The following is a 144,179-nucleotide window of genomic DNA, read 5'->3' on the forward strand; positions in this document are numbered from 1 at the left end:
GGAATTGACTGGACCCTTTTATCTACATTCACAGAATCATAAAATTCCATTTTCCCCAATAAACTTTGATTCATCATTTCTCCCACTTTTGGTTGCTACTCCACATTTCCATTACAAGTCCTGTATATGTCCAAAATACACTTCCCATATGTCCTACAGGGTGTTCCCTTGCCCCTTTAAGCAGTAATACTCTCAGTTTATAGTTATCCTGAGAGATGCTCCCTAGTCAACCCTCTTTGGTGATTTTCTCACCTGGACCATGGACTGATTGCTGTGCTGTGAAAACCCTAGAAGAAGCCAGGTTAGGGCTCCATTTCCCTGTGAGGATATTTTGGTTCCCCTCATTTCTGTGCATTGACAGAGATTGATCTTTAGCCACACCAGTGGCCCCTCTTCCCTTTCTTTGCCATGCTACAAGACTCCTGATCATTTGGTGCAATCTGTGAAACTTGCTCCTTTGAAATTAACCCTTATTCTGTAAGAACAGAAAACAAGGTGAATTTATTTGAAGTGGGGTTCATCCACTCACAGTTGAGCCTCTGTGCTCCTTTGTGTCTGTGGAGATGAGTGCTTTGCCACACAACCTTGCAGATTCTTTTTGTGTAATTTGAGAGGCATCCACTTTTGCATCCAGAGAAACTTTTGCTGAACTCAAACTGAATGTCTACTTAGATGCTGCTTTCTACACCCCAGCTACTGCCTGCTTGGAGTGAATCTATGGAACTGTAAATTGACATCAATTCTTAATTGTTAATAAAAGTATTTTAGGAAAAAAATAAATTAAACCAAGAGTAAAAAAATTACTGCAATTCTGCAATTACTGACAAAATTACTGCTACTCATCCATTCTAGAACATGGAGGTGAAACCCCTGAGCTACTAATATTGAGTACAAACTAATATTTAGACCAGTCTCAGTATGTATGTCCAGGCATGCAGTCAGCTCACAGACCTACATTACACTAATCAGAACTATGTGAGAGTCTGGAGGATAATTCAGCTAACTGTGGGTAAGATTCAGACTTCTCATGTCACATTAATAAGGTCCAGGATGACCAAAACATCTGTAGAAAACACAAAACCAGAGAGAAGGTTCTCCTCCCTTCCTGAAACCCCACCAAGATGTTGCAGTCGTTTTCCCCATGGACAGCATGTGAAAAATGAACTTCAGCTGGTGTTGAAGCTGTATGGCTTGTTTTCTACTAGAGAACACTTTGTCACCTGAGAAATCAGCAGCAGAAATACTGATTAATACATACAGAATCAAATAAATTAAAGCAGAAGAATGGGAGGTCTGACAAAGCTCATAATACATTCCAGCAATTATAGAATGGTAGTGAGTGATGTATACAGCTTCTCTAGCCCTTCATAAGGAAACATTTTAATATAGAATTAATGAAATAATCACTTTTCTATTATGTCCCTCTTGCCTTTTACTCTCCCTGAGATGAACTGAGTGGAATCTCTTAGGCTGTCCATCAACTATTCTCATTCCTCACTTCTAGTCAAGAGTTTTCCAAGTTAACACTTTCCCTTTTCTGTCAACATATGTTGAGACAGCCATCTCAACAGGACTCCATCCTTACAGAAAAGGCCAAGGCCACAGCAAATGTATATAGGCATGTCCAATTTTAAAATGTCTGGATTTTTCTTTGTGGTTTTCTAAATAGGAACTGGAATTTCAATGGGAACACCTGCACCTCTTTTTACATTTATAAATTAACTTGTTTACTACAGCACCTCTAAAAAGATGCTGAAGCCTAAATTTAAGTGTGCCCTCATGAAAACCCTTGGAGCAAAGGTGGGATTCTTCAGGACTGCCTATGTGACCTTAAAATGAGATTTGTTATCAATGAAAAAACAGCTCTAGAGCTTGCATGTGAGTTTCACATCAGCCACCATTCCTTGGACAACTTCAAAGGTAAATTCTGCATTAGGACAGCTCTTTCTTCTAGTGATGCAGTAGTGGAGACAGGCAGGATAACACTGAGTTTGCAGGGTAATTTGTAGTTTTATTGATACAGAAGATAAAAGTTTTACAGAACATCAGGCAAACCCATCCTCTTATATGCCCAATACTTGAGGATGAACAGTTACAGACAAGAAAATTATCCAGTTACCTGTAGTGCAGCTAATGATTAAATTACATTAAAACTGTTAACAATATTATATTGTAAAATATAAGTTCATATACAGTATATAAATACAAAGGCTTTCTGCTCCTTGTCAGGAACATAAGCTAATCACACATTTTGCAGTTCAATTTAGCTTATGCTAAAGTACATTTCCATCTTAAATATATACCTTAATGTAAACCCTACCTATGAAATCTCTCAGTTTCATTCCCCACCTCTTAACTTGCAAATAATATTACAGCACTTTAAAAGCTGAATGAACACTCTTGTTCAGAAGAGGCTTCTGTCAGAATTTCCTCTCTCTTAAATCTTTGGCAATGCTTTACAGGACACTCTCATTAGTCAGACTTAGTTTTTTAACACATGACATTTTAATCTTATCCAAAGCAGGACACTCTGATTCCTGACTCCTTCTGTCTGAAAGAGCAGGCCATGCAAATGTATGAGTGTTAAAATTATAAAAATCCTACACTGTAGGAGAAAATTGACATTGTGCAAAATACATTAATAAACATTTTAAAGATTCAAAAGATACAACATTGTTAGACTTGGCTACACTGGCCAACTGCATATAAACACTACTTCATACCTGGTCAGTCGGTGGCCATTCACTGCTCTGGAAACCTCTGCCTTGACAGGTTGCACTGCAGTCAGAGCAGGAAGATGTGCATGGCTTTGTATTAGGGCCAGCCTTTCCAAGGTCTGATGGCTAAGATTAGAACCCTCAAACCTATCAAGCTTCTGAACAAGTTATCTGACTTTCACAAGGACGTGTTACATTCACTGGGTACCAGGGCCACCTCTGTAGGCTGTAGGTATCCAGCTCAGCAAATATTCATTGATAGAACTGTGGCAGTATTCACTTGCACCTGACAAAATCACCACCAAACTCTGAACTGGACCAGTCCTTCCGCACCCTGGTTAGAAGCACCTTCTCAGAGCTGCTCACCAGGACACAGCTGAAGCAGAACAGATATGAATGGACTTCAAAGCCCTTTATTCTCCCAATACACAAGTAGAAAGATGAAAAACCAAGAGGAAAAGTTACTTGCTTTTAAATCCTTTAAGTCCTACTAAAGATGTTTCTTGCAGAAGTATTTCATGTCAAGTAAAATATGCTGCACAGAAATAAATTCTATAGGTGTGTAGCATATGGGTTAGGTAAGTAACAGATTCACTATGAAACAGATGGAAACACTGAGATTTAATGTCTTTTAAAACAGCTAAAAGACTAAAAAACCTTCAAGATTAAAAGCTGAAGTTACCTTTTTCTTTTCTGCTAACTACCCTTGTTTGCTCCACTGTGGCACTTCCATAAGAAAGGTTGATCTGTGGTATCACACAGGCAGACTCATCCCTTCCAAGTGCCTGCCAAGTATTTAAAACTTTGTCCATGCTAAAATCAAAATTAGAGCATTGCTCAGAACTATTGCTTGAAAAATACGTGCAGTTTAAACTACATGCTGTAACAAACCCCTATCAGAAATGCCCTCATCCACATGGAGATAAAAGTGCACATTACAGTCACCAGATGGTAGATGACAGTGGAAATATTCTTAAGAGAAAATATAAATATAGATATATTTAGCAGTATATTACTCTAGCACTGTAATGCCAAATGGTAGATTACCAAATGGCAAATTTCTGAGGAATATACTGAAGGCAGGCAAAATATTACATTTATTTCTATCTTAATTTGTATGACTACAGTGGAAAGGTTTTGGCATAACATATTTCTTGGGGGAATGTTATGATTAAAAATATTCCATAGAAAAATTTGTTTCTTTGTAACAGGAATGAGTATGATAAATAGTTGTTATTGCACAAACTATAGGGTTTTTAGAAAACAAGACCAAAAATAGTGCTTCAACATTTGGAGTGAAAGTCATCTATGAAGTGTGAGACAGAAAGTCAAATAGAAACCTGAAAATCAGGATTGTACATAGGGACTGAGCATGCAGGCTTGCTAAACAAAACTAATTTCTACCCAGATACCAACTTATGAACTATTTTTTTCTTCCAAAAAAGTCAAAAGAAGCAAAAATACGTGAAGACGATATTAGGTTCTACTTAAGGCAGAACATAAGAATGCAAAAATAATTATTATATGTTCCAATAGAAATATAGATATGTAGTCTACAGACTTCAAGCCAGAGGCAATAAAAAATACAGCATTTCATACTTTTGTATAGTTGAAATCAAGGTTAAAGAAATTGTGTAAAAAATGGGTCAGGGAAACAGTTACCAAAATGTACAAAAATAAACTGCTTATCATGTGTGATGTTGAATGTTTTTTCATGAAAGTAATATTGTTTTAATAAACAAAAAAAAATCTTGCAACTTTTTAGTCAAAGTCCAGAAGAGATATATAATTACTTTCTAAAAAAATAATGTATTTTCACATGTATATCCTACGTCTTACAAACTGTACCTCTTTACACAGTACCAGTAGTTGAAAGCAGGTCCTGAGTCAAGAATTTCTTGTTAAGGAACGAAATAGTTCACAGTGCCTGGTTAATTACTTTAACCCAACCACCAAGTCTGTAGAATTTATATCTGCAGGAAAGCTCCCTGTTGCATTAGCAAGAACTGTGGACTCAGGATAAATGATTTCTTCAACCGTCACATATGTCCCTGTTAAAAATCCAACAAATCCAACAACAGCTATAAAAACATCTTTAAATATTGTCCATAAACTTAGGTTTTCCTTGTAGAAAGTGAGGATTTCAACCAGAGGTGGCAGAATCAGTCCCAGAGTGCTGCTGCTGACGGCTCCGACGAAAGAAATCACCAGGTCTAGGCGAGGGATCAGAACTGCTACAGCACCTAAAGCATAACAGGAGAAATGGGGGATTCAGACTCAATGTTCTCATGAGAAACAAAACTGCAACAAACACATAACCGAGTGGTTAGGGCTTTTTAGAAAGCTCCATCATTCAGTATTTTTCCAGCTCCATGTGGTGTGCACTATACAGATAAATGCACACACTTGTCAGTAACCCACATCTTTGTGCTCATCTGAGAGACCCAGCTTCAATTCTGAGTTTTTGCATGAGCTGGCAGAGCATCAAGTTTAAGTATTCTTGTACTTACAGGGTAAAGAGATTTGGCCTGCAAATCATGAAGAAATGAAAAATATGAAATTGCAAGGAAATGTTTTATTTTTTGGTTGTCAGTAGATTTTTAGTATGAAAGAATAAAAGCCGAGGAAGAGTACAAGGGGCTGTTGCATACTGCTCAGGACACAGGGCAAAAATATATTATTGTCTATTAATTTGTATAATAATCTGAAAATCACATACAATTATTCAAAATGAGCAAACCTGTTGATGAACAAACCTGTGTGGCTTGGCAGTCAAACAGTCATTTAAGTGACTTTTACCTACACACTTGAACAATCTTGGTTGGTACAACTGCATTCAGTCTGTAAAATGTCGCTGTAATAGTTGCCTAGTTAACGAAATGAGAACTTGGCCCTGCCAAGAAGAGTCTGAACACAAGGCCCAGTAAGCCTTTTAAGCTTGGCCAGTGTCACCTCCTGAAACTACAACAGTTACAGAAACAGAATCCATCATGTTGGATCAGAAACACTTCTGGTTTTAACTGCTTTGGCTGGCAAGGACCCCTAGTATTAACTCAGATACACCAGTTGTGTCATGTTTTCAGTCCTGGATTAAAAACAGCTTTCAAAAACCTCCACATGACCCCTGTATGTGGTAGAAATATTTTTTTTCCCTTCCATGAATATACTGCCTTTTAAGTATCAGACAGTGTAAACATCCACAGCATCAGCCTGTTTGCACCCTTCCACCACATCTCAAGACAAAGAAGCAATCATAAATAAAGGGGAAGGGGAAAAGAGGTGTAAATACTACCAGCACACAAAAAATACCATGTAATATGTTTTGGTTTTTACCTAACTCCCTTCTTCACTCTGAAGCCAAAATAAAAGCATGTTTGGTTTTAGTTCAATTTCACTGACCATATGTTGTGCAGTGTTTATGGTAATGAACAAATGGAACAAGCAGGAAGGAGATCTCCGCAAAATATGTGAGGATGAAAACCAAAAGGTGTGTATTAGCTTTATAATGCATAACCATGAAGTTGTGCTTTCTATTTGCAGAGTGTCTTTGCTGTGGGCTGAATGGCAGCAGCTGCATCAAATTCTGGACACTGTGATTATGAAAGGCAGCATACTCAAATGATGTTCCTGTTGGTGTCCTCCATTGAGAATAACTTTGGGAAATCTGCACTGGAAAATAAACTCAAAATTCACTTACCAAACACAACAATTGTCCACTGCTACCTGGCAACTGTTTGCTACACATCTTAATGAAACTTCTAACTATGGAGTTCTCACATAAGAAAGAGTTAAGACTAAAAGGTATAAACCTGCAGAGGGAGAGTGGATTCACTAGCACATCCTATTTGAAAAGAACATATCATGCACAGATCTGCTAGAAAAACAAAAAATCAATTTGCTCCTGCTTGAGACAACTGTAGTTTATTAACACTTTGGGATTCTACAGAGATATGAGAGGCACTGTTTAGTGCCTCTCAAAGAAAAACTGGGCAGAGACAGAAGTGGAAACCTTATAAACATCCTGGCACTCAAAAATAGATAAGACAGGCTTTTTTTTCTCCCACTGTTGGGATGGACCTACTCAATGCCAAACAGTTTCTTCCGTTACATGATGTGACATTTGGAGACTGGAAATGTCACCTGTTTATGCATTATCCAGGACAAAGCTGAATGAAGTGCAAAAGGAATTATGCCAAAGTTAATAAAAGTCACTAAATACCCACCACTGTAACTTTTGCAGCCATAAATGTTCAAGCCACAAGAGTAGGCACCATTAATGTACAAACAATACAAGAGGAGCACTCAGACCAGATTGCTAAGTGTGATACTTACACAGCCATACAGAGTCCAAAAGTAATTGAAAAGTGCAGCTGAAGTGTATTGCAGTGTCTGGTAAAACTCCCAGCTAATGACTATGTTGAATGTGTTGTTCTAAAGTAAAAGAGAGGGCTGCACACTTATTATCTTGCCAATTCAATAGGTGTAGTGGGTGTATTCATTAAATACAGATTTTCAACTTCTGTAATAGACCTCTTTCAGTTCCACATGTGTCCAGAGTTTAGAAGGCACTCATTAATTTATAGTTCATAGTTTTGATTCCAACACTTATTAAAATAATGAGACTGTGTTTCTTATTTTTTAATTGGAAAAAAATCCAACTCTAGTTTGTAATTGCTGCAAGTTACAGAAAAACAAAATGCAGTGTGTTGATTTGAATCTCATCAAACGTTTGTCTGACTCATACAAATTTGTATGAATCTGGATATTGCTGTGGGAGGAGGTTTGGAAAAGTGTTTCAAGGTTTTAATTAGTGTCTTATTTATTCCCTAACAAGCCAAGAGAAATACAATGCATGTTTATTACCTAGCAAAGAATGTATTCAAGAGTTAACAAAGGGCTCCTTTTTCCAGAAGCAAATAAGGGGCATTCCTACAGGCAGGAAGCCTGATTTTCCCAGCCATTTGTAGGTGTCAAAAATACAATGTAAAGAAGAAATTCTGATCCTTTATCAGCAGTCATGAAACCTTCTGGTTTGGAAGCTCAGCTGAAGAAGTAAGTTCTGTATTAGTAATAAGACACATTTTTTGGTCAACAGTTAAATTGTCTTTAGGCTTGAATAGAAGAGTGTGGGCCATATGAACAAAGCATTCTGCAGAGATAACAAGAGGTATAACCATATTGCTTCTACCTTAAACTCTGCAGTCTAATCTCAAAAACTGCAACTCATGGTTTCTCCAGTCTCTCTCAGCGATGTAGTTCCACATTTGGGTCAGCTGAGACTTTTTGAGGGGAGGAATGCTGTAGTACAATGTTTAGGTTTTCTTAAAGGACATAACACCCCAGTGGGAAGATACTCCTAATTTTATTCTCTTTATTTTGTAGTGCTGCTTCTTTTACAACTTTTTTTCTTTGTTACAGAATCAGCAAATTACTCGCTAGACTTGCTTGTTGGGAGGCAATTCCAGTGAGATTGCTGGGGAGAAACAAAGTTTTGCCATTTCCACTGAAAAATGCATTATACCTGCTGATGAAGTCAAGTATGTGATTACCATATCCCAATACTTCCTCCAGTAATCAAATATTGAGCTACCTTATTTCTATCAGAAACTAATGCATATGCCATGCTAAATCCTTGAGCAGGATGGGCACAGCTCTAATTAGGATCTATGGACCTAAGTAAAGATATTGACTATAACTGTGGACCTATCCATAGATAGCTCAAAAGCAAAGCATATTATGATTTCATCAGGACACTTTAATCACAGAGCTCATCTAAAAAGCCTTTATCTCCATATTTCTAGTAGGACTTAATTAATTTACAAGCATCTTTAGGAAGCCAGAAACCAATTTTGAAATTTAAAATGTGAATAATAATAATTTCTGCTGTATTTTCCTTTTGCTCAATAATAACGCTATTTAATATTTCTTCACAAAAATCATTAAAAGAAATAACTTTTTCTGATAATACCAGATTTTAGATTTTATCTAGGTATTCAGACATAATTCTGACAAAGAAAACCATGTCAGTGGTATTCAAATATTGCATCTGACAAAAAGAAGTAGTACATACACTACCAGATCAGTAGTATGGCCCAAAAAAATTGTCCTAACAGCAGGTTTTATAAATAGGCATAGTCAAAAAGATTGGGTGCTTCTTAAGTACATTCATTCTTAAGAACATACATTCTTAAGTACATTCAAAAAATGTTGGGTATTACTAGGGAGTGGTTAACTTCACACAACTGAAAAGCAAATTGTCCAAGCTACACACAAGCAGTTCTCTTCAAAGGGAAGTGACAGTGCTGAGGAGGCCCCTGTCCTGCAGGAAGCCAGTATACACCAAACTTTCTATCTGTACCACTTTTCCAGGACCAGAGAGCAGACTACGACATTGATGTGTTAGAGATGGGTGTCTGACATCCATATGACCTTCCAAAAGCACAAAATAAAATTGTATTCTTAGGATACAGATGTCTATGATATGGTAAGGAAAGGGTCCCTTCCAGGAGTTAAAACTGCCAAGAATTCTGCTTGTAGGTAAAACAGCAATTCAAAACATCAGCCTGAATGCTCTTTCCTAATCTAATATCCCAGGCTGCTCTCTCTGTCCATCTTTCTTTAGTGCAGCAATGCTCAGCCACTCAATCTGGCATCCTTCCCTTCCCCCTACTGCAGTGTTTCCTGGATCCCCTTCCTTAATGCAGCACCTGCATATTTTCTTCCAACTCCCTCCTCCTTTTCTGCAACACTTCCCTCCACATTGCCCAAGGTTTTTTTCCTTTATCTCTTGTGAGAATGGAAAAACATTTCTCTGATATGGACTGCCCCAGAAGGCTCAGCCAGTTTGGCTGCAAGGAGCATACACGTGCAGGCTGGACAACCAGCAAGTCAAGATAACATCATCTTCTCAAGTCCTACATCACAATTAAAACTATTCACCTTTTAAAAATAAATGTCAAAGTCTAACAAAATCTAATGTTTCCATGAGAAGTTGCTCATGTAAATTAATAAAAAAGAATGCCTTCCATGAGAGAATGCCTTCCACACTGGACACCAAACTGTTTTGATACATATGTACTAAGGAATACAAGATCAAGTAGAAACCGTTATCCATCTGCAGATAAACCAATGCAAATAATAAAGAACACTTGTGAATAATTTACATGTTGATACCTGCAGTTTAAAGAAAGGATTTTAGTTAAAGATTCTGGTATAATTTTACCTTATTTTTTGCTAAAAATGATAATTAACATAGGGTTAGGTGGTGTTTGTCTCAGCTGTTGAGACATTAAGATTATAAGATACATATACAAGATAATTTTTAAAGATCTACTTAGATTGTCTTCATGAAAAGTAATTTTCTTAATCTAGTTTTCTAAAAAGCATACTTTTAACTTTGCTCAATCTCAAAACCAAAACTAAATGGGAAAAGGAACAAAGCAGAATACAGGTTGCAGTTATACTATGAGGTGACAAATTGTACTTGCACATTGGAGAGAAAGAGGGACAGCTTGCACACAGGACAACCACACACATCATCTAGTTTGGCTTTGTTCCCTTTGGAATGAAAAACTCCTTCATCATTACCTTCCTGCAACACATAGTATGAGAGACGGAAACATAAAGTACTTCACTTGCCCTCACACTACACCACCACATTTCTGATTGCTTTGTCCTGTGCTAGTAGGAAAGACCAGACTCAGACAGGAGAAGATGGTTTCAATGTCCTAATCCTTCACAAGGAGAGGTGACAAAGGACACTGCCCTGACACACAGCAGGGAATGGACAGATCCATCCCTTCCCCAGAGCCCCCCTCTTTTCTCAAATATGTAAATAAATTCAGTTTTTACAGCACTTTGCATCCAAGATTTCAAAACTGTTATCAAAAGGGTTTTTATTATTTTTATTCCTTAAGTAGAAAGACACATGAAGAATGACACAGACCAAAGTGCAATTTAACAGCAGCATTGAGTCCAGTCTTCTTACCAGGCTACTTAAAATACCTACAGCCAGGGCAAAGGACTGGCACATACCACTGCTATGAGACACCTGTTTCAAGGCAGCATTCTCCCCTTGCTCCACTAATAAAATCACTCCCCTCAAGCTGTTATATACAACCCCAAAACTCAGTGCAGTTAGCTCAGATTTCAGCTTCCACAACCTGCACCCATTTTAAGCAAAATCAAGTGTCACAACAATCCAGTGCAGGAGGAGGCTGTGTGAGCAGGTGTGGCTTCACAGGGGCAGGGATAAAGCAGCAGTGACACAGCTACGATGCAATTGTTCCCCCTACTTTCCTCCTTGGGACCATCCAGACTGACTTCTCTCTCTGAGCCAAATGTCCAAGTAGTAGTTAACGGTAGCTTGGCCTCCTCATCCTGTTCTGCCTGTCCCCATCAGATCTTCAGAATTAATGTATTTTTACTAAGCAACCCCTTTGGATGGTGACACACCAAGAAAACCAGGCTGTGAGAGGCCAAGGAACGTCCTCACGCTGCAGTTAGTCCAGAGCTGCAGTACCAAGTGATCTTCACAAAACCAGCAAGCAGACGTGCTGGGCACAGCACACACCAGATTAGGTGTAAATGCATTTGACCATTTAGTTAACTACCATCCATGTGGTCAGAAATGGCACCTGTTTCAGGCTGTCACATCTGAAGCATTTTATTTATTAATTTGTCTCTGCAATAAATTTATTTGAGCTTTGCTGCTGATACTTTGTCATAAAAAAATCTTAGACATTCTCCAGTGAAATAATGCAGCCAGCTGTTAACATGCATTTCTGGATTCAAGGAATGAATGCAAAGCATACAGCAAAACTCAGTAATACTGAGCTCCAAATGGATGATCCTAGACCTTCAAAGTACTGACACTTCCCACTGGCAGTCTCCTTCTCATTCTACAGGCTCACCAGAAACGAATCCACAATTGAACTTTCGTCCTCTTTGTCTCACTCTCTCAACATAATTTGTGGCTCTGAGACAGCTGAAAGGTTTCCAACCACACAAGCAAAAATTAATGTTTGCTTGTCCAAGGACAAGACTGTTTTTGCTACAGAGAGCAGAGGTGAAGAAAAGAGCCAGGAGGAGTGGTTAAGCTTGAAGAGCCAGCCATACTGCTTCCAATGATGCTAAAGAATGGTATTTTCCAATATTCACCATCACCACTCCATAGTCCCCAACCTTTCTTCTTGGATGCACTGTATATATCAAGCTATCCCACATTAAAGGAAGCAGGGATACATGGCTGCTACTTTCTTGTTTCATAACAAAAGAAAAAATAAATTCAAATAATTTTGTATTAAAATTTTTATATTAAAAAGTTTGTCTTGCCATTACCCTTGAAAATAAAATTTTCATTATATCCCTTTTGATTACTACATAAAGCAAGAAATAATGTAGTGAAGATGAAATTGAACATACTTAGCTTTAATCTCAAGCTAATATACTTTGCTCCATAAACACATAAATATGAAGGAGAAACATCACCAAAGACACCTTTAGGAATAGTAAAAATTACTTCTCTTTATCCTTCAGGCTTCTTCTCCTGTTTCATAATAAAATTTTACATTTCTTTAATAAAGATAATTGAAGAAACAGATGATTAAGATGACAAGAAGCATCTGTTATTTTGGAATTCTTTTGTAGTAATAGAATCCATCAGGGTGCCATAAATTGTAACAATCATGCCAGGTAAATTATCTTCTCTAATCACCATCTAAGGACTAAACAATATATTAAGTAATAGAGTAAGTTAGCCCTCTCTCCTCTCACCAAGTATTAAAAAAAACAACATAACAAGGAGATTATGCTCTAAATAGCCTCTAAGAAACTTCTAAGTCCCTAACCCATGTTTTTGGGGAGCAGGGATTGTTTATATGTGCTACAGCTTCCACCAGCAGGAACACATTAATTTGCAGAATTTCCAAACAAGGAAGTGTACCAGACCAGTTTGCTTAATCAGAGAATTCATCACAGAGCTCTGTACTAAGAAAAACCACAAAGAAGAGATTTAAGCGAGGACATACCATAAAATAGAAATTTAGAAACATCATATGGAGAAGTCTGGATGTTCAGGAAATTCTACTAAACAGACACATTTAAGGGATGCTACAGGCAATAAGAAAAGCTTTTACAACCACACTGATAACAAAAGGCTGGAAGGAGGAAAGTGAGCCTGCTCCTGGATGGAGTGTGGGATTTAGGGACAGCACAGCCAGCAAAGGCTGAGGTATCCAGTGCTGCCTTGGCCTCAGTCAGCCTCCCAGTCCCTAGTGTCAAAGACCTCAATAAGAATTTCCTTTAGGAGATGAAGATTGAATCAGGGATTATTTGAGACAACTCAAATCATAAGAATATACAGAACATGAAGGGTTGCGTTCAAGAGTGTTAGGGAGAACTGGCCAATGTCCTTCTAACACCACTCTGTATTGTCTTTTACAAGTCATGGAATTTGGGGGAAATCCCTGGTGACAAGGGAAATTAAATGTTGTCAAGAAAGGCCAAAAGAATAATAGAGGGAGATACAGGCAAGTCATATTTACTTTGGTCCTTCGAAAAATCATGGAGCAAAGTCATCTTGGAGCATATTTCAAGGCACATGAAGGAGAAAGGTTATCTGGGAACAGAAAATTAATGGATTTATGTAGGAGAAATCACGTCTGACCATCCTGATAGCCTTCTTTGATACAATGTCTAGTTTTATAGATGAGAGGAGAGCAGTAGATGGCATTTACCTCAATTTTAGGAAGGTCTTTGACACTGTCTGCCACATATTCTTGTGTCTGAACCGAGGGAAAATCGATAAGTAAAAAACCTCAATGGACCAAACAATAGTTGTTAATGGGTTGTGCTCTACCTGGAGGCTGGTAAAAATCCTACAGCTAGTGGGGAAAGTAAAAGCTTCCTGTAAGTGATAAAAACACTAAATAATCACTTAAGATGACGTGAATTATTTTCTTTAAACCTAAAAAATGATAATGCACTCACCACACAACTAATATCTAAATATGTCCCTCTATCACAGAGTGCCAGTGTTGAAAGTCAGATGACATCACATTTAAATAAACATTAATTTACATCATTAATTTTTAATCCTGATTCTAAACTGGATTAAATTTGATATTTTAACAGTGATGTTCACAGTAACTTTATGCAAAATGGCCTAAAAGTATATTAATTCCTGCTTATTGATAACTTCAGATTACACATCATGTTATTTAAATAACAGCAGTACTTTACAAGACAAAATGCTTTAATCCATAGAGAAATTTTAGCCATTTTCAATTGGGAAGCCACACTCTGATTTTCACACAATGCTAAAAGTTTTTCATAAAAAGCAAATACATGGATTCTCATGTTGTTTTCAAGTATCTGAATTGGCCTACTTATTTTGGGCTGTGAAAAGCAGAGGTATTGGGTATAATTAGCAGCTATAGCATATGGCATGTACTCTATTATTACGGACATAGTAATAAATAACTTGCAAGCTTGCTGCAACATATCAAAAGTAAATTAAGAAATAATGCCCTTAAAAAGAAAACAATCACTAACAACCAGACTACAGTGGGATAACCAGTGCATTTCCAAAACAATGCTTTGAAACAGCTGGTGTGAGAGGCACGGTCTAGTTAAAGCCTGCTGTGGTGATTGATGATATAGAAACAAGAAGCTGCCAAGAGCCTTGGCTTCCTGGGGAGGATCATGTGGTCGAGGTTCAGCTCCCTGTGTTGACAGTATTGAATTATGGCCTGCAGTCCAAATCCATCAAAAAATGCAGTCATCTGCAGATGCTTTTAGTCTTAACTTGTTGGTATTTCACCTCACAAAATGAAGTTCAAAGAGAGCAGCTTGCTTCATCACATGGGTGAACTCACCTCCGGCTCAGCAGAGGGAAATTCAGGCACAGCTCCTGTCCTCTCCTAGCATCCCATCAGCCAAGCAGGGATCACACCTTGCCACGTGTCTGGGAACACTCACTGCATGCTAGGCACGCCCAAGGGGAAGGACCACCCTCCTAGGCATTCTTTCTTAGTTTTTTGTGTACCCAACAAAAATACGTGATTGCATGTCAGAAGCCTGTACCAACACATATTATCCTTTATCTGTAATTTTCAAAGAGCTCACCATCAGCTTTTCACCTTGATGGGAAATGAGATAAAATGACCTAGTGCTTACAGCAGTTATACAGGAATAAGGGAACTCAGGCTGGACATGCTCCTCGAAGGACTGAGGTTTAAGTCCCAAATACTGGGCTTTCACTGACAAAATTACCATTCAATTTTTTTTTTTTTTTTTCTAAATAAGGAACTGGGCTTCTGTTGTGTGAGCAGAAACTTTTTTTTCTGGCTATCCTCAAATGCTTTGCATTCTGTTTTAGGGGTGGTTTTTTTTTCCCATACCAACTCTATTTTTGGTAATGCTTTTAAGTGGACAGTGAAATGATTATATATAAATATGCTTTATAAAGCAGTATCAACTCCTGCAGAATAAAAGGCAATACTAAATATTGAGCATAAGATATTACTTTGTAATAACATAATTTTTAAACTAGCAGACATTACAGCCACCATATCAACTAATAAAACCAACCAAAAAAAAATCACAGTATGTAATACTACCTCCATACTTTGATACACATACTGGCCTTAATTAAAATTTATTTGAACATTCTTGTGGAAATTATTATGTATATTTGCTGTCTGTAGTCCTCATATTACTAAAAAATGAATTGCAGTAGTAAACCAGTTAAAAACATTACTTGTAAACTAGCAAAGAAAAAAGGTAAATTCCAGTATGTTTGAAATTCATCAAACCCCTAACTTTTTACTGTCCAAAAAATTCCTGTAATGATTTCATTGTTAACTCTGGACCACACTGATATTTATAATGTAATATTCAAATCTAGAGTAAATTTATAAAATAAAGTTCACCTTGAGGGGTAAGTATAGGCAAGATCTTACATTACTTTGCTGTTCCTGAAACACTGATCTGAATGTTGGAGCAATATTTTACTCTCAACCTAAACAGACCTAAACCTAAACCACTTTATTCCTTGCTAAGAGCTTTGTAAATATTGATTTAAGGATGTGATTATAACCATGGAGTTAGAATATTGATCTACCCATTTGCAGTGTAAGAATCAATTTAGAAAACAAGTGAAACACAAAATTGCCACAAGTTTTTTCAATTAGAAGAGATAATACTGCTGTTTATAAATCAGATGAGCAAGAATTTAATTAGTTTCCCTCTGGAAAAAAAAAGTGATGAAAGAAACAAGAAAAGGGAACAATGAAAATACTCACAAGAGAACGGAATCATCAAATGGCATCAGAATGGACTGGGAGGATTTCCAACATAAATAAAAAGACAAAAAACTATAGTAGATCTGCATTTAAGTAAAAGGGGGCTTAAGATAAGGTAGATCAGTATTGACTGTTGGTTTCTGGGCATAAACAAAAACTGATGGCTGGATCATCTTGAATGTAAACATAGGTCACAGGAAGAAACCCTATTTTATCAGTTAGGCACAGCTGAACACCATGGAGAATTTAGAGAACTGTGTGTTAATATGGTCAGACAACACAGCAGGTCAAAATTTTGCTCTCAGTGTCATGAACAAATATCCATACCTCGGTGGTAATGCTCTGTATCTGTTTTAATGCAAGTTTAGTGTTTTACCTCATGGATGGAAATACTCAGTACGTTTACTGGGTAATTATACTTAATTAGCAGAATATTTTTTAATAGTTTAATTTTATAAAATGTGGCTATGTAATTTGCATGCATTATATAATATTTATTACAGTTCATTATAAAAATAATACTTCAGATAACTATATCAAAAACCAAAAGGTAAAGGAAGAAATTCTGTATTTAACAGCACCAAATGTTGACAGATTAGGAACAGGTTTATGAGATCCCTTTCCAAAGACCTTGAAGGATCTATTACAAATGAAATGAAGAACAGCTTTTGTGCTATAGAACATTTTGATTTTATCCATTGCTTTTGTTATCACAAGGCATTTCATACACTGTCAAGAAAAAGGATTCTTTTTGGTGACACAAATCACTCAATAATTACAGTGTAAAAAAGAAAGTCCTTCAACAAGAAGAAAGAGAAAATGACAAGGTTTTATCCATCCCTCCTCTCATGGCATGAGTTTACAAGTATATCCACTCAAGCAGGTCATACAGCCATTTCTAAGCATCCTCCTCTTTGGAGTGAGTTGCAGTATTTCAGTAAGCCAGGGGAAGGAAAAACACATAAAAAACCAAAATAAAGCAATAATGCCAAAACCATAACACTACAAGGATTTAATTAATTTAAATATGCTATAAATTTTTCCTTATTTTTGCTCTAACACTTTAAAGCTGCCTTTATTATGACAAGCAATCTTTGAAGTACTAGCTCTGCAGTCTGGTGCAGTCATTATAATCAATCCACAGAGGACTTAATTCTCATATAGTTCCATTGGTTTCTCAAGACTAAGAGTTTGCTCCTTATTACACATGGTAAGCGTAGGTGAAACAAAACAAAGGTTAAAAATTGCTAATTTTGACCGAATGCAGTTCAGAAAGCACAACAAGCTGCTACCACTCAGAAGCCTCTCTCCCATCCTTTAAAAACAAGGCAGAAATTTGAAAACCTTTGTGAGATCAGCGTATCAAGCCACAAATCATGAGTAACACTCAGGCATCATTAATATTCTAGCTTTTATGCTTATTTGAAGCACTAGCAAAGAAAATGCCTGGAGTGACTAATTCCAGCTATGAAGTAATTTTTAAGAGACAATTGAAAGCAAAGCAATGTTTCACCCTTACTGAAAAGAAAAAGAGGCACTAGGATGCAGGTATACAAACCAGCACAAAAGTTATACTTTGATGGCCCTGAGTATTTGATTTATTTCTGTTTTCAATATGCAGGGAAAACCTCTCAAACATTCTCAAGGAATACTTTTGCTACTTTGCAATTTTCAAAATGCTTACTTGCAACCTGCTTATCATTTGTGGTATCTTGAAAAACTCTGTACATTTGGCTCTCTGCATAGCAATCTATCTATGCTTGAGGAAAAATGCATTTCCTCATCAATAAATTAGGAAAGTATTTCAAAAATAAGTTGCAACCCAACTTTGCAGCAGTGTTCTGCTGGATCTCATTTTAAGAGACTTACAATCAATTTTTGATTTTTTTTCACTCAGTGAACATTAAATATGGTATTTAGCTATTCAAATTTTAAATGCTCTCTCATCCTAACCTAGAAATGCAAAAGGGTAAGATCAGTTTTCTCATTTTTCACATGAGCTCATACCTTTTGTGTGATGCTGACTGCACTTCCCCTGCCTCCCCTGAGAAAGCAGAGGTTGCTCTTCAACAAGTAATGCCGCTACAGAAACATAATCAGACTTCCTGTCACTCTTAAATTTACATAAAATCCTACCTAAATGCCCTCTGTCAGCTGAGTGATCTCCAGAGCGTCACAAACATAGCACACAGAAGTTTGTGTCAGTTCTCCACTGAATTCTCCACATGGACAGAGTCCTTAACAAGGAATTCACTGGACCACAGTTTGTCACTGAGCCAGTATCTTGCTGGTCTGCTTAGAGGCATTAAAAATAATTACCACAAGAAAATCAAAACAAAATGTCTGCAATGTGTAAATGTAAAACGTACCTGGAGATGTTTAGCTGAATTATTTCCTTCCTGCTCAGCAGTCAAATCTTTCTGTGTGCTACATTTGTGGCTAAAACATGAAAGTGTGCACATGATTGCTTTAAACAGGTCCCTGATCAGTTAGCTGAACTAGTTGGACCATTTTCTTCTACCAGCTTATTGGGAGCACAGCATTTCCAAAAAGAAATGAAATCCTACAGGTCATGGCTGAGCCAGGGTTCTCTTTTTGTCTTGTTTCCCAGTTTGAGTTAGGAAGTCATACTCCAAGAGAGAAATGGCTACTGTGTCTAAGTTGCAAAGACTGGTAACAACATCTCTTAGCATTTTGCTCCATATTTTACATATGTTCCTGAAGGGAATTTGACAATAACTTTCATCTTCCTTTTCTCATAGAATTACCTAGCTCCCCAGTCATATTCACTGCCTTGCTCAGTAGAATGTCTGATAGGTCTTAATTATAGCATGTATCTGAAAATGGCTTGGAATTGTATCTAAATGACTTTCAAAAGTATTCTAAGTAAGATTTTAAGTCTCCCCATTAAGTACTCAAATTTCACTGTCAATCAGTCAGAGGAATATCATTGAGCAAATAGTACCTAACTCGTTTAGCTCAACATTTTTGTATCTATTTTTCCTCAAAGCTGCACCACTCCCTAACTAAAATATTTATTGAGTTGGTCCTCTGGAGAGGACAGTGTTCAGCATCTCCCAACTTACTAATTAGCCTGCTTATCTTTACTGGCAACATAAATATCCTGTCTGCAAAGAGCAAAATCGATAAAGGGATTAACTGACTATCCCACTCTTCTTTTAAGCCACAGTCACAGGGAAGACTCTGGGCTGATTGATGCCACTGAAGATACAGATAGAACTTTTTAAGAAAGGGAAAACAATTTGTGCTAAACAATAAAATTAGGCAGTTGTATGAAAATTTGCCTATATATAATGCCTTTCCTTAACCCATACTTGTAAGAAATAAAGGTCAATTCAGCAACACAAGCATGGGACAGAGTAAAGATTACAAGATACAACAGCCTGTGACAGAGTTCTAATGCCTAAAATTCCCAAGATTTTATTGAGTAAATTCCTCAGACTTCATTTTCTGCCATGCAGGGAAATATAAAGAAATAAATACAGACTTCAGAAATATATGTTTTCCTTAATGAGATGGCTCACATAAGTAAGCTTATTTATTCAGTGCTGCAAACCAGAGAAGTCATCTCCTGGGTAATGGACCCATTTGTTCTTTGCTGTAAAGTGGCTCCCACAAAAAGACAGGCACATTCTGTGAAAATCTGTTTTGAGTTACAAAATCACAAAATATGTCAAGTTGGAAAGGATCCATATGGATCACTGAGTCCCAACTTCCTTTTCTTCACAGAAGCCATCTAATCTGGTTTTCAAATGTTAGGGAGACTTCATTTCCCTAGGCCATCAGACACTGTCTGCACAACACTTTCAGAAGTTTGTTTTCTCTTTGCTGACTCACCCCTGCCCTGAAAGTAGTTCACTTTCATTTTTATGTTACTAATTCACTGCTGATTAGAGTTTATCCTGGGCTGTGTAGGCTAGGATCAAGCTAGAAAAGCAAGAGATCAGGAAGAGTAAATGATTTTTAAAGAATTTCTGAAGTGCAAGCTGCAACCCACCACTAAAAGGACAATGGAATACAAATACACTGAGAATCAGTAACAATGCAAACCCAAACCCAACCTACAGGAAGGCTTTGGCCATAATAAATCATTTCAGCTGGTTGCTCCACTAAGAGACCACTAGAAGACCACTATGCAAATTATACTGCAACTATGATAGCTCTATCTTTAGATAAGAATTCTTTTTTGCTTTTATTGGTTTTACCTCTGCTGTTATGGTCACTTTATACTTAAATTCTAGTTCAAACATGTTAGTTTAATTTACATTAAACCCTCCCCATCAGAAAACTGAAGTTTTTTCATCTTTAACTTCCATATCAAAATCAGTTCAGTACAACTTATTCCTGAGCTATGTGCTTTAGCTCTGCTAAACACCACAGAAAAGGTTTTGTGCCAGAATAGCTTTAATCTTTGCTACATTTAAGATGTTGTCTTTAATTGATGACAACATTGACAAAGGGATTGAACACATGCTTAGGAAGTCTACAGATGACACCAAGCTGAGTGGTACAGCTGACACTCCTGAAGGAGGGATGCCACCCAGAGGGACCTGGAAAAGCTCAAGAAATGGGTCCATAGGAACCTCAGGAGGTCTTGTTAAGGATGCTGCAATCTCTGGTACCAACACAGGCTGGGGGGTGAACAGATCAGAGCAGCCCTGCCCAGAAGGACTTGGGGATGTTGGTTGGTGAGAGTCTGGCCATGACCCAGCCATGGGTACTCACAGCCCAGAAAGCCACACGTGTCCTGGGCTGCATCCAAAGCAGTGGGGGCAACAGGGCCAGGGAGGGAATTCTGCCCCTCTGCTTTGCTCTGCTCAGACCCCAGCTGGAGTGCTGCATCAGCTCTGGGGAACCAGCACAAGAAGGATGTAGGCCTATTTGAACAAGTCCAAGAAAAGGCCACAGAGATGATCAGAAGGATGGAACACCTCTCCTACGAGGAAAAACCAAGACACTGGTGAGAGAGTTGGGGTTGTTCAGCCTGGAGAAGTGAAGGCTCTGAGGAGACCTTCTAGCACCTTCAGTACCTAAAAGAGGCTTACAAAAGAGCTGGAGAGAAACTTTTCACAATGGCATGTAGTGAACAAGGACAAGAACAAGGAGTAATGGTTTTAAATGGAATGAGGGTGGGCTTACATTAGATACTAAGAATAAATTCTTTAATGTGAGGGTGGTGAGACTGGCACAGGTTCCACCCCTGGAAGTGTTCAAGGCCAGGCTGGATGGAGCTCTGAGCAACCTGTTCTAGTGGAAAGTATCCCTGTCCATGGCAGGGGATTGGAACTAGATGGTCTTTAAGGTCCTTTCCAACTCAAACCATTCCAGTGTGTGTACACAGATGGAGGCCATCAAGAGCACTGGATCATGTAGTCCTATTGCAGTTTAAATGGCTTCCTGAGATAAACAGAGCTCACTTTTTTATCTCAACAGACACTTTTATTACTGGCAGGCTTGTCACTTCCAATTCAATGAGTGTCAAACAGTTACAAAGCTGCATCAGGATGAGTAGTTGAAAACAGCACATCAGCTGATTTGGTTGTTGCCATACTAATGCTCTTCTGAAAACTCTGAATTAGCTACACTAAAAGAAATGGAGATGGAAAGAGGTGAAACAAAAGGAAAAGTAATGATTCTCAAGGAAAGAAAATGTCAGAGTCATGATAAATATTATAAAGTAAGATATTGTGATGATAAATACTTGGACATCTATAATATAGCTGTGGAAAGAGTTCACTGTGATAAATGCAAAAAAAACCCTTTCAAATTTATTTCAAACAGGTCTATTTCCTTACATAAAATTTCTCATGTCTTCAGTAAAAAAAACCTCATTTTTGACTTCAGACAATTTTTTTGTAAATAGATATCAACAGAGAAACATGGAAATACTGTGAGTAGGACATTATTTTATTTTTAATTCTACCATATAAGAAAATTGATGCAGAATTGTGTTATTTTGCACAGGTTCCTTTATATCTAAAAGTCTCTGCTATGCAAAATTTATAATCAAACAAGAAGCAGCATATAAGAGGCAGTAGTTGCACATCAGGAGAAAAATGGCTGCCTACTTCAACATGAACTGTTTTTATAGTACAAGTCTAACAAAATATAGTGTCAGAAATAAAAAGACAGCCTACTCTACATTACTGTTCAACTGCCTGTAAAATTGTACACTAAAAATGAAGCCTTTCAGAAATTATATTGAAAAGGATCCAAAATTATTTCACTTCTCCATTCAAGAATATAAAATTCAATTTAAAGAAAGGCTTTTTCTGTATAATAATACAGTTTAAAATTGTATAAAATAGAAACTTCTGAAATCTAGTGGTGTTGCTGGAAACCCATACTTTTAGAATACAATACCCATACAATAAGTACAGAGGAGCAGCCTGCAATGCTTGACAAGCTGCAACCAACTTTGTAGCACTGCTTAGTTGTGGCTCGACTATGCAATGTGTGATGTAGCAGCTGCAGAATGCTCACAGCCAAACACTCTCCAAACAAACACACTTCTTACACCCTAAGTGTTGACACAGTAACTCTTTGTAAAACTATTGGAATAGAACTTGGAAGTTCTGGTCATCTTTCAAGCTTTTACTGTGTTAAAGACAGAAAAAAAGGTAAAGCTCAATAAGCTTGTTTAATTTTCTTCCAAAATCCAATTAAATATTTAGTTATCAGCTTGAGAATTACTTTAGGGATGAGACTGATCCTGCTTTTTCTGTTCCTTCATAGATCACACTAAATTTCAACTCAAGTAACTATCTAGTCTGTACCTTAAAAGAAGTCTGCCTAAGCACAACTGCCAATACCCTTAAAGCTCTCACACAAATCCAACTGAGAAATCTTTTTGCATATTAAGAGACACAATTTGTTTGTTTTCTCAACAGGTTCATATTCAAAAGTAATAAAAGCTTTGTAGCTGTTTTTATTTAAAACTTTGACCTATTTCAAATAAACAAATAAAAATAATTCAAACAAACTTAGAGGCCATGGCCCTTCATAATCATGTATATTCATTATGCTCTCTTGATGTTCTGTAATTAACCAAATACTTTATGGTACTAGATAATAAATAGTCTAAACTTTACTTAGTTTCATTTTACCACATTATCATGCAGATTACACTAATTATGGTTGACCTTACTCAGTTTTGCTAACAAAAAACCCCAAAGTCTGGGACAAAATCAAAAGCATTATAGTCTGACCTTAGAATACAGCAGTTTGCACTGACAATTGTTTTAAGGAATCATTTAAATAAAAAAAATTGAAATACAAGGAACTTTCAAAGAAATTGGATTAAAGCTACTTCACAGTTGGCCCAGGTGTATACTCAACTGCAGAAAGACTGAAATCAGTGCAACACAATTTTATCCAACTGATTTGCTGTGGCCAAATTTTTCCAACACAGGTCTTCAAAAATAGTCAGTATTAAATCTCCCCAGTATTGTATCTGTGTGTTATGGCATCTAAATAATCTGACTTCTTTCCTCACAGCCTGACCACCTGGAGTTGTATAGAACAAACTAATGAGATAAACCTCGCTGACATGCTGCACCAAGGGATCAGGCTGTGCAAATCTGAACATCCCTATGTTTTCATACAGTCAAAGCTAAATACTCCTTAGGCACCTCATCAAGCCCTAAATTGATTCCTATGGATAAAGTGAAATTAAAGATGACTTACATGTATCAATACAAGGATAATTCACGACAAGTGTCTGAACGACAGCATTTAACATAAGTGTCAGACACAGAGCAGCATGACTTGAAGAACAAAAATAAATCCTTCAAGATCTGCAATATCCAAGGATAGCAAGAAAAAAGCACTAGGAAAAAAACCTGTCTCATACACATCTAAACTTTCTCAACTGTATGTTTAATATTTGAAATTTTTATACTTGGCCTACTAACGGAGATCAAATTCAAAGGTACATTTTCCCCATTCTAGAGAGTTGAATGAAGGAACTGGAACACTTCATTCAGCAGTAATGAAGTCAAAACTTGAAATGCTGAAGTAGAGATAGTGAACATTTAAACAACGGAGTTAATTAACATGCAGATCAGACAGGTGATGAGAACATTATGAAAAGTGATTAGTCTGCACTGGGAGAAAAGAAAATGTAGAAATACAGTTAGATTTTCTGGAGGATGATGTTTCAAAAATTCAATGACTAAAATCCAGACAGAATTGGGCAGGAAATGAAAAATAAAGCTTGATAAGCCTATTTATTTTGGCTCATAAGCATTTGCTTAAAATGAAAGAATATTGCTTCCTACTCCAATAGACTTTTGTAATTTTCACTGGGGTTAAGGTATTAGTCCCATTCCATGAAAGGTATTTCAATAAATGTGCAATACTTTTATAGGAAGACAAACCCCCGTTCCTATGTTAGCTGTACCAGGGACAGATGAAAGGACTCCAAACTGCAGAAGTTCAAAATAAAGCAAGGAATGCATTCTGTATCCTTATTGTATAGATGAATGCTAAAGGGCCTGGTCTTGAAATCATAATATGGACAAACTCATGCCATTCACTGCCTTAGTGGTCTATCTGTGAGAGTGGGGTTTGAGACTGAACATTAGGTTCAATCCTTAATGTAAGTGCTTTTCACAAATCTTTGACAACCAGAAGAGTATGTAGGCAATGTATATATTTGTATTTCATTTACTCTTTTGATAACAGGAAGGACCAAGACTGTACAGACAATCTTGATTTCATGATTTCATAATGTCAAAGCTTCATAGCAAAACTACAGAATACAAAATAACACAATTTGAGACCAGACTTGAATACGAAACTGCATGCTGCATTTTGAATGTGCTTGACTGTTTTCAACTAATAGCAAATTTTCCAGGTCAAAATCCATGCAATTTTTCAGCATTCACACTAGCATATTGACAAAAATGTATTTAATCAAATAGGAAAAAAAAAGCTGGAAGAAACACTAAGAAAAATCATGATTCCTAAGCTTTATTTGAGAGTGATTTGGTAAATGCTCATTTTCTAGCTGCAGGATTTGATTAAAATGTAAAACACTGAAGTGTAGCATATTTTTAATTTTCCTTCCCCTTTTCTTCAATTAAAAAAAACCTAAAATCCCATGCCCCATTTCCAACTTGAGTAAGCATCTATACTGACAGCTCCCATCATCACACTACTCACACTAGCTTTAAATAACTTCCTTATCAACCTTAGAAAGTTTAGTCTTTCATAGGTATTTGCACTAAGTTCTGCCTTCCATAGGTAGCTCGAAAAGCCAGTGCTAAGGGCAATCACGGATTTCCTTCTCATCTGAGTATAAGAATGAAGTTTCCACCACATTTTCCAATTTAAATCAATGCAGTGATAATTAATCAAATGATACACACCTGTTCCCTCAGGATGCCACAGTTCTGGGGTTTTCTCTCAAGAGGAATGTGATGGATACAAAGCATACTAAATCTATTTCTGTTTATTATTTTTTTACAAAAGCAACTTGAGAAATATCTCTGCTTTTAGAAGCTTTATAGTTAGTAAGGACAGGGGTAGATACGTATCACCTGTTTCTCTCTCATACTTTTATTTGCTCATTTCATCTACCAAGACACAGAACTTCACAGAATCAGATTTTTAGCTCCTCTGGAATAGGATAATGTAGGAAAATTATTGTTTTGATTATATTTTATTTCTTTTTGTGCAGGAAAGATCTGTTCATGATAATTTCAATGTCCAAGTTATTTTTTATCAGCTAAAGTAGATATGCTTAGAAATCATGATTGATTGTGAGTAAGAAATGCCTGGGAAGATTTTTAGTTTCATTTATTGGTTTAAGAAGCCTGAATTAAAATATGCAGCAATGATGCTATAGATGTCAGTACATAATATGTTTCTTGCAGCATAGTAATTCCTATCTTGAGTGGAATTAAAGATCTCACACTAATCTCTAAAAAATGTCTTTTCTAACTTGTGTATGGTGTAAGTGATGCCAATGAAGACTTTCACGACATTAAAAAAAAAAAAAAATCACAGTATGAAATACTACAAAACCATTTGGAGAACAAGGGTTTGAAATGAACAGTTTTACAGAATTGCTGAAAATCTCTCCCCAGAGAACTTCTATTGATAATTCATTCTGCTCCTAAAACCCACAATACAGCTCTGCTTCAGCACACTGTGGGACACCTCACTTCTGTGGTTTCTTCTCCTCTTTGTATTCCTACAAATTGAGCAATCAGATGTAAATCATCACCATACTTAGATTTTTGCATCAAGTTTTGTTCTCCTAACTACTAAACAATGTACTGTAAATTATTTTGGGTTAAAGAAATTTGTTGCTGCTATTTTCTGAGAGCAGGCTAATTTGCAAACCCAACAGCATTTTACAAATCTTTCATCTATTATAAAAGTGATGTTTACCTAACTCATGTTTTCAAGGTGCTCTACAATCATGAGGCATGTGAAGCACCAGCATCAATTTTCCACACTGGAACTGCCTTTGAAAAATTGCAATTGCAATTTCATCACAGTATTGCAAAAGTGGAGAGAACTCAGTAACCTGGGACTGAGGCACTCCAACCCTCACCATTTTAAGAAGACCAACTATCCTCCTGTTGTTTGTCGTGGCCATCTGACAAAACCCAGTAACTGTCAAAAGAATTAAAATCCAGACACTTTACCAGAAAAGCAAAAATAGCAGTATTGACTCCTCATGCAATGAAAAGCAGACCACATTAAGATCCAGTTACATCACTAGAAAATGAAAGGAGTTTTCATTTGCCTGAGAGTACATTCCTGCACCAAGTTTAAGTGGGCTGAATGTGGAAGGCTGATTCACTCACAAGAAGCACCTCTACATACCATTTGCGTCATTATCAGATATTTCATGAAATATGCTTATGTAAACAAAACAACCTTGAGAATGTTTTAGGTGTATTTTTAAAATGAAATGTTTGTGTATTTTTCTATCTGCAGTCATTGTATTTCACTTTGGTACTTATTATCTTGTTTCTCCAACTTTCTGCTGTAACCACTGCTTTGCCTGCGTGAGAGGTCACATCCCTCAAAGCAGACTTGAAATTGCATTTGTCCTCTCCAAAGGATGCTGATGGCAGAGATGCTCCTAATTTTAGCATAACAGGGAAGTATCTAATGTTGAACTGAATGAGTCTGGTCTTGTGATTTAAGCTAGATAGGGTAGATCTGTGTGACTCAGAAAAAATTAAGCTAAAATGCTATGGAGTTCTAACATATACCGAAACAGCAAATTTTAAAAGTTTTTACGTATGCAATTTTGAGTCTTTTCTGAGAGATAACAAGCAACTCATCAGGAAGCTGTAACATTTTCTGGTAGCAAAATATTCCTAGTTCACTCTTGCAACAGCATCTCTACTGCCTACATAAATAGCAACTAATGGATTCAGCTCCAGAACTCATTTTTGCCTATGGAGGTCTCAAGGCAACAGGAACCAGCAGTCAAAGGAAAAATATGCTATAGAAAGGGGAAAGCATTACCCTCTTTAAGAGGCTGGGAGAAAGAGACAGAGCAGCCTAGAGCAGACCAGTGCTATGGAGCTCCAGATCTAATGGCACAGGAACACACAAACTGTGTGTACCCACTCTTCACTAGCAGGAACCACTCCGAAACTACAAGCACTTGTAAAGCACAATACACATGAGTCCAACACCTGCAAGCACTCTGTGAGAGCTAAATCCTTTTATTATCTCTGCTGTTCAGTGCATGTATTGATTTTGAAAACATTTCCAAATGACTGCAAAGCTGAGGGATCAACTCTATCTTGTTAGCTATGGGTGGATGCTTCAAATTTGCTGAATAACCTCACATTAGTAATGTTCCTCACTGACAGGTATCAGGAACTAAACTGTGAAAACAATATTCAAACATCTACTGGATGTCAGAAATGTCAATCACTACGCAATCACCACTCTTCTTCAGTTACATTTGTTGTGTGGCTCAGCACTTCAGAAAATGAGATAAATGTCTAGATCTAGGCTATATTAATTGCAGGCTTTCATTCCTTAAAATGCTGTCATCTTACAGACCTGGGCAATAAATACGGAGAATTTATAATTTAGTCACATTCTACCATATATAGCTTACTATTTGACTGGCCATAAATATAAAAACCTTTTATGTTTATATGAGTAATTTTAAGGAACTGGCTATCTTTTGTCCTACACCTCTTTCACTAATAAAGATATCTTAAGGGCTTCTATGTTGCTCTATCTATCAAATGTTCCACTGAGTTGTGACTCATAATCTTATACAGGAAATACTGGGATTTTAAAATGTACTGCTTTTTCAACTAAATCTCATATTTACTCTTCTGAACATATCTTCTTCTTTATTTCAAATATCTCCAAGAGTTAGGCTGAATTTTCAAAGTATTGCATTAGCTTTAAGAACAAGGAGAACTGAGATCTAAAGAAAGTTTGCTAGAAATGTTTAAATGCATTTTAAAATTGTGTTTTTAGACTCAAAGGATGTACACCTGCATAGCTCACGAACATACTGGTTGGTGCATGTTTGACTAAGAGCCACAAAGATGACTCAAGCATTAAGTATTATTTCTGAGAGAGCTGTGAGAGCAGGGACTGTTCAGCCTGGAGAAGTCCTAGGAAGACCTTGTCATTGTGTACACTTACCTCATAGGAGTAAGCAAAGAATACAGAGTCAGAATCTTCACAGTGCTGCCCAGTCAAAGGACAAGAGGCAGCAGGCACAAACTGAAATACAAGAATTTCTTCCTGAACATGAGAAACAACATCACTGTGACAGTGGTCAACACCAGAGCTAGTCACCCAGAGGGGCTGTGTCGTCTCCATCCTTGGAGGTACTCAAAAACCACCTGAGCAGGACAACAGGGCTCACAAGCTCCTCTGGGGTGCCTTCCTTCCTACCTCCTCTGTCCTATGACTCTAGATTTGCTTTCATGTCTTCATGAAAAGACTGTTTTGTTGTTTATTTGAATAATGGAACTGTTTATATACAGGTGCTATTTATCTAATTTTTTCAGGGTTTGTTGTTGTTGTTGTTGTTGTTATTGGAAGTAATGCCTGGAAAGGTGACTAAAGGAACACACGTACTGTATACACAAATAGATATATGAACAATTCAAAAGTTAAGTGTTTTTCAAAAGTAAAAGGAACCCATATCAGCTTCAAATAAAAACATAAATATGTTTTTATGTGTTTTTATTTGAAGCTGATAAACTGCATAAATAAATAAAATTTGACCACATAAAGGACACAGAGTTGCATGGACAGATTAGAAGAACATGGCTAATTTAAATGGCAATACTCAGCATAAAGTAAGTCACAATAAATGTTGACTTCATAAAGTCTAAACTAAGTACTTTCATGAACTTGGTAATAAACGCATTTACCTTTTTCAGTATGACACTATAGCTAATGAAGGTTTAAGGGACTGCATATTTTCACTAATCTGATTTTTGTATACTTATAAAATAAACAGAGTGAAACAATTTAATCCATTAATGTAATAGATTTTACAGCACACATGAAGAACTAGAAGACTTTCCAAGATTGTATGATTGTAAATTATGTGCAATTCCCAAAGACAGGCACTGTGAATACCTGTGCCTTTAACAGCATTTTTGACAACACAGAAGTCTGTATTTTATACTGTCCTAGATACCCTGTGTCTAATTATCTGAGATTCTTTGTAAATGACCAAAGAGTTCTTTTTCTCTAGAGCCTGAACCTTCAAAGGTCATTAACTGCATTGTGAGAACCCCACACAAAACCAAAGTATTTGAAATGAGTCACATATGTGCTAAATGGCACCAATTCTCCAGAACTCCAAAGTACCTAATGATTAGGACATCTCTTGAGAGCACTTGGACAAGCAAGTAGGTGGCAAGAATATAAGAGGGTAACAAAGGAACATCTAATTATCCTAGTATGTATATGCATCACAAGCTCAGTGGCCATTCTCTACAGAGAAGATAAAGCACACAGTATAAGTACCATGTTTTACAGCTCCACAAGACAAAAACATACACACTAGCATTGCTATTTCAGACAGAAAAGATGCTGTTGATGTAGATCAAGGAAAACAGAAATAACTCTTTGTCCACAGTGAAAAAAAAAAAGAAAATTAGATTTAATGTTGATGAAGCCTCAAATTTAACATCTGGTTTCTAACAGAATGTAATAGTCAGTTCTTCTATGAATACATCATATCCCAAGAGCATATGGTAATATGAGGACATGGGAGAACATTTTACAAGTTGGGAACTGACAGAATGAAAGTTTCTTATCCAAGCAAAGGGAAGATTCTGTTGCTACAAAAAGTTGGTACAGAATTCTGTTGTAAATGGAGTATGTAGTCTTTAAAATATCTGATATACTTCAAGTAAATTTTTCCAACAGTTTTGCATGCAATTTGTCAGCATCCATAGCAATGCTGACAACTTTAAAACGCAACTTAATTAAACATGTAAGCCATTAAATATTATTTTGCTGCAATCAGAAAAAGTCCACAGGCTTTGTGCACTCCTAGAGAGCAGGGTCTCTGGATTTGTCTGGACCTGTATTAGCCTGAGCTGAAGCCTGAGCTGATTTTAGCTTCTTTTAACTGTGAGAACAACTCTTTAGCCATCAAACAGTCAAACTGACTTTTGCCTAGCTTAGTTCTGAGATTAAGGTACTTCTTAATGATCTATTAAGTTCATGTACCCACTGAGCAACCTTCTATTTTATACAGCAAATTCACATTGCATATAGTTTTTCTCATAGTTAACTTGGGCTATGAGTGTTAGTGTCATTGTAACTGGACCACTAACAACTGCATTGTACTTGAATTATACTCATATTATATCAGACTTTTATTAATAAACCTTGCATCTGTGTAACATTTTCTGTCTTAGCCCATAGCAAAATTCTATGTAAAAAAACCCCCAAACAACAAACTTAGGAAAAAGTTTTAATTGAGATTTTAGCCAAACATATGTATTCTCATATGCTCTGTTCTTGTATCACAATAAAGATGATGATCATAGAACTTTAGTCTTAATACACTGTTTATACTTAATACACTGTTTCTTTAACAAGGTTACAATACTGCCCATTTCAGAAGAAGCCATCAGATAATTTGATACTCATCCACAGCATTTTGTCATTTGTACTAATCCACTTCCACACCCTTTCTTGTAGCTGTTAAACATTTTTCTTCCTCACACACCATCTCATATACACTATGTCTCTTCTCCCTTCATAACCATGAATGTCTTTCACTTCTCTAAAACAAGGATTCATCTTTTCCCATTCATTTTCAGGAAACTTCAGATCCCAGATTTGTTCAAACATCTTATTCTTCAGGATCTATAAAAATCACACATTTGAAGGCTCAGTCCCAAACACTTCACTCAGTTCACGGGCTTGGGATTGGGTCAATGGCTAGGAAGATTATTCTTTTTTTTTTTTTTTTTAACTAAACATCTAATTAAAATTTTCAGTCATTTAAGGGGGTTTTTTTACTACATACTGATTGATAAGCACCAGCATTCACAGAACAAAAAAAAATCCCTACAATTACATTATAGTTTTCAGCTTTCTCACATGAAGGTCACTGGAACAAAATGGAAATGGATAAATAATTGCAATTTGATCCATAAGACATAATTACTACCTGATTATATAGCAGGGTAATTAAACTAGACTTAATTGAGATGCTGCAGCATGTCTGCCACTCCCAGCAATGTGCAGTGTTAGCCTGGTCTTGACTAGGGTCTCTGTCTTCTTTCTGTGCTGTGAAAGCACTGTTTTTAAGAGGACTCTGCATTTTATAATGAAATATATTTTTTACAAAAAAAATTATCACCCTATCATTTAAAAATATATTCTCCCATGTCCTAGACTGGAGGAGTACCCCACCACACACAGACAAACTTCAGGAGAGAGCAAATCCCCCACTAAGAAAGATGGAGATGCAAACAATACTATGGAGGACCATAATGGTTGGGAGTCATTACCTAGTAGTACATGGAGTGTCTTTAGTACAACACTACAACAGTGCTTGACATTTCAAAATCCAGGTTGAAACCCACCATACATACCCCATTAAAATCCTGGAATGGATGGGACTTGGTGGCTCTGACAGCAGAAAGCCTCTGCTTTAAATGCTTTGGAAAGGAAGTCCAATAACATTCCCAACATGAACAACTGAAATATCAGTTCAAATGCCTGTTAAAGGGAAAAGTTTTGCTTGGTTTTGAATTCTCTGCTGCCTCTTAGAAAGATGAGAAGCTATTGCCTGTATCTGTAAAACAAGTTATTGGAAAAGATCACAGAAGGTAACCCACCATTTACACTGCTGTAAAATATTTGTTTCCTACTTATGGAAATCTCAGATCCTGACCACTACACTTCTAAATGAGATATACAGCTGAAAATTAAAGGTCCAAATTCATTTTTTCCCAAAAGCATAAGTACAGCATTGAAAAAGATTGTGCAATTTGTCTCTTAATTTCCAAATAAACATAGGAGACAATGCAATTAAAATTTGGAATGTAGAAGCACACACAAAAATCAATTTTTGTTCAGAAAAACAAAAGATTTGAACCTGTAAAGAAAGAAACTAAATCCATCTGAGATAATCAGTGCATGCATTGACCAGCTTAGCACATAAACTACTAAGAGCTATATCAAACTGCTCTAGTCTCTTCATCTGTGTGAATGTTGTTGATTGGAACTTCCTTGGGATCAGAAAGAAACATTTCCAGCACCCATCAGCACTCTCTCATTCCTGGAGGCAACGGGTCTCCAGGAAAAAATGACGGTATCATCTTTCTCCTGCCATTCAGCTGTTTGGCCCTACTTTGTGTAACCTTTCCCTGCAAAACATGCCTTTCCTGCATGGGGTCCAGGACCTCCCATATCCCCACTGGACTGTTTTAAGCTTTGCCATCATCCCTCCTCCCTGAGTTAGAGGTCAGGCAGACACATCACCTACTCTGCAGCTCTCTGCAGTGGTGCTGCAGCCAACACCAGCACCCAGCACTGGAGAGCAAATAACATCTCACTCCTTTGCATCATAGTTTGCACCATTACAGTTCCACACTGATTAAAAAAGCTGTGATGAAAACCAAATTGCAACCTTCTGAAAAGGCTATGGAATTATGAAATTAGGGGAACTAGAATTATATACTCAATTACCCAATACCATTATTTTAAAAAGCAGCTGTTTAAGAAACTCAATTCTAAATCATGAGCTGTAGTAAATTACTTCATTGTACATACTAGATCAATTTAAGGTCAAACTAAATTACATTTTAAATAACTCCCGGGTCTTTGAACAAGTCTCAAGATTCTAGTGCAACTTTGGGGTTCAAAAAGTAACTAACTAGATAATGAAATTATCAACTTCAAAAATTTAATGTTCATCTATAAATAAAAGCTTAAACGCTGTAATCAATTCCTTTGCTCCAAATTTAAACAGTACATCATGCTCAAAAGTACTCCAATTCAGGAGTAAATCAGCACCAAAGAACTTCTATCATAATGGAGAAAAGCAAAAAATAGCTAAATTTTGTTTGGTAAACCTACTGGTATTAAGGTTGGAAGAACTGTTCAGATATAAAAGCTGAAAATTATGTCTGGTTTTATAAATTCTTATGCTCTCAAAATGTATTATTATTACCAATAATTCGGTTAATATTTCTGCAAGTGAAATCCTTATAGATATTAAAAGTCTTTCTCCTTCAAAATTACTTTTTCCTATGCTTTATTTTAACAGTATTTATGAAAACATTGATTTTTTCAAAAACATTGATTTTTTTTATATTAGGAAACTGAAATTTTACCTTAGGAAATTTCATTTCTGTGAAACTCCAATTTTCCATGGTTCTATGCACAAGAAAGAAATTAAATATTTAATACTGCTGCACAGTGTAGAGATTCCAAACAAATGAACTTTGTGATGAGAAAATGGCAAAAGAAACTGGGAAATTAGTAATAAAAAGGGACCTTGAAAGGACATACAAGCACAATCTCTCTCAGGCCCTCTCAACACATACAAGTAGCCAATTGAAATTTTAAACAGCCCAGACAGCTCTGAAGATCACAGCATGAGCTCCAAACAGAGGACAACAGAAGTATAAAAGTTTTTTTTTAAAAAAAGAGCAGGTGTTTTCATGCAGAAGAACAGCAATAGATAATTCTTATCTCTTCATTTCCTGTAGTCCAGTGAATTGCATCAAAACCCAGGTAATACTTTCCTAATGTTCAGTACCCCATGCAGGATTTATGCTTTCACAAACAAAGAAGAGTGAAGTGATTCTTGAAGGAATTACTGACACCGTGTGCATTATCCAACTCTCCAAAATATGCATATCCCTCTTTGGTAATACTGCCAACCACTGGCTTCTAAAAAGTCTCTTCAAGGTCCTCTAATTTCATAGTTACCGGAAGTGCATCAGTGAGAAACACAGTATCATGACTTTCCTGATTCAGCCAAGGAATTGACACCAGCAAGGGATATATTTTATGGACTCTCCCCATAAGCATAAGTATCAGCACCCTGTTACCAGCAGATTTTTTAAAGTCAATTTTAGAATTTGACTTTATATACCACCTTTGCAGAAGCTCTGTCACCAGCCACTGGCTTGCAGCAGAGCTGCTCTCTGGATTGTGAAGACTAAAGAAGCAGAACTTAAATTTCTCAGCCGATTTCCGCCAAAATATTTCCTGCATCATCTACATGCCCAATAGCTAGGAATTTCTCAATGAACTGACTAAGCTATAACCACCTCAGTTAGTAAAATACAATATTAACTTATTTGTGCCAGTATTTTACTATTTACAATTTTTTCTTTAACTTATACTATCCAGTTCAGTACCCACTGCCCAATATCCATTCATGCCATGCCATTTTCAAGTACAAGAAATTTGTAGGAGAGAGGTATGCTAAACTGCCTTTGGCTGAAAAAAAGAAAAGCTATGGGTCACTCCTTCAGATGACAGTGATGAAACTGAAACTACATGGGATTTTGTTCATGACTTCAAGTATGTTTGATGTCTTTACTCCCTATTATCTAACTTCAGTTTTTTTCTCTTTTATACATACATAATATTAGTACATGCACCATCCAAATTCTCCAGTGTCAGATACAAATATTGTTAGAGGCATCTAGCAAGTGGTTTTCTTGAAATTTATTGATATAAATACAACAGATATTTTAAACATGTCATAGGAAAGTGGTCTGCAGGTAGGAGAAATACATTTACTGGAAGAGAAAGGCAGAAAATGCCTTGGTGCTTTGGTGCCTGAAAAGCTGCTGTGCCAACTCATCACCACCCAGGGAAAAAGGCTAACTAGGATTTTAGCTATTATGCATATTTTTTGATCCCAGCTATTATTTTGGTCATTTCTAGTCTTACTCCACACATTATAGCCTATAGTATAAGGAATGCTGACCTACTCTCTACTGCTGTGAGAGACTCAATGAACCTGACTTTATAACACAATGGTCAGGGTCTGCCTCATAAATTTTCTCTGTAATGTTTTATGGTCTGCATAAGAAAACCACAGGCATATATCTAAATATACAGAATAGTCCATTTTGTTGCATAATGTATTTTGCAATGTTTTTTCTGTGATATTATCAGAGAAAATTATTTTGATTCTCAACTTGTGGGATAACTTCATAGCTGTACACAAACCAGCAGGCAGCTTTATGGAAATGCTAAGCCTTTCCAAAACACAGAACAGCAAATATTAATGACATACAACATCAAAACTCCTTCTCCAGTCTTCTCACAAGCTTCAGAGAAGGTTCAGCATGTCTAGTGTTTGCAAACACAGCACACAGAAAACCAGCTTTAGATGAACCATTCTGAAAGTAACCATACCAGTTTTCCTAGGATCTTCATTTGCAAAGTGTAGCTCTTTCAAGTGACAGAGCTGAATAAATCAGTTACAAAAAAAGTTAAGACATAACTTCTCTTTGTTCCCTTTTATCTAAGAAAGAACCTTCAATAACAAGTAGAAATGAAACCTTGACTGCCTAAGGACTTGTTATTATGTGCCATGTGCTGGCAAGTGAGAGGGGCAATATTCAGCACTGAGAATTGATTTTAAACTTGCTCCATGAACTTGCTCTACATTCGTGGCTTTTGGATTTAAGTTGGAAAATCAAGAACCCCAGGCCCAAGTTCCTTTTGAGAAAACTTCTCATGGTTTTTATTATACACAGTCCTTTGTTGCAAACTAGTTGAAGACTGATTATCTCTGGTGAATTTAAAATGTTACCCTGCACTTTGGTAACCGAATCAGTAATACTGTATTCTTGCCTTATATTTTGCTATCAAGCACTTTTTTTGTATTTAATCATAGCCATTATTTCTATTGTGCTTATCCCCTGTAATTTTATGTTATACAGAATGACAGTTATTTGAGCTAAAACAATTGCTCACAATAATATGTGTGTTTATTTTTATTGGGATTATTGTCATTCCAGCTCCCTCATGGCAAGAGCAGAGCCATGCATATGCACCATTTAGTAACTAAGCTGTTCTTTTCCTTGGGGTTCAACCAACTACTGATGAAAAAACAAAACACAACAACTATGCACAGAATGAAAAAGTAAATGAAAATGATAAGTTATCTTCTTACTCCTCTGATAATTGCCAGTGAAAATTGTAAGAGTAACACAGGTAAATAGCTACTGTATTATTTATTTTTGCATTGAACTATCAGATGTAATTTTTTTTCTTTTGGCAAGGAATGGCTTTTAAAGACATATATATTTACCAGCATGTGTTAATAAGAAACTGACTCCTCCAGAGCTGTATGTGGGCTGAAGTCAAAGAACACTTCTTTTACTGCACGTACTCTCTCCCACCCCAGTACGTCCTTGTCAAAACAGAGTCCAGAACTACACTGACACTTAAACCATAGAAAGCCAAGATTTACATGGCAACAAAACGATGCTCTTTGTCTTGCTTTCTGACAATTTCCCTGTCCTTTTGGTTGCCAGTGAATACTGAGTTCATGGCTTCAGAAATCTCTGGACAATGACTCCAAGATACCTTCCCAAATTTTCATGTGTACTTCTAAGCCCAGCACTACTGTAAGCACGATTTCCACTACTTTCCCCTTGATGGATAAGAGAAGAGAGACATAGCATCTTCCAGTAACTAAAAGGGGCTTACCAGAAAGTTGGACAGGCACTTTGCTCAAGTGTCTGGAGTGACAAGTGGTAATGGTTTTTAACTAAAACAAGGTAGATTTAGATTAGACATTAGGAAGAAATTCTTCAAGAGTGTAGTGAAGTACTAAAGAAGTTGTCCAGAGTAGCTGTGAATGCCCCATCTCTGGAAGTGCTCAAGGTCAGGCAGGACATGGCTTTGAGAAACCTGCTCTAGTGTAAGGTACCCCTGCTCATTGCAGGGAGGTTGGAACTGAATTATCCTTAAGGTCCCTTCCAAACTAAACAAATGTGAAAGAGATTGAATGCTAACATTCTTTTATACCAGGTATAAAAAATTTACCTTAAACATGAAGTATTGGAAAATGCCTCCTAACATCAGTCTTTCTAGTTTATGAAAGAGTACACCAACTGCAAGTTTATTATGGCCTCCTTGTACTAACAGGTGGAATAAAATATGTGTACAAAAGGATCCTTAAAACTAGCAGACAAAAGAATGGCACTTAAAAGCTCCAGCTTGAAAAATGCAACACAGAAAAAAGCAAATTTTAAACACACAGATAAAAGAGCAATGATAGTAACTTACTGGATTCATCTTTACAATCAAGGTGGATATGCCCAACACTTCAGGTACTCTTCTCTGCTTTGAAGTAGACACCACCAGAGCTACATGGGACAGTAGTTCCTTTCAGCAATTAAAAAAAGATATAAAGTTGTTTCTAAAACAGTGACTCATGGAAATGTACGTGGGATAACCCAAAACATAAAGGATTCTGGTTACTTTTCTCCTACTGAATAAATGTTAACACTGCCAAATAATTCATAGTTTCTCCTAATTCCACAGCAAACTCTCATATCCTTGAAAGGCAGGTTAATTTAGTACTACTCTACAGTTTATTTGGCACAAAGATGAATAAGAATTATATCTTAGATATCCAGCTCAACAGAGCCACAAAAATGAATAATTTTAGTTTTCATTCATGATACTTTAACCTTTCCTTAACCCCAGCTAGCTGCCTTGCAATTTCTTTCTAGCTCATTATTTTGACTTGAATTTGTTTAAAATTAGCTAACTGAACAGACAGGACTTTAATTAATGCAGTGAAGTCCAAAATTACTACCTCTTTTTTCTAAAAGTAATAAATCTAGAATCTGTGCTTCTGTAATCAAAAGCTATTCATGTCTCTGAGCTGCATCCTAATTCTACTGGACACTTCCACAAAGTAAGTAACTTCTATATGGCCACCTTGAAATAGGATAAAAATGCTAAATCACACTCCACATACACTTAGAATGTACATTTAACTCAACAGTAAATTATTCTAGCCTAGCCTATATGCTTAAGTATCAGGTCGTAAAATTAAACTCCTGCCATATTCTCAGGGGTGCAGCAAGCATTTGCAATAACTTTGCCTTCCGGCAAGAAATATAGTGTGTAGCTATGAAATAGGGATAATTAAAGTAAACATAAACCACATAATTGCATAAACCACATAAAAGCTTCCTTCACCACTTAGATTTTAGATCTGGAATACATCGTGTCAAATTGATTACTTGTCACATAATAGTAATGGCTCATTTGATGCATTTATACTAATAATCCTCTGGCTTCTTGTCTGGTATTACAGATGAATTATGTCCAACAAGTAAAACATAAAATACAGGGAAAGGCATAGAAATAAAAATGTAAAAACAAATGCAGCAAAGTTACAAAATATAAAGTTTATGGTTACTAAATAAGTAGTGGATAAAAACAGAACACAAGAGTGAGAAGCTTTACAAAAAGAGCAGAAATGGGAGGTTGAAATCTGAAAAGTCACAGAAGATGCAACCAACAAGATCATGGTGAGGTACCAGTGAGGGGAATAAAAAAGCAGTAAGAACAAAAATATGGCATCTGATCTTATTCCAGCAAAGACAAAGCCACTTGTGGGGGAAATGTTGATGGAATAATTGTATATACATAATTCCTTTGGAAATCTGACTTTGAACAAAGGAGTCTTCAGTAAGAAGGTTCACACCAGTTTAGTAGGACAGGAAAATGATTCAAGGTATCTTTTACTGAAGGAATAACTATAGCTAAGATAACCTTACCACAATACTACATGTTCAATAAGAACATCATTCAACCTCAAAGAACAAGACACAGAAATTTTGACATCAAAACAACATTATTGTGACAACAGAAGAGTTTTATCAGTGAGCATTACTGCAAGTCAAAACACGGTATGTTCCATTTATTGCTGAAGGAAAAAATACACAATATAGTTAAACAGAGAAGAGGGGGGGTTGTGCTGATCTGTGAAGCCAATCTGCTCTTTTCTGACTGGATGCTAGAGCCAGCATGATGAAGAATATGGAATTATGTGCTGTGGTGGGATAAAGAAAACCAAAGACAAGAGAGAAGATATTCTACATTTGTAAGCGTAAGATGTTAATTTGACTCACATATCATAAAAGTATATTGTAGAAGTATTCCTCCTTCTCTCCCCATCCCCTAAACTCTAGAAAACAGCTTTTCTGTTTGTGCCTGACATTGCAAGTCAGCTCTAGGAAAACTTGCAGGTTTAAAAAAAAACCTAGACAGAATAACGTTTGCAGGATACAACATGAAGGAACAAACTACTGAATCTTTGAACATGATGCTGAAAACAAAAGGAATAAAAAGTGAATGGGATGGCATTTGTGCTACAGGTTCCTTAGACTTTCTGCAGCAGTAAATATTGCTCATAATCACAACATCTACACTGAGGGACCTTATCAAGTGAAAACATACAGATTAATATTCAACACACTCAACTCAGAATAAACACCTAAGCAAAGCACGAAATGCTATTACTTTTGGTATGTCCATGAACTCAAAATACTTTTCAATTCTGTGTTGGAAGGAAGACATATGCCAATGTCCTGGAAAAAAATGGGGAGATTTTTAAAATGCCAAGCACTGTTATCTATTTCCTCTTAACTGTGCACGTAGAAACTGATGTTTTTCCATCTGCTGAATCCTTTACTTTCCCCTTAGGAAACTCTGGATCTTAAAGGAAATTTCAAGTCTATGAGGCAGTGAATAGATGTAAAATGCATAAGGGGTACATACAAAAATAGCTGCTCTACTCACTAAGCATGACAGAAAATCACTGGCTCGTGTATGACATTTAAGAAGAAACCTGATAAATGACCTTCTCTTCTAAGTCAGTTCATGCATAGAAATATAATGGGCTAAAATAATAGAGAAACACAAATTCATGAATTATTGAAATATTACAAATAAAGTTCACTTTCTATGAGCTAGAGAATACATATATATATATTATGTTGTTGTTATTTGGACAAAGAATTTTCACATCACTACTTCAGTATATTTGTAAGCACACAGACAGAAAATAGAGAGTGGAACTAAAAAATAAAAGCCGGCTTGATTAGTTTTAAAATTATTGTTAGAAAGGGAAAATGGGATTTAACTGCAGGCAACTGAGCATGATATACTCAGCACCACTTCTCACTCTCCTGAGAAGAATTCATCATATCAAATGCTGGATATATTTTATATTTCTCACCTATATTCCTTCAAACATGCCAAAGAAGGGAATAAGCACTTCTGTGGTCCAGTTCAACTTGTCCAGAAGCAAATATGTGAACCAGATTGGACAATTTGCACCCTTCCAAGCACCTTCTCCTCTCTCTTGCTTCCAAGGAGTCTAGCCTGGATAACCACTGCAGCTGTAGAGGTGCAGACAACAGAGTTCTCCATGCTAAATTAGACAAGTCTTTACACATGGAGCACTTTGAAATTTATGCCAGGCATGACCTCAAATCTCCAGAGCAGCGACTTACACATTGGTTTACACTGTAAATAGTATTAGCAATCTTCTACTTGCACTTCACCATAAGTGAATACAATTTACAAAGGAGTCTTCAAAAAGGAATAATAAATTGTTTTGAAAAATATTAATAATTAAAAAGTTAATGCAAATAATTTAAAAATTAAAATAATTACTGTTCCAGAATATGATCAACTGTTTCAGAATACCTGAATGAACTGCTAAACTATTTGTTCTTCATTTGTTTTGTAAATTATGGAACAAATGTCGCAGAACAAAAATCAAGCAAATTTCATTACAAGCCCTAAATGACTTTTTCATTTTCTTATTACAAATCTTTCAAAATTTTGAAGTCCATTTTTCACCTCAATCACAAATCATAGAATCACAGAGTCACATGAGTAAGGTTGGAAAGGGCCACAGTGGGTCATCTGGTCCAACCTCCCTGCTCAAGCAGGGCCATCCCAGAGCACATGGCACAGGATTGTGTCCAGACAGTTCTTGAATATATCAATTGCCCAATATTCAAGCTCATACTTTTCTTTCTTTCCCATAATTTATTTTTTAAAAGAACTGTACTCCAAAATCTGAAGTTCAAAACCAAAATTCATTTAGAAACCTAACTAACACCCGAACAGAAGAAATCCAACATACACCAAAGTAATTAAAAAACCCTCCAAACTGATAAAGCAGGACTTGTTTTAGCTTTTCAGGAATTTACTTTACAACCTAAACTTTCTATATACAGCTTTTAAAATATAAAATTTTGCAATGATGAATACTAGCATTAGACCATTCTGCTAGCCCTTACAGCTTTATTTGGAAAATGTATTCACACACTAATGTCTCTAGAACAATGAGCAGTAAGAAACACTTCTGTGGTTTATTCAAATAAACCATAACATTTAAGCATTAATCATAAACCACAGATATCTGGTATCCATATATTAAAGTTGGGTTAAAAAATTTTTTTAATGTTTGCACTGTTAAAAAGAATGTATGTTACTATATGTCCATAAATTGATGCCTACACCAATGGAAACTCATAAGACAATTGATAACAGCACATAAATAGAAAGGACTCATAATCAGGATATATTAACCCTGAAATTAAGAGCTTAATTCTTCTTGCAAAGGTTGAAAAAAATCTGATTTCACATATGTATTTCTCATGCCCAAGCATATGGCAAAAAACCACCCAATGATCATCTCTCAACTTAAAACCACAATACAGGATCTTCTACTTGGAAGCAAGAATTATGCTCACAGCTCCCCACATCCAAAAAAGCCCCAGATAAAACCCCAATGCACAGTGGGGAAAAATTAACTGAATTAATCAAAAATTTTATTTTATTCCTTTGACAATTCATAAACAATTATTTTATGTTGATGGAGCTGTTAGCAGTGCAAACAAATATTTTATATCCCATCTGGAATTTTCCTAAATCACTAATTTAACTATTCCACTTTTCTGTCATTAATATTACTCTCTGAAATTAACAAACTCTTATTAAAAAAAAAAATCTGTGTCTAATAACTGATACATAAGCCTCTTCTCTATAAATGATTATTAGTTTATCCTAAGAGTATGCATTATTAGACCTTAAAACTCCTTCATGTTACCTTTCCTGCAGCTACTCTAAGCAAGTATTTTTTTTGGCACAATGTCAATAAACAGTGTAAGACATCTGGTAAACATAATTTTATCTTGTGTCTAATTGTTCAGCATGAAGAACTGTTCTTTTCTAAAACCAGGTACAGTTCAAACAGGGAAATATTTAGAAAACGTAACTGATAAGCTCAACTGAGTAATGCATTTATTCTCCTCTTGGTAAAATTATACACTAAACTCAGACTTAATGGCAAGCAGCTCAGTAACAGCTCCGTTCATGCTCAGCTGGATCAGCCCTTCAATTAAATTTCTTTCATTTCAAGGTAATAATCAAAACAGCTGACAATTCAAGTGATATCTCCACATCCACATGCAAATGCAGTATTTCTTAATTTACCTTTTAACAAGAAAACCGTGGCTGAAGGAACACAGCCCTAAATTAAGCTATTAAAAGAATAATATTCTAAACTTCTTGTGTGGATGAAAGATACTATTAATGCTCAGCTCCAGTTTTCTCCATTATACTTGCTGATATTCTTCAGCAGCTTTTAGCAATTCACAAAAAAAAAAATTCTTTCCCTACTATCTTTAATAAATCAAACACAACTTATTCTTTAAAAATGAAAGTAATGCCAGAATTGTTCCCTTCTATTTTATTCCCTTACTTCATGGATTTGCTGCCACCTTTTCAGATGAAATATTTTCTCAATACTACTTTTTTCCTTCCCATACTTCTTCTAACACATCCAGCAAGCAGATTTAATTTCAGTGCCCTTCAGTCAGAAGACATGAGGAGGCCTTTCCTAGACAATGAGATATTTAAATTTTCATTCTAAAGGAAACTTATAGTCTTGCCCCATCCTAAATTTTTTACCACAATTTCTACTGTGAGGCATCAGAAGTGAATATGTCTGATGCCATTTAGCATCAACACTGACTAAAGCTTAGCAGATCATCTCTCAATCTCCAAGTTCTCAGCATATTTTGAAGCTTTTAATACAGGAGGAATTAATTGCTTAAGCTGAACAAAACCTCTCCAAATTTTCCCCTCCCAGAATCACCATGATCTCAGTACAAGTGAGCAAGAGAGAGTAAAGAACACTCATGATGAAACAGCAGTTTATTTCAAGCAATGGGCATAACAGAACTGATTTTCATTAAAAGGGTTTTTTCTTGCTCTCTGAGACAAGCTGACCTCTGGAAAGATAAAACTTACAGCTTTCTACATAAAAATATTAAATGATCTTTTAAAAATTCATCCAGGATGGGCCAGTTCCTTCAGAAGCAGAGTAAGAAAGCTTCACACTTCAACAGTTAATCCCAATGTGCTGGACATACAATCCTATCATGTAACAGGTCTGGCTAAGAGCTGAACCTTGGGCATGATGCCCAGCCTTCACCCAAGCAGATGCCACAAACACAGATCCTAACTATATTTGTAACATGTGTTTTAAATATGTAAAATCTGGGTAAATACTTTCAACATTATAAAAAATTTCCCCTGACAAACATTTCAGAGCACTGAGGTTATCTGACATTCAAATACCACAAATACCAAGGCAGTACCCACACAAAATTGCACCTGCGTATCTCTTCTAGCATTTTCCAAATCCCATGGGGACTCTTGTCCTATTCCTTCTATTTTCTTGTGTTCCCAATTTCTAACTTAGCCCACCACAGTGATGCCTAGTCCAACTTTCAATCCTATTTCTGCCTAGCTAGCTAGACATCCAGGTCCCACCTGCTTTCAGCATCCACCAAACCCAGGCTCCAGCTCTAGGCTGGACTTTTAGCACAAGCTTAGCTCACCCCTCCACTCAGTGCACCAGGTGCTCCCCTAGTTTGTAAAACAATGGTTTATGTCAGGATTTATGAAGTATGGTGGGATCTTCCAACTTGCTACACCATCTCCAGTGAAATCCAAGCAAAGATGAAGAGACATTTGTCTCTTGCAAACAAAATAGAAAAAAGCTGAAGAAAAACAGGAAAATCTAAAAATGCAGAAGATTCTTGTGATCATTCTCCTGCAATGCTAAGTGTTCAAAAGTGAGCAAGTAAGTAATGAAAAACCCTAAGCAACACAGATGGCTCTTGGGTGTGTGCTACATCCCCAGTCAGTCGCCAAATCCTTACTTAAAACAAACCTTAGCAGACCAGAAAAAAATGACAAAAAAAAAGACTCCTGGTCTGCCTCTTCCAAAAAAAGTTTGTCATACACTCCAACAATAAAAGAATGACATAATTTTTGAGTAATGCAAAAGCCCCAAGAATTAGTAATAAGTGATTTTTCATGTCTTCTCTTAAAAAACTAATGTGCTAGCTACTAGGACCACAGCTGAAGTTCCTCTTCTCAAAGAACTATTTTCAAGCAAGCAGATTCCCTTTAATCAGTGTATGACCTCTGAATGGTCCAGACATTACAACACACTCCGTCACCGATATCAAAACCATTTAATTTCTAAAATTCAATTTAAAAGGTTTTGGATTTTTACTTTCTATTAAAGAAACACTTTCTGTATCATTTTAGGAACTGCGTTGTCTAACTGCAGTTAGACAAAGTGCAGCTAAGTGAAAAGTGATGCTATTTAAATTAATTCTGTTTAAAACCAGTGCTTCAATGAAAAATGAAGATGAATGTAAGCATGGGAGCTTACACAATTGTTGGCGAAAAAGTATTACAGCTACTGCATGCATACAAGTTGTAGAAACCATTTGGGAAAAACCTGAAATGCCATTAGGTTAACACAACACATCACACAACAGCATGGCAAATATCAAACCTTTAAGAGCAAACTTTTAATGTTACTTTTTTGTGCCTTGAAGCAAACAATTTAATATCCTCAAATATCCCAGTAACACCCATAACACTTCAGCAGCTCCATTTCAGAGATTCATATCACAGGTAAGTTGCAATGGCATACGCTAGGTACAATTTTACTATACATATTTTTTTTCAAAGACATAAAGGCAGAGCATTCTAATGCTACATCTTTATGTATATAGCTATATCTTTTGTATATATGTATCTTTACATATATATAACTAATTTCCTTTCTTTTTCTACTTTCTTTTTTTGGACATTGTTTCCCAGTTTTCTCTTTTCCGACTACCCAGAAACTACAAAGGTTAAGGATAAAATTAAGGAAAAAACCTATTATGAAGTCATTTATATTATGAAGTCATTTATAATTTTCCCAAGTCAATCACGGAAATGTGCCTTTAAGCCTGTTCACCAGTGGCTCTTCTCATCAGACACATACATGGAACTATCTTTCACCTATAAATCCTTGAAGCCTTTGAGTGTAAGCCACAGTTTGGATATATAACATTTTTAGCTTTTCAAATCTATTGTGATATCATTACCAGGGCAGGTGGTAATGGGCACATAAAGGGCAACAGAGATTGAGTAGAAGTCAAGAGCCTCATGACAGCAAGGCGTGGTTAGGACTTGAGATCTTACTGGTGACTCTAAGAAGTGCTTTGAACCTTGAAGCTTTTTGATCTAGATGTCTCCCAAGTATTACAAGAGCTACTCATGTATCCTCAATCCTAAAATCTTAACACCTTCATCACCTGAAATGGATGAAATAGGCTATATGATGCTTCAGGGGATATGTAGTTCATCATTCAAGAAAAATTTGGGTTTTCTTTTTATTTTGTTAGTTTCACAAAGCAGATGTATTTTCAGAGCTGCAAGTTATTAGATTGATGGTATTTCTCTTTGCTTACTGTAGTAATTAAATTGCACTGACATTAAACTGTTTTTCTCTAAAAGCTCGACCTTAAGAAGATCTCATGGATGTTAAAGTTTTCTTTTACAACAATTCTTAGATGTCATCCAGCACATTAGCTACTGCATTCATCAAGGGAATGGAGACAATAAACTTAATATCTTCTCTTTCATCAATACTTTCCCCTAAAACACAAGGTTTAGCATTTTTTTTCTTATTTATCAGTTTTGTTTGTTTTTAAGATATTAACAGCTTATTTCAGTACAAATGGTCAAGTCAAGAAGCCAGCTTTGTACTAGAAACAATTTTTTAAATACTGTCTCTGAGAAAAGGTTGCTATGTTATTGAGCACTTTGGCTGGGAGCTGTAAAGGCAAAGCTGAACTTCCCCCACAGTTCATTATCTTCAGGAGTATTGATTCCTGGATGAGACCACACTCACCATTCAATGTCAGCTCTGCTGACTCCCACTAGCACATCCCAAGCAGCTGTGAGAAAGCAGGGACACAGCAGGAGGGAAGATAAGGGGACAAGCAAGAAAAACAATAGGAGTAACAGGCAGTGAAGGTAGAGATGCAAAACCACTTTGGAGCATTATCCTAAAATAAGTGGCACTTCAGGAACTCCGTGACCAGGCATCCATGTTTGCCAATGCTGCTTTACGGATACAGACCCAGCACACCTTTAGGCTTAATCCTCAGATCAACAAAACAGAAACAATTTCCCCACGACAAGCATGTACTGAAAATCCCATAGATAAATGCTGACAAATCTCAGCAATGTGTATCTCACTTAAAAAAAATTATTTGAGAAAGCTTTATTTTCCAGTTGGCAGCTTTAGGGTATTACCAGCAAAATATATTGTTGTCAAATAATTGGTCACACCTACTAAAAAAATGTGGTTAAAATACAAATACAACATTAGTTTCATTTGTTCATAAAAGTCAAAATGTAGTAAAGTATTGAAACAAAATTTCATGTTTGCTAGCCTCCAGAAAAATAAACAACAAAACATATATTTAAATAAGCAGGTCTCAACAAAGTGCAATAGCAAGTTTTTTAATGGATGTTCTGCACATACTTACAGGTTGAGCAGACTAACAGTGCTCTCACCACAAGCTCACTGAGTAACTTCCACTTCTGCCTCACTCTGGAAGTGACAACTGGAATAAGAATCTCTGCAGGGACGTAGAACTGAATCGAGTATGTAACAAAAATCCCAAAGGAGTACAGAATTTTCACAGACTGATACAACCTGTTGAAAACATTTACAGTCATGTAAGTATGTAAGTTGCAAATTCATCATAAAAAATTCACTTGATAATGGCCCTAGGGAGATAGATACACACATACACACACACACACACACACACACACACACACACACACACATATATATGACTTTTTTTTTTCTCCAGAAAACATGAATATATTTTAACTGCCTAAGAAATTGCAGAAGATAAGCCAACTAGAGTAAATCTTCCAATAAAGGGCACACATTCTTACCACTGTTACTTGTGGCTGAGTAAACAAATGACAAAGACCTATCCATGCCTTCAAAAGGTTTAAATTTAGATATATTTTTAATTCGTGCCACATTATTACAAGCATTTGTCATTACTTGCAGCAAACTGACAGAAATTGAGTCTCTTTGTATGATTTTCTTTCTATGGACATTATAAAATCTTGGGTGAGGGTTTGGTTCATTACTTCAGTCCTTAAAAAGATGTTCAACTGATGCAAAGCCAACATCTTTATTGATGACATGGATGAGGGGATTGAGACTTTCATTAGTAAATTTGCAGACTACACTAAGCTGGGAGCATGTGTTGATCTGTTGGAAGGTAGGAGAGCTCTGCAGAGAGACTGGAATGGTTGGATGGATGGGCACAGCCCAGTAGGATGAAGTTCAATAAATCCAAGTGCCCAGTCCTGCATTTTGGCCACAATAACCCCCTGCAACATTATAGGCTGGGGTGGCGTGGCTGGACAGTGCCCAGGCAGAAAGGGACCTGGGGGTGCTGACAGCCAGCTGAACAGGAGCCAGCAGTGTGCCCTGGTGGCCAAGAAGGCCAGTGGCATCCTGGCCTGTGTCAGGAACAGTGTGGCCAGCAGGCCCAGGGAGGTCATCCTTCCCCTGTACCTGTCATTGGTGAAGCCACACCTTGAGTGCTGTGTCCAGTTCTGGCCCCTCAGTTTGGGAAGGACATTGAGACACTCGAGCACGTCCAGAGGAGGGCAACGAGGCTGGTGAAGGGCTGGGAACACAAACCCTGTGAGGAACGACTGAGGGAGCTGGGGGTGTTTAGCCTGCAGAAAAGGAGACTCAGGGTGACCTTATCACTCTCTACAACTCCCTGAAAGGTGGCTGTAGCCAGGTGGGGATTGGTCTCTTTCTCCAGGCAGCAGCTGACAGAACCAGAGGACACAGCCTCAAGCTGCACCAAGGGAAATATAGGCTGGATATTAGGAAAAGTTTTTTATTGAAAGGGTGATAAAGTTCTGGAATAGTTGGCCTGGGGAGGTGGTAGAGTCACCATCTCTGGATGTGTTTAGGAAAAGACTGGATGTGGCACTCAGGGCCATGGTTTAGTTGATGTCTTAGGGCATGGGTGGGACTTAATGATCTTGAAGGTCTCTTCCAACCTAGTGATTCTGTGAATGCATAAGTAAGAAAATAAAAAACACCAGCAAGAGTAGGGAAAGAACAAATAGGACCTTAACCTTTGTATCTCTCAAAGCCTGGCAGGGGTCACTTAAAGCATTCTCTCTTTGAGTATCACAGTCTGTATCTGCATTAGTAAATAAAATCCACCCAGGACTGCTTTTGGCCCCTTATCCTATGGCCAAATGGCACGGCATGGCAAAACTTTTATCTGTACACCTCAGGTCTTTTCCACCATACTTTCTATGATTCTATAATATGAGGAAGAAAAGAAAAATAAGCTTCAACTAAAAAAATGTATTTTGACTAATAGGTCTTAAATTATCTGTATCAAAGGTGTGGCCATCACTGTACACAACTCAGGGAATCTCCAAGGGCACAATCGAATGGACAGAAAAGCTATTGCACCAGTTTACATGCTGACATAATGGTCTAGCTAGTTTAGAAGCTGCTGCTTTTGTGACACACATCTTTTTGACTGCTGAGCAGCTTTTAGAAATTGAGAGGGAACAAGAGGCCATCAAGATTGTCCTTATTCCAGAAGTTTAGATAGATTTTAGCTGATTAAATTTTAGCTGACCAGATACCCAGAATTCACCTCTACTCCTCAGGCTTCAGACTACCCCAAGCATTTACAAATGTAATTTCTAAAATATATTCAAAAACAGGATTAGTAAGCATCTCCATTACACTATTTTTCTAAAGCTCTATGAGGATTAAAACTTTCCAAATTAAAAAAATAATTTTTATATTACTGAGATGATTTTACTAGTAATTTAATATTATATTCCAATCAGAAAAAGATGACTCCTTAGGCTAACTTTTAATAAAAAACTAAATCATTCATATGTGCTAAACCTCTTTTCTATTCTTCATTTTAAATTTCATTACACCCATTTTAAGGGTAGAAACATTGGCAAGCAGTGCAACAAAACTTGCAGAACAACACAGCTAGACCAAACAGAGCAATAATTATGTGAAGCTTTCACCTGAACTAGTCCCATGTGAAGTCTTGTTGAACTTCAACACACCAATGTTTGTATAGTCAATAACCTTTGGGGTTCACAGTAAGGGAACTGTTGCACCAAGACTCACTTATATCTTAACAAAGAACAGGTGGTGGAAAGAACCTTCATATTCAGCCTCAAGAAGACAAGAACCCAAAGGAGAACAAAGAAGAAATTTTTGACAATGAGGATAGTGAAGCTGTGAATGTCCCATTCCTGGAAGTGCTCATGGCCAGGCTGGATGGAGCTTGGAGCAACCTGGTCTTATGAAAGATTTCTCTGCTCATGGCAGAGGGATCAGAACAGATGATCTTTAAAGTTCCTCTCCAACTGAAACCATTTTATGAAACTATGAGACCCTAACCAAGGATACTAAAAAGTATTAAAGCAGAATTTTCTACAATTTACATCTTCAAATACTGAAAACTACTCTTTAAGTCAATTTTCAACATATTCTAAGTAATATACTATGCTGAGTGACAATTTGTACTCCCAAACACCATCTAAAATAGAACAGCACCAAGTCATTTATCCAAAAGCACCAATCTAGCAGGATTTTTTTTTAATACAAGTAGTCCTCTATTTAAATTAAACTTAAGAACTTAACTAGTCTAGGGCCTGTGTATGCCTTCCAGTCAATTCATCTGTGAGAACATCAAATAAAACTCAGAAAGTAGCAGAATTTTAACGTAATTATCTTTATCAGGAACAGCTTATTTTTAAGACAGGGGTTGTCCAGCTGGAATTAACCACATAAGCCAAGTCTCACTGCTTAGATACATTCCAGATCTTTCGCCTGTCTGGCTTCTTATGAAAAAATTCTTCTGCTCCTTGCAATTTCTCTGGTTCAAACTGGCAACTTACTGGCTTTTTATATGAGGACCAAACAGCAAAATACTGTCCTACAGTTCACTGGAAATTTGTTTTGCTAGCCCAGTTAATTGCAGCCATTTGTCCCTCAGTACTGTATCAGGTAGACCCACAGTCCTGCACAGCAATGGCATCGTACATCACAGTCCCTGAACGCACCCACTGAGCTGCTTCTCCTAATTTTGTTTGGTGCTCTGGGGTACTCTCCAGGGTAAGACAAAAACAGATGACTTTGTTAACTGTGGATATGTGCCCTGAGTAGCTTTGAGGTTATTACGCTTATAATGCCAATTTCCAACCCTACAGAGCACCAGTTTCCATCTCTTTTATTATCTGTTTCCTTGCATTAGGCCTGCAAAGCCATCAGCACAAATATCATCATCATCACATCTGCACTGTAGCCAAGAGCTATTTGAAAACTCCTATGTGAACAGCTCTGGTAGACAGCAGGGATGCAGAATAAAGTTCATTCTGTTGCCTGCATGAGCACAATAAAAAACAACAGTGAGTAGCAACCTTAGCTTATTCCAAATTCCTCTCACTCCCTGTTTTTTAATAACACCTCTCTTCACGGCACAAATAAACCCAAAGCTACCATTCATAACAAGCTTTTCACTAATCTTATAAACAACAAGGACTGCCATGTTATATTAGAAATATAAGTATTTTTCCTTTCAGCTGCATCACACAGAATAGATACAGTGAACATTTGCAGATTTCTGGTTTTGTGGGGTTTTTTTTTTATGTCAGAAAATCAAAGAATGGTTTGGGTTTAAAGGAACCTCAAAGATCATCCAGTTCCAACTCTCCTGCCATGGGTAGTACCTTTCACTAGATCAGGTTACTCAGAACCCCGTTCAGCTTGGTCTTTAACATTCCAGGGATGGGGAGTCCACAACCTCTCTGGGCAACCTGTTCCAGTGCCTCACCACCCTCCCACTACAGAATTTTTTACTAATTTGTAATTCAAACTTGCCTTCTTTAACTTAAGGGCATTCCATCTTGGAGGGAGGGAAGAGGAAGGGGAAGGAAAAGGAAGGAAGTGGCAGAAGGGAGGAAGGGAGGAAGGGAGGAAGGGAGGGAGGGAGGAAGTGGCGGGAGGGAGGGAGGGAGGGAGGGAGGGAGGAAGGGAGGAAGGGAGGAAGGGAGGAAGGGAGGAAGGGAGGAAGGGAGGAAGGGAGGAAGGGAGGAAGGGAGGAAGGAAGGAAGGAAGGAAGGAAGGAAGGAAGGAAGTGGCGGAAGGAAGGAAGTGGCGGAAGGAAGGAAGTGGCGGAAGGAAGGAAGTGGCGGAAGGAAGGAAGTGGCGGAAGGAAGTGGCGGAAGGAAGTGGCGGAAGTGGCGGAAGGAAGTGGCGGAAGTGGCGGAAGTGGCGGAAGTGGCGGAAGTGGCGGAAGTGGCGGAAGGAAGGAAGAAAGGAAGGAAGGAAGGAAGGAAGGAAGGAAGGAAGGAAGGAAGGAAGGAAGGAAGGAAGGAAGGAAGGAAGGAAGGAAGGAAGGGGTGGAAGGAAGGGGTGGAAGGAAGTGGCAGAAAGAAGTGGCGGAAAGAAGTGGCGGAAAGAAGGAAGGGGCCCAAATCTCAGTTTTTACAACAGCAATATAAAAACAAAGCAAGAAAACAGGCAGAAATAGTTGAAAGTTCTAGCAATGAAAAATCATTCATCCTTCAAGACACATTTTTTATACTCTCATATATTAAACATTGGAATCAGTCTGGCAATTAAAAAAAACTTCTTAAGAATATTAAAAATGCATAGTTCACATTGACTCCAAGGAATGAAAAGGAAGAAAAGAAAGTTAAAAAGTAACACTTAAAAACTGAGAACGTTCTTTACATGTGCTCTCCTCTTTTTCAAAAAATAAAAAAGTCAACATTCATTTCATCTAAGCAGGGTTTTTTTTGCCAGTAATTTGAGATTTCACTACTTTAATAAACTACTACAACAGACATTGAAGAAGTAGATGCAAGTATATAATCTGTAAAACATTACTTGATCAGAATGAAAATATTAAAATATTTTTAATATTTTAATAAAAGTGAAAATATTAAAATATTTTAATAGTTTTAATAAAATATTTTAATAAATATTTTTAATAAAAATTTTAGCACTTTTGCACTGCTGATATACCTAATTTTAGGCCTATTAGACAAAAGTACTAAAAAATAAATTATATTAGAGCATAGCTAGAGTATATCCATCCACAGACAGATACAGAACTAACTATACAGCAGTTGAAATAATTTTCAGTGCATCTTCAGCACGTAACATGTGCAGCCCTCATAACATAAGAAAAAAAATAGCTAAATAAAAAATTGCAGTATCCTCAAGACACCGGCAAACATAAGCTTCATTCTCCTGATAGGAACTCATCATGTGCACTATCCATGGACTTGCACTTGAACTACAAACCTATTCATCTTTGATGTCTTCTATTCCATTTGGCCACCTGCAAAACTCAGTGATTACACTAAAAAAGGGCACTATATTACCAGGATATCCAAGGTAAAAGTTGCTCATTTCAGAACTGCGTGACAGTTTCTTGCAAACTGTATATTCCCTCCTTCAACAGTCCTGGAACTAGCTCCTTCTAGAGATGGAATGATTTATAATATCATTGATCACCTCCCTATGCAAGTCCTTTTAATATAGAAGAAATGACTGGCTAGGACCACAGCTCTATTGTGGATACATTAAAAGTCTTAGCACCCTGATAGCACTGAGGCATGGGCCAACCTTTCCAACATTCCTGCCTTCTAGGTTACTGCTTTTCAATCACAGAGGCACTTACCACTTATCCTGTGGCAGGTTTAAAGTTATGCTGCCTTTGACTTCATCCCCAAAGCGCATATACCCTAGGGTGGCCAGCGAGATGTACAGTGCCATGACTATTGCCATCCCAATGTTCAGTGCCTGGGGGAAACGTGTGCTGTCCTTCATTCTGTTTTCCAACGGCAGTACCTGGAAATACAGGGAGAATCAATCACATTCTATGTTCTCAGAGTAAAACTACTTGTCTCCCCTCTTTCAATGCCAACTTCCAAAATTCAGGTTATGTCATAAATAAGTAAGATTATTCTACAATAATGTTTTACTGCCTGGATGGTCACAATGCTTCCTGTACCCAACAGAAAAACTATGCTTATTGAAAAGCACTTATTTTGGTTGGAAAAAAGCATCAGTGTGGAATCATATAGCAATATTTCTGGGTTAGAAAAACTGCCAAGAGAAACTTATGGTGTTGAGATGAAAATATATAAGCAATGAGAGTAACATCAATTTTTTTGTGGCATCAAAATTTTTCAGAATCCAAGGATATTTCTCCTGTTCCTGTCAGGTATGCCTGCACTGTCAGCCTCCATCACAGACAAACCTACCAACATACAAGCTCAGCCTCAGCACACAGCCTCAGCCCTCCCAGCAAGGAATCTGGAGTCCATGACTACCAGAATGCAGTCCCATGCTCTTTTTCATCTCTCTGACAGAAACAGGGCCAGGCACACCAAGCCCTGTTTTTCCTAAACATAGTGCTTTGAGCCTCACATAGTCAAGCCATCTCACCAGGCCTGTCACTTCAAAGTGAAGACACAGGCGTTGCAACCGTTACTGCATGAAGTTTGCAGGGAATTGCCTTTTACTTTTACTCTAAAGCATTCAGAAAAATATTCTCAGTAAGGTCCAATTTAAGTTTTTAGACACCCACCCAAAATTTTCCAGGCAAGATAGTAAAACCAAGTGACAAGCTCACATATTGCTCTTCCCACTTTCAATTTCACCAGCAAAACAGATCATTAAAACATCAGCTGAAGGCACAGGGATACCCCTAGACAAGCACACTTTCCCCACCTCTTTCAGGAGAACTGTACAGTCATCTCAAATACTGAATATGGGATATAGTCCAAGATGAAGGCACATAATACTGTATGTCTACATCTAAGTGAAAAATCCAAGCTTCTATTGATGCCTTAGGATTTCAGCTTTTCTATTTTTCATATATTTGTAATCCTGCAGTTCTTTAGTGTATAATGCTAAACTCCATACAGAGTGTTAGTTACAGTTTTCCCATTTTGGTCAGACAAAACAATTCCTCTCTAGACCTGGGAATCAAGGACACCTTACTGTCTCAGCCCCAAGAGATGTAAACAAAAGTGATTTGGGGGGCAGCAAACTTGGGGTAAAATGTCTTCATTACCTGAAGCTGTAACTGGAAGATTAATCCCCAATACGCAAATGGACCAAACTTATAAAAGTATGGAAACCCATGACCTGTCATTCATTTTTGGATGTAGCTCCTGTGGGGGGCCTTCATCTGCCCTAAATGTACCTGAAGGCCCTTTAATAAATATAACCACTTTTTATTCACTTAATTTTTTCTGGCCTTTGTTTTCAGGTAGTCCCAAAAAGGCATCACTGTGATGAAATTAGCTAATGAAGATCTAAGCAATACAGACAGTGGAATAAAGTTCACAGTTCAGCTTATCTTTCAGTAGACATGCAGGTTATATTTGATGATGGCCCAGTTAATTAAAGAAGCTTGTCATCTCTGGTTAGCACTTATGTCATATTTAATACAGACAAACAGTCCCAGTGCAATAAGGTTGCCTTGTAAAAGCTAGTGTTCATCATACAAAATTGCTTTTTAATTGACCGAATATTTACTATTTAAGCAATATGAGTTATGAAAAAAGCAGATTTCATCCACTAATTAACTAACAAATTGATATATCTGAATTTCTGGCATATTATTTTCTATATGGTAATTATTCCTTTCCTCCTAGTCACCCACTGACATTTACTTCCTGACTTGTAGTAGCATAACACCACTGCCAGTCTATACCACATGGCTCCATTTCTCCTATATTTCAAATCCCAAAAAGTAATTTTACACTTGGAAACTGAGAGGTCCCTGAAAAGGTGCACATCTAGAGGCAATTTTCATTCCTATTCAATTAAAGTGCATTATACATGTTAACTTTATATATTTCGGAGCCTCCACTGCTGATGCTGTTCCTCCAGAAAAGAACCTGAACTTGGACTGTAACTTGATCTGGTGGGGAATGCAAAATTTAAACAAAGAAGAGTTTCAAAAATTAAATCAATTTTCAAATGAGTGTTGGGCAGCAGGAAGAATACAAAAGAGATGTGGTCTGTAACAGACTCTGACCAGGATATCTGCCTTTTAAATCTTTTTATATTTTAACAAAGTTGTTTTCACAGGCAGACTAGAATATCATAGAATTGTCTACCTGAAAATCAGTTCACAAATGAAGTAAAGGACTAGCAGCACATGCTAAGCTCAATGTTCTTGAGTCCAAAGGAAGCAGTGAAATTTTCTTTTTAAATTTCTAACTATTCAGAAATTTTTTTATCTTTAGCATTTAAACCCAACCAGTTTAGCATTTAAACCAGAAGACCCGTGTTTCTCCAAGGAAACAAAAACTTTAAAAAAATTAAGAGCAATTAAAAAACATTATAGGACAATGCTCTTAAGCATACACACCCTGCTTTTTAACTATCTACAAAACCAAATTTACTCATTAAATGCAATGAAATTATTTCCTGTATAGTTATGAGTAAATTAGAATAAAACATATCTATTTAAACTCATGTTCTCATATCATCATCCCCCTCTTAACATTACAACTTTCATTTTTGCTGAGTGTAAGGAAATGAGACACTAAAAGAAATACAGGATAATAAGACTGGTGGTGAGAGACACATTAACATATGTAGACCTTGAAATTATATTTAAAAATGCTAATTCCTCCCAGCTTATCCTTCAGTTAGTACCAGGACTACATGTGCCTCCAGGCTGAACAGATGAGAATGCTAATGCAGCCTTTTGTGCATCACTCAGTCCAGGTGAGAGTGTCCCTGCCCAGCTCAGCACTTCCCAGGTTCAAGCACCCTCTCTGAGCAGCAGCAGCAACCACAAGACAGTTGTCACTGCAGGACATGCTTCCCTCAGTAAAAAACTGATCCCCAAAGAAATCATGCAAATAACTTGAGCCAGGTTTGATAGAGTATCCAGTATAACCTACTCCAGGCAAGCTAAAAATTTCTGTAACTCATGGGATTAGCATCACACTGAGTAACAACCAATTACATGTATATTACCAAAATCACCCAGCTCCCTAAGCTGTTGAAGCCCATCAGGATCTAAAAGATCAGTGGAGTGTCCACAAGGAGACAGAGGCTGCCAGGAGATCCGATCTGAGCCAGTGCTTGTTCTGACACTGAGTCACTGGTGGGCAGCTACTGCATAGATCTTCACTGTAAAATTTTTTTCCAGTCCCTGCACAGCTCCTCTTGCAATGACTTCAGGAAGCCTAACTTTTCATCTGAATGCAAGAAACAAGGTTCTTTTCACAAATGCTTTTTAGTTCTGTTTTTACTGCTGCCTTTCTGGAACCAGGAAGTGAGATGAGTTCAGATTCAGTTTCAAATATACATTTTTTAACCTTTTTATTTAATGACTCTTTTCTGTGCTTCTGATTTCCATGCTCTGCTTCCTTCAAGCTCTTTCCCCTTCACACTAGTCCCTGTCATAGCCCTAAACACCTATGAAATCAGATATTTTAGACTAAGCTTAATCTTCTCATAATTTCTCAATTTCCATCCTTTTTTTTCCTCCTGAGTAAACGCTCTATCATTTTTCTCTGTCAGCTGCTTCACAGAGTTTTTCCTACAATTTTTGAGACATTTGCACATATCACTACTATTACACTCCTTGAAACTTAATACTAGATTGTTTTAGTTACAATCAACCTTTGGCTTCTTAAAATTGCAAAACAAGCACAGTACATCTTGCTTTAAATTCAAAACTACCCATAATTAATTGGCAAAGAATCATAACTGAATGTTTGAAATAACCTGGCTAATCTGATATCACCATTATGCAAAGTGCTTTCCCCTTCATTTCAAGCTGCTTGAAGTAGGTATAAATATTCCCAGTAATACCATTGCCTCCTCATCCCTTGCCTTGAATATCCTGCTACACTCACAGTCTTCCTGCAAATAAGCTGCAGGGGACTGCCTAATTTTAATCAGAAATCTCTACTGTACTTTTCATATAACTGCACCCAAAAAAACCCACAAGAGAATTCGACCTGCAGACAATCAGATAAACTTTTATTTAATTTTCACAGCCACTGAAAGCTAATCTTGTAATGGATAGCTTAAGAGCAGACGTGCTTAATGTTTAAATACATACAGTCACCTTTCTATTTCTCAGGAAATTCCACTAAAATGGCCACCCTTTATCCCCTGCACTTTTAAAGTAAGTATATCAGGTAGACAGCTGTATAGAAGTTTTGACTGGCTAAAGCTAGAGACAAATCAAGAATTTTGGAAAATTAAAACCAAAATATTTATCAATTTACTCAGGGAAAAAAATATCTCTAATCACGCCTTACAGCAGCAAAATAAAGCCCTTTTCAGACAAAGCAAAAAAGCTGATATCAAAGGTATTCAAGATATGCAAATCTAAATTAAACTACCTAACCTCCAAAGACAAAATATTAATTCCTCAGCAGACAAATGCAGTGCAAGCCTGGCCCATTCCTTCTTGTCTGCAGAAGGTACCAATGAATTCATCTGCTCACTGAAAGGTGGAATTACAACCACACAGCCTGTGGGGGAAAAGTCTGCAGAAAAAGTACAGCTACCTCAAGTAAAATAATAATAACAACATACATCATTATTATATTATCATGTTTGCTTGCTTGTCCTAGTGCATCTCCTCTTGTACTGCACAGAAAAAAGCCATGCAATATTTTGAGCAACAGGCTTCTATTCCATCTCTTTTAGATACACTTTTAAAGCTCACTCTCTTTACTAAGCTACAGAACATCACTATTTAGAACACGTACAATAAACAATCCAATTTTCCTTAACAGATCCCTCATGACTGCAAACAAAAGGGCAGCTACTATTACCCAAGGAAAAATGCAAGCCAAATGGTGACTGTACATCAATTTTTATAGTAAAAGTTTTATATGAAATAAATAAATCCAGAAGACAAGTTCTCACTACAGAACACACTACCGTCTGAAATCTGCTGAGCAATTACAATCACTCCGAAAACCAATCTCCTCAGACTCCAGTAAAGCCCCTTTCCACTTGTTTCACCAGGAAAAAGAATTACTTGCCTACATAAAAAAACCAAACCCAATCTACCACCCTATTCTGACGGCCTTGATTTAACAATGCTTGAAGGAATTGTGTAAATCTTACCTAGCTTGCTGTCCAAACTTTGCACTTTGCAGGGGGTTTTTTTTTCTTTTATTATGTTCAAGAGTTTATTTATCTCTTTATTATTACATTTGTTTAATCTTTACCTTGCTCTGAAATTTAACAAAAGTTTTGCAAGTTTGTGCATTATCACGCCCTATGTGACTTTGTGAAGTCAAATCCAAAAAATTTCTCTCCAATGAAAACTGAAAATGATAAAGCAGTATTTTTGTTCAGTCACCAATATTTTAAAATATTTTTAAATATCTGTCCTGTCAAAATCACTGAAGTGTTATATGCTGTTCTGGCCTTTACAACAGTATGTAGTTTTATCCAGCAAAAGATAAATGCTAATAGAAAATTACATTGCTAATTTATCAGACAGTTCCAGCCCCCAGCCACTTGGACTGTATCCTACAGACTATACAGTATTATGGTCTAAGATGTTCTGTGTAAGTTATGCTGGTCTCAAAATTTCCACAAGGTAAGTGATAAAAGAAAAAACTTCTTAGAAATGCAAGTGTTGCTGTAGGGCATTTTCAATGTACTGCAATAATACAGAAAGATGTAGTATATGATTGTGTATTTCTGGACTCTTTCTGGCTCAGAAGGTAAAAACAAAATTTCCCAGAGCTGCAATGGCACTTAAATTTTTATGCCAGCCAATGATCAAACCCACATTGAATTTAAGTCCCCTCAAAATAAGTTATAATGATTACTAAGTTCTCACCTATGCCTACCTGCTTCTTTGTAGACAAGAGACAAAAAATTTACAAACTTCAATCTGTTTCAATGCAAATGGTTTAAAATAAAATGTCTTCCCAAAAGGTCTTTTATCTTTTACCTGAAATGCTCCTCCACCCACACGTTGCTTCAGTTTCTAAGGGGACACAGAACAAAGCATACACATATTGCAAGGTCCTGCATGGGGCTGTGCAAATTTCATTACTGCAGAAGTGAAAAAATAAATTACACTGGTTTCCACTGAGGATTAATGAGTATGACAGGAAAAAAATGGGATTAACGACCTACAAAATTTTATAACTCTAAATACAGAAATTTCTCTGCCCTGGGATAAGGAGCCTTGAAAATACAGACATATACACTCCTGGATCAACATGCCCCCAAAAGAGAAAGTGTTTTGCATGTCACATCTTACATTTTACAAGGCCATCATTGAAAGAAATAACCACCCAATTCTGAAAAGAAACCCCAATCAATCCAAACAGAAGGAAGAGAAGACACTGACGATTTTACTTTCCTTAGAACAGTTCCATACAATTCAGCTTGTCCTGAAAGCAGCCCACCTTGACAGCTGCACTATTCATCACCTTTCCCATGACACACTCACACAGCTCAAGAACAACACAACGCAAAGAATACACCAAGTTAAGCTGAGGAACACACACCACATCACTTCCTGCTATAATCTTCTCACTCCAAATACCTTCACCATTATAACATTTTCCCTTTCCACCTCTCCCATTTCTTTTAGGATTCTTTCTTCTGCTGCTCCTGAGAAATCAGTATAATTTTTCAACCACAATGTTTATTAGGGAGCCATTACTGATGCCTGCAGGAGCATTCAGCAGTACATTATTAGGGTTCTCAACTCTGGCACAACATGTATTAATAAAAATTTTTAAGTTTAGGAAAGGTATTCTTCAGTGAACATTCAAGAACATTACTGAGTTAAAAATTCCTTTGACAAAATGATAGGTTTATTAATACCTAGTATTTGCAGCCATATAATAACTTTTTTTTTCCAGCTGCTGTCACCATCATCCTTTATTCAATAAATGTAAATTCATGATTTACAACAGATTTAACTTAAAAAAATAAACATTTTGGCAAAATATTTAAGAGGCAAACTAGAACTTAAACTTTATTTATTGTTACATAAAGACACAAGCATGTGCATACACTGCAATGCTACTTTCATCAATGAAAAGACTGCACAGAGCCTATTAGAGATGGTAAAGTTAAGATGCTGGTGATTAAATGACAGACATGAAAGTCTAAAACCAAGGATGCAAGTATTTATTCTAGCTAGCTGCTCTCTCCAGGAAAAGTTACCAACACTTCTGCATCTTCAGGGTTATCTTTCTCACATAATGGAGACTTACATTTAAACGATACTTGGAGAATTCCATACACTGCAGGTAAGTGCTCACTCAGAACATAACAGAAAGGAAATCTTATCCAACCGTCACAGCTAAGTTCAAAAAAGCTGCAGTTTAGAGGACTTACAGAATGGTGGGCCAGGGGAACAAAAAATCTGGCTCCAAAAAAGCAAAATAATTTGGATAAGTATTCCTGCCTGAAATTATTTAACTATGCTTCTTCATTATACATAACATCAGCATAAGTAGTATGGGCATCACTCTGCCTCTACTGCATGTATAATTAAGGCAGACACATCTTCCATCTAAGACAGGGTCACATCTAAAAGGAAAATTAGCTTCTGTACCTCAGTGAAACTGTGTCTCAGACCCCAAAACACACCTGCCATAAGCTGGCAAGGCAGAGCACGACAACTTGGCACTCTGACACTTGCTCTTTGCCCCCTTCTTCAAAGTCACCAACCACACAATGATTAAGAAAAGTTTCAGGCAAGTAAGCAGTAAACCTAAAATGCCTTTTTTCTGCAATTATGTAAATGCACGTGTATCTTAGTTTTTCTGTAGAAAAAGAAACATTTGAATGTTGCATGCATGTGTGTGGGATGCTGCTTGAAAGAATGTTATCCTGGGGGCCTTCTGTTTGTGTTATTAAGAATTGCTGTTAAAATAAGAAGTAATAAAAGTACAATATGTAAAAAACAATGGTTCTCCAGGGTGAAAGCAAGTTTCTCCATTCTCAGGAAATGCAGATTACTGGTAAGGAATATTTAACTTGCTAAAGAGATAATATCAAGTTGTCTGATACTTTATCAACATTCATCTGAATTGAGCAGATGTGTATTTTTAACAGTTTCTGATAGAAAGATGTTGTATCTGCTGTATCTAACAACACTCTCTGTTTCAACACATTATGTGCTCATCCTTGTTTCCTGATTTTGCACAGTAGCTACAACACACTCGCTGACAAAACACCTGAAATGCCCATTTACCATGTACGTTTAGTAGCAGGTCATGTCCACAGTCATCAAACCCAGTCCAAATACAAAAACATCCTCAGAGAATTCTCACCTTTCACATTTTGAGGATACAAGCCTTTGCAACATCAAAAAGAACACCAATGGAATTGATACACCTTGGTCCAAAGAGCTGATGCTGCTGCAAGTAGATTTAGATGATGTCAGGTTACCTGTTTAATGTCTGCCTCTGATAAATACAGTCTGGTGTTAAGGACAAGGGAAGCATGCCACTGGGTTTCTTTTTTTTTTTTTTTTTTTTTAAGGACAATACTAATCTGTCAAAAGAGTTTTTGACAATGAGAGGCTTTTATCTCAAAGCCACAGGCCTAACAAGCTCATCTGCATTACTTTCCAAATCCAAATAATGACATTTTAAAATGATAATCCACTTAGTTTTCTCTTTTTAAATCTCCTGGAATTGGTTAGCTGCTGCCTAATGTGATTCCAGAGCCTGTGTTCTGGTATACAAATACCACCCTATCTTCGGCTGCAAAGCTGTGATATCCAGGTTCAAAAGCAGTTTGAATAGACATCTTCAAGTAATAGGCCAAAATATAAGTAGTCTTATTTTCCAAACCTGAAATTAATGTTGGAAAGTAACGTTTTTCTCTTCACTAAGCTAATCTGTCTGCAGCACTCAACAGGAGGGAAAAAATTCATACTCAATTGTAAAAACTGCAGTTAATTTAGCATATTTGTATGTAATGGAGAAGGAAAATTATATTTCTTGTTTAAATATTATGATTCTATTGCATCCTTCTTCCTCCTGAAGCTTATTATATCACTTTCACATTTGGATTTGTTTTTTATATCTAGAACAAGAAACCCAAACAGACTTTTGATGCGAAATATTCATTAAGTGTAACTGCTATTACATAAACACAACATTATGCAAAGCTGTTACCTGCACATGGCAATGCTGCAGACAGAGCCTAGCCTGAAGGCGTTGGTTTACACCCTTCTAAAAAGGGCATTCAAGACTCTTAATTTCATTTTGGACAAACTTAGTCTGAAGTTACTTTTAATTCAGTAACAAAATCTCACATTAATTTTAAAATTTGGTCTACTCACCTCTGGAATATGAAACATGGTTCTTACAAAATAATGTTACATATTCTGTGAAAGACAGCTTCACTCTACTACATCACCCACAGCTCCTGTATTCAAGGAGTAGCATTGGTAATCTCTTCTGTTCTGTGGCCTGAACACCAGCCCCCTGATTGCCAGGGAGCATCATCTGGCACAGGGAACCCACAGCCAGAGAGAACCAAACTACAGAAGGAAAGCAGCTGCCAAATCTCCCAGCCTGTACACAGCCCTGTATTCAAAAAGGTTCACTGAGGGCTAAAGATACATTTTCTCCACTTTGAAATCAAGATTCTGCCCCTGAACCAAAATCTTCACTTGAAGGCTTAAACAAAACCAAATATCTTATATGGTATTTGGTTGCATCCACTTAGGAGAACTGCATTTCTGTTGCCACTGCTGTTCCACAAACTGAACTGATGTCACCAGCCAGTGGGATTTTCACAAAGTCACCCTGACTATGTTAAAGTCTAAACTTACAAGTGATGAAATCCCAAAGCATCTCTCAACACTACGAATGGTAACCCCCAGACTGACAGTACTGAGCTCTCAGCTGCTGTTTGCTACCTCGGGGTCACGGGGAGCCCTTGCTGCCAACTTCTCCTGTTCCCACACAGTAATGATCCCTACCCAGCTGTCAGGACAGCCACCATTTGCAGCAGCAACCTTAGACCAGTGTGGAGTAACCCCATTTTTACAGACATCTCTAAGTGGCAGCAACTAAATGAACAGCACAAGCAACTGACTGCAGCACTTCTTAATCCTGTTACAAGCATCACTCACAGTGTAGCATGAATTAACATTAATCAGCTCTTCAACAGCACGAACCTTACTCCTGCTACAGCAATTGTAGCAACAAAAACCCAACTTGCCTAGACTTTAGCAAATTGCCAAAATTGCTCAAACCTGCCATCAAGTAAAAGTCTAGATGGATCTCACAAGCAATTATGAACAGCTCAATTCATCACATTAATATCATCAATTCATCATATTAATTGTTTTGATTTTAATGAAATATATCTCAAAATAGTTTTATCATACTGGCTGATGTAATGTTTAAACTAGCTCTTAGTACCACCCAAGTGTTACTTTCTAGACACTACCTTGGTTTCTTGGAGATCCCATATTTCAATTATAAATAGTCTGTGTTTGAGTTTTTACAGACTCAAGGCAGTAAAATTGAGGTTCTTCAAGTATCTTTATTTAGGGATCAACTATAGCCAAAGCAACAATATTCCAAAATCCATACTGCTCATTTTCTTACAACGCTATGACAGCTAATCAGTCCCAAGATAAGGATAGATTTTAACCAAAACCCATGTTCACACACTCATCATCTGTGAGGCAAACATGGTCTCTCAAGATGAAGAGGAAAATTCTATTAGGAATCTGCTGAATCATTGCAGCTCTCTAAAACATGTTCCATTTAGTTAACAGGTCCTCTGTTTTATTAGTGTCACTAATTTCTATTAGTTACTAGTGAACTATGGTCATATTTTAAGAAATGACAAGTGCTAAACCAAAAGAAAAAAAAAAGTAAGATTTATGTATTTCGGAACAATGGGGTGAAAAAACCCCAAACAAATACACTGAGGGCAGTTTTCCTATCTTGTCACGTTCTGGTTAAGATGACTGCACCCGCCCAAAACCTCAGAATTTCATTGTCCCTTTTCATAACACCCAGTAATCAGGCAGATCTCAAGATGAGAACTGGCATAACACACATTGAAGGAAAAATGAGACCTCATAACTGTTATGCCAACTTATTGTATAAAATTAAGCAATCAAAATCAACTTTTCTGAGAATTAAGACCTTAAGGCTTCTGTTTATAATGCCATGTTCAGACAGCTTCACAGAAATATTAGATATTTGCAAGACATTCCAGAACAGAACCTAAAATCAAGTCTCTAAAAACAAGACCAAGATTACGCAAATCCATTTTAAATGCCTGCAGTCAGACAGAGTAGACTAAGGAGCCAATCTAATTAAATGGAGCTTTTTTTCCCCCTTACCAAAACAACTCAAACACACGGATATAGGAATGACAGTAAGACAGGAGGTAACAAAGTTACCACGCACCAGCTACACAACAGGTTTATGATGGTAACTTCCTCAGCTGTAAAAACTAGTTATCCATTAATTCATTCACCAAGAATTACATTAAATACTAATTATGCAAAGAGGAAATGTCTTGTCTTGCTTCGCTTCACTTACCTTTTTTTTTATTTCATGCTTCAACAACTTTCTTAAACATATGAAATAATTTTTTCTTCAGATTCTTCTCTATAGTGCATGCAAATGCAGCATAAGCATGCATAGCAAGCATTCTGCATGCCCAAAATATCCCGGAGAGGCAGGGACATCTTAATATCATTAGGCATATAAGGAACAGATATTAAGCTATAGATTTTCACTTTCACTTCAGTTTGTAAAGGTAGCCATGTTCTGTTAATGGTTTTGTGTAATGCAAGCACACACACAAAGTGCACTAAACCGCAATAAACATAAACATTTAATTAGTTTGCAAACACTAATAACAAGGTGAAAACTCAACCATGTTTTCCATCTGCTTTGAAGAGGGAGTAAATTATGACCAAGTAAAAAAAAGAGACAGCCTATGCAGAAATACATGCAATACATACATAACACTAATATCTAATAATATAAAGTAGTATTTTTACATTTTAAAAATTCAAATAGAATAAAGCCTACATCATTAGGCTCTTGAATAAAAGAAAAAAAATTGGAGTTCTTAAAGATGTCCTTAGTAACAACTAAGGAGTCAAACAAGCAAATGCTCTGAGCAGTTCTTTTAAGAGGTTTACATCAGAAGTCAATGCTGCTACTACTGATGTAAATTTAAGGAGCTGTCTAATTTGGGTTCTACTGTGCCAGAAAATAATTACAATAAACCAATTTCCTACCTATAATTCAATAAACTACTGCTACCAAATGATAAGCCTTCACCACCTTCCTGAGGCTTACAGAGCTCTCACTTGGGATTCCCTGGCTACAAATACCTGTGTGCTATGCAGTACACAAGCAAACCTGATAAAACTGGGACGTGCACCAGATCTACTGTGCATGAAACACACAGCAAGTGTAGTCTGTCCCAGGCAGACTATATAACCAAAAAGTTACAAGCTTAGGGTAGTCCAGTCTGATTCTCCGAGCCTGGGAAGGTTTTATCACCCAAAACCTGCAGGCATCAAATAATCTCAGACAAACAGCTGATTTCCCTAATGAAAATTCCAGATGACAAAAGGAAAGAAGTTCAGATACACCCAGATATATGGTAGCTAAACCTCTGAATAAATCATTTTTTAAGTGAGAAACAGTGGAAAATAGGTTGAAAACATACTTTTGTAACAGAAGTTAAAAGGATTTCCTATTCAGCTCTTCTGCCACTGATAAAACAGCAGCAAGGTAAAATCATCTGGTTTAAGTCAGAGTTGACAAATCCAAAAAAGAAAACAGACTTGAAAATCTTCTGTGTTGTATGAGTGACAGACAATCATTTCAGATTAACTGCATGCTGCTTTGGAGTTGTTTTAGTTTGAGTTTGTTCAGGGTTTTTTTGGGGGATGGGGCGGGGACAGAAGGAGAGGTTGGTTGGTTGTTTTTTTTCATTTAAAGCATACACTTTAGGCATAACACTTGCTTAAGTATGTAAATATATAACAAATAAAGTACATACAGTACTTTTTCCCCAATAATTTATGATCTACCATTCCCAGAAGCCTCTTTAGCTATGTTTTAAAATATATCATGTGGAACAAAAGTGGTTAACTAAAGAGAGGAAAGCTAATGTCTTTATAAATAATTTGATGGATGAAAGTAGGGGTGTTAACATCTTTGAAATGGGTCTTAATGTCTCTACTGGCTTTGGGCAGCAGGTTCATTACAGAGCCCCGACAGCTTGGCTCCTGAAACAGCCAAGTGGGCCTGCACAAGCCTGGACTTCTGAACTTTGGGGTAAAATAGGAGGTTCAAGGGGGAAATATGTGGTAGGCAGTTCAGGAAGGCTGTACCTTCCAAGCACCTCAGCAATGGGGAAAGGAAGAGGGCAACATGCAGCAGGGAGTTTGGGATAAAAGGAGGCTGAGCTCTCTGAAAGAAAGAAAACCTCTCAAGAGAGAAAACCTTGCAGGTGTGTGCCCCAGAGGACTCTCTGCCTTTATTTAAATAAAGATGCAGGACTCCTCTGTCTCCTTTTTGGACATAAACCTCAGGTGTTTGTGGATTTTCCTGACACTATTTGGGACTAAAGGCATTTTTGCAATTTGAGGCAGGGTTAAGCATCCAAGCCATGGGGATGTGTCCACAACTTTCACCTTATTTGACCAGACAAACTAATCCTTTTCATACCAACACAGGAGATTACTGCTTCACAAAACCAAAAAAACAACAACAGGAGAAAAACTGCCTATATCTCCAGCACAAAACCAGTGATTTTGAAGAGTCAGTGAAAAGCACTTACCACACCGATTCCTTCGAAAGCAAATACTGCAGTCCCAAAAAACAGTGGGTATTTCTTCCAGCCAACCACAGGTGGCAGTTTGCGAGGATCTGCTAGATCCTGAAGAAAACAAAGCAAAACAGTGCATTAGCTCTTCCTACAGTTTTGACTGGTGCATTATGTTATACAAAAGAAAACTCAGTACATGTTGACAGTGGTATATATGTTGCTATCTACAATCCCTGGTTTTCCTCCCAAACCTAGTCCTCTAGACACATTTATAGCCACCTTCACACACAGAAACTTGCAGATGTATTTATTCTAGGTTCTATCACTGTCACTAGAAATTTTCACATTTGAAGTATCACATTGGTGTGTATAAGGGAGCATCAACTAAAACAGAAGGGAAAGTGCACATCTCAAGCCTTATCTTCTGCAAACTTCTTAGTGTACTGCTCTTTCTAACCTGCTTTCATACTGCACATATATTCTCCATAACCAAAAGGAACACTAAAAGAATATCTCTTTAATACAAGCCAAAGTTCTGCAGAATGATTAATTACTATCTTACCCATTTTTTTCATAATTTCTCCTGCCTCCTCGCCCAGTCTATACCTCTCATTGCCTTTCTCTCACTTCCCACTCATCAAAATACATATTTTCATTATCTTAAATTAAGATGCCTCAAATATGAGATAAGGCTGCCTTTCAGAAACTGTCAGTCAGTATATATCTATCAGAAACCAACTGCCACATTCCACAAACATAACTTGCCACGCTGAAAAGAATAGATAATAAACTTTTTCATACTCACTCTAACAATATACTGGTAAATAATGACCAGGCTGACAGCCATGGACAGATTGGCAAGCAGTGAAAGCAAGGACAGGCTCTTAAGGTCACGAATGAAGACCAGGAGGACCAGGAATGGCAGGAAGCACAGCATGTATATTCGTAAATCAGTATTCCTTTTCTCAGAGGAGCTGCTGGTGGCACTAACGTTCATGGGAGCAAGCTTACTTTCCAAGAATCCTTCATGGACCTTTATTAAAACAAACAAAAAAAGCCAACATGTTAAATAGCGGTAGCAGTGAGTATATGGTCACATTGCTATTTTCCTACAGGGAAGTTTGTCTCTCTGCTCCACCTGGTGCGTGACAGGAACTTTGAGATCCCTGTACGTGTACTCAGTGCAGAGGGGAAGACAAGGCACTTCCAGTAACTTAAGGCAAGTGATGAAATGAGGGCTTGAAAGCATCATTATCCCACACTGACTGAAGAGGAGATTCACACATGCAGTCTAGATCAGAGTCCTTTCAGAAATGGAGAGTGTGGTAAACTGGAAGCAAGCCAGACAGATCTGGGCCTAAATCTCAGGAGTTTGAATTTTCCTAGGAAGAGTAAGTAGTTTAGATAATAAAATGCTCTTGCACCTGAGTTCAGTGCCTAACAACCTTGTGCCTTCACCATTTACATCATAGCAGCATACATACAAAATAATGTTAGAATATGAACATGCCTGTCTTTCCTTTAATTCAAATGAATTTTTTCACTCTTCACTTTTTTATTAATGAACATTAACTCAGTTTTAAAAACCATGACAGAATTGAGAGTCCTGTATCTAATACACTGATACAAATTAATGCCTATAAATTAAAAGTAGCACACAATGTGAAAGTGCACTAGGGTTTTTTGAACATAACATCACAAGAGCTGCATGTAGTGCAAATCAGAAGATTGAGTTTGGAACTATTTATCACTCTTACTGCTTCTTTTGGGAAAAAGTCAGTGTGGCAGCAACTGCCAAAAATTTGTTTTGTGGAAATTTACACAGCCATCTGTGCTGTGCACACAACAATCAAAACATCCAGAGCTGCTGGTTCTTCTGCTTGCTGCAAAACAAGAACAGTTCAATTTGGTTTAGATCTCATCATGCTGTTTCCCTTAGGTATCCTTTCCTTCTCTACCATTGTATTCACCATCTTACAAATTAGCCTATGACTGTACTTAATCTGCTCATACTGCATAAAGCCTTTGGTTTGATGGCTACAAAAACATACCTAGACAGTGAAAAAAAAAAAAAAACCAAATCCTTATAGCACAGAGACAAACAAAAACGCTAAACTAATATATAACTGAAATAACTTGCTTGATTTCCATTGTTTCAAACAATCCACAAATTCAGAAAGAAAGAATTAACTTAAAACTATTCTTTCTGTAACCAAAAGCACTGTACTTTTTTTTTTCCCAGAATGAAAAAGGAAAAGCTAAATGATACAATTCTGCAACTGCATGTTTGCCAGAAATCTCAGTTTATATGAAAACATCACCTGTCATTATGGAAACACTAATATTTTCTACCTTGCAAGAATCTAAAGTGTCACTTGCAAGACATTTAACATCTGGTAGTTTTCATTAAGATACCGTTTTTAGAAAGCTACAAAGAAGTTCTAATTACATTTAGAATTGAATTCACACAGCTACAATAACTTGACTTTGCCAAGCAGTAAGTCAAACACTTAACCAAATTACTTCCCTAATGCCACATGAAGTAAAGCTCTCTGTGGAAGCTTCCTGCTTTCCCACCAAACTTAAAACAGAAATGCCAAACAAGCACTTTAGGCCTTTCACTTTAACAGGTCTTGGGTGTTTACTTGCCTGCATGCACTTGCTGGTAGCCAAAGCAGCTCTGCACACAAGGACAGGTAAAAGAGCTTCTAAGAATCACAAAGTGATTTGAGCATATAAACTCTCTGCTACAATAAATATTTAGCCTAGCATGTCTTCAATTTATACAAATATCTGTAGCCTGATGAGCTATTAGAAAAAATAAATAAAACATTAATTCCTTAAAAAACCCAAAAAAAAAAAAAAAAACAAAAAAACTAGCAGGCAAGATACAGTTCAGGTTCTAAAATACATTTTTACAATACCACAATATAAACCAGCTTCTACTCAAATAATTTCAAGCATTCAAACACTTCAGTCTTTTCTTTAAGACAGAGGCATTCCCTTAGTACACATAAACCCCACTAGAAAGTGCCTGAAGTCAGAAATATTTTTTTTTCTATTACCACCACAAATTCCATTCAACTGGAGTTTACTGGCTAATACAGCTGGAAAATGCAGTATAAAATACTCTATAAAATTATATTCAAATTTTGGCCTACTGTGATTTGGCCTACTGCCCTGATGATGGGTGTGATAAGATCACATCTCCACATCGTGTAAGGTAAGTGTGGTCATACAAAATAGCCTTCATAATTATCTGCCTTTTACCTTCACAAGAGTACAGAGGGAAGCACAGAGAAAGAACATACTAGAGCTACACACAAACTCTCCCCAACCTTCATCAGGTGAATGGATACTGATGCACAATCAGCAAAACACAGCTGACTAAAATTCTCAGACGGTGCCTCCCTGGCCCTACTTTCCCCCCTCCCATTTGCATCTTTCAGAAGGAGTTATATTCCTGCAATAAATCACAACACTATAACCTGCTTTACAATACAGTAAGCATGGTAACCATTCTCCCTACATTGTTCTCTGCTCCAGAATTCTCTGGAGAAGGAAATGGAGGCCAAACAGAGTCTCAAAAACTTCATGACTTGCAGGAGCCTGTAGCAGGTCCCATTCCTTGAAATACAGTTTAAAGAAAGAAGTCAGGGCATCAAAGACATTCTAGCTGGAAGGGGAAAAAATAAAATATAATGATGAAATTATGAAATTCTTAACCTGCTCAGTACAGATTACTATTCTGCATTAACCAGATTTGCAGTCACAGCAGTCTTTACTCTGAGATAGGAACGGCACCTACTTTTATGGTTTTTTACAATTTTCTCTTGTCCTCCCATTTGACCTCACCAAGTAGAGAATTTGACTTTATTTTCTAGACAAACCCTTTGCAGTCCTGGCTGCTCCTAAGTCCTCCAAAAGCCACTTCTCCAAGTTGAGAAAGCCCAGTTTCTGCAGCCCTCACAGGACAAGCGCCTCAGCCCAATCATTTCAGCACGGTCCCTTAAATTCACTTCAGGCTGTCAATGGCATTCCAGTATTGAGGATATCAAAACTCAGCAGGTATGGTCTAACAAATGGGTAGTAAAGTATGACAACCACTTCTCTCCATCTACCAGCAATTCTTCTGTTCATACAACCCAGGATGCTGCTGCTTTCAGGGGACATTGCAGGCTCTGAATCTGATGACACAAACAGCTTTATTTCCCCCCCTGCAGCTAGTTGTCTGTTCATCCATCCATCCATCCCATAACAACCTTTCTTGGATACAAGGATATTGTCAGAGACATTATGGAAAAACTTGCTAAATTCAAAGTGGCATCTAGTGCTTTCTCATCATGTACAAATTAAGACTCATGGACACAGTTATACTGACAAAAATGCACAAGAGGACACAGTTTCTTCCCTTTTGTGGCCATATATACCTTTAAATCAACTTTGTATCAAGAGAGCAGCTTTAGCACCACCAGTCAGAGCAGTACCACTTACAGGCTTAGGCAAGACCAGAGAAAATAGCCTGCAAAGGTAGATTTTGAGATGTGACAAAAATGGAATCCTATACATTAACTCAGAAGAGGCACACCAGATAAGATCCAGCAAGGTTTAATCCTGTGGGAGAACTAAACAAACAGGCACAAGTTCTGTGACACGCAGAAGAAAGCTGGTTGGAAAGGAAAATGCAAAAGTTATAGAAAGTAAGGATCACTACCCTCTCTCTTCAACTGAAGCAACGGCTGTGGGATATCTGACAGCAGAGTAGCAAAGGAAAACTGTAATGAAGATGAGATTATACTGACTTTTTCAGGCATCATCATGACTTTGAAAGTGTTTTTCTAAATTTTTCTTTGAAAATTTGATCAGACAACACTTAAAACTGTTCCAAAAGTATCAAAACACAAAACAGCAGGAAGAATTATGGATTTTTAAACTTTCTCATGTGCTGTTTAGTTCCATGCAAATCTACTGATGATTGTGTTAAGATGCACCTTCTATCTAACCCAGTCTCCTAAACATTAAGATTAATATTACCTCAGATTCCTATGCTGGACAATAATCACTTTCAATTTTCTGCTGCTCTCTGCTAGTGCACTACTGCATATGGCAGCCATGCTGAGCCAAGAACCACCACTCCATTTAACTGTCTTTTTTCTGAACAAAGCAACATAATCTGGTGCCAAACATTTCCCCAAACCACATGAGGAAATATCATTATGGTTTTAGAAAGGAAGCACATAAACACTGAAGTCACTAAGCATAGTGATACCCCCAGAAAAAAGAATTCATCAGGAGTTACTTCAGTTACTCAAGCATTAATTTACCACGCTGGTGTGATGTCTGAAAAAGTTTTTTTCACTCATTTACAAAACCCAAGCATAGCATTCAGCGGAATACAAGAAGATCAAACATTGTGCAAATCTAGGTATCAAGTTTCTTCTCCACTCAGAAAACTAATGCACAATTAGAGACTGCAAAACATTCAGTTCAACCAATGAAACACTTCCTTCTTACAGAAACTATCTGAGAAGCAAGAAATAATTCCATGTCCTTAGTCTCTTCAACTGAGACCACTGTTTCTTTGCCTGTATCCCAAACCACACTCTTTCTGTCATGCAATTTTATGGACTTTTCAACACCTAGTGAACTCAAAACAGCAGTCCTTGAACTCATTGGGTCCTCCTAATTTCTTCCTTACTTAGCTCAGAGCAACAGCCAGTTCAACAAGGCCAGATCTGGAACAAAATCAGTATATTATCAGAGAGATAAAGACTGTATTATAACCCTGTAATTTTGCATGAACAGGCCAACTAAATGTTTCACAGCTCATTTACTTCTGGCACTTCCCTGAAACTTAATACTGCACTTTGCAGCATTTTTAACACATCCAGTTTTATGACTAAGCACAATTCCCAAAGTTTTGTGAGGCTTTTCCCTAAAAAATTGAAAAAAAGAAAATCAGAATTCCATTACATAATATGCTACTGATAGGTCATCTTCAGGATGCTACAGATCTTAAAGAATGCTCACAAAAAGCTGAACTTCTCACCTTTATCAGCAAACAATGAAAGAGGACACTTTTGCAGAGAACGCAGCAAACATTCATGAGAAAGCTGATAAATTTTCCCTCACTAAAAAAAGTGGTCAGGCATTGGAAGAGGTTGTTCAGGAAAGTCTTGGAATCACCACCCTTTTAAGTGTTCAAGAAATGTGTGGATGTGGCAATTGGGAACATGGTTTATTGATGAACATGGCAGTATTGGTTGATCTTAATAAAAATCTTTGCAAAACCAACCTTCATAATTCCATGACTCTGTGAAGTGTCAGGACTCTTGACACAGGGTCTTCTGCTGTCCAAGCAGGAAATGCAAAACAACTATGGCATGAAAGGAGACCATGCTTTTTGAGCATAGGTTCTTTTTTTCTATCCCTGTGTGCTCCTTCCCTAGCCTTGCTGCAGTCAGCCCTCAAGATTTTTGTTCCAGCTTCACTGTTCTTCTCCAGTCTGAAACACTTTCACCCATAAGCCTCTTATTACATCCTACCAGAGTTAACCAGAACTTTTGTCACCAGTCTAAGGTTCTTTGGTACTCCTGGAAAATATTTTTCCTTAGGAAAAGCCTGATTTGCTATTCAATATAACTGAAAATTAGATCTTGCATCATAGTGTCTGGGAAATGCTAATTCAATGCACAAAAATCTCAGTGTAAGTTTCCACCACTTTCAATGGGCTTAATTTGCACACACCAACATGCAAACATGATCAGAAAATACAGATTATAATGCAGATGTATTGGTCAAGGTGTGCTATCAGTAATATTTTTACTATGTTTTTCCTTCATCTCAGTTCTCCCCTTCCTGCCCCCCCACACTCCCTCTGTCCACCTTCCCCATCCTTTCACCACCCCAAATCATTAGAGATTCAGGCTGTACCAATTTTTGTTCTTTGGTGCCCTCTACGGGACTGATTTCTGCAACGGAAAGTCGCCAGGAAGAAACAAACCAGAGTTCTCCCTCACAGAAGAGCAAGCACAGGGCAGTCTAAATCAAGTACATTTGGAAGTGGCACTTCTGAACTGCCAATGACTTTAATCCACCCATCCATAGGGTCCACGTTGTAGGTCTCTGCAGCTACTGCTTTTGCAGCAGTTGCCTTCCTGCTTTCAATGTTTCCTCAAGAAAACAGAAACTTTCCTTTCCTTTCCCTAAAAACATTTCAGGGGTTTTTTTTTCCCCAGTCTACAAAAGCCAAGGTCAGTAAGTGTTCAGTCTCATCTCTTGCCTAAGGCCACAGCATATACATAACCAGCTGATTAGGTAAGTACTTGATAAGAAGGGCTTTAATTTAAACTTGCATTACAAGGCATGCAATAAAGATCTCATTTCATAAGGCCAGCAAAATGACATCAGATAGTATTTTTAGCTTTAGAGACAGATTCTGAAGGTAGGAGTGTAGTTTTAAAGGCTGGTATTTTTTTTCCCCTCACAACACACAAATTACAGAGTACCCAGCTTCCAAATACACAAATTTTCCTAATTTTGAGAGATCTTCATCCACAGAACTTGGAACACTTCTTAAACACTATATAAATACTCATCCACAAGGGGATGAAAAACCCAAACTATCTTCCATGTGCTAACTGCCAATGGGGATACCCTTCTTCCCAATTAAATTAAGGTAAGCTATGCCAAGACACCTGTTGCCTCCCTTACGGGTAGAGTAAGAATCCATATGGACAATTAATGCTCAGCAACCTACCACACCTTATTCCTCACTTCATTACTCACAGGAGCATACACAGAATCAGACAGACACAGAAAATTTTGGGTTGGAAAGGACCCCCAAGATCACTGAGTCCAACCTTAATCATCACCTTGTCAATGACACCATGGCACCGTGTGCCTCATCCAGTTGCTTCTTCAACACTTCCAGGATTTCACCACCTCCCCACACAGTCTGTTCCAATGCTTAACAAACCTTCCCATGAAGAAATTCTTCCTGATGTCCAACCTGAACCTTCCCTGGCACAACTTCAGACTATGTCCTTTCATCCTGTCACTGTCTGCCTCAGAGAAAACAACAACCCCCACCTGGCTACAGCCTCCTGTCAGGCAGCTGCAGTGAATGATGAGGTCATTCCTGAGTCTCCTTCTCTCCATGTTTAACACCCCCAGCTCCCTCAGTCACTCCTCATATGACTTACTCTCTAGCCTCTTCCCCACTTTCGCTGCCCTTGCCTGGACTCACTCCAGCACCTCAATGTCTTTCTTGAAGTGAGGGGCCCAGACCTGGACACAGAACTCGAGGTGCTGCCTCACAAGTGCTTGTATAGATAGAGGCCCAATGAGATTCAGGCTCATTAAGCTTTATGATAACTGACTAACCATAGTCCCCTGAGCAGAAAACACAGCAGAGCACACTGGCAGCGTCCTGGAACTGTAAAAAGATGAGAGAGCACCACAAGCTCAACATGCCTGTGTTTGAGCATCCATCCTGTGCTGGCTGACCCTCCATGGACCACGTGCTCACACACACAAACTGCTGACTGCAACTGCCAAGTGTGCCCTGAGGAAGGACCAACACCCACCAGGACCCCATCAAGAGAATCCCCTATGAGAAAGAGCTTGGAAGGACTGGAGAGCAAGAGACAAAGAAGGTAAATGAAAGCAGAGGCAGTGTCACAAAAGTGCCAGGCATGGTTTTGTTTGCTTTTGTCAGTGATGGATGCAGTAGGGAAGCAAAGGGGTAGTTGGGTTTTATTGAAAGGTTTGGGGCTGCTTGCAGTGAGTAAAGGGGTTTGGGGTTGTGAGGATCCATTTGCAATGTTTAGTTGACTTCAGCAACTTCGGGCATAAAACTTGAAAGAAAAAGATGTGACCAAATGCAAAGCATTCACAGAAGAGCAAAAATAATTTTAAGATTATATCATGTCTCCCCTTTATTAGATAGAGGGGAGACAGGATAAAAATATTCAAAAATATAAAAGGTGTCCACAAATAGAAAAGAATAAATTACTTATAGCTAGAACATGAAAAAAAGAACTTACAATATCAGTAAGAAATCTGAAGCTTCTGTAAAGAAGCAGCTGTCTAACAGATAAAGAAAGCATTGGAACAGACTACTGAGGAAGCTGTAGAAATGTCAATGTCAGGCATTTTTTGGAACAAAAATCAGGATTCATTTAGATACAGTGGATTCTGTGAATAGAAGGGACTAAACAAGAACCAAAAAAAAAAAATTCCAGTTATGTGAAAAGGATAAAATATGCCCAGGAGTTTGGAGAGAAAAAAAAAAGGAAGTCAGCAGAAATCCTAGCAAAAAAAAAAAAAAAATTCTGGGACAACTGGCTCCTACACCATTTTAGGCCTTATTTTCCATCATTTCCACAATTAATTTTTAAACTCAACAAACAAGTCAGAAGGAAATACACACTTTCACAAGAGCTGAATTTAGTTCACCTTGCCCACTGCCCCTTTTAACCAAAAGCTTTATAGGAAATAAAAGTGAGGGAAAATGAATCTAAACCCATAACTGCTTTCATAAGGCAGCATTACTCACTTGTTTCACATTTTCTGCCAAGAACACAACATAAACGCCACAAAATCCCAGCTGTGTTATCACCAGGAAAAAGTCCACAATACACCTGAGGAAGAAAAAACAAACACACATTATACTTAAGAGTATATTATCCCATTGCTACCTAATATGCAATTACTGCTCCTTTTTAAAGTAGTCAAAATGCTAGACTCAAATGCCACATTAATCTCACAAGCAGTGCAGTGCAGGTTCCTCCTCTGTCAAAACAAGGAGGTGGTCATTGAAAGAACACTGTGGCTCAGACTGTTTTTGAAAAAAGTGATACACAATGGTGACCTGAAGACAGACTGCAATGAAATTCTGCTAGAGTCAAGCACAGAGCAGAGATCTGTCCCAGAGAATTGATTTGCTGCAGCACAGGTCTCTAGAGACCCCAGTGCCCATTTGAGACTTGTAACTCTTTGGTGTAATAGAAAATTATATACCAGAGTATTAAAAAATCTATCAGAATTATATATCATTATAGATCAGCACAAACCAATTTTCCCTCTAATTGAGGTCTACTTCATGCCTATGAAGTCATCACAACATATCTTAAAACACTAGCTCACTAGCAAGATGCTGCATCCTTGAAAGTAACAGAAATATAAAAAATTCTTCCACAAGTGAGGTAAAAACCATTTTAAATTAATGCTGAGCAATGTGTCTGTTTCAGATTCACAATTTCCCTACTGTGCAGTCATACCGTAAACTCTACAAACAGCAACAGATGGCAAAGAAAAAATAACATGGTTTTTTGTAAAAGAGGGATAAAATATTTAACAGACACAACAAGCCATTTATATCTTCATGTCATTATTGCAAAAACAGTAAATATTTCTCCATTATTTGTATGTTGTATTTAAACAGGAACCAAAGAATTGTTTTGCTACCTCTCAGAATACATACATTGAAATAATTAACATTTGCAGTGTCAACCTGCAATGCAGAGAAATGTTGGGAAAAGAGAATGAAAACTTAAACTACTTTACTGCATTAGACAACACAGAATGCATTTCTGGTTATAACACATCTCTTCCTATATTACTAAACAGAATTCATTTTCTTCAGAGCTCTTGTAGAACTGAAAATTGATATACCTAATAAAGTCAGACATCCTCCCATCTCACCATTACCAGCTGGCAGGAGGAAATTACAAATAACACTGCATAAGAGCATTTTTAAGGAAGGTAAAATCTTAGTAAAATAGAAATCTCCTAATCATTCCAAGTGCAGCCATTAACTTTTAAAAATTAATTTATCCAATTAGATTCTAGTTCAAACTTACCGGCCCCAAGAAGCTCGTTTCTGAAGAGCAGTCAGGGGCCCCACTTCCATGGCACAGCTGACTGTATCACTATATCCCAGGGAAGACTTCTTCATCCTGAAATCAAAAAGTGAAGAAAAAACAGAGTTACCAGAAACTATGATGACCCAGAACCCTACTTTGATAATACTGTTGGTCTTGCATGATTATACCATCTTGTCACCTGTGGCAACACTCTGCTGCTGAATTTCAGAGGTATGGTTTGGGCTTCTTTACCCCAGGAAGGGCTATTTAGCACTGGGCAAGCATGTGAAACACAGTGTTGCTTCCCCCCAGTTCATCAGTATTAAATGAGTTTCTTACAAAACATGGGGTTTTTTTGATAAACTACTTCAAAATCATATTCTTATTATGTGACCTTAAGAAATTAATCTCAAATCTAAAAGTTACAAAGAACTTAAACAGAATCCAACTCTTGATGCACAAGCAGTTAATCACAATTGATTCAACGATCTTAATTCAGTCATGAACTTTAAAGACCATTCAAAACTACACAGGAAAAATTCAGGAATGACAGGGACCGTTCACGGTACAATATCATATTAATCTGGTAAAATAGATTTTCCAGCTACAGGGACATTAATATTTTTGTGATTCTACTCAGTTCAAAAGTTCATTGCACTCTGCAACATGAGACCCTCCCACTGCTTCTCTTTAACACTTGACAGTACAATAAAAATGTTTAATGAAAATCACTGCTAATCAAAATTCTCTGTCAGTCAAACCTGAGTAACTGCTTGCCCACAGTACTGCACGTGTCACTTGGAGGAATATTTAATATTTATCTGCTCAATAGCACCATTTTAACACATTCCTTCAGCACTACAAATTCAAAGAATCAAGTTGCCACAATTCAGAGACAGAGCTCACATATAATCATGAAACACATTATCAGTATTTCTTAGTTTATCTTTTACTCCTATAAAGTACTTACAAACTGGGTATTCATAGATTATTTACATTTTTCAAAGCCATGAAGACTCAGAAGCTCTATGAATATAAAGAAGGACTTAGGCAATTAAAACTGCCAAGAGAAAGACCTGATTATTTGCCAGCAGGGAAGAAGGTACTGGGAAAACCAAGTTAAACCAATCGCATTTTGTGTATGAGCAGAGAACAAATACATTTTTTCAATGTGTTGCACAAAGCATAGCTATTATTACTAGGTGCACACTAAGAACTTCTTCTAAACTGACAGGAGAAACTGTTAGAATACCAGAGTATTTTGCAGACAAAAATCACAAAAAGAAGAGAGGAATTTAAAAAAATTACTTTCAACTCAGCAACTGTATGAGTAGTTCCACATTTACCTCTGACATAGAGAGTGGCTGCAACGTACCAAGATGTGCATACAGTGAACAGATATAACTCCTATGAACACAAGGCTGACTGGTCCAACCTGGTATGGAAAAAAAAAAAAGGGATGACACAGGAAATACAGAAATTTTCATGGAAGTATGCTGGGGAGAAATCTTTACATGAAATTTATTGTTGTAGCAAACAAAGTAATAATTAAAAATTTTTCACCCTCATCAGGTTGCTGCTGATGATGTTTCATGTCATTCCTTATTTTCAGTTCACTACTTAAGAGAAGGCTGTTCAGGGGTTATCAAGCCATAAGTACCAAATGAGTACTTCACTCCTCTAACTGTTTCACTTGCCAAAAAAGTCTGTCAAGAAAGAAGACTGCAAAGACTGCACAATTCAGTAGTTTGAACCACTTGAATGGCAATAAAAGTTACAAGCTCCAGACAACTATGAAACTAAATCATTTGCTTCAGAATAGAAGCTTGACCACAAGTCTTCACAGAAGGAACTTGCTTTACACACATGTAATTTTCACTCTCAAAATGAACAACCTGTACTATGGAATTACAGAATTATTTAGTCGTAAGGTGAAAATTTCATTTGATTAAATTTACCCTGCCCTAGGAAATGCACTGTTTGTTACCAGGTATAAACAACCTGGGCTATGCCCTATTTCTGCAGAAACACTTGATTGATTTAACAAGCTGATGCTTCATCCTAAAACATGCAATCAGTCTCTAGAGAAGTCTGTACAAAGATAAGACAACCCCATAGAAACAATTCCCATGAGACATCACAGGAGTCTGAGTAAATCAAAATATTTCTTTTTCTTTTTTTCTGACAAATAAGCATTGAGATTTTAGTTTTTCAGGACATATATCTGTAAATCTTTCTAGATGATTTTTCTAGTCTATGAAAAAAGACTTCTTACCACAATGCCAGCGTTTTTTATTGCAAGCGGAAGACCAAGAAGGCCAGTTCCGATGTTTCCCTTGAGGAGGTGAGTCAGTGTTTGTATAAACCTGAGGATAAAATGTCACATTAGAAGTACACATGGATGGGGTAGAGCACAAAAACAGAACCTCACCCTTTCTCTATAATAAAATGATAAATTTCAAGTTTCAACTTGAAATTTACAGTGGTCCGGCTATTTTAAAGAAGTGCAACACATTCAAATAATGTTTTTATTCATCCTTACATGTGAGCACCCTCAAATAGAACACACAAGTCTGATCTTCAGTTCTTTACTCCAGCTTGTGAGATGTTAATTTCTCAGCCATTTCATAGTTCTTTTCATAGTTATAATCACTTTATAAATAGGAACCTTGAAATATTTTACAGCCAGTACATTGTTAGCTTCAAAAAAAGTGAGAACCTACTCAAAATGGGATGCTTTTTGGGAGAATTATGCAAAGTCCTTATGTATAACCACAAAACTGTTCTGCGGGTCCAAGAAGACCCTTTCAGAGTTCAGAAAACTGCTCATAAGAAACAAGACAGAGGCAAGAAATCTGAACAAGCTGATGATTAAGATTAACACATACGTAATGCCTTCTTCATTATCAAGCTGGTAGTGCGCCTTAACTGGCAGGAAAGTATTTTCATGCTCTTCATCTGAGATGCCATCTGAGTCTTCTTCATCAATTAAAGGCTTCATTACTTCCATGCCTGTACAACAGAAGCAAAACTACATTAGCATTAGAAACAAGTTTACAGTTCAGAAGACATGATTCAAACTTCCCATACAATGAGGTTTTAACATGTTCCTAAATACAAAGATGATTTAAGCAGATATATAGAGCACAAGCTTGCATAGTCTCTCTCTTTAAAGTGGCACACCATCTCATCATCACTATTATTATTATTACTATTATTATTATTATTATTATTATTGCCAAACATTACAGTTTTTCATTAAGAAAAGCAAATTTTTATCATGAAAATGTCACTGGTTTAAACCACTTGGCAAGCTAATGCAACATAAAGCATAACAGAAAAGTCATGCATCATTACAAAAGGGTAAGAGTCACCTTAAAACTGGTAGTTACTTCAGAATTAAACACTAAGTCTGCATTCAGAGAGGCAAGACAGATACCACAGAAAGTATCTCCATTCATTGAAGAACCAAAAAACAGGAATCAGGTTGCATGCTTTGAAAACTGCAATTTCCTGAACCTTTTAAACTGGCATAAAATTCCAGCTAAGTAACAGCACCAAGTAACAGCAAGCAGTCAGTAGTGAACAAAATTGCCTTTCAGGCAAAATGAACATCTTATGCCAGTTTAATGTTGAGGAAATTACAACCATTTTAAATTACTACAGTTAAGCAAAGCAAATCCTGCCAAGAGCAAAAAGATTATTTACCCTACACTTGCCTACCACAGCATCCATTCATAAAATATGTTGAATAATCTCAAGTTTCATAACTTTCACCAAAAAAAAAAAAAAAAGATAAATCCCTGTAATGCCAACATTCTGTATTAAAACAAGCAAACAAAGAAACAAACCAATACACTACATTTACATTTACATTACTAAGCAGACATTTAGTGTCAGGGTTTTGGTAGTAATAGGGCTACCAGGAGTGGCTTCAGTGAGAAGCTGCAGGAAGCATCTCCCAAGTTAACAGAGCCAATGCCAGCTGCTTCCAGGACAGATCTGCTGTGGGACAAGTCGAAGCCCATCAGCAATGGTGGCAGCACCTCTGCAATAACATAGTTCAGAAGGGAAAAAAAAACTGCCAAGCAGCTACAGCTGGAGAGTGGACTGAGAATATGTGAGAGGAGCAGCCCTGCAGACACCAAGGGCAGGGCAGAAGGAGGGGCAGGAGGGGCTCCAGGTGCTGGAGCTGAGATCCCCCTGCAGCCCATGGGGCAGCCCGTGGTGAGGCAGCTGTGCCCCTGCAGCCCATGGTGCAGCCATGGTGGAGCAGAGATCCACCTGCAGCTCCTGGAGGACCCCACAGTGGAGCAGCTGGATGTCCAAAGAAGGCTGTGACCTCAAAGGAAGCCCACACCGAAGCAGACTTCCTGGCAGAGGACTGGTGGCCCCATGGAGAGAAGAGTCTAAGTTTGGAGCAGGTTTGCTGGCAGGTTTGTGACCCCATAGAAATCCACACTGGAGCAGTTTCCAGAAGACTTCCTCCCATGGGAGTGGAACATGGAAACATGTTCCACACTGAACATGGAAAGAGTGTGAGGAGTTCTCCCACTGAGGAGAAAGAAGCAGAAGAAACAATGTGGTGAACCGACCACAGTCCCCATGCCCCATCACCCTGCACAAATGGAGGGGAGGAATTACAGAAATTGTGAGTGAAGTTGAACCTGGGAAGAATGGAGAGATGGGTAGAAGGTTTTTTAAGATTTATTCTTATTTCTCATTACCCTGCTCTTATTTGACTGATAAGAAATTCAACTAATTTACCCAAGTCGAGTCTGTTTTGACCATGACTGTAATTGGCGAGCGATCTCTCCCTGTCCTTTTCTCAACCCCTACATAAGCATTTTGTTACATTTTCTCCAGCTAAGGAGGGGAGTCATAGAGTAGCTTTTGTGGACACTCAGAATCCAGCCAGGGTCAACCCACCACAGCCATTAAACAAATCATTAAGGTTTTTATGAAGTCTTGGAGATGTTTAACCCACCAGCAGAGCGCTGAAGCCAATGCTAAACAACTTCTAAAGAAAAACTGTAGAACAACTGTAAAAATCCCACAAAGCAGAAAGCAGCTAATCCAAACCCTTAACATTAAATCATATACCTCAAACTCTCCTGAAAACACCAAAGGGTTGTCAAAATTTCATGTCTGAAAAGCTGAAAGCCCATAATGAAAGCACTTGACAGAAGCAAAGATGCCCAGACAAGAGCAAAAATCAGAGGTCAGAGACTCAGCCAGAAAATACACTGTAAAGCAAATTTATTCTCAGTGATATTCTAATTATACAAGTCAGGGTGGACTTCACCACATTTCTGTACATGGCACATGGTCTATGAATTGATCAAAAGAAGGATCACCAGAGTTCCCTCCCACTGCTCCCACAGCACTGTGCTGGCTAGTTCTTGAGGATGCCACAACCATCCTCCCCCTCAGCTCTGAGTCCCTGCTGGGCTCATTCGATGCTCACAAAGACCTGCATACTTTAGTTCTGGAGAAAAAGTTTGCCTCCTCAGGGATCAGAGGGAGCAGGAAGTTTCATCCAGTGAGCAATTAATTAGGCTGATTTTCATTCTTTAAGGTATTGATTCTTAACTAACAATCTGAAGGAACAAGCCAAACTACAAGCATGCAAGTCTGTGATCACATGAAATTCGACAACATATAAAAGAAATAATACTTAAATTTATTTTCCAGTTTTGTCTTCATCACATGTTGTAGGATACTCTTCATAATGCTAAACAATAATGACAACACACAGCAAGTAAGGCTCTTATTTAGCACTAGCAGAGGACCAGCATGACCCACAGGACCCACAGCTTTGGTGAGTATCAGCAACTGCTCAGTCAATGGAGAAAAGTAAAATTTTCTTCTTTCATTGAAACCTGAGACTGGAACGTTTGGGATATACATACATCTACACTGTTTACCATGCAGCCAGATGACACACAGAAGACTCTGAACTTTATTCAAACATCCCATTTTACTTTCTCTCCCAACTTCCTGATCTATCTTCTGATCACAAAGGTAGTCCTTTAAGAATAGATTTAGATATACTCAAGCATTGCCCTCATCTTTCAAGTAATTAAATTTTTCCTAACACAAGCTATTTTTCTTCTGAAAAGTCATGTCCCCATGCTTAAAGCCATCTAGTCATCTCAGGGTTATTGTTATCACTGTCCCACTGCCCCATTCACCCACTTCCTCAGAAATGGCTTAAATTAGACCCGAGAACATCCATTTCCAATATGCATACTAAGGCATGGAGTTTCCTGTTCCTATTCTAATGTAACAATGCATTTGAGAATAAATTCCATTAGAAGTTTTAAAACACAGGCTACAGCAACATCATCAATTCACATTGCCATAACTATACAGGTTATGACTTACTATGAGTTCCTCTGAAATACTGCATTATATAAAACATTCCAAGAATGCCATCTGGTCTCTATCCTAGCCATAAAAATACTCTTGAGTTGCTTCTTTTCCTCATCATTCCTCCTTCATCCCATGACTGCTGTAGAGTTTTGGCCTAAAAATGTGAACACATTAACAGTAATGGTACTGAGACATAAATGGGAGGATTGGATTGTGTGGCTTTCTAAGCACAGGTTTTCATTTGATAAGAGATCTCTACTGTTGGAATAGTGTGGCTGTGTCCCACAGTGACATCCAGGTTTGTGTAACATTCACATTTAATGGGTCCAAACTTGTAGTCTAAAGCACATGAGACAAAAAAGCTTGAGCTTTCCATACTTAGATCTAGCTTGAAATTAATTATTCTGCAACATCCACAGTCACTGCCAAAAAACTGGCACTGAATACTCCCACATTTGCTTTGATTCCTTCCTACAAAGGTCTAATATGTGCAATTTAAACACAATCTCAAACTGCAGCACAAGAAAAGCATATGCATGTCATACCTGAATCAGAGATGAAGTTGTCTTGCTGCTCTCACAAAGGACATGGTACAGAGCACACTTCAGCCAACATTATTAGATCCATACTCCACCAAACTGTCCTGGCTGCACCCAAACACACTATGAATAATCCCACCCAGTGCTCAGCCATGAAACTCACTGAAAATTTTGGATTATCATAATTCAGCACAACTAAAAATAAGGAAATTCATTTCTGCACACCCTTTTTTTTCACTTAGACAAAGTACCAGCCAATTTTCAGCCCTTCCATCAACCAATATAAATTTCTTTTTCCCTTGTTCCACCACGAAAATCTTTTCAGATCAAATGCTCTCTTCTGATTTTCTTTAACAGTTAATTAAACTGACATTGTTTCTGCTTTCTTCTGTGAACACCCATGCAAGCAGGGTGCCAAAAAGCTCTGCACGTACTGCTACTATCAAGCAAGGCAACACAAAGTGCATTTCATCTTCTTCCAGCATCACCACTGCAATGTTGAAACTAATTCCTTAAGCCACTGGAGAGATAAATTAATTACAGCTACACATCACACTATAATCATGCATAAATGTCAACATTGTGCCCTCAAGGACCAAATTTCAATCATTAATCAGCCTCCAATAACACAGAGAGATTAAGTCCATAGTGTTAATATTGTTACAACTACTATTCCCAATTTTGTGTCTTCACGTGTACTTTTCTATCCCCTAGAATTTGCCAACATCTTGCCAACGCTTATGGACATACTGCCAAAGAAAGCTTTGAACTGTTACTAAATTTACTTAATTCTCAAGCTATCAAGCACACTGAAGAAATCCTCTAGTTCAAAAGTTTACCAAAGAAATTAATTTTCACCAAGAACTTCAGTTAATTTTTCTATATTGCTCAAGCAATAAACCCTTCCAAATTTAACTGAACCACTCAGCACCACAGGAGATAAAACTGATCTCCATCATTTTCATTTTATGGAAGAAACAGTGACAAAAGAATGAAGCAGTTTGCCAGGCAGGCATAGCAAGCTAAACGATATATTAAAAATAAAAGCCAAGTACGATCCTCTAATGTTCCTTTGGACAAGGTCACACCCCAGACAAATTCATGTCTAAAACCCCTTTTCCAAATCCAATTTAACAATATGGTCTGGTTTTCATTTGCTTGGGGTTTATGTCCCTTCAGGTTTTTGAAGTCAGTGTCAACAAACTGAATGAACTGGATTTGACAGACAAGCATATAAAGATTTGGGGGACAGGATATAGCATAACATTGTTTGCATCAGCTGGTTTTACTCCCTCATGGGAGAGGGAACACACAGGTCTTGTTGGAGCAACACTTCACACATATATTAAGTGCTCAGCAAAGAGCAGTAGGCAAAGGAGGTCTTGCACACACTTCACTGCTCAGTCAGCTTCTACACAAGAACATGCCCACAGGGCCAGAAACATTGCCCAAGATTCACAAACTGTGAACTGTGTTTATTAAATAGAGGGTGACCCAATGCCTCTGTAATTGGGATAAAGATTCAACTCAGCAAGCAGTGGTTTTGACTGGGCCAGCATGCTCCATAAAAGAGAAAATCAGCACCACATCATCTTTATACTAGCCTAAAATGCAGGTTCCCACAGGCTATGAAAAGTCATATTCATGATCCCGAGGGCATACCCAGAGCTTCTGTCACCAGGGCTGGCTGCTCTTATGGGACGAAGTTAGTGACTGAATTATGAACAAGCAGACACATTCAAGGAGTCTTCACTGCAGTGTTAACACAGAAGAAACATTTATATCTGGCAGCAGTCACACCTGTGACAACAGGAGAGGCTCAGTATTCCCAGCAACTGCATTCACTTGCCAGATGATCTGTGTATTACCTCTGTCCTGCGGAGAGGCTTTTCAATTCAGCATTCAGAACCAAGGCTCTCAAGATAAATTTAATTACAAAGAAAACATTGTGACTAATTATTTTCAAAGTAATGCTCAGTTACTCCCTCAACCACAGAAGGAAATAGCTGTTTAGCTACTTAGGTACTTTAGCCTGCAAATAACCCTCCCAGCATATCTCCAGAAGACATCTCACTGTACAGTACAGCTTTGTCCACAAAGCACACATGATCGGCTGTCATATGCTTCCACCATCTCCAAAGAAATTATAGAGCAAGACAAAGTGACTGCGAATAGTACTGCTAGAGGCATGCTGGCCCAGATGGATAAACCTTGGTAAATTTTCCTAGCTCAAGGGGGAAGTAACAGATAATCCCATTAAACCATAAACAAGACAGCTCCCTTTTTATTTTCTACTACAGCTAGTCCTGTTGAATGTAAGAGACATAAAAACAAACAAGCAAAATGCTCAAAATAAAATATATTATTCAGTTTGAAAATTGAAAAGGAAAATCTCATCTGGTTTAAAAATTACTATTAAATACTAATAATTACATTTTCCAAAATAGTAAAAGTGAGCATCAGCTTTTGTTGTGTTTGTTTGTCAAGAACTCCAAGCTATGCTTCATGCCGTTATTTGCATCCCTTTTTATTTCTCTTTGGAAAATAAATCTCATCATTTGTTTCTCTCCATTACAGACTGTAACTTGAAGTAGATTTATTCAGCTTTGTGGTAGACTGCATTAGTGTTGAGAATGGTTATTTCTAAGCAAATGTTGAAAGTCAATAACACCTCACAATAAGCAGGAGGAAGTGTTTGCTTTTGCGTAGTAACTGTCGGATCCAGAAGGCTCATAAAATGGGCACACTTGCAGTTATTAAACCAAAGTGCACACAGGTCTGCATAGCTATTGCACACTTACAGAGCAGCAATTTTACCCCAACCCACAATGGATCATTTATCTGGACAGACACAAGTGTTAAATAATCCACTATCCTGTCTAGACCAAGCCACACATATCTACAATTAACACGCTCTTAAATGACAATGCATTGGCAAGACTTCAGTTTTATTAAGTATTTAATAGCACGGAACCAAGCAAAAGACTTTGGAATTCTTATCAGGTATGGAACTACATTTTTAAATAGTTAATAACATAGAAAATCCAGTTTCTAGGGGTTCTGACAGGAAAAACTGTCCAATGTGTGAACTCCTGGGGGGAAAAAAGAAAAAAGCTCTAAAATTTCTTTCAGTGACCTTTCCTGAAAAGTGACAATCTCTCGATGCAAGATGGATCAGCCTTGAGGACAACGAAATTTGAAGCATGTCTTCCAAGTCCTACCATTGCCACTGGATAGGACAAAATCTGCAAATTCCAGTGGAATTGTAATCCTCATATTCCCAGCAAATGGAACCAGGATGATTGGGGGACTGAAGCATGTCTCTTATGAAGAAAGGCTGAGGGAGCTGGGCTTGTTCAGCCTCAAGAAGAAGCAGCTTAGAGGAGACCCCACCAATATATGGAAGTATTTAAAGAGGGGTGCCAGGAGGATGGAGCCAGGCTCTACTCAGTGGAGCCAACCACTAGGGCACGAGGCAATGGGCAGAAACTGATGCACAGGAAGATGCTCCTGAACAGAAGAACTTCTTTATAGCGTGGGTGACCGTGCACTGGAACAGGTAACCCAGAGAGGCTGTGAATTGTTCCTCTCTGGAGATACTCAAAAACCATTTGGATGCAATCCTGGGCCATGAGCTCTAGAATGGCCCTGCTTGAGCAGGGAGGTTGGACCACATGAACCCACTGTGGTCCCTTCCAACCTGATCGATTCTGTGATTCTGAAAACACAGCTCTGAGATGAGATTTCCATGTCTCCAGCCCAGCCACAACTACACTTGATAACTAAACCTACTACGTGCTAACTTGTCCACCCACGGGCAGAAAAACTAAGAGATGAACATCTAGGTGTCCTCCATCAATTAGATTTAAAGGTGATACGACTAATATACTGTAAATGCAATAAATACAATACCGCTACCATGTAAACACACACATGGTCCGGGAAAAGCCAACCCAGCCTTCCAGGGCAGATAAATGCAACAGCGATGCAAAGAGAACGTATTTCCATGAACTTCCACGGAGGCCGTGACTTCACCAAGAAACCGAGCGCCAGTCAGGTGCGACTGACAGCCCGGGGGAGCGGCCCCTGCCGCCCCGCAGAGCCTCGGCTGCGCTGCCCTCAGCCCACCCGGCCCCGGTGCCGCCGATGCGGCCCCGGCAACTCAGCCCCCGCCGCCGCCTCCGCGGCCCCGGCGAGGCGGAGACACCGCAGCGCAGCGCCCACCCCCACTCCAGGTGGGATGGTTCATCCCGCCCGCCTCGGTGCGTCGAGCTCCGCAGCGCATCCCCGGTGGGCCGAACCATCTCTCCTGAAGCGGAGGGGGGGCAGGGGCCGGCCGGCCGGTCCCGACGCTCAAACCCCCTCCTCCCCACCCCGCAGCCAGCCGCCATCCCGCTACCGCCGGGCAGCACGGCTCGCGTCGCCTCACCCAGCTCCTCCCTGCCCGCGCCGGCCATCGCCCCACCGGGCTCCGCTCGCCCTTCCGCCGATGTGGAGCCGGCCGGCGCGGCGCATGCGCCCGGCGGAGCGAACCCTAGAGGGCGGCGGGCAGGCAGGCGGGCCCTGCGCGGGCTGAGGGAGGCGGTGCCGCTCCCGGTGCGGGGCCGCCGCCTTCTTCAGCCTCCTGCCCCGGCAGCAGCCTTGCGGCGGCACCCGCCCGTAGAGCCGTGGAGTATCTCAACTTGGTTAGGGACCCATAAGGATCTTCAACGCCCTGCTCCATGTAGGAGCACCTAAAGCCAAACCGTGTGACGAAGAGCGCGACACTCGCTAACCGTGACATCATTGCCATCCTTAGGGATGCTCTTTGGCTTTGCTGCGGCCCCAGCTGTGGTGGCCCCATAAAGCGGTGCCCCTCGGCAGGGCTGGGGAGGCCGGCTTTGGATGGGGCACTGCAAGCTTTGAGCCATAATTAATCGGCAAAGACGGCAGAGATGAGTGTGAAGAGTTCAGCAGGGCTGGACCGCTGGAACTCTTGGAGATTAACCACTAACCTCCCCACCTTAACCTGTTATGCTAGTTTCTTTCCAGTATTTCTTCTTTCCTGCCAGTATTGATTCAGCAGAACTCCCTATATCTATGGCTGATTTGACTTAATAAAGTTTCCAGCTGCTGCTTTCCTACAGCAACTTTTTTTTCATGAAGAATATAGGATAAAGTAATTTGATTTTTTTTTCCCTACACAAGAAAAATGCAGTCTTCTGAGGCTTCTCATAAACTTCAGTCATCTTTAGACATACATCATTAATTAATTTATCTACAATGAAGAATTTCCAGTGGGGAAAGCATCCATTTTCAATTGTCAAATTTATGTGTATTCCAAATACTCCTCCAAACTTTCATTAAAAAAATGAGCCATGTGCATGAGCTATTATCATCAAATTTTATAAAAGGGCTCCCAGTAGGCTATCCATGACTGCAGGTTATTGATTTAAGGAACTGACTCACTAATTACAATATTTGTGTCAAGCATTTATGCAATATTCTACTTTGTTTCTAACAATGCCAAACTTTGTTCAAGAAAATACATAATTAACAAATCTTTAAAGTTGTATTGAGTTGAGTGTTCATCCCTTCTACCTTGTCATAGCATCTCAGGACTTGACTCACTAAATCCTGTGTAGACATTGAAGAGATGGTGCATGGAACATCTTTATTTCACATCCTACCCAATGGAAAACTCTTTGTTTCTACTACTTGCTGCTACTTGCATCCAAATCCTTTCTTCTGGGAGCAGGTTTGCTATGTGCTTAGAGAGATTTTTCTAATATGCTCCAAAAGTTATATCTAGCATGTGAGTAACCAGTGGTGAGCAAGAAATATTCAAAAACACATGGGAGATACTATAATGTGATAGAAATTAGTGATTTTATAATTGCATTTTGTTTCTCTTTGGTAAAAATAGAAGGATTTGCTTTAATGCTTGCATCTGGTTAAATTCTAGACATCCATCCATCAAAGCAAAATTACTTTATGATGAGAGTATTGCAGACACCAAACACTTGTTTACCATAGACTTCCTTTTCTGAATAGCATTTACAGCATCTCTCTTAGAAATAATGAATTCAACTCACGTTGTTTCTGTTGGTTCGGAGCAAGGCCATATGGAGTACAATACCCAGCTTCTTCCATTTTTAATTTTTTTAATTAGAAGCTAACCCTGAAATCTTTAAGAGCCTTTTTCAGTAATTTTTTTTTGATCTTCTTAAATCCCCCTTGTTAGAATAGATGCTCTGCTCAGTCCATCTGAACACAAATTATAGTCTGGCTAAATTTCCACACTTTTTTAGGGAAAAAAATATAAGAACCAATTAAATATACAGAAATACTGTTTCCATATACAATCCATCTACACAGATGCCGGCTGGCATTAGCTTTGGGGCCACTCAAGTCTTGAGGGACTTCCATTTCTTCATGGAATCTTCTTTTTGTGATGCTATATATTTGGCTTCCAGACCCTCCTTTGGCAGTGAGTCCCATAATTTGCTCATGCATGGTATAAAAAAAAGTGCCTTTTGAGCCTGCTACATGATAAGCTCTAGTCTTGCAGCATAAAAATAATCATTGCATTTACCTTGTCTAAGTCATTCTTGACAGATCACTGCCATACTCTCTCTCCTGTCTCTTTTCCAGGCTGAACAGTCCTAATTTATTTAAATCTCCCTTCATAGAGATGCCATTCCATCTTTCCTTAATTTCTATTCCCTTCTTCTATGAGTTCTGGATCTCCCATGTTCAGCTGCAGTTGAGGATGCCAGAACTGCAGCCATACAAAGCCACTAAAACCCTCCTGCCTACGTCTGAGGCATTTTCACTCCTGCTTTTTTGTAATAATTTGTATTTTAACTTTCACTCAGGTACTACCTTGCAAGGTGATCACTTTTCATGATGTTTTAATGAGCCATTGGTAGGCCTCAATTATGTTGCCATCCAACTGCCTGTAGACTATAATTCTATCTGATTGGCAAATGATTGACATTCCTCTAAGATTTACATCACTGCTTTATATCTAAGAGCACATTTCAAAATCACCTTGAATATCAATATGGCATCTACATTTCATGAGATCCTGGAGAGCAAACTGCTCACCTGTGTATCAAAAAGAAATACCTCCTGTTAATTTACACTGAACATCATGGGATCAAACTGAAAGAGGGATGTTTAGGCTAGATATACAGAAGAATTCTTTACTGGCAGAGTGATAAGGCACTGGAACAGACTGCCCAGAGAAACTGTGGATGCCCCATCCTTGGAAGTGTTCAGGGAGAGTTGGGATGGGGTTTTTGAGCAATCTGGTTCAATAAATGACTTCCTGCACATGGCAGGGATGTTCACAGAATCATAGAATATTCTGTGCCGGTCAGGATCATAAAGTTCACCTCCTGGCTCTGCACAGGACACTCCAAAAGTCCTGAGAGCATTGTCCAAATGCTTCTTGAACTCTGTCCAGCTGATACTGTGACCACTTCCCTGGAGAACCTGTTTCAGTGCCCAACCACCCTCTGGGTGAAGAACCTTTCCCCAATACCCAACCTAAACCTCCCCTGCCTCAGCATCATGCCAGGTTGGAACTTTGAGGTCCCTTCCAACCCAAACCATTCTATGAGTCTATGATTATGCAATCTGAAAACATGTGTATATCTCTTTATCTCTTTTCATTTCCTTAGTTACAAGTGTGAGGTTCCTTTCACAGCAGTTCCTTATGATCCGTATGCTGGTCTGTAACAGCCCATTTCCAAGGGTTCTTATTTTCCTTCTTTCTCTTGGCACAAAAATTGAGCACTGAACATCTTAAACTGTGGTTAAAACTCAGTGTCATAATACTGCTTTAAAGAATTGCAGTTGATAGAAGGAGACTCTTAAGTTTTCAGAAGGACTTGGTTTGATGTATATCAAATGGGGAACTGTTTTATAATATCTTGATATGAAGTTTCATGTGATGCTCGCCTTTCTTTGCCATGAAAAAATTTTGGAAGGAGATCCAGATGTTGTATTTCCTAGAATCACAGAATGTCTGAGATTAGAAGGGTCCCACCACCCTGGCAAAGCATGGCCACGTGTATCTATCCCGGCAGCTTTTAAATATTGTCACAAAGGGAGACTCCACAGTGCCTCTGGAGAGCCTGTGCCAGTGCCTGGTGACCCTCACATAAGAAAAGTGTTTCCTGATAATCAGAGAAAATCTCCTGTGTTTCAGTCTGTGCCCATTGCCTCTGGTCCTGGCACCGAATGCTACTTAAGAGAGCCTGGCTCCATCCTCTTTGCAACTTCCCTTCAGTTATTTGTAGACTCTGATGAGATCTTTCTGAGCCTTCTCTTCTCCCAGCTGAACAGACTCAGCTCTTTCAGTCTATTCTCATGGAAGAGATGCTCCACTCCCTTCATTCTTGTGGCCCTTGGTTGGACTCCCTCCAGTCTGTGAACTTCTCTCTTGCTCTGAGGAGCCCAGCACTGAACACAGCACTGCAGGTGAGGCCACACTGGTGCTGGGCAGAGGGGAAAGACTGGTCGTCCCCCTTGCCATAGTGCCAGTACTTTGCCCAGTACAGCCCAGGATGCCACTGGCCACCTTTGCATTGAGAATTCCTTGCTGGCTCCTATTCAGCCTGGTCCCCGCTCCTCTCTTGCCAAGCTGCTTTCCAGCTGGGTGGCCCCCAGCATTCACTGGTGCCTGTAGTTGTTCATGAGGTGTGTGGCTGAAGATGGCAGGCATGTTGTCAATGTCACCAGTTAAGAGCACAGATCATAAAAGGCCCATTGTGTTCAACAAATATGCTTCAAATTCCAAAACTGCTGCTCAGAAGTTTGATTGCTACAGCTGTAACACAGAAATGTTGGATGGCCCCCACTGGAATCCATAAAACATAGCTGTTTAGTAACAAAATGTTAAAAGCTTGGGGTGTGTTGACTTTCCCTAAGCTTTGATGAAAAATAAATATGATTATAGAAGATACTGCAGCTGTCAAAAGTGCTGGTGGTAGTTCATACTTCAAATAGAAATTATCAGCACATTTAAAATACCAGAAACCTTTGAGAAAGCTGCCAGGATTTTTCCCAACATGAATCATTATGTCAGTAAAGTAAAATATTTTATCTGTCACTTAATGAAAATAAAATATCTTTATTTGCATATAGATGTGCATGTGCTGGGACTTATCATTCAGGCATTGCCAACATCAAGGTTTGCTTTTGTTGTTTAATTTGGTGGGCTGCCAGTGTCAACTTTCTTTCAGTACACTTCAAAGTCAAAGTACAGCATCCCTTCAATAAGTAGGTCACTTGGGAAAATGTCAGAAATGTTCAGATACTTGTGAATCTTTGTCAGCTCTTATTTATCTTTAAATAAAAAACCAGATGTACTGCATGGTAAACATAACAAGTTGCACTAAAGGAGATTATATATGATAATTTTGGGCAGTGCCTCAGATTCACAACAGTTTTCCATATTATCCTTCTGACATCATGATTCCTACAATCGGAAAAAAGTGCTTGAATTCTGAGGGTGTCCAAAAAATACAACTCTCCATATACTCTTAAGCAACTGCATAGACCTACCTGATGCTTGTGATATTAGGTAGATGTCTGTAGTTCTGCTCATGACCAGAGACACTGTCAAATCTTGACATCTGCCTCCAGCTTATGGTCAGCTGTGTTATGTCCTGGAGTATTCACTAATGAAAGGATCAGAGAGGTATTAGTCATGGCCCTGTTCTGGACTTCTAACCAGATTTCTCCAAGACCGTGTTCCAGGACTGTCAGGGAACAGGCCTCTTCAGTCAGCTCCCAAAAAGCACTGTGGACAAGAATATATAAAATCTGTCTTCCTCCATTTCCACAGTCCCTCCATAGTGTTCCAGCAGGCTTACACCTTCAAACAGCTCACGTGTCCTCATGTAACATTTCTAGGCCATTTAGTATACCCACAAGAACTGAAAACACATGACAGGAGAGGGGAGAACACCTTTGATGGTGTAAGACAAACCATTCTTGTTTTAAAAATTCTACCATTCATAGTTTTTCACAGCTGGATATAATCCATTGGCGTAGGTCTCTTGGTGCCCATAGCTGTAATATCACAAAAAATCATGGCCCACCAGCAGAGCCCTAAGGTAGCTGTCAACCACCCTCCCACTCCTATGATTTACATCAGCTTTGGAAACTAGTACAGCCCATGGCACAAAGCATTGCTCCGAAGTCTGCTCTAATTCAGGAGAAAACTCCAGAGAACTACAGCTCTGAGCAACTGAAAATCCACATCGCAGCATGCTCTGCAGGGACTTCTTTCATGTGTCTTGGGAGGATTCTCCCTCCACCAGCTGCAAGGCTTGTACAGCCCTTCTATTCCTGTGAAGCAGTGTTCAAAGAGGAGAGTGAAGAGGAGGATGATCATCTGCCTGCTTGAGCTTCCTGAGGTAAAAGTATTTGTAGAACACCGTAAAACCATAGCCAGTTAGTGATTAAAAGATGATACCGCAAATACTTTTTAAAGCTGCAGATAATATTAACTGTAGTAATTTAAAAATAGCTGTATAGATAATTTCAATTTACTTCAGAGGATGAATCACATCCAATAAAAAAAAAAGAAGCCTCCTGGAAAGGGTTAGAAAGCATGAGATGATAGAAAATCTATGATCATTCAGACAGTTGAGCACTGGAGTAAGGATATCTGTAGGATTTTCCTAGGATCAGTTTCTTATTCTGAAATTTGCAACTGCTGTATATATACAAGTGCCTACATTGGTAATGATTTATTCAGTAAACATGGTAATCAAGCTCTTTCTCATCTGCTCTGAGCTTTGTTTTATGTCTGTGAAAATGAAAGTGTATTGGCATTTGGCATTTATCTTAGAAACTCAGGTCAGCCCCTCATATTCAGGAAGCATTTAGAAGGTGTCCTTTCATCCACAGGAGCCCCCCTGTAGAGCAGCATAAAATCAATGACACGCACTGTCTTTATAGCCAGACCCAATGTGAGTAGTTTAGAAAATAATTGATGGCCTGTTTCTGTCTGCATAACGTATTCAATGTGCAAGCCAGCAATCATCTGTCTGGACAGCTGCACTTTGGCTGCTGTGCTTGAGAACAGCCACCATTCCCCCCCTGCATGCAGCCTCCTGCCACTGGAGCTGCATAAGCTTGGTTTCAGGTTCTGCCCCTCTTCTGAGCTGCTCTGCTTCATACATTAGAGGTAATGCTCAGCCCACTGTGGTGGGTTGACCTTTGCTGTCAACTAGATGCCCACCAAAGCTACTTCATCACTACCCTCCTGACATGATAAGAGGTCCGTGAGTTAAGGACAGGAAGAGATCACTCAGCTTTTACCATCACATGTAAAACAGACTCAACTTGGGGAAATTCATTTAATTTATTGTCAATGAAACAGAGCAGGTTAATGAGAAATAAGAAAAAAAATCTAAAGCCACCTTTCTCCCAGCCTTCCTTTCTTTCTTGCACTCAACTCCCAGGATGAGGGTAAAGGAGAGGACTAAAAAATTCACTTACTTCCATTCATGGAGTGTCAGTGTCACAAATTATCAGCCATTGTTTCATCTTTCTGTTTAAACACAATGAATGGTGTCTTCCATTCATGGAAAATTCTGCTACACTGTAATTAGAAGCCAATCTTAGTACACAACCTGACAAAAACCATTTTTCTCCTTAAAGATCTAACTCTTTGTTGAATGCCATGTTTGCTTTTGAATTGTCAGTTGCATAAAACTCCATCCCAAACCCCATAAATAAAGCATTTACCAGAACGAAAGGATTCACTGACAATGTTGTCTTTTTCTGGAGTACTGACTTCGAATGGTATTTATCAATACAGTGAACACCTCCCCTTCTATACAGAAATTCATTCTGCTCTTTATTTCACAAAGACATTTTCAAAATAATGAGCATATCTATCTTTTACAAATGCTGCACATCTAGACTGAGGTAAATAATAATTCATATTAATTTAACGTTGAGTATTAGACTTGGCTGTGGACTTCTAACAATAGAGTGGTTACTGGTACCCATTTACAGCTACTGTTCTGTATGTAGCATAAAAAGAAATGACACCATTAACTTTATCCCTTTTTTTCCTTTTTACTAACCCTTTTCATTATTCCTTCCTTCCTCCTCCTTTCTCAGCTGAAAAGTCTGAGATAAGCATGATGTCAGCATCAAAAATAGCAAAGCATTTAACAGTTAGATAAAGGTGCGACTACAAAGAGGGACTGAGGTGACAAAGAGCTGCTTCATGGAAGCCATGGCTGCTCATAGTAAGATCTCTGCTTCTGGTAATAATGTAAAGACACTGCACTCTGCATCAAAGGATTACATACAGTCTGGAAATAATTAATATATGTATATATATATATGTGTGTGTGTGTGTGTGTGTGTGTGTGTGGTGTATGTATATATATATATATATATATATATGTATGTATGTATATATGTATTTGGAAGTCCACCAATTTGCATCACTAAATTATATTCTAAATAGGAAAATTTTGGTGGAGACTGCTATTGATTAGTAAAAGGCAATCATGACTTCAAAATCCAAAAGGTGATATCCTGGTGCATGTGTGCCAGTCCTGGTTTGTGGGTAAGCTGCATATCCCAAAAAAATAGGCATGTAGACTGACTATACCAGTAAGCTTGTTAGATGGTGAATAAAATCAGTGTTCTGTTAGATGATGAATAAAATCAGTGTTCTATATTAAATTATAATCCAAAACCTGACATGATTCAGAGCTGAGCCTGCACTTTCCCGGGCACAACTGGTACACATACTATTCCCAACAAGGTTGGATGTGGCAATCTCATTTTGGAGGGTGGTAAACCTTAAGTATATGGGATCCTACCTCATGCTCAAAAAAAAAGGATTATGCCTTGTTTTGGTTACAAGTATAGAATTTGTTCTCTGGTATAGATGCATTCAAGAGGGGGTCAGCAAGCATGTGGTTCCTGATGGAGTCAAGAAGTTGCAGAATCTCCCTTGTCTGTAGCTGAAACAAGAGCAGAGCATGGGCAAGGGGGAGAGAGAAAGCAGATGTTTGCTGTGCAAGGTGCTTCTTTCCTGTGTAAAGCAATGTTGTGTATCAACCATGTCTGGTGTAGCCAATGGGCACAGAAATGAATGCCAAAATCTTCTGAGTCCAGTTCTCCCTGCCACTCTGGGTAAAAATGCCTGCAATGTCCTTTTTCAGTCACAGCTTGCTCCACAGCACCAGACCCAGTGATGAAAATGGGACATAGTTATTTTTTCCTTGGCTTATTCAGACAAATTAAGACAGTATGAAAACAGAAATATTAACTGCTGACATTTACCAGCTGGTTCTGGTGGCACTGCAGTGGGATGCTTGAAGGAAAGTATGGATGTGATTTCTGCTCAGTTCCCTCAGTCTGAGTCAACTTCCCCTCTGTACACTACAGCACTATAATTAGTAGCAGTTCAATTGCATTTCACAAATTAAATGCACAATTGTGTAAATTGTTCCCCTATTCAGCACAACACTTCTGCTCTTAAGGGATAATCCAGGCCAAGGGACATCCAGAGACTCCATGGAGAAAGAATATCACTGCTTGCAGAGCAGAGGGGAGAGAAGCAAATGAGCAATGTCTATTTATGTGTCTGTATTCTAGGTATGTGGTAGTTTGTCAAATTTTAGCCAGAAGTAGGATTGAAACTAGATGATCTTTAAAGTCTCTTTCAGCCCAAACCCCTCTATGATTCTAACATTTTGCTAATGAAAGGCTGTTAATGTAGGAAAGAGGAGGCAAAAGCAGAGGAGGAGACCAAATATTGCTGGGATAGGAAACTATCCTGGACAAATCCTCCCTTCACTGTATAATAAAGCTGGTTTAAGAATCTGGGAGGAGAGGGAAAGGATATCTGAATACCTAGTCAAAGAGTATGTGGGCTTTAAATGCTATTTAGTCCTCCATGAAGATTTAAAAACTCTGTGCTGAGGACACAGAAGGTTTTATAACACAGGCTAATGCTCCTGTGTTAGCAGCACAGTGGGTCATGTAACAGAAGTGTCTGCCTCATCCTTCCTAGATATCACAGGTACAACAGGGGACAGCAGCTCCTTTGGGACATTTCCATATCCTTAATCAGGCTCTAACCTCTACAGCATTATTTGAGTTTGGAGCTCCAGGGTCAGACAAGGCACTTACTCCTTTTGGGGGTGCAGACACACCTGTCTGAATTTGGGCAGCAGCAAATAATGAATGGCACTGAACAGCTGGGTTGCAGGGGTGATCTCAGGGATGCCAACCCTTAAAACTCTTAATACTGGACTGCACCTGGGCAACTGTTAAAATATCTGGAGTGGAGGACTAGACTGTACATGTCAGGGGAATAAACTTTGGAAGCTCAAATTTATGTCTGCCAGAATAAGCTCCTACTTCTCCAAAGAAAAATCCACCTTCTCCATGTAGCATATTTAAAGCACAATTTAAGCAATAGGTATGCAAGGTCTATTACCAATCTTTTCAGTGTGAAAAAGTTAAAGTACCTTCTCAGACAGAGAAAAGTGCTTAGTACTTGGGGCTTTTTGATAAATAATAAGTTTTATGGTATTTTTGGTGGACCAAATGGGTACAGAAGTTAAAAGCATTGGTAAGACTCAGCCAGAGGCTAACATTAGAATATTAAATGGTAGGAAGATCTGAGTCAAGATTTGAGATTTGGGCTTGCTTCATCACATGGTAAACATTGTTAAAACTTCTCAAAGGAGAAATAGTGACAATATTGACTAAGTTTTATTTTAACAACATGAGTTAATGTCTTTCTCTTTTGTAAAAGAAAGGTTTTTTTAATGGAAACTTTCCACATTTGGCCATCATTTAGATCGCCCTTTGTAGGGAGAAGATGAAAGACAATTTCACTGGGAGATGGTCTGAAGTTGTTAGTGTTGCTGACCTGTTTTCTTGAGGATAAAGCAAGACAAATTTTCAAAAGAAAAAAGAAGTAGCGAGGGAAGCAGCAAGGATGGAAAATACAGTATCAGGGAGCAGAAGGAGACGGTGAGACATAAGGTACAGGTGACAGTAAGGTACAGGACAGTGCCTCCCTGACATGGCCCCATCTCACAGCACCCAGCTAGAAGAGCTGAGCAGGGCCAGCAAGTCAGCAGGGCAGGATCCACAAAAAACCAAGGGCAAGGCCCTGAGCGTGATGAGGACACGTCAGAGCTGCCCTTGAACACAGGCAGCCAGACTCCAACAAGGACTTGGTGCATAGTTCTGCTTTTGGTGTTCTTATTTGTTCTTTTTTTGAAGAATGCTGGTATGATTCAGTCAGCTGCTCTGTGCTCAGGCCAACTCTGTCAGCAGCATTACTAAACACACTTTCTTGGGTAAAGGAGTAAAAGAAGTAAGATAAGAATAAAAGACACAAAAATGGTACAAGCCACATAAAAAGGCAAAAGAAGCTCCAGATCTAAGACTAAGACGTTGCCAAAGCTGGTTCAGGTGGAGATGAGGGATCTTTTGGTTCCCTCTGTCTGTCTCAGGAAAATTACTCTAACTCCCAAGATGGGACATGCCAGCACACTCATACTGGATTGCACTTCCAAGTCCTGCCTGGATGTTACAGAAGTCATTTGTCACAGGTCCAAATTATATTGATTGTGTCATTATATTAAAAGCTTCACCAAAGGGTCTGAGTTTTTTCCTACTTTCTTCATCTGATGCTCTTAGTTTCTTACATTACCAGCTTAGTCCTATGGTTACTCAAAACACACCCCTTTTGGCTAATATTAGTATGTCTCTTTGTTTCAAATTATTCAATTTCTTAATATTTTACTTTGTCAAAATATTTTAGCTTCTACAAATAGTTTTAGGTAGCTGGCTGGATCAGATTCCTGTTCTCCTGGCTAAAGTGAAATATAAGAAGCCAAACAAAGCTTTGAAAAATTGAGATTTTTTCTTATTAAAAAATGTATCCACAAATTGCTCGAAGACACTTCTGTATTGCGTAGTGTTATGATGACACAGTCTTATTATTAACATAGTATTAATCTCCACTGGGAAAGACATGAAACTCCATTATATGCCATTTCAATAGGGACAAAAAAGAGAAGCCGAGAAAGAACTGAAATAGAGAGAATTAAAATCAACTTGCCTAAAGCTACACAGAAGTTCTGCAACATTGGAAGGACTTGAATTCCATCCTCCTAACACATAGGCTAATACCACTCCTGCCCCATAAAAGCCTTTGGCAGTTTTATTTGTAACAGACCTCATGTAGATCAGTTAATGTGAACAGTGTTCGTTTCCATCAGCGCTGCAGATGAAAGAGGAGAATTTCCTATGGCAAAGCCATTTAGAGGCAAAGAATTAACAGAGTTATTTTTAAAATATCCCACTCCTTCAACAGTTCATCACCACCACTATCAATTAATAAAAAAAAAAAACTGCAGTTCAGTGAATAACCTCCCTGTGTGCACTGGTCAAAGTGGTCCCAGCTGTGTTAGTGAGCAGCTCCAGGGTGGCATGTCACAGCCTCAGTGGCAGCTGATAGGAGTTCCCTAAGTGCAGCTCCAACTCATGCTCCTAGTTCTTAACCAGCTCTTGCCTCCCATCTAGTGGCTGCATCCATGCACCAAATAGTTTATTCAGATTTTTTTTTTTTATTAAGGTACTGAAGTAAGAACCTTGTCTGCAGTAGAATAATGTAAGAAATTAACCCACATTCTCAGAATTTTCTAAGTAACTTTGCATAACTTTTCAGAGTAACTTCAGTAAACTCAGTTACTCAAATATTTTTGGTTCCTTCAAAAGTCACTACAGGATCTTCAGAGCTGAGATTGAAAAAATAAATCTGAACTTGGAATTCTTCTATTACCTCTGTGAGTTTGAGCCCTGTAAGGAAGCTGTGTTCACAAACCTTTCACTGCCAATATTAAAACAGAAAGCTTACTTCTCATCTCCAACAGCAAGGTTAAAATCTTGTGTGAAAAACTCCAGAACAGCAGTCTGTAAGGAAAAAAACTAGGGGACTGAAAGAAGAAAAATAAAATCCCAAAAGTGAGCACAGACTCTTGATTTTACATCCTGCAACAACCACAGAACCTGGAAGGATCCTCCAAAAATCATGGGGTCCAGCCTTTCATGGGACATTGAGCCTCTGTGAGATTAGGACCCTGTCCAGTCATGTCTTGAAACTTCTGGTGAACAAGGAATTCCCTCCTCTGACCATGAGCCAAACCCCTCCTGTTTTGCACAAGCCATCTCCAGAGGAGGCAGAGTCTGTAGCTACATCACCTGAACAAAGGGCAGCACCAGCTGAAGTCTCACCTGAGTGTGGCTCACACAAACAGAGCTGCAGCAAGGAGGCGGCAGGGAAGATGCCAAACAGCAGAGCCTGGCTCCTCACTGCTCCCAAAAAGCAAATGTGTGTCTTCGAGGAAGGCAGCAACTAAAAATGCCACTCAGCATCTGTAGTGTACAGAGTGCTGTATGAGGGGAAGGGAGGGCAAAGCAGAGATGTTTCTAGGGGGCAGGACCAGCCTTGGTGCAGCTGACAGCAAATAATGAACTCATCCATTTGGGATTGTTACTTTTATAGGACATCTATAAATAATAATCATCCATCTTGTTGGTGAATATAGCAGACAGAATACAAAGCAGGGAGTTATCCTGGCATGAGATATGGAGTGGGAATATGCTGGGATGTATTGCTAGTCAATAGGTATTTGGAGTACTTTAGTGGGAAATTTCTTTTGAGTTTATTTCAATATAGAACTGAACGGAATCTGTTTCTGGATTGTATTCAGCATCTAAGCACAGCTCAGAATTTATAAAGCCTGAGATACTTAATATTACCAGCATGTACATCTACTAGCAATAACAGCAAATGAAACAAAGCCTGGGCACAGTCTTTAGACACAGCAAGTGATTGTTTAAACTGTTTAATTGTTAGGGTAGAGCCTGGGGTATTTTTATGCTCAAAGTTTCCTAAACAACTCCCAGGCATAATTTAGGATTTGGCATATGCCATGCATCATTCTCAATTAAATTGTCTCCCTGTTTTGAAGGGGAAAAGGGCCTGAAAGTTGGCCCCTGTGCAAAAGTCATTTAATATGGTACTAGAGGCATTGCCTTTGGCTATATCCATGCTGCTGGGAAATACAAGCAGCAGCCTAAAAGTTTAAATAATGTTCCCCTAAACATGTAAGAGTTTAGAGGATCTAGAGTTTCAGGAGCTTCTATAAACAGCTTCCCCTCATCATGGGCTGCATGATTTTTTTTTTTCTTTCTTTCTTTCTTTTTTTTCAGGAAGAAGCTCACAGAGTTTGAAATACCTACCAGCATTTGGAGCAGTTTTTTATAAAAATCCTCCACTCTCCTAGGAATGCAAGGAAATACTAAAATTTAAATGTAGAATTAATTTCCTACTTGTCTTGCTGTTCTTTAAATAAAAGACAAAATTCCCTGATGGTGTCTATTCTTGAATAAAGAATTGTGCTCTGCATCTTTATGGAATAGTGGTATAGGGAAGCATTTCCTTGATAAAGTCAACAAATTACAGAATCACAGAATGGTTTGGGTTGAAAGGGACCTTTAAGATCACCCAGTTCCAATCCCCTCTCCTGGTCAGGGTCACCTTCCAACAGACCAGGGTGCTCAGAGCGCAATCCAGCCTGGGCATTAATTAGATCAAATAGTTAAGTAGTTAATTAACTAATCTGCACAATTTTTAAACAAATATTAACTTAATAAATATTAACTAATAAGCTCAATTCAGTTAATTTCAGTTCCAAAGAGCTCTAACTAATAACTCTGAGAATGTGTCCAGCATTTTTAACCAGTCCTAATTAGGCTGTATACATCATGAAGACCATGCAGAAAGAAAAAAAATGTGTTTTAACTAAAGAATTACAGGAGTTACCAGTGTGCCATTGGTATGTAAAGAATTAATATTGAGTGATTATGAGTGAATGCACAAAGGGTTGGAAATTTGCAGAGTTCTCTAATTACTGGCCCTTAAATGCACCAGGTATCTGGATTTTAAAAGTACTATCTGAAGTACAAGCAACCTGAAAGAAACAAAAGTACTGCCTGAAAATGATGTGCTAAAATTTCTAAAACTCCCCAAGGAATTACCTAATTAAATTTAATTCCAAAAATCAGCCCTTTTTTCGCTTTTCAAATCTCAAACTTGAGCTATTTCTGCTATACAAGTTAAATAGCAGCTTTACAAATGGATTGGACTGATTCTCAGTCTCTTTTACAGCCCTTATTCTCTTCTACAACCAATATGATATAAAGGAGCTTCACCATAGGCAGTCTTATCCAAAGTCTGACAAAGATAACAGTAACTTTCCCATAACTTAAATAATTTTAGTGTGAGGCCCTAAATAGTGACAGATCTCAAAGCCTGAAGTACTAATATGGATGGATGTATCAATTAAAGAATCCTATACTTATTTAAACACAACCATTTTTATAAATACATCCAGAAATAATACTTTGAGCCAGTTAATTTAGCAATGATTTCCTGCATTGAAACTAATGAGATCCCTTTGGAATAAATATTATCATAGCTGATCCAAGGCAGAAGTGTAATCAAGCAATATTAGGGAAATAACACACTCTGATCATAAATGCTAACCATATTTGTTTAATAAGTGATGCTTCAGGCAGAGTCCCCAAGCAAAATATCCTTAAAACCCAAAGATTCTTGAACCCTTTTTCCACTACTGAACTATGGATGTGCAAATCTGTAAATCTGTAGTGGGCAACAGCCACAGATCACAGAAGATGTTGTTAAAAAAAAAATTAAAAGTATGCTAAAAATCATCATAATATACTTTCCTTTTTCCACTGAAATAAGCTGTTTTTCTAGAAACAGCATTCTTCTAGAAGTCATACTGCAGTGATGGCTGTGGTGTGACTGGTGCTGTGCCTGAGACAGAGTTTGAAATCTCCCTGGCAACAAAGTCCCAGCTGTGTCTGTCTCAGGTAGTAGTTTTCTGTTGAGATCAATTGCAAAATAAGAGATACTTGCTGACTTCAGCCAATGAAGGTCTTTGGTGTGATGTCTGCACAAAGATAATATACAGTTATCAAGCTATTTTGCACATGTCAAACCCATTGAGTTTGTATCCAAAGCAAATAACTTGCTGCGGTTTGAGGCCTGTCTAAATGGTACCCGACTTTCTAGTGGTGATCATGGTTTTGTGTTACTGTGTACAGCAGTGCAAATATAGATAAGCAATGCTAATTCCACACAGGATAAAATATATCACTATATTACACTCTAATAACCTTTATAGCTGCCTCTAAACAATTAGCACCAAAGTCTTTTAACTCCTTTTATCATTATGAAGATACTATGACCTTAGTCTTTGTCTTGGTTACACACTTAATTCACATCACACTCTTGGGAATCACTGGTGGTGTTGACCCAGGAGACCATTTTATTTTTCTGGTGCAAACAGTGAGATGCTCATAGGCCTACGGAGAGTGGTTTGGGAAGCAGATGTTAGAGATGGGCTGTTTCTTGTTTGTATCAAAACACAGTTCTCTTCTGTGCTGCTCACAGTAGTGTTGTGGCCAGCACAGGGTTGATGAGGAATGTGTGAAGAGCTGTGTACATGCCCTTCTCAATGCCTTTCTTCTGGTTGAAAAAGTTAATAATTACTTCAGGTATGCACAGATTCTGCAAAGAATGTACAGGAACATCTAAGTCTTGAGCTGCTCCTTTTCAAACTCAGGACAGTTGGAGCAGGGTAGGCAAGTAACAGCACTAGTCAGTGTAACCCTTCTAAGCATTCTGCACCATGATAAAGATCCCTTTGCAACATCCACACATAACCATCCTGATAATTTTAGGCAATCCTGAAAAAAACCAAAACTTTCAGGCCTGGCGTGATCTTGAAATTAGTTTCCAATCAGTAATGAGTTGTCAATAATAAATATGCCAATAGTTGTATCCATTCTTGGACTTGTAGGACTTGGCTGGTTTACCATTTCATAATCAACACAAGTGTCTTTATCTATTCCAGTTGGTCTCATAAGAGGGGAGAATTTCTAAGCAGGGAGAAAAAAGCCTAAATATTCCTAGATAGAGAGCACATGTCTAAATGCTATTTAGATACAGCAGGACAGGATGGTAACAGAACATGTTTTAATGTAAGCCAATAGTAGTTCCAAAGCACACACTTGAATACTTTTTTGGAAGAAAACTAGTTAGAGGTTCCAATGGCATTTGTGTAAGTGATGTTTGCTTAGATTAACATTTGCCTTTATTTAAAGAGTGGGTGGTTTTTTTGTTTTCAATTGCTTGTATTAGTGTTCAGCCACAGCTAGGCCAGTTTCTTTGATAATATTTCAATGGGTTTAATCCCTACAGGATGAAGACATATCTAAACAATAAATGGGACTGTTCACTCTTAGCTGCTATGGCTGCTTATTAAGGTTGTGTTCCTTGAGGAGTTCCTGGTTAAGGATCAGCCCTAATGAAATACTGGCATGGCTCCCTTTATAGTGATTAAACTCTGAAAATTACACCAAAATGGTAAATGTCAAATGTGGAGGAAAACAGCTAGTAACAATATTGCTCTGTGGTGCCATTTGGTGACAGCAGTGAGGTCTCTATTCTGTCATCAGTGATCTGATGTGATTACAGTGGGATCATAAGCATCAAGGGAAGTTTATCCCAAAGTATTAATGTGGTGCAGGTGAACAAAACTGTTCCCAAGTCAATATACAACGTTGGTTTTTTTCTTCCCCTGATTCTTTCTTTTTGTTTTTTACAAGGACAGGGCATCAGCCAGCCATTTGGGCCACCTGCAGTCATGAAATGGACTTGTCATTTAATGCCATTTGCAAACTTATTGAGCTCAGTCATAATCCAGTGAGATTTCTTCCCTTGCTGCCCCCTCCAGGAGGATTGTCCCAGTCTGCTGAGTGGGAAGAGTCAAATCTATATGCAAGTCTGTACTTCTTTGGTCAGCATTTTCCTGAATGCAGAGTACAGGTAAGTCAGTTCAGGCCACTCCTGACACACAGAACTCAGGAGAAAGCAGGCAGGTAGGTAACACTCAGCAACAGCCCCGGGCCATTCACATATGCTTCTTATTTTAAAAAAAAAGTGCTTTAAAAACTTCATCAACCAAGATATTCTCGCTCCATGGGAGGGCATGGGAACATTGTACAACATTGAAAGCTTCTTCAGCTCCTTCAGGAATAGAAGAGGATCCCCCCACACAGAATCACACACAGAATTTCTAGGTTGGAAGAGACCTTTAAGATCACAGAGTCCAAGCCACGCTCCAGCACCTCAACTAGAACACGGCACCAAGCGCCACATCCAGTCTTTTTTTAAACACATCAAGGGATGGTGACTCCACCACCTCCCTGGGTAGATGATTCCAGTATCTGACCACTCTTTCTGTGAAAAACTTCCTCCTTAATTCTAGCCTGTATCTCCCTTGGCACAACTTGAGACTGTGTCCTCTTGTTCTGTCTGTTGTTGCCCGGAGAAAGAGACCGACCCCCAGCTCACCACAGCCACCCTTCAGGAAGTTGAAGAGAGTGATAAGGTCACCTCTGAGTCTCCTTTTCTCCAGGCTGAACAACCCCAGCTCCCTCAGTCGTTCTTCATACGGCTTGTGTTCCAAGCCCCTCACCAGCCTCGTTGCTCTCCTCTGGACATGCTCAAGCATCTCAACATCCCTCCTAAACTGAGGGGCCAGAACTGGACAGAGCACTCAAGGTGTGGCCTCACCAGTGCTGAGTACAGGGGAAGAATGACCTCCCTGCTCCTGCTGGCCACACTAGTCCTGACACACACCAGGATGCCCTTGGCCTTCTTGGCCACCTGGGCACACTGCTGGCTCATGTTCAGCCGACTGTCAACCAACACCCCCAGGTCCCTTTCCTCCTGGGCACTATCCAGCCACACCATCCCCAGCCTGTAATGTTGCAGAGGGTTATTGTGGCCAAAGTGCAGGACTTGGCACTTGGACTTATTGAACTTCATCCCATTAGATTCTGCCCATCCATCCAACCGTTCCAGGTCCCTCTGCAAAGCCCCCCCTTTTTCCAAAGATATGATCTCTTAAGTAATCTTTTCAAAAATATCATCTCTTAATCAATGAAAAGAACTGATCCCTTAAATCAATAAAACCAGTGGAAATAGACAAAGTAATGCTATCCACAGTAACAGAACAGCACCACTTCAATTTCGCAATAAAGCATGCAGAGAAAAATGCCTTGTTTTTCATTAAGAAAAAGTGGGGGGCTATAAACAACAAAAGATTGAGGAATCTACTTTTAAATTAAAATATCTCCTCTACAAATGCAAAGACAGTGTGTTTAGTATGCAGTTTGAAACATCTGGAGAAATATTTCCCTGGTATATCTACCATGCTCTTCCTAGAGATGAATGACAAAATGTCCAGTTCTACTCTAAACAGTGAGAATTGTCATTACAAAATTAAGTGGGCCAAATAAATCCTGGATTTACAACAGATTATGTTATTTAATGCTTAGTGAACTGGTGTTTCACCAACAGAAGGTCTGCAGTAGATAGATCACAACAGCCTAGGCTCTTGCTCCTGTACTGTGACTTAGATTGGAGCTGAAGGGCACACAGGGGACAAGCTGTAGAGCACTGATGACAGAGGAGTCATGCTGTGACCATGCTATTCAGTCCTCTATATTATGTTCTAAAACTCCTTGTAAGTTAGACATAGTCCAAATATTCATTAAAAATTAGGTGAGAAGCTATTTGGACAGAAATAATTTTCAAAATACAGTCTTCCAGGCTAACATGGAATATAAACTAAGTTCTTATACAGATTTTGCATTTTATTTCTGTTTGGTTCTAGCTTCCTTTCTGGAAGCACATTTCTTACAACACTGGCCACAGAATCATTTGTTTCTTTGTGCCTGGGGACAATGCAGTTTTCACTGACTACTTTTTAATTTCTGTTTATTTGCACAAAATGTTTCCCCCCATGTGATAAGCCGTGTGATTTTGCTGCACAGTCCTAAACCTGAAACATTTTCAATGGAGTTCCCTTGGGGACAGAGGAATGGGGCCTTAGGATCACTAATTGTGTTTCTAAATATGTCTCACAGTAGCCTAGCAGGCTCTAAAGAATTCCAATATCTATAAGGAAGAACTGGACAAAAATAAAATCTTATTGACAAAAGCCAACACATGGCTAATACGGATGAATGGTGGAAATCTGCCAATAATGGCAATGTCATTTCCTTCTCAGCTGTTCTTGGGGGCAATGCTCAAATTATTTTTCTCATTGACCCCTTTCAGAAAAAAAAAAAAAAAATCCTTTCCTGCCCACTATTTATTGGCCATATTTAGAATGGGACAGAATGAAATTATATTGACATAGGTTAGCCTGTAGTGTTTAATTAACACCACTGAAAGTCAGATGCCCAGAAGGCACAGCTGCTTTCATATGGCATGAGCTGGTAGAGCCAAAGCCAGAAAGAGAGCCCAAGTGCCAGTGATGAATTCTGCACGTGTGAGAGCAGGGCTGCTGGAGGCCTCCAGGAGATAATCTTTAGGGTTAGCATGTGCTCCTTGCCAGAACATACCACATGGCCCACAGCCTTGTGGAGTAATACCTCCAGTTAGAATCAAAGTGAAAAGAGCCAGGCAGGGAATATTGGTGAATGGGTCTTTTGTGTTCCACAGGGAACAAGGGAAGGGCTCCAGCCTCCTTCACTGTACATCAGGTATGCAATGCACACGAGAATCATCTGTTCTCATCCTTCCTACTGCTTTGTTATCCAACCCCTAACAACAGTTCAAGTAACCCACCCAAGTCAAGAATTTGATTGCCAGCAAAAGATGCGTGAACTGATAACTCTGTGACACAGAGAAGTGTGTAGCAGGTTATACTGTTCCCTTCTGAAGATTCCTGGTGGTCAGATCTTAATTTGAAGAGCTTTCCAGGAGGAGTCCAGTGAGGGCTGAGAAGTGCTTTTGGATAGCAAAAAGAAGAGCTGCTTGCTCCCTGCCTTCCAGAGATACCTTTTTACCCTTACATGTTCTTTTGTCACTTTCTTTGTCCTCATTTTAGAGAGTATGAGACAGATGTAACAGGGCAGCCTTCCTCGAGAGAGGAGGTACTAGAATGAAGTAATACAGCCAGGTAAAATTGCTCAAACCCGTCCCATGGAGTTCACTGGTTTGGTCTCAAAAACATAATTAAGTGGCATGAGAGGTACCTGAGCCAGTTCTGAACAAGGGAGCTGAGACACCAAAAACTGCTTAACAGCCCTATTTGAGCCTGCAGCAGTTGAAAAAAATGGAACAGACGGAGATGGGACAGCAGTGTGCAAAGGAAAAGGTAAAAAGCCTGGAGAAGCCTGGCCAGCAATCAGCATCCCTTGTAAGCTGCCCATAAAGTGTCTTCATGCACAAGCTAAATTGTTTGTCCAGAGTTTCATTTATGTACATGTACTAGTGTGCTACTGTTGGGGGGAGTTTTGGGGGTAAAAATGCCCTTTCTGAAAGAGTAATATGGCCACTAAAAAGGAATTACAAACGAATCACAGAAAAGGACTGTAAAAGTGGCCTTTAAGCAAACTGTAAGAGCTGTATCATGTTCACACACGCAGCTGGCCTGTGCTGCTGCATCACCACCACAGCACACATAAAATCCATCACCCCTAACAGTGCATAAGAAACATCCCCTCCCTATCCTAACTGACAACAGAGGATGGTCCTATGTGACCAATTCCCCTTCTGGAGGAAGGGCTCACACTATTTGCAGGCATTTTTTTCTATGTAGAGATTTTCAATTTTGCAGGAGCCACTCCCTGAAGGAGTTTCTGGGCTGGCCAGATTCTGCACCCAGGATATTAATCAACTCACATTTTTATCTCTTGGTAGCCATGACTGGACTTCAGCTATATTATATATAATATATGCTATATAGCACATAATATGTACTGTGTATCTTATATCTATGTATCTTACCTTGCTGTTTGAAATTATCATGGCAATAAAAAGATATGAGGCATCTAAGAGCAAATGAAGATCCAAACAGTTATTTATCTTTTCAGGCCTGTAAGAACCCTTTAAAATATGGATTTAGATTTGAGCTTCGTAACAAGTGGAGCCTGTTTGAACCTGGAACTGTGAAGCTCTGCTTGGCATAAAAAGTGAAAGAAATTTTGATATCATTTATTTTTTGACTGGGACTTGGCTAGTTGAATCTTCTGCTGCTGCTTCAGCATCAGATCACCCAGGAGTGGAGAGGCAGAAGCTGACAGGAATGATTTGACAGTGCTTAATGAGAGGACATTTCTCACTCAGCCACTGGATTTTGACAGCTTATTTTGAAATCTTGCAGTGTTTGCATAAGACAAACAACAAAGAGTATTTGCAAGTTAAGCTGACACTATCCATCCGAGTTTTAAAATGGGAAGAGCTTCAGTACTGGAGAAAGATTTTATTCTTTAGATCTTTTTACTTTAAAATTGCTGGCAAATAGTCTGGGGTTTATATTTCCATTTCTGTTAAAATTCTTCTGATTCTAGTTCTGAAACAGAGCTTTCCACACATGTGGGGAAAAGGCATTGCCCATCTGATTAACTGTGGAACTGGCAATGTGAAAGGAAACAGATGAAGTAATATTTTTCTGTGCAAATTTGCCTGAACCAGACTAAACTCACTGGCCTAAGGAATTAGTAGAAGATAAATGCAACAAAGATACCTGAAGTATTTCCAGATGAAAACATCTTATCAAGTTAGTACTTGACTTGGTGAGACTCATCTGATATACAGTGATTGTGTCTTTTTAAATTATCACAGTTCTCTTTTCCTCATTTATTGTTCTAACAAAAGTGTTGAAAGAACTTAATTTTAAGTCTGGAACCAATAGAATTAGAAATATCAATTTCAGTCTTAAGGAAGTTAACATAATTAATGCCAATTTTAAATTTTTCCTTTAAAATATGGTGGGACCTGACTCTCACTGGATTAATAACTTTTGTTTTTCAGTAACTTTTGTCTGGAATAAAAGAATGTAAAGGAAGTCAAGAGATGTGATTTGAGGACTGGAGGTTTGAAATTCCCATAAAGCCTGTGTAAGGTTGTCACAGTGGTGACACTGGGTGCATACACTCAAGAACAGGTGTTCTTGAAGATTTGTACTTGCATGTCATCTTACCTGAGATCAGATTTCCAAAATAGCTTGCATTTAGGCCCAAAAAATACATAGTCAGGTCGATTTCAAGTACTGAGGTGGTTCTGAAGCCTTATTTCCACAGCTTTCCTGAAGCCTAAAGTGTGCAAGAGTGTGGTTCTGATTATGGTGCTCATTCTGGCCTGCCAAAGATATTTAGAAAAAACCCAGCTAGCTCTCTGCCAGGCAATACTCAAGTGGATCTGAGAAAGATCCCCCAGCACAGCTCCCAAAACACAGAGTGGTTGAGACTGCACTGGTTTTTGCCTCATTCCTTTGGGGGAGAAAAGCTGACAGCTCCCGAGTACCCTCAAGTCTTGTGTCCAGCTGGCAACATGCATCTGCAATTTCAAGTGCTGAAGACACCACACCAGTTGGCTCAGAATCAGCTCTTACACCATTACAGACACCCCAAAATGAGAATATGCAGAAGAGTAACCTCATTGCAGGGCTACAGGGGCACCAAACATCATCCAGAGGAGACCCATGTCCCAGTCTAAGGCAGTGTGGATGCTGATGGAAAACTTGCCTTCTGCTGGGGGGACTTGGCCAAGGGTGCCAAGAGCCACACTCATTGAATCGTGTGAATGTGCCCTCAGCATACAGTCTGGATGCCAATGAGCTGCAGCTCTCAGAAATGCAGCCCTCTTCACAGCCTGAGGACACATTTAAGTGTACTTTCAAGTTAGTACCAAAACTTGTAGACCACCTGCAGGAGATCCCCAGCAGTTGAATCAGAAAGCATGATGAAACTGCTAAGTTAAGGTTGCATCTTCAGCTTTGGAGTTTTGTACTGTTTAACTACTTTTATTTTCAAATTTATTCCTCATTTAGATGGTGAAGCAAAGAGAATTGTTTTAGTTGTTTGGAAAACAAGTACACTACCAGGCTGTAAGCCCAGAAGTAGAACTACATAATATAAACCACTTCTAGCAGCACCCTGACACCTTGTTTAAAGGATAAGTTTCTGCACCAATGCTACATTCATTCTGCTGGAGTAACCAGACCTGTACTGACTTACACCAGCTGCTGCTTTGGTCTCTTTGTAAAAGTACATCAATTCTTTAGACATATCCATGGTTGATGGTATAGGTCTTTTATGAGTTAGACCAACTGGTAATAATTTTTTCCTTGAGATTTCTTATTTTTAGATCTATACATTAAGTACAATTAAGCAGTCTTTAATTTTAAACTTTTATGTCCCATTGTATTACTTTTAAATTGTCAGCCAGATGATATAACAGGTAACATGATGGACACATCTGGCATCAATTAAGACTTAAAAGCTAATAATGGTCTAAAAATACAGATGATTGGAATTACATGAGAACAATTTTGTCAGAGCATCTTTAGACATGTGTAGGTCTATTATTCTGATGGTAAATGATCTTATCCTATGGCTGTCTTGCTCTTCCCAAGTACAGCTGAAGGTCAGACAGATATTCCAGCCTTGAAAGTAGAAGAGACCAGCAGAGGGATTCTTGTTCTCTAACTAAAAGTAAAAAAAGGTTCCTTCTCAGTTATGTTTGTTGCACATTGATTGAAGGCACTTTACATCACTCCTGCATGAAAAACAAGGAGAAGTTAGAGCAGGTAGAGAGGAGACTGAGAGATGCACATTGAGACTTGCAGCTTTTACGTCTAGCAGAGTTCTCTGTGGGAATGGGAGAAAAGAGAAGATTTTTTGGTTTGTTGACTAAAGTCTTCAGTGGAATAAAGTTTCACAGAAAGTTTTTCTCATTTTTCTACCTTTTTTCTTTTTGTCTTCTCTAACTTTATCTTCTCTGTACTCAGAAGAGTTTCATTTCCCTCTTGCCAAGCTGCTTTGTTATCTTCCGATTTAAAAAATGCAAAAAAAAACCCTGAAAACTGTTAGGATTGTTCATTCTATTGCATTTAATGTCAGAAGAGGAAAAGAGGAGAAAGAAAATATTATCAAAACTATGAAAACTTCTAACACATTTTATTTCTAAAAGTTGAAAGAACAAGCTTTTTTTTTTGTTTAATTTTTGAGATCAATAGATGTGTAAATGAGGAGAGATAACCGACCTGCAGTTGGAGAAATCCAGCTGAATCCATAGGAAATTAGGCTGATACAGAGATCCTTTGCAGTATTTTTTTCAGTCTGACCAGAATAACTTCTATAATTTCCATTCCTCCTGTTGCTCTATTCAGGACTTTGCATGAGCATAAGGTAGTCTCCGTTTTGTTTAATTGAAACCTTCTTACCTAATCTACACAGAAATGATTGAAACTGTTGGACATAAAAGTCCAATAATGGCTGAATAAAGAAATTTAGTCTCCAAAACTTTCTAGCTGTAACTTAGGTGTTTCTCACATCTCTGTCACTATACAGCAACTTCAAAAACATTTCACCCCTAAAAACAGGAATCAGTAGATAATTAATACCTCCCACATCGGAGTAAGTAAGTAAGTGACAAAACAAATGCTTAGGCTATTTAGGCTATTCCTAAAGAGAAAATAAAAGTAATTTTTTCCAGAAAAAAAAATTTACAAGGAGAGATTTCTCTGTGTGTTTGTGTGCATGCATGTGTATGAGGAAGATTCTAGTCTGACAGGAAAATTACATACTTGGCAAAGAAAAGCTTTCAAATATAGGGCTTGCCTTTCTGGGTCGATCTGAATGGCTGATTGTCATGTGCAATGTTTTTGAAAGGTTTGAAATATGTGATTTTGTAATACAGCAAGACCCAGATCCTGCCCATCTCTGAGAAAATGGCCTAACAAAGCCCTGGGTAAGAACTAGCTGTTGCCATTATTCGGAATAACCCTCAATTTGCCTTGTTCTATTGCAGCAGTCACCCCGAGATACCAGGGATCCAGAGTCTGGAAACCACTATGCCTTAAGCAGTGGTGTTTCTATTACTGTCTTTACCAGGTCACACTGAGCAACCAAGGAGGTAGAAAGTCTACTGGCATTTTATTCAAGAGCTGTTCCAGCAGCAGAGCTCAGAGCCCACATCTGACTGATAGTCAAAGACTGCACCTTTTCATCCACTATTAAGTATTTCTAACTCCCCATGCACAGCACCTTCAAACCCTTTGTAATTAAGTGACCAAACCACACCAAGCCCTGGATTACACATTTTTTTTCTGTTTCATACAGATGTTAGGTAGTGTGTGGAGCAATAAACATCAGGGTATACCATGGTTTGTGGGAGTGGTAGCACGGAGTTGTAAGAGCAGCTCTGCTTACTCACCAACAAGCTGCCAGAAAGTCTTAATTTCTGCATGTGGCACAAGGAGACAGGAGAAGATGATGAGAAAAAAAGTTGTGTCAAAGTACTGTTATTTCCCACTTCCACTCAGCCTCACACTTCTCCACAGGCAAGGCTGTGTCATTCTCTGAGGAATACCTGGGACACCTCCTACCAAAACAGAGTTAAAGCAAAATGCAGGTGGCCCAGTCTCCATAGCACACCTCAAAATAAGCTGCCCATTAGTATCTGAAACTCATTTCCCAGGTAAAATGTCTCAATCATGGCATTCAGCAATATTTGCTTCAGAAAACAAGGTGAAAAAATCTATCTCCGAAAGATGACTTAACAGTAGGAAAGGTCTCTGTGAGCAGAATTAGTCTTCTCTCCAGTGGAGGCACCCAAATCCATCTCACGTGGATTCATTAAGAAGCTCCTGTCAAGATTCCTTGCCTTTGATTGTCACAGGCAAATGCAGCATGGCAGGTTTTTTTCTCCCAGTATCATTCAGCTTGACTATTAGGTGAATCAGGAAGCAAGAAAAGAAAGGTGGCAATGGCACAGCAGAAATCACAGTGAACTCTCACCTAAACCACTTTGTACTGCAGGCCAAGAAGGATAAATTCAGCAGAAACAGGTGCTTTGAAAGATGGTCATTTCAGCCAGAGGAGGAGAAAATCTGAGATTGGCTTGTTTAGTCTAACAATAGCTGGCTGAGAAGATAAACAGTGAGCAGAAAATATATGTAAGGTAAAGCAAGAATATGTAGCTATAACAGGTTATGAACAAGTTTTAATCCTCAAATTGAAGGAATGTCTTTGAACGCTGCCTGAATTAAAACTACTTTTAATTTTTTTTAAAATGAGGATGACGCATGATGGCTTTCTGTACCATGAGAACCTGGACCCACTGATCCAGCAAAGCTTTTTGCAGTACCCAAACCTCTATTTCTGTGCTGAATTAAAAAAAAAAAAAAACCTCTCCGAATCTCTTGACAAATTTTCACAAATATCAAAAACATGAATAACTATAAAGGGTTTAGAAGACCTGAACATTTGTGGAAAAGAAGCTGTTTGTTTTGATTTTTGTTATTAGATTTCCATATCTATTTGAAAATGACATCTAACCTAAATGCCTTTGCAAATCACTTTCCAATTCATGTCACAATTTCAAAACTTTGTGAATAAGAGTAATTTAAATTGGTTCATACCACTAATTGTTACCTTCTAAATAAAATCAAAGATCAAACAGATGCATCAATGAACATGTAGGTCTAATTAAATTAAGTATTACAGTGTTATAAAAGGACCAATAATTATGTTTAAATTATACTACATGGAAAAGGAAATTTTTATTACATAATTCTTTTGATTTAAACGAGAATCAAATGGTACCTATGAAAATGCTGAATGCCTTAATGAATAGTTAAGTGCACAACAATAGCTGGATATTCACCAAGAAGCAGTAACTATTCAGGTGGGAATATAGCCAGATATAGCCAGAAACATTAAGCAATTATTTATAGGTAACAAATTAATCTGTCAATAGAGCAAAGGAGAAAAAAGTCTTTTCCGGTTGTTACTGTTTGGAATCTGTCACCAGCTTTCCCTTTGATCTGACCCTGTCTCACTGGCAATAGTGTGGAGTGTTTGCTCAAAAGCTCAGCTGCTGTAGAAGCAGTGCAGCTGTTGTGACCATTCCATGCTGGGGTCTGGTGCTAACACTGGAGATTGCTTCAGGGGAAATTTCACAGGAATTATCACCAAGAACGTTAAAATGTTTCAGGAAAATAAATCTAAATCAAAGTTGCCTGCAAAAGAGGGCTGCAAACATTACTGCATGTGTAATAAATGCCCTAATAAATTATTATTTCAAGAAATGTAGCATTCTTTTGTGACTCCAGTAGGTGAATGCTTATCCATGATACAGGTTAAAAATTCTTTTGCTATGCTGGTACTTGATTTACAACTGTAATATATTTGTAATGGTTAATAATGTATTAATTCTTTGATAAACCTTTGAGGAACAGAATCTAAAGACATAAACCAGTTTAAAATTTTGACATTCCTGGCAGTGATGGTTGTGTCAGAGGCTTGTAACATTTTTCCCACATTCCCCAAAGATGATAATAAATTTTGATTCTTGGAATTTTAAAAATGTGTCATGTACTGCAGCCACAGATTAATTTTGGTCAAAAACCAGTGCATATCAATGTAGATGATGAACACATTTTCTCACACAGTCCTGTCTCAAAGTAGTGAACCAGCAAATCAGAGTTAGCGTTTACTAGTGGGACAGATACCTGTAGTGTACAGAAGTTATTAAACCACAAACACATGCTTTTTACATTAAAAATAATAAAATAGGGAAACACATTTGGAAGCAGTAATTTTTAAAAGTTCAGAAAAAGAAAGTGAACATCATTCTCTGTGCCTCTGTTGTCTCTGGCACCTCTCTTGATCATCATCCCACCTCACATGCCATAATATCTTACAGTTTCTGCAAAATTAGTCCTGTGGGGTACTTGAAGCATGGAAAAAAAAATGAAAGCAGAAGCTGTCTGCTCTGTAAGGTCTTACTTCATTTCCCTGAGCCTTCCTCATGATAAACAGAGGAAGAACATGAAAGTAACTCAGTCTTGAATATCACTGCTATTCTTCCTGACTCCTTCTATGGCCCCTGCAGTATGTGAAACACCAGAATTCCAGTTGAAAGATAAACAGATGTAAGATGAGACAAGGGATTATAAACCCACCTGTTCATCTCTTCAATTTTTGTAACAAAGTGTTTTTTATCATGGCTTTGGTTTTTTAGGGTTTATGTTCTTTTGAAGGGACACAAGGTGGTGGGGTGGTATCTTGTATTTAGTTTCAAAAAGAGCAAACGTTGTCAGGAATGGACTTGTCAGGGAAAGCTGTAGATGGGCTTTCTGGGAACTTCTGATTTCCTCCCTTAAGTTTTTCTGCCCTGCTTTCCAAGCAGCAGAAATAACATGGCACTTTCATTTCCACCAGAATCCAAGAAAAGAGATGTCCAATGGAGTTGACATTTTGGCTCTTTCCTTCAGTTTTCAGAGTATATATTACAATAAGAAAATAAGTCTTTTAAAAACTATTATTTATCCTTGCAGGAAAATGGAGAGCCATTAAATAGCAATGCCAAACATTTCCATGATTATGAGAATAATATTTAATTCATTTTTATACCGGTGTCTGATGTGATTTGAAAAATACATATACTGTTTCTGTTAAAGTAACCTTGGAACAAAGACAAGGATGAAAAAAGCAGCCTCTGTTTCAGACCTTGCAGTATGCCAAAAGAGTTTAAAAACACAGTAAATTATGCAGCTGTCAGGTGATATGTGGGAGATAGGGCTCAGAAAAGTTCAAGCTGCTCTAGTTTACTCCAAATGATGTTTTCCTCCAAAGATGATTAGGCTCTTAGGAAACACCTGCAAATGTAGACCTAATTAAAACCCTGACTTGCCTACAGAGCAGCTGACTACCTTGCAAAAAATTCTCTTTCTGTAAATCTGTGTCCTTGTTGCACTTCTCTCTTTATTCTCTGAAATTCTTCTCATTTTGCTTCTTCTGTGGACACTTCCCTGAAAAGAAGTGTAAAGTAGATGCCAGAAAATGGCTCAGCCTCATAAATTATAAACTTCTGGCTGCCTTCTAATTGCACAGCACACCAAAATTCAGACAAACCTTTTATACTGAAAGCAGACAAAACTAACCTGAAATATGAAATATTTTCACTGAATTTTCTAAGAAATTTTGATGACACCTGGTCTCCTAGTTACATAGTTAGAGAGGGGGAGATTTCACCTCTTGCAAAAGACCCTGTGTTTGTGCCTCCCAGCTTGGGAAACAGGCAGGAGGACACCAGTTCTTGTCAGAGCTGGTCTCACTGGCACTCTACGTTCACAATCCATATTATTATCTATATATCCAAATGGTCCAAATCCATATTATCCAAATATGCTGAATATTCTTTTCAGGAGCCACCTTTTTGCTGTGAGGGCTCAGTGTCTGCCATTCGGCATCAGTAATAACCAGACGTGCTCTCAGACCTGCCCGCTGCCGTTGCTGTGGCCTCTGCTGCCATCAAGTGGAAACCAGCATGAACTCTTTAAGGACCTACCTCAAAAACCGGGGAGTGCGGGTGTATTAATGCCTCAGGAGTCGCCCTGAGGCTGCAGGGATGGATGGATGGATGGATGGATGGATGGATGGATGGATGGATGGATGGATGGATGGATGGATGGATGGATGGATGGATGGATGGATGGATGGATGGATGGATGGATGGATGGATGGATGGATGGATGGATGGATGGATGGATGGATGACCTACAGCAGAGCGTGGCTGATAGCAAATTTGGCTCCTCCAAAATATTCCGCTGGAGACTGTGCCATAGGGCAACCAGTGAGTAGTCATGCAAGTCTGCTCTGTGACAAAGGAGCACCTACTCATCCTCATTGAAGTGTTCGAGTCAGCAGGGCAATTTCTAATACCCAAAGTCTTGCATAGACTGAGATGTCCTTCAGAGGGTCAGGCAGGGGTGCAGCAAGGGCAGGAGAGATGGGGTCTCAGAGTGAGAGTGAGGGCAAGGGCAGTGCCATTCCTGACCACAGAATCATAGAATCACAGAATGGTTTGGGTTGGAATGGACCTTAAAAATCACCTCATTCCAAAACCCTGCTGAGGACAGGGATGCCTTCCACTAGACCAGGGTGCCCAGTCTGGCCTTGAAGACTTCCAGGGATGAGACAGCCACAATGCACTGACAGACTTACCTGGCTGGCTTCTATGTGCTACAACATAATTTAGAGTCATATTTAACCCACAGATGTAAGAAAATATGCTAAGAAAGAAAATAGCAAAATAATTTCTGCCTTGTAGGTTTTTGTGCTAGTGCATACTGCAAATGGTGCAGAAATCTTTTCTAGGCATCAATCAGTGAGTGAAGAGTGCAAGGAGAGCAGCAAAGAGCAAGCATTTAACTCTTCACACAGGAGCAGCACCATTTCCCTTCCAGCACCAGGCACAAGGTTAGCCAACTCTCCAGCACAAATCACATCACCAGCCACAGTAGCCATCCAAGCACCCTAAAATGTTACATCAATATTCAGCTGTTATCTCTCACAATGATAATTTCTGAGGATAACCTGTCTCTGACAGCAGGTTTCACCTGGGAGCCAAAGACACTTTCCCTAAGCCAATTTAACCTCATCTGCACACCAAACTATAATTCCAAATGTTTAGAATGAATGTTGCCCACTGAGAGGTAGTTTGTTTTTAGTTTAGTTTTTCTGGTTCACGTTTGCCCAGGATTCAAAAATTCAAGAATTCAGTTAATCATACAGATCTATTTTAGCAAAACATTCATCCATATCAGTATTTATGTGGTATATGGGGCAGTAGTGCTGTGATCCCTTGACACATTTAATGCTGGATTTGTAGCTAATGAGAGAACTTCTATATACTTCTTATACTTTTTATAAACCAATCAGGTTCCATCCTAAACATACTCTTCTATTCTCTTTAGTCTCCTTAAGTTTGATTTCTAGTGAGTTATAAGTTTTCCTAAATTAATTCTTTCATGAGGTGGTTTGAGCGTTTTCACCAATGTTGCATTTTAAATTGTCTTCACTCTGTGAATATTTTCTCCTTTCCCTGACTTGTCAATCTTGATGTATTTATAAGGAGCAGCTGTATTACTTGCTAAGTTTGGTTTGGAAGGATAAACAAGCTGAAGTCTTGCCAGATTTTTCTGCATTAGTAATATCAAATAGGCTTGTACTTGCCTTCCATGGCACAAATGTGAATGACTGAGTAAAAAAATGGCAATTGAAAGTAAGAACCAAAAACAGAGGAGAAATGGGGGAGGCAACTCAAAGCCTTGTAAACAGAGGTGGGAATGTGGTAGATGTCTCTGTTCTACAGCCATTCTGAAAAACCACAGCAGGGATTTGGTCTGAATGGAAATATAAAAGCATTTCTATTCAAATGTTCTACAAAGAAAACTGAGACAAATAGCTTTGGAAGTCTCTTATTCAGTCCTAAATTAAGTGTTTCATTTAGTTGTCTTTTTAATTATTTGGTCTTTTTGCAGGCCTTGCACTCCACTTTCTTTTTTAGAAAAGAACTCTGTAGGCTTCAGGTAGATGATGTCAAAACAAACAATTTAGCAATACCAAATATTTCATTCTGAAAATGTTAAAATGAAATGTTTTGACATTTCCTCAATTTATCCTCCTCTTCTGCAGTCTTAACTATTTATCAGATTTTATATGACCTCACAGTTTGCTTAACTAAAATGTCAATTTTTGGCAAAGTTATTGATCCTCAGAACAGAAAATGGTCCCTGTCTGCCTACTGGATCTGCCTCATCTTACTCTTCATCCTGTCAAAAGAGGTGGTTTACAGCCATATCAGCAAAATGACAGGTGAAATGTAGAGGGTGAAAAGGTTTCAGCTATTATCTGCTTCTCCGAATAGAAAAGCTAAGAAATACCAAATGTAGTGGCAGATGGCAGGTTAAAAAAAAAAAAAAAAGTATTTTTACCACAGACATCCTTTATACAAAATATTACGAAGACTAAGATGTTTACGTGGAGGAGAGAGATGAATTTATGGAAAAGAAAGCTTAAGAAGATGGCCGAAAACACAGACATCACCTGTGGCTCAGAAAGACGCCAAGCGGCAAAATGTTGAAGGCTGGAATAACATTCTGGCAAATGATTGTTGCACGCCTTCTCTGTTCCCTGTGGATGTACCTCTGGACATTTTCTGAGGAAGGATACTGAGCTAGACAAACCCTTGATCTGACCCTCTCATCTGGGCTGAAGTGCGTTCGTGCAAATAACGCAAAGGAACGGAATTAATGAAAGAACCAAGCTCGGCCGCTCTGCCCGTTGAGCACAGCCGTGTTTCAACGGTACAAACCTTATTAAAAATGTCACATTTGATGTCTGCAATGCTCTTCTGAGTTCCTACTGAAAAGTGAGCAGCTGCCCATCTGGGAAGCTTTAACAACCCGGATATTATCTGTTTTATTTCCCTATTGGTAAGCTTATGATAGCTTGACCTATCAAACTGTTTACTGTGCCATACCAGTCTACTTTATTTCTTTTTGTCTTATGAAGAGATTCAGATATATTGAAAACAGCAGTGTCAATAAATAAGCAGAAGGCATCTGCTAATGTCTTCTGCCAAGAAAAGGAGAGCGGGGAAACCAACATAATTTAATTTAGACACTTACTCAATAGCTTTAAGCCCATCAAACACCAATACTTTATAGTTCCCTTCACTTTGCATAAACATTTAGCACAGCACGGCGGGGGGGAGGGAAGCAGCTCCTCACACCCAGCTCTCTCCACTCAATGTTGATTTCATTGCATTCTTTAAAGAAAGGACTGGCAGCATAACTCTGCTTTCTCTTCTGAAATGAGCAGAGAGAAAATTAAACTGATGAAGTTTTTTTTGAAGCTTCAGTCCTTTAGCTGGGTTCTTAAGCATCATGGTGACAGCTGTTGGTCTCACTTGAATATGTAGCCTTGAAAAACTACTTGAAAATCTGCTCTGTGATTCATAAACAGCATGTTGGAATCACTGTCAGTGGAGTTGAAGAGCCAATGTGTGGATCACTGCAAGAAGAGTCAGGCTACAGAGAGGAAATTCCTGGTTTTGTAACACCTGTAATAGCTTTTCCATTAATTACAACTCAAAAGAGTAAATTTTTTTGCCACTTTTAGAGACATAGGAAGTGTCTTCTCAAAGAAAAAGATGGTAATGCCACACTATGTTTAAAGTTAAATAAGTTCTCAAAGCCTTGTTTCATGGATCACGTCAGAAGTTTGTACACATTAAAAAAATTCAGTTGGTACCTTCTGATTCACAGCTGCATTAAAAAATGCAAATGCTCAATATTGTCAAAATAGTATTTTGTCTGTCAACAGCTCCTGATTCCATTACTGGAATAGTGTCATTGTGAAACTGGGAGTTTATTATCCATGATGGTGAAAGGGGTGACAAATGTCACAAAGGGCTACATGAATCACACACTAAAAATCAGGGTAAGGTTGCAAAAGAAACATTATGCAATGACTCACTGCTTAAGGACTATGTTAATTAAATATTAGTCAGGGCCTGAAGTGTCACTTTGAGAGCTCTCTTCAATTTGTGGCCCCAGTTACAGCTACAAACAGTTGGAAATGAGCCCAGTGAGACACAAAACACACTGCTGAAGTACTTGGGCACAGCTCTTCAAGTTGTGCATGCTATTGCACGAAGGGAGAGAAAATGAGGAAGAAAAATGAGGGTGGAGAAAAACAGTACGGCCATAAACTTTTGTACAGCCATAAACATTTGTACCACAGAAAGATGCTGCTGGAAGGGGAATAGTGAGAGGCAGGCAGGTGTAGAGAAAGAAGAGGGGACGCCACTGTTATTAGGGAAGGAGCCAAGAGAAATGGTGGGCTCAGGATGAAGGAAGCCCACCCCTGCCCTGCACTGCAGTAGTCTACCCTTGCCTCTACCCCAGTGCTACCAATGCAGTGCCAGCCACTCAGACTGGACATCCCTCAGTGAGGCTGGGATTTGCTCTCAGCCTGAAGAAGAGTTCTAAACTAAGTCAGCTGTTGGAGTTTCAACTGGGATGCTGATCCTGAGGATCTTCTCTGAAGTGGGGTGTTGTACTGATGCAGCTGTGGCTGCTAGGTGGATGTTCAGGAAGTCCCACCTAGGCTCTTTCTTTAACCAGGGAAATAATTTCTGATTCTCAATTCTCATTCTGTAAAATGAGATGATCTCCCCTCCACCCTAAAGGATTTTGTGACAGTAAATACATGCCTGGGTATTCTGGTTATAAAAAAAACACATGGAAAGTTGCAAAAGGAAATTAATATCTTTTTGTTTTCAGAGTAGGCTTTAGAGTTCTAAATCAATAAAGAATATTGGTCATTCACTGAATGAGGGAAAAGTTGATGATAAAAGACAGCCTGCAGATATAGTATCTGATAATGCATGTGATAATTAAAAACCATGCAATAATGCAGCTGGACAAGAAGTCTGACATAGAATTGTGCAGTGCTAACCTTGCAATTTTAATAACATTCATTTACTCCTGATTGGGTAGCACATCACATCAGAGATATCTCAGACCACCAAATGATAGAGCATTCACTCCTTAATTGCTCTAAAGTATGCAGTAGGTCTTTGCATGTAGCAAGATGCACTTTTTTGAAAGTATCTTTTTTCTAAGGTGCTATCCAATACTTCAGAGATTAGAATCTCAGAAAGCACATAAGGAGCTGAAATTACTATTTGCTTCATTGTAGCTTTGTGCATGAGCTTGCTCACAAGCACAATGGTAGGGCTGATGAATCCATATAAACTTTTCTGATATACAGTCATACATCTACAAATAGACACACACATGCACACCCCTACCTCTCTCATTCTAACTTTCCCTTTGTCTGAGTCTCAAAACAACCTCAGTTTTGTTCTCCTGCACTGTGTTTTTCTTCACAAATGTTTTCCAGTGTTTGCCATTTCCTCCTGGTTTGGTGGCCTCTGCAAATCTGACAAGAGGGCAGATTCTCCAGACTGTTGGTAAAGATGCTAAATGGGACGGGTGCCAGGACAGACCCATGCAGTATCCCAGGTGCTAAAGGCCTCCAAGGCAGAGTGTGACCCATTAAAAGTGACCCTTTAAGCCCAATCATGCCACCAGGTTTTCTGATTTTGTTTTACCCCCCTGCAGCTCACAGTGCCCTAACTTGAATAATGCTTTCTTTGTCCATTTTCCTGTCCACAACCCCTGGTGGTATGAACGTTGATAAGGTGTATAAAGGAATTTGTGTTCTCCTGGGAGACAAAGGAAGTTGTATCCTAATAAACATCCTTACAATTACACTAGGCAGTCTTATTAATGCAATGATTGTGAAAATGCTGCAAGACAGACAAAACTCCAGGTTCTCATGGTGCAGGAACACAAGAAGACAACAGTCATTAGTAGAGATGTTGAAAAAAAAGAAGATGCCTTAGGAAAAAGGCACTGAATGCTAATTCTCTGCTGCTTGTCATTATTTCAGGGAAACTGGGCTCTTTCCAAAGTCAGGCACTTTGTGCATTGCTGTGCAACAATGAAAGAGCCATTTGGGGTCAGCAGTAACTGTAAAATGAATGGACAGCAAAGGAGCGCCTCATTACTCAGCTTGACTGAAGGCAGAAGAATATCTGATGATCACTTTTATATTCTGTCTCTGAAGCTGACCACAATTAAGCTGAGGCAAAATGTTGATGGCTAATGGGATGCCACTGAGATTCAAATGTTACACAGAATCCCATGGTATGTGAAGAGCCAGTAACATATTCCTGTGGTCTAATTCAAAACAATTACAGAAATGTAATGAACACTGTGTTAGTGCAAAACATTGTTCTAACAAGAGAAGATGGAACACTTGTGAGAGCTGAAAAAAAAGCCCAGCTGGCTGAAAGATCAAAAGGTCAAACATATTTCACCATTGTTTGTAGCTTCCTGCAGGAATTATAAACAGAAGGATCTTTGAGAAACTTAAGCAAGAAAAATAGCTACAGCAGCACCTGAAACTACAGTGGGCAGAGGAATTTCAATGGCATTCATTGCAGCCTGAAAGAAGAAATTGCTCACTTCACTGGGTGAAATGTATTAACCTCTAAAAGGCAGTGAGTCAATAAAAATGATTTAAGACTTTTTTCTGGCCTGAAATTCCATGCATCTATGAATACCAGACGACACCTGTGCAAAGCCAACTGCTTATCATTCACACCATGATCTGCTTTGTTTCCTCAAGTATTAAAAGGACAATGTTCTTCTCTATCTGCCTACTTGCACATCTTAAAAGAGTTTGCAATCATATACCAAAGACACTGACTTGTTGCTACCCTCTGTGTGACCTGCTTGGAAGCTGTGAACTTGGGATACATGCAAAGAATCACAGCTCTGCTGCCACCAGCATGTGATAAAAGTGAGAATACAATGAGTCCCTGGTTCTTTTATTTTTACCAAATTCTTCATTCCCAGCTATGGATTTCCCATAAATCCCGTAGCTCTCACAACACTGCCAGGACATAAACAGCAACAGTGACTTCAGACTGTGACCCCTGGTCTAGTCCTACCACAAGATACAGAAGGAGACAAAGGCATCTTTGAGTGGAACAATTCCTGAGCCATAAAGTTTTGAAAGATCTTCCATGAGCCAGGGAAGAAAATACAAGTGCCTCTTAGGGACTTAGGGAGACTTAGGGAGAATAAATGTTTTTCCAAAAGTCAGATGGATGGGAAGGGTGACAGGCAGAGAGGGGGTTGTTTGGGAATCCTCTCTTGGTGCTCAAGCTTTGGTTTTATGGAAAGCACTGCATGTCTCCCCCTGGCTGCAGCAATCATCTGCTTCCCTGGAAGATCAGAGGAGATTTTTACGACCCTGTGCCACAGCCTGATTAGAGGAGTCACTCTGCACCTTGTGAAATGCCAAGAGTTTTCTGTTTTCACCTCTGCTGCTTTTCCTTTGCTTTTTCCAGTGCAATCTGCCAGTTACCTTCCTGTGCAACTGTGCACACTCATACCTCAAGGGTGCTGGGGCAGAGTTTTGTACCCCTCTAACCAACATGCTGTCAAACTCCCAGCTTGGCACTCCATACTCTGGACCACAGCCATGGCCATTGCATTGGATTTCTTATGAGAAGCAATTGCTACCACTGTGTGAACCACTCTTTTTGTCTTTCTCTTCCTCTTAACCCCTGGTTTTGTAGTATGTATAACATTATGTTAGGGAATATGAATTGCCTAGTAGCTGCCAAATGGAGATAGCAGTGATTTAGGTAGCCAACCAGCATTATCCAGTGACACATTTGCAAAAAGCTGAGGAGACCATTAGCATGGGCAATGTGTGTGTAATCAAACCATGCTCTGAGCAGTATGATAGCACAAGAAATAAGGATGATTAATAGAGAGGTGGAATGCATCAGGGTGAAATCACCTAGTTGCTGTAGAAAGAATAAATGGGAGAGAAAACCAGACAGAGCACCAGAGACAACTCAGAGGGAGTGCCCACCACTGCCACCAGTACCAGAACTACCACTTCACCTCCCAGCTATCTGCCATGGAAGATTCCCTTTTCTGTATCCCTTTCTCTTTTTTTCTTTCTTTCTCATATTCCATTTCTCCTTTCTTTTTTTCCTTTTCCATAGCCTCTCTCCTGTCTTAAATTTGTGGATCTTTTAATCTTTCCTTGAAAATGGCCATTCCTGCCAGAGCTGATGTCCCTCAGCTTTTTAATATCATCAGTCATATACAGACACACTCTCTGTAAAATATCTATGTGGATGTTGTTGGATAAAACAGCTGGGTAATGAATCACTTCAGTGATTTATTGCTGCTGCCTGAAGTGCATAGGGTTTCCATTTAGAAGTTTTGTAATGATTTCCTATGAATTAATACAAATTAATAGCTAACAAGCCTAAAAGATCTTGATTCTTCTTGTCTGTTCTTTCTGCATATAAAAACTCTTGTCCACAAAGTTCTTTGTCTCTCAGCCAAACACTTCTTTCAAATAACTGCACTCTCTGCCTCTCTAGCTTTCCTCTAACACCTGGAAGAATTCCAACTGGATAGTTACTGTCTCAGGAGTACTACAGGTCATCTCTGAAAACTGTTTTGTTACTCATTTGTGGGAGGCAGCAGGCACAGTAGACAGGCAGTAGACAAGGCAGTACACAGAGACTCAAGTCTCTCGGGGTCTGTTCCTGTGCATGACTCCCTTTTCCATGTTTTTTGGCAAGCAATGCCACCTTTGGGCCTTAGTTTCATTATCTGTGGTAAACAGAGCATTGATACAATGTTCTGACAGTTATCTGCAAAGTACCTTGACTCTAAAGATGAGGAGGGACTTAGATAAGTATGGGTGGTTTTGCTAGATTGAGCTTGTTGGCAATTTAATCTTTATGAGCAAATAGGTCCTAAAATTAGACCATGTGAGGTCAGCTTATTTAATTTCACCAAACCTAGGAGCTCGGTGACAAAGGAGAAAGGAAGCTCCTGGATAATGCATGGAGAGGTCCCTGGTTGGGTTCTTCTTCTGTTCCTTCATACAATCTGTTCAATTGAAAAATCCCTCATTCACAGCTAATTAATAGAAGTGTGACTTATTTCACCTGATTTATCCATACAGAAAGTAGGAATCTAATTCAGACATCTAATGTCCCACTATAATTGAGAGGGAGACATTCCTGGATGAGCAGTCCCTCCAGCTGTGAGGATACTAACCTGCACCATGGCTTCTTAACCTGGCATCTGTTTTTCTACTAAACCTGCTGTAACTGCAGTGCCCTGGCATTATTTGTACAGTTTTGTAGTTGCATTTCTTTGGTTGCCCATAACCTTTTTGTGCAAAAGCAGTCTGATGAAATCTCCCTTCTCATTTTTTTTTCAAGATGTTTTGTTCAGTGTCTCCAGAAATTCTTTTTACTATTCATTAAATTCATGATTTGACTTTTTTTTTCCACATATGTGGATTTTTTTCCCATTTCAAGTACTTTGAAATTGAAAAGCATCTATCTATTGTTTGTGTGATAGCCTGAAATTCTTCTATATTAATCATGCCTGATAACACAATGTCATAAGCAATTTTTGTCAGCATGTTTTCATTTAATCCTAAAAGAGTGAAAATAGTTACGGCATCAGTCACTGGACTACTCCTTAAGGATCTCCACTCCTGACTTTCCTCTGCATAGTGCATTCCCCTTCAAAGGGGACTTATTGCTGTCTCTCCTCCATCTAATTCCTATTCACCTGAAATTTCTTCCACTAATTTGCATATTTTCCAATTTCCCATATGGCTGGTAGGCCAGACAGATGACACTGATGCCATTTCTTTTGTCTAGAAAATAAGTTGGCAAAGAAGGATGTCAGGCTATTCAAATGCGATTCACATTCAGTAAACTCAAGCTGCAGTTTATCTCATTCTCCATTTTTTCATTGTCTTTGGTTTCTTTTTCCATGGAAATATGTGTCAGGGCCCTGAGGGCACTCATAGTAGTTAATTGCCTGATCAGCCTTGCCTGAGGCTTCCACCCACCCTGCCAGCTCCTCTGCAACTGCCAGCCCTGCTTGTTCCTTGACAGTATTTTCTTAAACTTCTCATTCCTTTGGGATCAGAATAATGGGCCTGTAGCTACACAGAGAACCATCCCTAAATAACATCACTGGGTTTTCATGCTTTCCCTGACCTGAGGTCTGTGTGGACACACTGCTATTAGACCTACAGCTTTGTGTATTCTCAGGTTTCTTCATAGAGGAATCTACGAAGATCACGCTCTGCCCCTGACCTGAACTCACCAATTTCACTGACATTTTTGTGTGTGTCTCAGTTCTGGTAATTTTTACTTGTACATTTTTAATCACAGAGCTATCCTGCCTTTGCCCATATGTTGAGCATGATCATCTATATTTACTAACAAGTGAGAAGTTGTTAGTAAACAACAACAATTAATGCTTCATCAGAAAACTTCCTGTAGACCATCCCTCAGTCAGGTTGTTAGGTATATGCCAAACTAAGAGGTAATTAAGAAAATGTGAATGTTTAAACACTTCAATCTACTGGAAACCTGCACCCAGTTGCCAAGGTTGCTGTCACAAGATTAGTGACATTCTGCACTTCAACTCACATAATGCAGTCTTCAGGCATCTCAAGGAGCTGACATAGGTGTCAAGAGACAATTTCCAAGACTAAATATTGGAGCTTGCATTTTAATAGAGTACATTATTACCAGCAAATATTCTCATCTAGCAGCCATGCACCATATGGTTATCTAGTTTCAAGCAGATTGGTAACCCCAGACTGCCTTAATTCAAATAAATCATGGCATTCTCTTAATATATTGGAGACTGCATCTGTTATCCTGCACCTGTCACTCCTGCAGCAATAGAATGATTTATGGTTCTCAACTTGAGGGTGTTATGAAGTGGCAGATGGATAGATGCACATGCCACCATCAGTTTGGGGACGGATGGAAGTGTAGCAGGGTCATAAACTTCAGACATTTCCTGATAATATCAAAGCTCTCTTTTCTTTTGGGAAACATACCTAAAAACTGGTTACTCGCCAAGTAATCAATTTCCATGCTGGTTTGATAACTGGAAATGTGCTTAATATCTGGTTTAACTCATCATATATGACATGAAGTTGGCTTAAAAATGATTTGTCCACATTGGAGAAATGAAGATCAGTACATAGCTTTGAAGTACAAACAAGAAAAAAACTCTCTATTTGTTGTTTGCAACTCAATTTAAAGGTGATTTTGGTGGAATTGAGCGTGTGTGTGTGTGTGTATGTATGTACACCTTAGAGAAAAGAGACCTCCTCCTTACTCAAAAACCAGCAATTAAAAATATTCATAACTTGGCAAAAAAAACAACAGCAATCTTATTTTTAAGTTGCTCTTTCTTACAGATAGAATTAATTACACCTAGCCTTAACACACACTTGTGTGTGTGTTGTGGCCCTATGGACAATGAAAGGTAGTTCTACTCAGGTTAATAATACATGCCAAAGAGAACTATCTTTTAAGTAAAAGCAGAATACATTTTTTTAAATTGTATGCCAAAATTTCATCACTTAAAAGAAGATCAACCCCAAGACTTTTCTAAACCTTAAGGTCAGGAATATATTAAGGTTAGGACATAGTGTGACTTGATCAGTTTAAATTACTAATTCATCTGTTTGCCCTATTTTTTTTCCCCAAGGTCCATGCCCTAGCTTTCATCTACCAGTTGATTGAATAATCATATATTATCAAGAACCTTTTGTTGATGTTTGCTCTTTTCAAGGTATTTAAAAATAGCTGTTAATATTTTCGATTACAGACTGTTTGAACACCATGAAAATAATTCATGTAGCTTGAAGTATTTCCAAACATCTTGAAGACATTTACTTTGAAGAGTCTTGTTGTTTTTACTTTATTATTTCAGCTTTAATGATTATCCCATTGCATGCTTGGAGAGCATCAGAACATGGTTTTCTCCATTATCACATAAGCATAATATCTTGACAACAAGGTGAGGCAGATCAGAAATACATTTCTATATAGTATTTCTTCTCTTTCACAACCAAATTGGAGCAACTGAATTTCACAGAATCACAGAATCACCGAATCACTAGGTTGGAAGAGACCTTTAAGATCATCGAGTCCAACCCATGATCTAGCACCTCAACTAAACCATGGCACCAAGTGCCACGTCCAGTCTTTTATTAAACACATCCAGGGATGGTGACTCCACCACCTCCCAGGGCAGACCACTGCAGTACTTAATCACACTTTCTGTAAAAAACTTTTTCCTAATATCTAACCTGTTTTTCTCTTGGCACAGCTTAGGATGTGCTTAAGATTAATTTCTAATGCCACGTATTTCTAATTTTACACATTAGTACAGGTAGATTATTTTTGATTGCGCTTTTCATTCATATCAAGAATCTGTAAATTACCCCTGAGCTGGTCTGAAATTTTCTGTAACAAATGGTTATATGAGAGTCTTTCATTCACACTTGCTTGCTTTCTCAGCAGCTACCAAGGGACCTAGAAAAATTTCAGATTCCTCAGCTTTTGAGCTCTGTGACTACAGAGGATTAAATATGATAGCTGATTCATTGATTCTTCAGAAAATTATTGGCTGACTAATGAAAGAGCACTTGATTAGTCACCTCTACATTTTGGTTCTTAAGAGCTTCATAGTGTCCCAAACAAAAAACCCTGTTAGAGATCCAACTGCAAAACTCTCAGACTCTTCTACAGGCCAGCAGGCAGGATATTGTGGAACAGGAGACCTCTAGATCCCTGGAGTATATCTTCAGGTAAATATTAAGGAATTTTGACTCCATGAAAAGTTCTGGAGTATTAATTGCCCATTCCTGTTCTCAAAACTACTTTTTAAGATGCAGAATTTGCTTTTTCAGCAAGCTATGAACTAGACACCATGCACTAACAGATGTTACTGAACATCTCAGTAGACATCTCACAGCTCACTAGAGTTTTCATATTTGTTTGATGCCATGCTGCAAGATTTTCAAAGTTTTTACATAAGCAAATTTTCAGCTAGAGTACTTTAAAGGCTTTACAGAACAGCCCACAGACATCTCATTCCACTGATTTCAAACGTGCTTTTGCATCCATCCATTTTGTGTAATGAAAACAAACATTTCTGAAGTTATCATTATTGCCTCTGTGGCAAATACTCTGCAACAGGAGACCATTTTCTGCAAAGTAGAAATTTCTCTATAAATTATGAGAATTACTGATGTTACCATTGGGCTTTACAGCCCAGAAGGTATTCAAAACACAAAATTATTGTCAAATTGTGAGCAAATTAGCACTGTTTTCTAAAAATTGCATGTATGGATTTCCATTTCTGAATGGAAACTGGTCTTTAATATAGCATAAATAAACTTTAGAACAGCCAGACAAATTCTGCCTTGACAGAAACACAGTAAATTCTCTGTATTTTCCTGACAATGAATAGATTGCAAATCAAGACAGATTTTCACCAGTACTGAGCAATGGAAAAGTACCAGTCTTGGAGGAGATATAAGTTAATTTTTCTATTAAAATTGAGCTGGCACAGACAAACCACAATTCTCAGTCAACAGCTTTACCCATATGAGAACTAAAATACTATGCCAACCTTATGCTTTCAAGTGAAAATACATTCTCAATGTTATTAGTAATTTAAGGATGGATCCAAAACCTGTGGAAGCCTGCCATGTATTTTAATAGACTTTGGAAAAAGCCTTTCAGAATAATAAACAGATTAATAGTAAATAGGAAATACTACAGAAAGCGATCTCAATGATCATTCATTATTTTAGAATGCCTGCTGTTGGGAAACTACCTATAGAATGGAACTACCTATAGAAGTTATAAACATATTTCAGATTTATGAAACTATATGTGCAGAGAAACCTACACACAGAAATAAACGTTCTTCATGTTTTATCTTTTGTTTTCTGCATTGTATACATAGGCTATTTCAACCTGAAACTCAACAGCCTGAAGAAAGCTGTACACTTGGTAAAAATTCTGAATAAAATAGAAAAGGCAAAGAAATTGTATGTCTGAAATTCCGAGAGAAAGCTTTGTTGAGTTTAAAATGTTTCTGTAGATTACCAACAATTATTCATTCAACAAATGAATTGTTCATTCAACAAATGAACTTATTTAAGAAATCAATGGTTGTCAGATTTATATTCTTGAAGGAAATTACTAATGCCACCAATTTTCTAAATTTTCATAATTTTTTTGATATTTAGTGCTATTCTAATAGTTCCAGATTCTTTGAATACAGTAATAATGTAGTAATTCCAGGCTCCACGAGAAGCCAAATTAAGTTTCTAATCCCAAGAGCTAAAGAGAAAGCAGCATGCCAAGGCAAAAAACCAAATAACTAACAAAAGGATCAATTAAATCTACAGGGGGGTTTTATCCCAAATCATACTTTTTAGAACTACTAGGATTTAGCAGCTGTTAGGAGCTACTATTAAGAATACAAAAAATTCTAATCTTGCATAACTTGGGGAGTTATATTCTCATTATGTGATTATATCCTCATTCAGGCTTTGTTAATCAATGTAATTTGGGGCTGGAAGTAGGATTTTGTTGGTGAGCCAATTTTTCTTATGGTACTGGCCGTCCCTTTATTTTTCTCCTGAGATTTATACTTGTCTGAAAAGAAGACTGGAATCCCAGGCAGTGCCCCCAAAGGAGTCATTTGATCAGAGTCAGTCAAAGAGAGAGCAGCAGCAAGTGTTAATACTTGGTTCAAAAAATATGACCTGCTGGGGGAAGTTGAAAGAATCAGTATTGTTAAGACTAAATGAAAGAAAGGACACCATGTTTGTATGCTCTTACATAAAATATTGCCAAAAAGCAGAAAAGACTAAGTCATTCTGCATTCCTCTGATGGACAGGATGAGTCACAAGATTAAGCTGCAAGAAGGCTCACTTAGGTTAGATATTTAGTAAATGTAATTTGACATGCTTTCACAATAGCCCTTTAACATGTCCCTCACAAACCCTATCATTGAGCATGTATTAGGAAAAAGGCAGACACAGAGAGGATATTCCTTATACTACTGGTAACAGAAAAAAAATACAGCATTCAATTTTAAATATGAGTAGCTTCCTAGGTTCTTTAAAATATGGAAAGAAAAAAGACCAAGAAGGCTGAAGAGCAAAAATTAATGACTTACAGATGCTTTTTCTGTACCCTTCAAATGTACATTGTATCATAATTAATTCATAATTATAATTATAATAATGCAGGATTCCCCACATGCTAGAAGAATTTTCCCATCATTCCCATCCAATTAACAAAAATTAATCATTCTTTTTTTGAAACACACTAATCCTGTCCCATTTAAGACGTTAAGATCTAATATATACACAATCACAAGTTTCATATAGCAAGTGTTTGACACAAAGGGCTCATTGCGCCAACCACTGAAATTACAAATTAACTTCTAACAATTGCTACTTCTTTTTTAAATCCACTAGAAAAAATATGTAGTCACATATATTTACTCTTTTTACCTGGAGATATCAAAATACTTGAGAAATTTTAATTATCCTCATAACAATCCAACAAGATAGCAAAGTTTTAGTGTGACCTACTTAAATCATAAAATCGAATGACAAAGACTGTCATTTTCCTCGGATCATCCAGAAATAAGTGGCTATCATTAGAGCATATTAAATAATTCTTCTTTTCTGTTTACTAGATAGTGCTTCCTCTCTAACCATGATAATGTCATGATTGCTTATTTATGGCAGAATCATGCAGAAGTAATTCCACTACATTGCAATAACTGATGGAAATAAAATTAGAATCTGGTCCATCAGGTGTGGCATTTCTACATGGTCTCTCTCTACATCTGCTGTCATTTGGTCTTTCTCTCAATTTTAACATACAAATTTGGTGTTCCATAACAGCATCTGAATTGGATTCCAATTCAGTGAATTGGATCAGAACATCCAATTCACTGAAGCTGAAAGTGGAATATTTCACTAGGGAGAACAGACTCAATGCAAGTGGTTAAAGGTCAGCTGCAAGGTATTCTGCTTTTTAAACTGCATGTGGAAACCGTATGACTTGTGTAGTACCATAATAGAATAGCTGTCCATTAGACAAAAGTAGCAATGAAGAAACCTCATTGTGATAACATGGTCTTTCATTAATGTAATTACTTCATTTACCTTACAGCTTCATTTAGGTTGGAAAAGATCAAGTCTACCCATTAACCTAACACTGTAAGTTCACCACAACCACGTCCCTAAACTCCCCATCTACATATTTTACATACCTCCAGCAATGGTGATTCTACTACTTCCCTGGGCAGTTTGTTCCAGTGCTTGACAACCCTTCCAGTGAAGGCATTTTTCCTAACATTTAATCTGAAAGTCCTCTACTACGAGGCCATTTATTCTCATCCTGTTGTTTGTCACCTGGGAGGAGAGACTGACCCCAAACTCTCTACAACCTCCTTTCAGGCAATTGCAGAGAGTAATAAGGTCCCCCTGAGCCTTCTTTTCTCCAGGTTAAGCACCCCTCATTCCTCATTGAACTTGTGCTCCAGACCCTTCCCCAGCTCCATTGCCCTTCTCTGGACACGCTCCAGCCCCTCAATGTCCTTCTTGCAGTGAGGGGCCCAGAACTGAGCACAGGATTGGAGCTGTGGCCTCAGCAGTGCTGAGTACAGGGGACAGTCACTGCCCTGCTCCTGCTGGCCACACCCTGGCTGATCCAGGCCAGGATGCCATTGGCCTTCTGGGCCACCTAGACAACAAGCTAGACAACAAGCTCATGTTGAGCCACTCTTGACCAGCACCCCAGGTCCTTTTCTACCAGGCAGTTTTCCAGCCATTCTGACCTAAGAGTGTAGCACTGCCTGTGGTTCTTGTGACCCAAGTGCAGGACCCAGCACCTGGCCTTGTTGAACCTCATACAATTGTCCTCAGCCCATCATCCAGCCTGTCCAGATCCCTCTGCCAAGCCTTCCAGCCCTCCAGCAGATCCATGCTGCCACTGTCTGTGAACTGACTGAGGGTGCACTTAATCAAAATTTCATTTTGGTGAATCCCAGTGAATCACTCTTTGCTAAGTTTACATTTAGTTGTCTTCAATATATTTTTGTCTTTTGAAGAGTTTTAAAACTATATTAGGTTTCTGAATTACTGTTTCTAGGCTTCATCCATACCCATAACAACATAGAAACTAAAAAATAATAAATGCCTAACACTTCTAATCAACATTCAATAACTCTAATTTTTTCTTGTCATTCTGGAGTGTTTCTTAGATCTCTGTGAATGCTTTGAGAACTCCAGCTCCAAGTTACCCTAGCAATGAGTGTATACCAATTCACGACATCTTCAACTACACCACATTTCTCACCTTGAATGTTTCCAGGGATGGGGCATCAGCTCCAACCTAGGCAACCTGTTCCAATGTTTCACAGCTCTCATAAAAAATTGCTTTCTTTTACAGATTCTGACCTGACCTCCTGCAGTTTAAAAACATTATCCCTTATCCTATTACTTTCTACAGGTCCTATTAAAAAGTCTCTCTCCGTCTTTCTCCTTTTAAGTACTGAAAGGCCTCAATAAGCTCTCCCTGGAGCATTCTCCAGGCTTAACAACCCCAAGCTCTCACCCTATCTTCATATGAGAGGTGCTTCACCCTCTGGTCATCTTCATCTCCCTCCTGTACACCTGCCCCAATAGGTGTGTGTCTTTCCCATACAAAGGACCCCAGAGCCGACATAACACTGCAGGTGGATTCTCATCAGAGTGGAGTAGAGGGGCAGAGTCATCTTCCTTAGCCTGCTGGCCACGCTGCTGATGGAGCCTAGGATACACTTGGCTTTCTGGGATCCAAGCACACATTGCCAGGTCATGTCCTGCTTTTCATTCACCAGTAGCCCCAAGTCCTTCTCTACAGGGCTGCTCCTGAGCTGGTCATCCCCCAGCCTGTGCTGATACTAGGGCTTGCCCCAAATCAGGTGCAGCACCTTGTACTTGGCCTCTCATGAGATTCCCATGGGCACACTTCTTGAGCTTGTCCAGGTCCCTCTCAGCTTGTCCACACCTCTCAGGTGTGTCAGCTGCACCACTCAGCTTGATGTTGGCAAAATTCCTGTGGGTGCACGAGATCCCACTACGTCATCAATGAAGGCATTAAATTGCACTGATCCCAATACAGACCCCTGTGAGACACCGCTCACCACCGATCTCCACCCAGACACTGAGACATTCTCCACTTACCCTCTGGATGTGGCCATGCAGCCAATTCCTTACCCCCAAACAGTCCACTCATTAAATCCATATCTCTCTAATTTTGACAGAAGGATGTTGTGGGTGACCACGTCAAAGGTTTAGCAGAAGTCCAGGTAGATTACACCAGCAGCTCTTCCCTTGTCCAATGATACATTCACTCCATTGTAGAAGGCCATTACTTTACTCAGGTTCCTCCCTGTCCTCCATGAGCCCCTATGTGTCTTGCTTGAACCTTTATGCTTCACCCTATTAGGCCATTCAGATTACTGCAGATAGAAACAGATCTACAGCAGATGGGAACACTCTCTGGTCTCTCAAATGAATGGGTTTTGTCCACCTAGAAGAATACATGCAGTAGGCTTGGTCCAGCTCTGCTTTGCTTCTTCTGAATTACTGTGCAAAGCAGTTGTATGGCGTTATATTAATAGCCCAGTGGCTTTCATTGAGTGCTCACTTAGCCATCTCTGCACTACTTCTCAGAGGCCGACTTAATATGGTTAAGCAAATAATTCTCAAATGTCTTAAACTTCTTTCAGTGAAAAGCTTTCAACAGAAAACCATGATTATAAAGCTGGTTCCATAAATTCCTTTGTGAAAAAAATACAACAAATCAAACAAAAGAAGTGGGTTAGTTCTGTGATATTTTTCAAATAAAACTATATCTTTAAGAACACAAAGATGTTTTTTATTTTATTTCTGAGCTCTTCACAATGACTTTTTGATATTGAGGTGTCCATAACAGTTCATTGTTGTGACAGACTCTAATATCTAATAGCCCTTTAACACCTCTGTGCACTCCAGTCTCCCATATCTTTTCACAGTAGGATCTATATATTCTCCCTGCCCCAAGGGCACTAACAAGTCTATAGTTCTCTTTTTCTCTTATTTTGCTTACTTTTTCTAGGAAGACAGCATGATTAATGTCTCCCTGGAAAATGTCAGGCAGCATTCACTCCACTCAAAGTCAGCCAAGTTCCCTTCTAGATTTATTAAACAAATCAGTCCTTCTACTACTACCAGCACTATTATTACTCATTAGTTGTACTGCAGGAACACTGCAGCACCTCAGTTCATATTGTTAAGGCACTCCAGCAACATATAGCAAATAACTGAACCTGTTCTCATGGCGAAAAAAAAAAGAGAAACAATGGATATGACTAATACATGAGAGGAAATGCAAACTAATAATGGGAAATATTTTATACCAAATTGATTACAGAGGGGAAAACAGAAACAATGAATGTAATTTTGGTGACAGGTAGGCAAGTTACTCATGATATGTAATTACAAACACATGCTGTCTTTTCCAAAATATGAACATGCCAGTCTGAAAAAGGCAGTGCATCCTGGAGCAAAGGGAGAATCCTGTTTTTCTTCTCCAGGCAGGAAGGCTTATAGCAAAGCAGACACAGAACCTGCAAGGCATTTGTAAATTCCTTCCATCCTATATTGTGATTTTAATTACAAGATGTCCATGTTCTCCCGGCTCTTCATAACCAGTTTGGTATTTCGATACTGTGATCTCCTTAAGGGGATAAACAGACCCTTGAATCCTTAAAAGTCCCTGTTGAAACAGAACTTCACTGATATTACTTCTTTTCAGGAGTTCTCATTTTTTTCATATCCAATATTATCTGCCCTCTGGTGCAGTCACATCCTGAAGAGTGAGTATGGTCATAGTGCTCAAAGGGCAGAAATATTCTGAAAAATAATTTTCAGAAAAGAAACCTCAAATGGCACTATACAGATGCAGTTTTCACTTTCTCCTTGGTGCCTCTAATGCAAGCTGTTTACTTTGGCATATTTGAAAGATGCTGTTATTTGTCCTAAAACTTGCTACAGATTGATTTGATAATCATGCCAAGCTCTTTCTGTTTCTTTCTGTCTTCAGTCCTAATAATTCAACTCATTTATCAATGGCAGTGAAGGAATGCAATGCCTCTTACTGTGCAGCACTTGCAGAAGTATGAGTCAAAGAACTTTATCAATTTACTTGTCCAGAAAGTGCTATGAAACACTCAGCATGGCTCCTATATGTTGTGTTTCTGAATTCACACAACTGTAACTACTGTATTTTGCCCACTTTTCTGACTTGCACTATATTTTTCAGAGCAGTCCTTGACACAGATGCATGCAGCCTGCTGAGGATACCCTGCCCTAAAATCTGCACTGAAAAGCAGATCACCAGAAACAGTAAGGTTAGCTTCAATCCTTTCTCAATTATAAACTTATATTGTGTTGTTAAGAAATTAAGTTTGAGGAACACTCAGAACTGTGTGATCTAGATCTACCTGCACCTATTTCCTGCAACATTTAACTGAATTTTCAGGTGAAATCATCACAAATGTAAATAAAAAGGATCAGTGTTCATCTGGAAAAACTGTGCTCATGGTTACCATTTGCATGCACTTTCAAACCTCACAGCTCCTTGAAGAATGACTCTTTATATTGCATTGGACACAGTCTGAACCAGTGTGACTCAATTGCCTGTGCTGGAGATCTTGACATATCACAACACAAAAGCTCCTAATCTCAGAGTCAATATACAGTTCATTTGGAATAGGAAATCAGTTTGCCATGCAACAAACTTAACAGGAGGTGTGGATAAACTCTGAAGTGTCTCAAAGACCCACAGAAAATGGCACTTGATCAACAAGGGCAGGTGATCAGAAAAAAGGTGTGCAAAAATGAGCCACTAACACTGGAGTTTGTATTAATGGAATTTGATGTCACAAGGACATCATTATTGTTAAGTTAATCATAATGGAAAATAGTTGGTTTAACACATGACAAAATAATGCAGCTAGCAAGGCAGCAAATGCACTTCAGTAATTTGGCTGCATTTGTATAGGTACTGCATCTCACAAACCTGCGTATCAACACAAATTCTGCTCTGAAGCTGTGGTAAAATCTACAGCAAATACTTTTTTATTTTCTATGCAGCTTCAACAAAACTAAAAAACTGAAAGATTGTAAATAATGCATAATTGTCTTTATTTTGTATCTTATTTATCAAATAGGGGTAATGGATTTTTTTCTCTATCCCCTTTTAAGTCTGTATGTTCATGAAATTGCAAACTGGATACCAGTTTTACAATCCTCTTACTTTTACAGTGATTAGTATGCATTTCATCATAAGTATTTGTTCATTTTTTCCTTCCAGTCCTACTTCAGTACTGAAGAATCTCATGTACTGATATACAGTTGGGTCCACAAACCAGTAAACAGGGCACTCACATATTTTGATCCTTTTAGTCTCAGTGAAGCAAAAATATAAATGCATACTGAAGTTACGGGCTTGAGTTTAGATATTTCAAAGGAAAAGGAAGAAAAGAGGCACTATTTTAGGCAGCAAGACAGCTGTTGTGTTAAAGTACAATGTCCCATGGGATAAGGATTGCCACAGCCCCTGGGTCCTTTGAGGAAGTTCTGTCTATTTACAAGTTCAGACTGTGCCTATTAATGCTACAAATGCCCTGTTTTCATTCTTCCTGTTGCAGACTGTTCATACTTTCTCCTGCTAATAAAGGATACCCTGTAATCTGTTTCTTGAGCAGAAGTAAAAGCAATATATTCAAGCCCTGTAACATCCTAGTTTCTTTGATCACAGCTGGGTGGCAATATAGACTAGAAAGACTAATGACTTAGAATGAAAAAATATTCCCCACACATTCAAACGCATTTACCCACTATTTGTACACCTTCCTCAAGTAACATGAAGAAATTCAGACAGTCTTTTTGGATAAAACAGGAGTTAAAAGCAGTAGATACCAGATAATAGTGATACTAATTAGCTGTGATTTTCTTTCAAGCTTTTGTCTACCTCAGCTATTTAGATTGCACTTTATCATTAGACTGCCTTTTCTTTTCATGGCTATACTTACATTTTGGGCTCTGTAAACCAATTATAATAATGTTTTTGAAAGTCATTTAGTCTTTAAGTCTATGAGGCAATAATGACCAGGATACAAGACTCTTTTCCTGTCATCAAAGCATGTCCTCTTCCTACCAGTCTGTAGAATTCATCTCTTGTTAGTTTTTCCCTCTGGTTTTGAATTCTTGTACACAGAGTAGCTTGATTTAGCTCCCACAAAAGTGATAGAAAGTACATCCTAACAGAGACCCTCCAGACTTTGGAGGCATCACTTTACCACGACTATTTTTTTCTGAAGTTTTCTAACCTCAAGGTTATGATGCAAGAAATATCTCACAGCATTAGCCCCGAAGTCCAACATTCAGCCTGTTGATTTCTAAAAAACACAGAAATCAGAAATAAAAATGATACACATTCTGGTAAAGCCAGGTTATGGTTCAAATATAGCTCTGCATCTTGTGTTTCCTACTGCTTTCTCCAGTTGGACCCTTCAATGTGGTATGGAAAGTTGGAACACTGTCAATGTAGTGTAAAGGGACAGTGTAAGAGAATTTTCATGTTAATACTTCTGGCAATGAACACAGGAAAGCAATAGCAACATTATGTAAACTGTGATCATTTCTAAACACTTCTAAAATCCTTAGTCATTATAACAGTCAGTCTTTTTGTACATAGAATTTGTTCATCAGAAAGAGGAGACAATAAACTGAATCAAAAGCTTCAAAATGTACTAAAATGTAGCAGCCATTTAATACAATATGAGACAACGGGAGAGGAAGAGGGGTCCAGTAAGGCTGGTTGCTATTCAAGGATCACTTCCTCCAGGCTCAAGGAAGATCCACCCCAACAATTTAGAAATGAAGCAAAGGTGGCAGGTGGCCAGTACAGGTGAGAAAGGAACTTCTGAGTGAACTCAGACATAAATAGAAGTGTACAAGAGGTAGAAGCAGGGGTGGGTTAGGAATGCCAAGGCCAAACCAGAGGGCAACAAGAAAGGTTTCCACAAGTACTTTTGCAGCACAAGAAAAACTAAAAAAAACATGGTCCCATGTTGGGACCCCATTCCCAACATGGGACTCCATTCCTCCACTGAATGGGGCAGAGGAACTGATGACAAATTACATGAGAAAGGATGAAGTTCTCAATGCCTCTGCCTCAGTCTCTAGTGGCAAGTCCAGTCTTCAGGAATCCCAGACATCCCAGGCCAGATGAAAAATCTGAGATCTGAGGGAAGACATACCTTCAGAAGAGGAGGATCAGATAAGGGAGCCATTGAACATACAGAATTGGACGTACAGAAGTCCATGGGGCTGATGGGCTGTCCCCACAAGTACTGAAGGGGCCAGCTGATGTCACTGCAAGGCTACCTTTGATTATCTCTGAAAGGATGGGGCAGCTAGAAGAGGTTCCTGAAGACAGGAAGAGAACAAATGACACTTATCTTCACAAAGAGTACTGAGAGAGATTTGGAGAACTACAGGCCAGTCAGGCTGGCCTGAAACCCCTATAAGATGATGGAGCAAATAATCCTGAAAAACATTTCCAAACTCATGAAGGACAAGAAAGTGTCTGGGACTAGTCAGCATGGATTTACAAAGGGGAAGTCATGCTTACCCAACCTGGTAGTAACCTAACTTGATGGATGAGACAAGAGAAGTGAATGTTGCTTAGCTCAACTTTCATAAGGCTGTTGACGCTGTCTCCCCTAATATCCTCATCAACAACCTGACAAAGTACAGGCTAGACAAACAGAAAGATGGATTAAAAACTAGTTGAACAGCCAGGTCCAGAGGGTTGTGACGAGCTGCAAGAAGTCCAGTTAGAAGCAAGTCACTAGTGGTGTGCTCCAGAAGTGAATACAGGGGCCTATGCTTCTCTAAGGCACCCAGGGTGGTGGGACAGAGTACACCTTCAAAGAGTTTAAAAATAATAGAA

The 144,179-nt window shown here is 38.5% G+C and overlaps 1 protein-coding gene across 2 annotated transcripts; it reads right to left on the reverse strand.

Moving 5' to 3' along the window:
• Positions 1 to 1,990: 1,990 nt before the first annotated feature.
• On the reverse strand, positions 1,991 to 90,154 carry SLC36A4 (solute carrier family 36 member 4). Of its 2 annotated transcripts, XM_059838541.1 has the most exons (11): positions 90,050 to 90,154; positions 81,595 to 81,718; positions 80,982 to 81,072; positions 80,053 to 80,141; positions 78,704 to 78,799; positions 77,398 to 77,482; positions 68,644 to 68,871; positions 67,851 to 67,949; positions 53,704 to 53,873; positions 47,461 to 47,630; positions 1,991 to 4,960 (listed from the first exon to the last, which is right to left on the reverse strand). In XM_059838541.1, the coding sequence occupies exons 1-11, from the start codon at positions 90,075 to 90,077 to the stop codon at positions 4,653 to 4,655; spliced, it is 1,488 nt and encodes a 495-aa protein (XP_059694524.1). In that variant the 5' UTR covers positions 90,078 to 90,154; the 3' UTR covers positions 1,991 to 4,652. The 2 variants fall into 2 exon arrangements, with proteins under 2 accessions (XP_059694524.1, XP_059694525.1); XM_059838542.1 differs by lacking the exons at positions 81,595 to 81,718; positions 90,050 to 90,154 and having other exon boundaries at positions 80,082 to 80,141; positions 80,982 to 81,052.
• Positions 90,155 to 144,179: the final 54,025 nt, after the last annotated feature.

The sequence above is a fragment of the Haemorhous mexicanus genome, chromosome 2 (assembly GCF_027477595.1).
Source record: "Haemorhous mexicanus isolate bHaeMex1 chromosome 2, bHaeMex1.pri, whole genome shotgun sequence".
Classification (NCBI taxonomy): Eukaryota; Metazoa; Chordata; class Aves; order Passeriformes; family Fringillidae; genus Haemorhous; species Haemorhous mexicanus.

Coding starts and splice junctions, on each gene's coding strand:
- SLC36A4 (XM_059838541.1), bottom strand. CDS start 90,077: ATGGCCGGCGCGGGCAGGGAGGAGCTGG. Junction 80,142..80,981: donor TAAAAAACGCTGGCATTGTG/GTAAGAAGTCTT, acceptor TTTCCATACCAG/GTTGGACCAGTCAGCCTTGT. Junction 47,631..53,703: donor AACCTGCCACAGGATAAGTG/GTAAGTGCCTCT, acceptor TGTTTTCAACAG/GTTGTATCAGTCTGTGAAAA.